Source organism: Rattus norvegicus, chromosome 5 (assembly GCF_021556685.1).
Source record: "Rattus norvegicus strain SHRSP/BbbUtx chromosome 5, alternate assembly SHRSP_T2T, whole genome shotgun sequence".
Lineage (NCBI taxonomy): Eukaryota > Metazoa > Chordata > Mammalia > Rodentia > Muridae > Rattus > Rattus norvegicus.
In genome coordinates, this window is record NC_141538.1 from 154123913 (window position 1) to 154242344 (window position 118432).

Sequence of the window (118432 nt, forward strand, 5' to 3'; positions counted from 1 at the left end):
TATAAATTTAAATTTCCTTAAATAAATTTCCCTTAAATTCCGAGCTTTGAAATTATTAGGTCATGAGGTAAACATATAGGTTAAGTGCTGGTAATTTTTTTTCCAACTTGACACAAGCTAAGGTCACCTGGGGAGAGGAATCACAACTGAAAAAAATGTTATCAGATTGGTCTGAGGACAAGTCTGTTGGGCATTTTTCTGATTAATGGTTAAATGGGAGGGCCCAATCCACTGTGAGCAGTGCCACCCCTGGGTCCATAGCCTCTGCTTCAGTTCCTTCCTCCAGGTACCTGCCTGGAGACTCAACCTGTTTTTATCTTAACAGAAAAGTAAACAGGAAGGTTTTTTTTTTTCTTTTCTTTTTTTCGGAGCTGGGGACCGAACCCAGGGCCTTGCGCTTCCTAGGTAAGCGCTCTACCAGCTAAATCCCCAGCCCCTAACAGGAAGGTTTTTAATACATGTTACCAAACATCATCTATAAACCTATGTCTCCAGAGACCAGAGAGCTGTTAAATCAAACAGTTAAAAACTTCAGACACAGGCCTGAGGACCTAAAATTCAGATCCCTAGAACTCATACAAAAAGCTAGGCTCTGCTATGCAGGGATGGAACCCCAGGGCTAGATTCAAGGAGAGAGAGACAGGTGGATTCCCATAGCTCATTGGCCCACCAGCCTAGCCAATTGGAAAACTGTGGGTTCTCAAAAACAATATGGAGAGTGACTGAAGAAGATACTCAGTGTCTTCCTGTAGCTCCAGCATTCATACAGACCTGAGTGTGTGCCCACATATGACAATGTACACACACACACACACACACACACACACACACACACACAGCGGGGGGGAGAGGGAGAGAGAAGAGAGAATAAAGAAGTATATATGTTGCCAGGCCATGGTGGTACACACCTTTAATCCCTGCACTTGGGAGGCAGAGATCTCTAAGTCTGAGGTTAGCCTGGTCTACAGAGGGAGTTCCAAAACAGCCAGGGCTAAATGGAGAAACCCTGTCTTGGAAAAAAAAAATTTTTTTTTTTTTAATTTAGAAGTTATGTGTCCATTTAAGTCCCTAGCACCAGTGTTCAAGTCACATCCCAGCTCTGGGAGCTTCCTTGTTAGTAATGTAATGGCTGCTCCTCTGACCTTGGTTCTGTAAGAAGAGCCGGTGAAATCATTGAAATCATTTTCATTTTTAAAGATTTTATTTTAAGGTCACATACCATATGTGGCCTCTTTGCAAGAAGCCCCACAGGACAGCTCTGTGTCCCACCAAATATGACAGTAATAAGGTCTCTGATTCGTTTCAATCAACATCATCCAGGGCCAATGTGTCAGTTGATGAGCGCCAAACATCTGGAATTTTCCACTCATGTAAGCAGGCTAACGTTTGTTGTCTGCCTCGTGGCACTGGTTCTGAGAGAGACTTCGAAAGTCGGGACAAAGAGTCTATATTTTGCCACCGTGGACAAAGACTCTATATTTTTGCTATCGAAAAACAAGGAATTAAACAAAGTTACACTGCTCCCGTAGATGATTACAACAGTTTGGGCTAATGGCAGCCAGTGCGGCTTGGGAACAGCAGACAAGAGAGTCGACAGCTCTGAGTCCCAGGCAGTGACTCTCTGCTCCCCTGGGGGCAGGTTTCCCAGTGTGGTCCAGGCTGCCCTGGACATCAGGACTCTTCTGCTTCAGAGTGGGGTCAGAAGCCACCAAGCCCAGCTGTGATTTGCTGATTCCAGTGGGAGGAGCTCGAACTTTCCAATCATCTTTTTCTTTGCCTTTAACTTGTTTTGTCTTACTTATCACTTACGAAATTCAGGAGCATGGTCTTTTGTGTACTTCAAATGTACTGTTCTGAGCTGGGGACGTATACGTCAGTGGTATACTGCTAGTCTAACATGCACATGGTTTTAGTTTCAAACCCAGCCCCACCCAAAGAACAAACACTCCGGACATTAACCGCGAGTGCTGGAACCCTGGCTGTCCTGGAACTTGCTCTGTAGACTAGGCTAGCCTGCAGCTTAGATCCACCTGCCTCTGCCTCCAGAGTGCTGGGATTAAAAGCTGTGGACCATCTGTAGGGAGATGGTAGGCTGACCATCTCCCTACATCCCAGCCCAGATCTAGGGCTTTGATTCGGCCCACCCCATCATCTACATCTATGAACTGCTGGAGTGCATGAAGGGGCGGGTCCTGCAGATCCAAAGCTGCAGGACCTTCACGGCAGAGGGTAAACAGCTGGGTATGTGAGAAGAGTCCTGGTGAGGATCCAGTACTGATGGAGTAGCAGAAGCCAGAGACTTCGAGCCACATCAATGATTCATTGCAGTGGACATCTTACAAATAAAGCTGTTTGCGGCTGGAGAGATGGCTCAGTGGTTAAGAACACCGGCTCAGTGGTTAAGAACACCGACGGCTCTTCCTAGAGGTCCTGAGTTCAAATCCCAACAACCACATGGTGGCTCACAACCATCTGTAATGAGATCTGAGGCTCTCTCCTGGTGTGTCTGAGGACAGCTAGAGTGTACTCATATATAATAAATAATTTTTTTTTTAAAAAGCTGTTTGGAGGACTGGGGATTTAGCTCAGTGGTAGAGCGCTTACCTAGGAAGCACAAGGCCCTGGGTTTGGTCCCCAGCTCCGAAAAAAAGAACCAAAAAAAAAAAAAAAAAAGCTGTTTGGACAAAAGGGTGTACTATATGACACACAGTGACAACACACTGTAGCTTCCATGATAAGATTTTTTATTCCATTTTTATTATTATGTTTTATTTTCTTTTGGGGGTGGGGGGGTACAGAGGGCAAATACAAAGGGTTGGGGAGATAAGTGGAATTGGGGTGTATGATGTGAAATTCACTAAGAATCCAAAAACCATTTGTTTGTTTTTTTAAAGTGTACACCACCACCGCCTGGTGGCTGGAAGGATGATAGCTCAGCTGCTAAAGGTAAGGCACACAACGTCATGATCACAGTGACGTAATGGTGATTGTGACGTCACAATCATCGTGACGTCACAATCACCATGACGTCACAATCACAGTGATGTCATGATCACAGTGATGTCACAATCACAGTGATGTCACGATCACAGTGATGTCACGATCACAGTGATGTCACGATCACCATGATGTCATATTACAGTGATGTCATGATCACAGTGATGTCATGATCACAGTGATGTCACGATCACAGTGATGTCACAATCACCATGATGTCACAATCACCATGATGTCATGATTATAGTGATGTCACGATTACAGTGATGTCACGATTACAGTGGTGTCATGATTACAGTGACGTCATGATTATCGTGAAAAGCAACCAGTTGGCCAAGGAAGACCAGGAAACCTGAGCAGGCGTGGGCTATAGGTAACAAATCAGAGCATGTTCAAGTCTGCATTCTCCAAGAGCAGATGCTTAGAACGAATGAACTTACATGATCTCAGGCCTTTGATCTTGGACCTGTCTTCCCTTTCAAGGTGAACTCCGTAGAAATCCTAGACTGGGTATGGTGTTACACACCTGTGATCCTAACACTCTCAAGTCAGAGGCAGGAGGATGGTGAGTTCAAGTCTAACCTGGGATACAGAGTGGAACCAGAGCAGTGACTCAAACCCAGTACTTGGTTGGGACACAGAGGCAGGAAGATGAGGCTTCCTCCGCCACTTGTGAGCTTTGAGGCCAGCCTGGGATATTCAAGTCCCTGTCTCCAAAATGGAAGGAAGAAAGGAGGAAGAGAAGGGACGGAGGAGTTGGTGGGGTGCTTGCTAAACACGCACAAAGTTTGGCTCCATCCTCGGCTTGAATCCCAGCTGACTAGTGAGTTGACTAAAACAGACGGTTCAGTGGGGAAAGGCATTTGCCGCCAAGCTCCACAGCCGAAGCTGATCCTGGGGACCCACGGTGGAGGGAGAGCCACCTCCCGTAAGTTGTCCCACGGCATCCCCATGCCTACTTTGGCGTGCACACACACAGAGACACAGCCTTCACCAGGTGGAGGAAGACCAAGCTGGGCTGCAGGAGATCCTGGCTCAACACAGGAAATAAAATAAAAATCCAATAAATAAATTAACTACACAGCAACATCGGCTCAAAAACCAAGAGCAAACCAAGAACAGTAGCACCTCGCATTCTCCGCACAGCAATGGCTGCTGTGGAACCTCAAGAATGGGAAACATTGTTCCTGGCTCTCATTTAGGACTTAGCTCTGTGATATGCAAAGCCTCAGCTGACTGTTCCGTAGGAGAATGAGCGCGCACACACACCCACTCCTGCAGGAAGTTAAGCACTAGGCCCACGGACTTGAGAAACACTATTTGGGTTCTAGAATTTTCTCCCCAACGTCGAAAATGAAGTTTTTTTTTTTTAATTAACTTGAGTATTTCTTATTTACATTTCGAGTGTTATTCCCTTTCCCGGTTTCCGGGCAAACATCCCCCTAATCCCTCCCAATGAAGATCTTTCTCATCGACAAGAACTCAGCAAAGAATCTCCCTTCATGTGAGTCATTTTGATGGGCTCACATAGGCGGCTGCCTTGGAACAAACTTCCCCAGAGTTTCTGGGTCAGGTCACACACAAAAGAATCTCTCTCCTGAGGGAGTTCAGCTTTCACGTGGCCGCACCTCCCCATCCTCCTCTGCAGAGTGTGACCCTGAAGAACAAGACTGGGGGTGTCTGACAGCATCCTGAGCAACCTCTGCTTCTCCTTTTCCTCCTCCTCCTGTGACCACCCTGGCAAACTCTCTGGAAAGAATATAGTGGGGTATTGGGGATTTAGCTCAGCGGTAGAGCGCTTGCCTAGGAAGCGCAAGGCCCTGGGTTCGGTCCCCAGCTCCGGAAAAAAGAAGAAAAAAAAAAAAAAAAAAAAGAATATAGTGGGTTAGGTTTAAAGTCCAAAATAGGGAACTTGCGTTAGACGCTCTCTGGAATGTTGGGAATTTTTAAATGTGTTTTAAGGATGTTCTTGATTTTATCTTGTTTTCATTAATGAGTGGGAAAAATCGACTTAGCGCTTCAGCCTAAGCGGGAGAGGTATCTAGGTCATCTCTGCTTTTCCTGAGTAATTCAGCCCTTGGCGTCGGATCAGATGCTGTATTGGTTACAGAGAAGAATGAAGGCCTGGACCTGAGCCTGCGAGATGGCTCAACAGATAAAATTGCTCATTGGCAAGACCAATGACCAGTTCCCTGGTACCCTCATGGTGAGAAACGACTTCCTCAGGTTGTTCTCTGATTCCCACATAAATACAATGTCACGCCTGTAATCCCAGCATTCCACTTAGGAGGCAAAGGAAGGCAGATCTCTGTGAGTTCGAGGTCAGCCTGGTCTACAGAGCGAGTTCCAGGACAGCCTCAAGCCATCCAGGATCGTGTCAGATCCTCTGGAGCTATGGTTATGATGGTTGTGGGCTGCCTGGTTTGGGTGCTGGGAACTGAACTTGGAGCCTCAACAGGGGCAGCAAACACTTAAAAAAAAAAAAGGATTTCTTCATTTTATTTATGTATTTTGTCTGCAAGTAGTCTATGTATGTGTGGTGCCCACCAAGGTCTGAAGGGAACATGCATACCTTGAAATTGGAGTTACAGTAATTGTGGGCCCCTATGTATATATATCCTGGGAACCAAACCTGGGTCCTTTGCAAGAACCAGTGCTGTTTGTTTTGTTTTGTTTTGTTATTCTCTGAGACAGGGTTTCTCTGTGTAGCTCTGGCTGCCCTGAAACTCACTCCATAGACCAGATTCAGGTCCCAGCACTCACACAGTATCTGGTGACTATAACTCCAGTTCCAGGGGATCTGGTGCCACCTTCTGACCGCCGTGGACACCAGGCATGTACATGGTGCACATACAAACACAAAGACAAAACACACTCATGTCATAAAGTAGAATAAACAAATATTAAAGAAACTAACAAAGAAAAAAAGCTGGGAGCTGAGCAGGCCTGTAATCTCAGCACTTAGAAGAAGGAGGATGCTGGGAAGAAATAGAAGAGGAGGAAGAGGTTGAGGAGGAGGAGGAAGAAGAGGGAGGAGGCCTGAGGGTCACGATGGTGCGGTGCGGTGACTTGCCCAAAGCCACACGGGTGAATAGAAAAACTCTGACTTGAACACCTGGATGACAATGAGGGCCTGACCCATCCTAGGTGTGGTTGGGAAGGTTTTTATTGTAGACACAAGAGAGAACAGCCAGGGGCATCTGCAAGGCCCCAGAATGACAAGGCCAGCAGAATAGATCTGGCTCTGAGAGGCGAGTGGGAAGGTGGGGGTGAGAGAGAAAATGCAAGACCCAAGATTGCACAGGCAAAGGGAGGCTCAGTCAGACCTAAGCCTTTCCTCCACCTCTGCTTCCTCATCCATCTGGGCCATCCACTCTGCAGTCTGCTGGTCACCGTGGAGACCAGGCTCTCGTGAACTCAGAGATTCAAGGCATAGACTACCACGTCCAGTCACTACTGATTGGTGTAAGTATATGAGTGTGTGTATGGGGGGTGTGTGTGGTGTGTATGGTATGTTTGATGTCTATGCGTGTGTGTATGTGTGTGTGCATGTGTGCATGTGTGTGTGATATGTGTAATGTCTGTGCATGTGTGTGTGGGGGTGTGTGTGGTATGTGTGATGTTTATGTGTGTGTATGTGTGTGTGCATGTGTGTGTGTGGTATGTGTGATGTTTATGCATGTGTGTATGTGTGTGTGCATGTGTGTGTGCCTGTGTGCATGTGTGTGTGTGCATGTGTGTGTGTGTGTGTGGTGTGTGTGTGATATGTGTGATGTCTGTGCATGTGTGTGTGTATCAGAAAAGGACATCAGGTGTCACTTTCTACCTAGTTCCCTTGAGAAAGAATTATCACTGAACAGAGAGCTTACTGACATCACTCACCTATTCCCACCCCACCCCCACATTCCCCTGGCTGGTTGACCAGCAATCCCCGGGGATCTTCCTGTCTGTTCCCAGTGCTGTGCAGACCCCAGCCAGTGTTGTGGGGTAGGAGGTGGGAAATGCAGGTGTTTACCACACACGCTCGCTCAGCTTTTACCAGCATCCAGGTTTGAAAACGCTCTTACCACTAAGTTAACTCCTCCCCTCCCCCAACCCCGGTTTGCCTTGTCCTGGGTCCTGAAATCTATCCTTGAAGATACGGTTATCTCAGCTGTGCCTGGCGGTGTGGGACTGTATCACAGCTACTTAAAAGACTGACGTCAAAGGATTCCGACTTCCAAACTTAGGCTGGACTGAGTTCAAGATCAGCCAAGGCAACTTACTGGGACCCCGTCTGGATGGCATTATATACACCTATGAATCCTAGCACTTGAGAGTTTTGAAACTGGGGGCGGGGGAGGGATTGGTAAGAATACAAGACCAATATGGGCTACTGTGTAGGACCCAATCTAAAAAAAAAAAAAAAAAGTTTGAGCCACTGAGATGGCTCAGTGGTTAAAGCCACTTAACCACTGAGTTCAATCCCCCAGAACCTACATAAAAGATGGAAGAAGAAAACTGAGTCTACGACGTTGCCCTCTGTCCGCCATACTCTATCTGACACGAGTGTGCTGCCCCCAACAACATCAACGATAATGGGAAAATAAAACCTTAAAAAATAAAAAACAGGGATTGGGGATTTAGCTCAGTGGTAGAGCGCTTGCCTAGGAAGCGCAAGGCCCTGGGTTCGGTCACCAGCCCCGAAAAAAAAAATAAATAAATAAAAAACAGGGCTGGAGAGATGGCTCAGTGGTTAGAGCACTGACTGCTCTTCCAGAGGTCATGAGTTCAATTCCCAGCAACCACATGGTGGCTCACAACCATCTGTAATGGGATCCGATGCCCTCTTCTGGTGTCTGAAGACAGCGACAGTGTACTCACATATAATAAATCTCTTTTTTAAAAAGTACAGAGACTGTATAGGCCAAAGAGCATCTCTAGCTCCAAGAAAGGGAGGGTGGGTTGGAGGGTGGGAGGGGAGGGCATCTGCACAGGGGGCCAACGATATCATCAAGATGTAACTTAGAAAGGAAAAGCAGTGGGCAGAAAACCACGAAAGAAACACCAGAGGGGAGAGGATTCTGGCTAGACTGACAGACAGGACAGGAGGACAGGGTACCAGAGCTCAGCAGAGGATGGAGGATGCGAGCTGAGCAGGATGCTAAGCGAGCAGGGACCAGTACAGATGTGAGCACGGAACCTTTTATGCAGGTGCACCACGGTGTGAGCGGGGGACGGTAAAGGGGAACGGAAAGCATGTGTCTCCTAAGCCTTCAATGGAGAAAGACTGACCTGAGGATCCCATCCCCTCCCGTTCCCAGGGAGACCAAGATAAGCCTCTCTAGAGCTTCTCCAGCCAGCTCACATACACAGGGTGGCTCACCCAGAACCTGCGCCCCAGCGAGTGGGAACAGGAGTCACCTCCCTCTCACCCAGTTCCCTTAACCATTGAGTGGGACCTGGAGTTCTGCCTGTATTTTAGGGTGGTTTTCTCCCCCTGCCTCCTCTTCCTGGAACTCACAATCGTGCTGGCCTAGAACACAAAGATCGGCCTATCTCCATCTCCTGAGTAGATTAAAGGTTGTGCACCCCCCCCAGTCCAGCCCTCAGGATGGTTCTCTCTGTCTCTGTCTCTGTTTCTATCTCTCTGTCTCTGTCTCTCTCTGTCTCTGTCTCTCTCTGTCTCTGTCTCTCTCTGTCTCTCTGTCTCTCTGTCTCTCTGTCTCTCTCTCTCTCTCTCTGTGTGTGTGTGTGTGTGTGTGTGTGTGTGTGTGTGTGTGTGTGTTGTGGAGGTCTTTGGAAGTGTTTCTAGGGATGGGTCTCAGATCACCAGGTTTGGTTGGGGATTTAGCTCAGTGGTAGAGCACTTGCCTAGCAAGCTCAAGGCCCTGGGTTCAGTCCTCAGCTCCAGAAAAAAAATCACCAGGTTTGTACACCAAGGGTCTTTACTCAGTGAACTATCTCTTTCGGGCCCAGGTCTTGACCCCCTCTTGCCTCAGCCTTCAGAGTTAGGCATATAGGCAGATGCCACTAGACCAGGCTATGATGACCTTTTTGAATACTATTGCAAGAGGAGAAAAATAGACTCAACCCTCAGATACAGTAAGGACCAAAGGAAGGCTTTAGACAAAGCCTAGAAGCTCTGCTAGGGGGTCTGTAGATGTAGTTAAGAAGAGAAGACATCACCCAAAAGATGCCCCAACATATAACAAAGACACGTGCTCCACTATGTTCATAGCAGCCTTATTTATAATAGCCAGAAGCTGGAAAGATCCCAGATGCCCTTCAACAGAGGAATGGATACAGAAAATGTGGTACATCTACACAATGGAATATTACTCAGCTATCAAAAACAATGACTTTATGAAATTCATAGGCAAATGGATGGAACTGGAAAGTATCATCCTGAGTGAGCTAACCCAATCACAGAAAAACACACATGGTATGCACTCATTGATAAGTGGCTATTAGCCCAAATGCCTGAATTACCCTAGATGCACAGAACACATGAAACTCAAGAGGGATGACCAAAATGCGAATGCTTCAATCCTTCTTTAAAAGGGGAACAAGAATACCCTTGGCAGGGAATAGAGAGGCAAAGATTAAAACAGAGACTGAAGGAACACCCATTCAGAGCCTGCCCCACATGTGGCCCATACATATACAGCCACCCAATTAGATAAGATGGATGAAGCAAAGAATTGCAGGCTGACAGGAGCCGGATGTAGATCGCTCCTGAGAGACACAGCCAGAATACAGCAAATACAGAGGCGAATGCCAGCAGCAAACCACTGAACTGAGAACAGGACCCCCATTGAAGGAATCAGAGAAAGGACTGGAAGAGCTTGAAGGGGCTTGAGACCTCATATGAACAACAATGCCAACCAACCAGAGCTTCCAGGGACTAAGCCACTACCCAAAGACTATACATGGACTGACCCTGGACTCCAACCTCATAGGTAACAATGAATAGCCTAGTAAGAGCACCAATGGAAGGGGAAGCCCTTGGTCCTACCAAGACTGAACCCCCAGTGAACGTGATTGTTGGGAGGAGGGCGGTAATGGGGGGAGGATGGGGAGGGGAACACCCATATAGAAGGGGAGGGGGAGGAGTTAGGGGGATGTTGGCCCGGAAACTGGGAAAGGGAATAACATTCGAAATGCAAATGAGAAATACTCAAGTTAATAAAGATAAAAGAATAAGAATAAGAAGAAGAAGAAGAAGAGGAGGAGGAGGAGGAAGAGGAGGAGGAGGAGGAGGAAGAAGAGGAGGAGGAGAAGACATCCAAGGTCAGGGCACTCCTGCTTAGTGGCAGGACAAGGGTTTTCACGTCAGAGGTGAAAGCTAAATGGTTTCAAATGTCAGATGGTCAAATATCCAGGAGACCGGGGCTTAGTAGGATGTCATCCTTGTCGTTGTTGTTGTTGCTGCTGCTGTCGTTGTTGTTTTTCAAGACAGGGCCTTGACAGGCTCCAAAGGGAGATCTCTGTGTAGCCTGGGCTGTCCTGGACTCGCTCTGTAAACCAGGCTGCCCTAAAACTCCCAGAGATCTGCCTGCCTCTGTCTCCCAAGTGCTGGGATGAAGGCCGGGCTCCCCCACACCGTGCTCCCCCACGCTGGGCTGATGATTTGCTTTTTGTTTAGTTGTTTGTTTGTTTGTTTCTTCTTTTTTTTTAAGATTTATTTATTTATTATATATAAGTACACTGTAGCTGTCTTCAGATACACCAGAAGAGGGCATCGGATCTCTTTACAGATGGTTGTGAGCCACCATGTGGTTGCTGGGAATTGAACTCATGACCTCTGGAAGAGCAGTCGGGTGCTCTTAACCGCTGAGCCATCTCTCCAGCCCTCTTTGTTTGTTCTTAAGTAGAGTTAAATGTTTGAGGAAATGTCAGAAAGAACCCTGGAGAGTGTGAGGAACTCCACAGGAGTAGCAACCAGGGTTCTTTGAGACAGGGGCCCACTCTTTTTTTTTGTTTTTTTTGGTTCTTTTTTTCGGAGCTGGGGACCGAACCCAGGGCCTTGCGCTTCCTAGGCAAGTGCTCTACCACTGAGCTAAATCCCCAGCCCCCAGGGGCCCACTCTTGTATCTTGTATTTACACTTCTCTTTGTGCTTACTTTTCTATTTCTTTCTTTGCTCTTGCATTAAAAGATTTGTGTGTGTGTGTGTGTGTGTGTGTGTGTGTGTGTGTGTGTGTGTGTGGAGAGAGAGATCAGAGAACTGAACAGACTCAACTCTCTTCTTCCACACCTCTCAGGCACAGCCAGTAGGTGGCAGCATCTCACAGTACGAGGGTTAGTGAGCTTGGTGCTGAGGAAGCCCTCAGGTTGTCATCTACTGTGACAGGAATGGAAGGACATGTGTCCTGAGTGGACCCAGCCAGGTGGACAGGATACAAAAGGAGATCCTGGGAGGCTCTTATTGACCACGTGACCTGAGGTGGGCTCACGGCCCGAAGCAGGGCCTCACATATGTGCTGGGTAGACCTGTAGATTCTTGACCCGATTCTCCCATCTCCAGCCAGAAAACTGAGTCAGAGTCTGTGGACAAGGCCAGCAATCTGTTTGACAGGTCCCTGGATGATTCAGATGTGTGTTGTAGAGGTACTTTTTCTCTCCAACTTCCCCATTCCAGGAATGGGGAAATTGAGATCAGACGAAGGAAGTGACTTGCCACACCAGAGAGAGCTCAGGAGGCGGGGGTGGGGTGGGAGGGAGCAGAGAGATGCCTCAGCAGTTAAGAGAGCTTGCTGCTCCTCCAGAGGACCTAAGTTGGGTTCCCAGCACCCGCATGGCAGCTCACATTCACCTGTCACTCCAGTTCCAGAGGTTTAGGGCCCCCTTCTGACCTCCTCGGGTACTGCATGCACACACGCTCGCACGCACACACAGCTGGAGAGATGGCTCAGGGTTTAAGAGCACTTCCAGAGGACCCAGGTTCAATTCCCAGCAACCACATGGCAGGCAGCTCACGACTGTCTAACGTCTGTTCCAGGGAACCTGACACCCTCACATACATATGCATACATACAGGCAAAACACCAATGTGTATAAAAATACAAATAAGTAAGTTATTAAAACCAACAAACACGCATCAATAACAAAATACATCTTTTTAAAAAGAGAGAGAGAACTCAATTCTGAGTATTCCTTTTCCTAGTTCTGGTAATATTTCCTTGCCTTCCTTCCTTCCTTCTTTCCTTCCTTCCTTCCTTCCTTCCTTCCTTCCCTGCATGTGTGCATGTATTTAGCCACCATCATTCACCCTGACCTGTGGCAGACATAGCCAGGTGTTGGGCGACATACCATTCCTCTTTACTATGGGGCCAGATGCCTAGAAGTCAGAATTCCCTAAGCGTTAGCTAGATCTTTCCCAGTTCATTCCTGGCATCTGTAGTTGCCTTTATGATTCTACATAAGTCAAGCACGGGCTGCAGGAGGGCCACACCTTGCCTTTCTGGCCTGTGTCCTCATTTTGGAAGACCTGAACTCTCTCCCCATTTCTTTCCTTCTTTTTTTTTTTTTTTTAAGATTTATTTTCTGAATTTAAGTACACCGTAGCAGTCTTCAGACACACCAGAAGAGGGCATCTGATTACAGATGATTGTGAGCCACCATGTGGTTGCTGGGATTTGAACTCAGGACCTCTGGAAGAGCAGCCAGTGCTCTTAACCACTGAGCCATCTCTCCAGCTCCTCTCCCCATTTCTTTCTTTCTTTCTTTTTTTTTTTTTCTCGGAGCTGGGGACCGAACCCAGGGCCTTGCGCTTCCTAGGTAAGCGCTCTACCACTGAGCTAAATCCCCAGCCCCCCTCTCCCCATTTCTTGATGTCAATCCCTTGTTCTTGGAAGAGAAGCAAGAGCTGACATCAGCACCCTGCTCTCCCGCAAAGGGTGGCCTTACCAAGGCATCCCCTCCCTACAGCGGTGGGTTTGCCCCCAACATGTTAGATCCAGGACAAGAGCAGGGTGCTCCTCCTTCACCAGTTGCACAATGCTTAGCGACATTAGCTGCATTCTTGGTGTCTGCCCACTAGATGTCAGGAGAATACCTCCTGCTGGACTGTCAACCCAAACCACACCTCCCCACCCCACCCCCATAGCGCAGTTTCACAAATTACCCAGTTAACACCCCCTTAGTTGTTCGATGTAAATGCCAAGTTTGTTCCAGGCCTGGAAACTAGGGCTGCTCACCTGCTGGGCAAGTACTCGCCCACGGAACTACATCCCTGATCCTGACTAACTCTTAGTACACGCAGCTCTCAGAGCACATCTGCTATATTCTCATATGCTGGATCTGGCGGCTTTACCCACCGCACAGAAATCTCCCTCCTGAAGAAGCCCTGACCCTGACCATCCCTCCTCTAGAGAAGACCTCTTGTGGTGGTAACAGGCCGGACAGAGGAGAATGCTATCACACTCGATTCCTTAGCCGTAGGACCCAGAAGATACCACTTATGAATTTTATCTGATGATGGCTGCAAAAAAATGCATCCGGGAGATACAATACCCGAGTTTCTTCCAGAACTGGACATTGGAAACACTCCTCCTGGGGCTGAGGTGAGACCAGTCTATGCAGGGCTTACTCTGCAAGCATGGGGTCCTGAAGTCAATCCCTGAAACCCTCTTCTGAACTTTGAGGGCACCAGGCATACATCTGGTGCTCACACATAGATGCAGGCAAAACACTCACTCATACACACACGCGTACACACCAGGCATAGTGAGGAATACTATAATTCCTAGAGACAGCCAGCCTAGCCTAGTGGGTGAATCCTGGGTTTCAGTGAGAGACCTTGCAGCAAAACTCAAGGTGGATCTAGGAAGATATAAGCTGGCTTGCCATGGAGCCAGCAGCCAGCACCCTCCACGGTTCTTGCTATGTCTCCTTAGCAAGTTCCTTGGTTAGAGGTAATGCTATGTGGAATGGTGTCTTGTTAGGGTTTTGTTGCTGTGAAGAGACCATGACTAAAGCAACTCTCACAGTCAAGCATATTCCAACCACCACCGATAGCCAATGAGCCTGGCTTCTGGTACCTGCTTGGGTTCCTGCCCTGATGTCTCTCTCAATGAGAAACTGTCACTTGTAAGCTGAAATAAACCTACACACACACACACACACACACACACACACACACACAGGCACACATACCACTTTCTTTTGTTGTTGTTGTTTTGTACTTTTTGAGGCGGGGTCTCTATATGTAGCCCTGGGTGTCCTAGAACTTGCCATGGAGACCAAGCTGTCCCTGAACTGCCTCTCTGCCTCCCAAGGGCTGGAACTAAGGGTGTGTATCACCACACCCAGCTTCTGAACTTGCTTTTGTCACAGCCACAGAATGGACTAGAACAAGCAGTCAGTGCTCATTCATGACATCTGCCTACACCTGCAGGCATTTGCATCTCAAAGCTCTGGGAGGGGGGGGCTCCAGAGTCACACATGTAGCCTGGCACACTGTCACAGACAAAGGATATAAACTTTACAGAGGGTTGAGTGAGTTTCTGGATAGCATACACCTAAGCTGGATTAGAACCCAAGTTTCTGGAATCTAAGGCCTATGCCTGTCCCCTCCCCTGACCTGAGTTCCTAGGAAGAGAGAACTCAACTGTAAGGCAAGAACACTGTGACACTGGGGACTCAGAGGGGAAGTGGTAACAGGGACAGACGGAAGGCCAGACCTCCTCTCACCCACTCATCTACAAAAGTGTAAAAGCAAGAAAAACCAGGCTGGGGCTGCAGCTCCCTGGACCTACGTGGTGGTCCTGTCCAGGTCTCCAGATCTAAATACAAAATAGCCAGGACAAGGCTTCACAAGACCCTGGAGGCCAGCGGCTGACAAATGACTGTGAGTATAACTCCTTTTGGTGTTTTACTTCATACTCCTCGTTGCAGAAAGCCTCTGTTGTGCTAAGTAAGGGGGAACTGTCTGAGGCAGGGGGATGGATGTCAGACTGAGAACATGCGTCACAGCAAGGCTCAAGACTTGTTCTCCTGAGACAGGATTTCCCTTGCCTTTCACCACCGTAATAAAACCCCAAAACTTGGGGTTGGGGATTTAGTTCAGTGGTAGAGCACTTGCCTAGCAAGCGCAAGGCCCTGGGTTCGATCCCCAGCTCCGAAAAATAGAAAAAAAAAAAAAAAAAACTTAGGTGGCTCTTTTGGGGGAGTCTATTTCTATTCACTCCTGAAACAGAAAGCCACTCAAGACTAAAGAAAGTTTCCTTTCAGTCCAGCTTAGTGATTGGGACAAATTTATTGCTGTTGTCTGCAGGAACATGAGTGGCTTGGGCAACTGCATTATCAAAAAGCCCACACCACCATAGTGACAACGGCCCAAAACTAGTGATATCCCCGGTGTCCCCATTAGTTGACGTTCTACCTCCCAAGACTACAAGCAGCGAACAGGAGGTGTGCAGGGGTGAAGAAGAAAGGAGGGAGTGGTTGGAATGCCTCTTGTAAATAACCAAAGCTGCAGTAAAGAAAGGGCCACACAAGCCCAGAGGACAGAGTTCCTGGACACACAGATCTCTGCGGTTGGGCTCTGCTCCAAGGCCCCTTCAAGGTTTCCTTTATTAGAGACTCACAACTCAATGTCTGTGGTAAATGCTACCCGTATCCCAAGCTCGCAAGAGGGAGGCTGCTGCGTGCCACTCCCCCGAAGTCCCAGGGGCATCGCTTGAGAACACCGGCTTGGGTACAAGCATTTTGGCTGCCTGGCCTACTCTACCAGGCCATTCATAGCAGCTGGGGGTTTGAAAAGGACCCCAGAAGTCTAAGGTCTTGGGACTCACCTGAGCAATATGAAGCCTTGTTTTACAGAAGGAAAAAATTTGAGGCACAGCAAAATGATGTCAGATACAATGAAAGGCACTGGACCTATGAGGCCACGGCTCTGCTTCCTTGGAGGTCACACTCACTAAGGAAAGACAGATGTTGAAGTGGGAGTCCTGGGGCGGAGGCTCCTGTTTAATCCTAATTCTTAACACTCTACGGCTTTGTGCAAATAACTCCACCTCTCTGGCCTTCTGCTTTTCCTCCTGGGTAGTGCAGGTCCGAGAATACCACCCTCAGGCTGATGGTAAGGGCTCAGTCCGGCGACACTGGTTAGGAAGAGACAAGGGCACTGGTCTCAGTGCATAGCTTTGGTGGAGAGTTTGGGCTGGCCCACTCTGCCCACGCTGTGGGTCAGAAATGAGAAAAGGAGGTCCCAGTTCCTTCCCTAGAATAGGAATCTCTCTCAAGAGAGATGTGATGCACCAAGGTCACGAAAGCCAGGACTGGGCAGAAGAAGGGATGATGGCAGATTCAGGACATCTGGCGATGCTCCAGTTCTGCAGCTGCTTGTGGCTCAAAGGAGCTTGCTCCCTAATCTGCGTGGCCCCGTGCAGATCTCCATCTGCGAAGCTACCCTTCCCCTTTCCTCAGTTAAACTGCCGAAATGGCCACCTCCTCATCTCTCTGTCCCTGTTTTATTTATTTGTGTGGTATGTGTGGTGTGTGTGGTGTGTGTGTGTGTGTGTGTGTGTGTGTGTGTGTGTGTGTACACACGCGCGCACGCACGCCTGGGAGTGTGAATGCTTGCCCACACCGGCACCTGTGTAAGTAAGCATGTGGAAGCGAGACAGGTTGATGTCAGTGTCTTTTTCAAGTTGACCTCCACGTTGTTTCTTGAGACAGTTTCTCACTGAACCTGAAACTCAGTCAGCTAGTGTGGCTGGCCAGTGAGTCCCGGGATCCTCCCGTCTCCCCTTCGCTGTGCTGGGATTACCAACACTCATCATTATGCCAGCTTTTTCCTATGGGATCTGGGGACTCCAAAGAAGGTCTTTGTGCTTGCACAGCAAGCTTTTTTTTTTTTTTTTTTTTTTTTTTTTTGGTTCTTTTTTTTTTTTGGTTCTTTTTTTTTTTTTGGTTCTTTTTTTTCGGAGCTGGGGACCGAACCCAGGGCCTTGCGCTTCCTAGGTAAGCGCTCTACCACTGAGCTAAATCCCCAGCCCCCCCCCTTTTTTTTAAAAAAAAAAAAGGCTGAGCCATGTCCTCAACCCTTCTGCTCCTGTTACTCTCACTGCGTGTTCTAAGGGTGACTGAACCTTGTATTGATTCTGCTGGAATCACATACAATAGAACTCTGAGCCTCATACTGCCAGGCCAGTAGGACTTGCCTCACGGGTCACAGACAGTGATACTCTGGCATCAACAAAAGATGCGTTTCATCCTCATGTCAGCGTTTCCCTGACAGGTCCGGCCTTACCAGTTTCCTGGAACAGCCGTAGTCCCAGATTCTTTGTCAGGACTTAAAACGCAATTGATTTTTAGCAATCTCCCCCGGGGAGCCTCTTTCCCCATCTCTCCAGAGATCAGAGCCCATCCAGACCCTAGATACTGGAGGGGCCCATGTCCTGGGATCCCTTTCTAGTCCAAGGCTCTCCCACTGTGACTTCAGCTACTGGAGGCTTTTGGCTCCGCCCACCTGGGCATTAGCTCCACCTCCCTGGGCTGGATACTCAGAAAGGACAAGAAGAGAATTTTCAAGCAGCTTCTGCTTATGATTGTGAAAAGTCTCTAAGGCAGGAGGGACAGAAGGCTGTCTGCAGACAGATGGGCAGCTTTATCGTACAGATAAGGGGAGCGAGACTCAGCCGCAGTACAGACTTGCACAATGTCACTTGGTCAAGGCAGTGGGGAGTGGCAGGCGGGAGTGGAAGACGATAGTCTTGTGACAGATCCAAGCTAGCCTCCCTCGCTAGCTAGATGACCTAGTATGATTAGCATCAGCTCCTGAACCTCTGTGTCCTCAGCTCCACCAGGGCAGCCTGTGGTTCCCAGCCTGCCTCACGCACGTGCCTGTTTGTGTCTTAAACCACCAGTGACACTTACAGCCAGTGACATCGCCAGAAGGCGATGTTCAGCGGCTCCCCTTGTGTGCTCTTCACAGTGGCTCACGGTCACGCACAATTAATAAGGTGGAAATCTGAAGCCTGAGCTGGTGGGCAAAGCTCAAACCAAGGCCACTTAGGTTCTAGCCCCAGAGACGCAGGAAACAGGCATGGTGGCACAGGCTGTAATCCCAGCCCTCCAGAGGGCAAGCCAGGAAGAGCAGAAGCCCAAGATCATCTTGACCTGCATAGAGAGCTCAGTGCCAGTCAGGGCTATTGTGAAAGAGACTATCTCAATTTTGTCTTTTTTTTTTTCCTGGAGCTGAGGACTGAACCCAGGGCCTTGCTACCACTGAGCTAAATCTCCAATCCAGAGACTATCTCAATTAAAACTAGCAGGCCAGTCTTAGCCAAGCCCTACTCTGTCAGTTGGACAATGGTAAAGAATCCCTCATAGGTGTGAAGACCCAGTCCATGTCACTGCTGTCATTGTCCCTTGTAGAGCAAGGTTTTAGATGCCACAGTATGTACAGCCGGGCCACAGGGAGAGGGAAGCATACTATGTGTTGGGGCCTGAGGTTCCAACCACAAACCCCAAAGTTTCCTCATCCCATGGCCTCCTCCACAGGACTCCCCTCCCTGGGCTGGTGGCTGTCACTGGCATTGTCTTGTGCCATAATACCTTGATCCCCACCCCCACACCCCGTCCCAGGACAGAAACGAGGGAGCTGAGGGCTAGAGTTTAATGGCTTTGCCAAGGCCAAAGCAAGAGCCCCAGAAAAAGCAGGGCACTTACTCAGTAGTGGCTTCCCTGGGAGCACCCCCTCCGGCCCCCTGCAGAGCCCCCAAGAGGAGGAAATTGTCCTTTCTTCCTTCCTAGGAGAAGAAAAGCCCACTATGCATGGGTGCCCCAAGTAGTGAAGACCCCCTAATGCTAGAGGTCAGACAAGCGAGGTGAGTGATGTGTGTGGGAAGAGGAGGGGCTGCAGCGGGGAGTTAGCCCCAACAGGGAGAGGCAAGCTATTGAGATCCAATAAGGAGAGGGTGTTGGTGGGACCTCACTCCAAAGTGACTTTATAGGTTGGGTGTCCTTGAAGGCTTGTGACATCTCTTCTCTCCTGCCCTGTAACTTTCTCCCTCTGCCAAGCCTGGCAGTCTTGATTCTATGGTGCTTAGATGCTCCCACTCAAACCCCCGCTGCCCTGCTGTGGTGATTGCCCCCGGCTCCCCAGGGGTTGTGTGCACTCAGTTCCTCTTTGAGAACCACAGGTGCGTTCACGGTGGTGCTTCTGTCCGGATTCAATGAGCCCTTCCTGTGTCTCCTCTGCATGGATGTGTTGAGGTACTAGGTGGTCCCCAACTGGGTGGTACAGGCAGGGGTTTGGGGACCTATGGAGAACTATACATGTTTTTGGAAAACAGGCCAACAGATCAGGAAAGTGCTTCGAGGGGTAGGATAGCAGTTTACTAATGACTTACGACAGAGGCATGACTTGGGGACAGAAACAAGCCAGGAATATCCCACACCCCAAAAGCAAGCAAGAAGAAGGGGTTCATAGACTAAGCTACACAAAGGTAGAGAGTGTCTGGCCTTCCTCAAAAACTCAGAACATGTCAAACTTAAGTCAAGGGACAATCTGAGTGCCAGTGAAGTGACCAGAGTGACCAGAACAAAATGTTTAGGCTATATTGCGTTTTAAGATACTATATAGTCCAGGCTAACCTAAAATTCAAGATCCTTTTCATCTTCCAAGTACTGGGATTACAGGCGTGTGCCACGTCTCTGAAGAAATAAGTTTCACAAATGCAGGAAACAAAGCTGTAAGAAATTCTTGGAATACGGGAGCAAGGTCTTGGTGGTCAGAGTGACCAGGCTTAATGGAAACCAGTCCAAACAAAAACAACTGTTCCTCCTACCCCTCCCTGAGGTAGATTTCAGGAGCAACCACAGGGTGTCATCCTGACCCTGCCCGACCACCCAGTTCCTCTCCCCCTCTAAGGGACGTGCCAACTTAGCCCTTTCCCAGTGATTCACCAAGGCCAGGGGAAGGGCTGGATGAGGAAAGTGACCAACTGAGCCAAGAACAGCCCCTAGAGCAGGCCAGTCAATACCTGACCAGATCCTTTGTCCTGTGTCCCACCAATGAGAATGGGCCAGCTAACCCTGTTGCTGAAGTCTGCCCTCTGTAATGAAAAAAAGTTGTGTGCTTTTTGGCTTCGGGGTTGCCACTCCCTGCGTGGATGAGCAACCCCACGTATGTGGATTAAAAACCTTATACCCTCATGCTATTGCAGGGGTCACTCTGTCAATCTGTGCTCTGTGGGTTGTGCTCCTGAGGTAAGGCTACTATGGGGTCTTACAACATCTAGTTTTGGAAAACTTTTTTTTTCTTAAGATTTATGATGAGGGTCGGAGAGTTGACTCAGTGGCTAAGGGCACTGGCTGTTCTTCCAGAAGACCTGGGTTCAATTCCCAGCAACCACATGGCATTTCAGAAAGTCTATAACTCCATCCCCGGAGAATCTGATGCCCTCTCTAGCCTCTGTGTGCATCAGGCATGAACACAGTACACAGAGATGTGTGCAGGCGAAAACCCCATACATATAAAACAAACAAGTACAACTTGAATAAAAATGAAACTTGAATAAAGTGAAATCTTTTCTTTTTAATTAAGTGGGGCTGTGTGTGCATCTGAGCTCAGACTTCCAGTCCTCTGATGCTAGAGTTACAGGCAGTTGTGAGTCACCCAGCATGGGTCCTGGGAACCCACAAGAGCACCAAGTGCTCTTAACCACTGAACCATCCATCCAGTCCTAATCTTTTTTGTTAAGGTATAAGTTAGGGTTAAGATATAATATAGCTGGCTCAGTAAGAAGAATGAGATGAGGACCGGAGTTTGGGTCCCCAGCACCCACAGAGATGTCAAGTGCGGTGTCTCGTGCCTGAACCCCAATGGGAGGCGTCTGAGGTAGGCAGCTCGATTGTTAGTCAGTCTATCTGAACTGTCACGCTCCAGGCTCCATGAGAGACCCGGCTCAGAAAATAAGACCAAGAGTGATGGAGGAATAAACCTCAGGCTTCCACACGGGTGCACACATATGCAGTCATAGGTGCACCCACAACACATGCGTGCACACACGACACAGACAGAATGAGAAATAAAATAAATGTATAAATTCATGTGTTTGGGGGCTTCTTTGGGAAGATAAGATCTCTCTCGGCAGTCTAGCCTGGCCTTCAACTCACTGTATAACCCAGGCTAGCCTTCAATTCAGGTGCGACTGCCTCAGCCTCCTGAGTGCTGGATTTCAGGCGGATATTACCACATCCGGCTATAGATTATCCCTTTAAGCACCAAACCACGAGAAACATGGAGCCTCACTTCCGTTACCTATAATCCTTTCTGTCCGCACTAATAATACCTCGTGTGGGTTCATCTGGACGTTTTACAAGTGTTCGATGGTTTGATTAATTAAAGACAGATGTATTTATTGTGTGTGTCTTGTCTGTGTGTAGTGTGTGCACCACGTATGTGTCAGGAGCCTGTAAAACTCAGAAGGTTCCAGATTCCCTAGAACTGGGGTTGTGGTCGGTTGTGTGTCACCACATTGGTGCTGGGAATCAAACCCTGGTCCTTTGGAGAGTCACCATTGCTCATAACCACTGAGCCAGGTCCTTTGTCATTGTTTTTAATATTTTTTTTTTTTTTGGTTCTTTTTTTCGGAGCTGGGGACCGAACCCAGGGCCTTGTGCTTGCTAGGCAAGCGCTCTACACTGAGCTAAATCCCCAACCCCTGTTTTTTTTTTTTTTTTTTTTTTTTTTTTTTTTTTTTGGTTCTTTTTTTCGGAGCTGGGGACCGAACCCCGGGCCTTGCGCTTCCTAGGTAAGCGCTCTACCACTGAGCTAAATCCCCAGCCCCAACCCCTGTTTTTAATTTTTTTTTTTTTTGGTTCTTTTTTTTTCGGAGCTGGGGACCGAACCCAGGGCCTTGCACTTCCTAGGTAAGCGCTCTACCACTGAGCTAAATCCCCAACCCCTGTTTTTAATATTTTTAATAATGATCTATGTATGGGTGTGTATGCATTCAAGTGCCCAAGGTACCCAAGGAAGCTAGAGATTCCTGGTCCCTCTAAAGTTGGACGGACCCTCAGGCAGTTACGGGCAGCCTGGTGTGCATACTAAAAACCAAACTCCGTCCTCTGCAAGAGTTGTGCACGCAACTCTGAGCCTTGTTCCAGCCTCCAGCCTGTTTCCACCAGAGCTTATTGGGTGCGTGACGTTGCTATGGGCAAGCTTGGCTGTTAGTATTTTTCTACTACAAATTTATGCCACACGCCTTTAATCCCAGCGCTTGGGAGGCAGAGGCAGGTGGCTCTGAGTTCGAGGCCAGCCTGGTCTACAGAGTGAGATCCAGGACAGCCAGGGCTACACAGAGAAACCCTGTGGGGTAGTGGGTGGGAGCCAGGGTATCTGTGTTGGTTGTGGTTAGTGTCTATTTGTGTGTTTTCTTCATTTAGCTACTTAGTGATCAAGTGTATCCAACCTTTGCACAGTGACATAAGAGAGAGCGGAGTTGGACTTGACCATCTCAGGTCTGGACTCAGTGGCTTGACTCCCATGGGTGTCAAAACGCACAAGCCCCAGTGGGGGTTGTTAAGCCTCCTCATCACTTCCTGTGGTTCATGAGAAAGGAAGTGACTTGATGTCGCAGTCTACTATTTTCTTTCTTTCTTTTTTATTTTTGAGACAAAGTTTCATGGTGTAGCCTGGGCTAAGCTAGAATTGGGTCTGCAGATCAGGCTGGCCCTATCAAGATCTGCTTATAGCTGTGTCCTGAGAGCTGTGGTTATAGGAGTACCCCAACACCTCAAACAAATGTGCTATTTTCAATAAGAGTACTGTTTAGGCTTTCTTCCTTCCCTGCCCTTAACGTTTGATTTAAACATTTAAATTTATGCGGTCGGGGAATATAGCACAGTGGTAGAACATTTCCCTACCACACGTAAAGCTTGGTTTGATTCACAGCACTGCCAAAAATAAAGTGTGTGTGTGTGTGTGTGTGCATACACACACACACACACACACACACACACACACACACACACGTACACGCACACATGTCAACCTAAACAACTGGACAGCAGAAGTAACATAAGGCTCAAATTAAATGCATTATTTACAAAATTATACTTTGGTTTCTTTCTGCTTTGTGAATAATATAAGGTTTAGTTTAAATTATTTTTATGGGGCTGGAGAGATACTCAGTGATTAAGAGTATGTCTTGCGGGGCTGGGGATTTAGCTCAGTGGTAGAGCGCTTACCTAGGAAGCACAAGGCCCTGGGTTCGGTCCCCAGCTCCGAAAAAAAGAACCAAAAAAAAAAAAGAGTATGTCTTGCGGGGTTGGGGATTTAGCTCAGTGGTAGAACGCTTGCCTAGCAAGTGCAAGGCCCTGGGTTCAGTCCCCAGCTCTGAAAAAAAGAAGAAGAAGAAGGAAAGAAAAAAAGAGTATGTCTTGCTCGTATCAAGCACCTGAGTTCAAATCCCAGCACCCACACCGGCTCGCCCAGAACTGCAGTAAGCCTGTCTCCGGGGAATCTGACACCCTTTTCTGGCTTCCTCCGGCAACAGCACTCACACACACATACATGAAATAAACAATAACGTAAATCTTAAAAGTAACAAGCCAGGTATGCTGGCACAGGCTTTTAATCCCAGCAGGTAGATCTCTGAGTTCAAGGCCAGCCCGGTCTACAGAATAAATTTCGAGAAAGTCTGTCTCTAAACAAACAAACAAACAAACAAACAAACAAACCAGCAGTTCCCACCCTTCAGGGGTAGGAGGAACATGCAGAAATATCTGTCTCCCAGACGTTTAGCCCAACCCTCCATGACAGGACTGTCCCTGCTAGGTTTAATTGATCCATCAGCTGCTGTCCTGTGGTTCCCAGGTCCCTGACAGTTACATTGTCACTACCAGATTCTAGCAGCCCAGAGTCCATGAGTGAGTTTTCCCAGCAAGATACGACATGGTTTAGCAGTGACACCACCACAAGATTGTGTTGCACGTGCCTTGCATGGCTCTAAATTGTCATTCAACACTAACAGTAATGTTGTGGTTATTGTCATAACCAACAGAGTGTTTGGAGACATTTTATATCCCTTTCCCATGCCTCCCCCCGCCTTCTGTTGGGGGGACCCGTCTGAACTGCGCCTCCCACCTTAATGCTGCAATCATTTAAACAAATCAAAATCAAGACTCGGTAGGGACCCCACTCTATGAAATCTGGATGAGTCAGGGAGAGGTCCATGGCCAACAGGGAAGACCACAGAGGATGACAAAAGTCCGACACAAGTCGACCCTGTCCTATCCCTGAGGTGCAGAGGAGTACGAAGACCTGTTATCGTTCCAGCTCCATGTCCCCCTGGCCTTACCACCTGACTTGGCATGAAAGTTCCTTTCCTACAGAGAGCACATTATGGACAGAGGGGCGACCACACAATGGCAGTCTCCCAGTCTCCCACCTAGGTCTGCTCGAACTTCCCTGAGGAAGGTAACGATCTCCCCAGGACACGGCTGATGCACACAGAGAGGGAGAGCCACACCAGCCAGCTCTTCCCACCTCTCCTCACCAAGTCTCTCTGGTGCCCGTTGGTTTTTTGGTTTGAGACAGGACCTCCTCTCCCCGGGCAGCTCTGACTGCTCTGTGACTATGTAGCCACAAATAGACAGTTACCATCTGACCATTTCAAATGCATAATTAGATTAAAACAACATGGGAGCTGGACCAGCTACTCAAAAAGCTGAAGTAGAAGGATTATGAGTTCAAGGCTATCCTAGCAAGAATTTGTCTTAAATTAAAATATATATTATATATAATATATATATATTTTTAAATATTTTATTTATTTAATGTATATGAGTACATTGTAACTGTCTTGAGATACACCAGGATCTGTTACAGATGGTTATGAGCCACCATGTGGTTGCTGGGAATTGAACTCAGGACCTCTGGAAGAGCAGTCAGTGCTCTTAACCACTGAGCCATCTCTCCAGCCCATATATATATATATATATATATATATATATATATATATATATATATATATATATATATATATATATTACAGCTGGATTGGTCAAGGTCAATGGCTCATGCCTTTAATCTGGTACTCAGGAGAGAGGCAGGGGGATCACTGTGAGCTACAGCCCTGCCCAGTCTATGCTGTCCTAGCCACTTAGTGAGTGCATCTCAAAAGAAAAAGGGGCTGGGGTGGGGCTGGGGATATGATTTCGGTGGTACAGTGCTTGCCTGGTACGAAGGAAGCTCCGGCTGCAACCACCAGGACCACAAGAAAAAGAAAATGAATTTGGATAACAACAGTGAAAAAGGGGGGTCAACACACACAAAGCACCCTGTGCCTGCTGCGAAGGAAACTCCCTGTCTTCACAGACTCGAGCTTCAGAAGCAGGCTGAAGCCCAAGCAGCCACTCACTAGTCAGGCAGTAAGGATGTTTTCTTTTCTTTTTTTTTTTTTTTAAGATTTATTCATTTATTATATATAAGTACACTGTAGCTGTCTTCAGACACACCAGAAGAGGGCATCGGATCTCTTTACAGATGGTTGTGAGCCACCATTTGGTTGCTGGGAATTGAACTCAGGACCTCTGGAAGAGCAGTCAGTGCTCTTAACCTCTGAGCCATCTCTTCAGCCCAATAAGGATGTTCTCATTGAAGAGTTATTCCTTCTGGCTGGAGAGATGGCTCTGCAGTCAACATTGAGTACTGCTGTTGCAGAGGTCCTGAGTTTGAATCCCAGAACTACCTCCTGCTGCTGCTGCTGCTGCTGCTGCTGCTGCTGCTGCTGCTGCTGCTGCTGCCTCGGCATTTGTCTGCAACTCCATCCAGCCCCAGGGTCCTCTCTCTGTCTTCCTTCCTCACCTTTCTCCCCTGCCTCCAGCCCCTTCCCTCATGAGCCAGGCATGGTGGCAGGCACAGCATCCTGTAGAGAGATCCTCACACAGAACCTCCCGGGTGATTCTTTCTGCTCCCCATTTTCCTTAACACGGTCTCAGCCCCCTGTGAGCTGGGATTACAGACCAGTGCCGTTACAGCTAACTAGAAATGGGGCGCGATTTTAACTGGCTATGTTTTTATTACCTGTAGGTGTGTGTCCCTGTTGGGCACGTGCATGTAACAGCAGGTGCCCGCAGGGGGCAGAGCTGTTGAGTCCCCAAAGTCCTTAGATGACAGTTCTAGGTTTAGGGACACACACATCTTAAGAAGCCGAGCCTGATCCAGAGGAAATGTTAAGCTGGCTTATAATAATATCAGAGTTCAGGAAGGGATAATCTGCCTCTCAAGGCCTGAGAACTGAGAAACAAACCTTAACAAAAGAGCAAAGCAACCATAACAACAAAAACAAAACCCAAAGCAGAGGCACCCACGTCTGTCATCCCAGCACTAGGAGAGCAGAGGCAGGTGATCAAGAGTTCAAGGCCAGCCTGGCCTACAGATCAAGTTCCAGGACAGCCAGGGCTACACAGAGAAACCCTCTCTTGGAAAACAAACAAACAAACAAAACAGATCCTAACCATTCTTTGCCTTTGCCCAGTGAGGCTTTTATTGGCCATGGAAACGTCATTCTGCCCCGGATGATGTGAGCCTTGGGTTCAAAGACTGCCTTTCTCCTTCTTGGAAGAAATTGTTGGGGTTCAGGAATCGCCCACAAACCACACAGACACTAATCTTAGTTAGACAGGGATGCTTTATTGAACACACACCCCAAGACTGATTAGAGTCATAGCTTCAGGGAGCCAAAAGCTACAACACTGAACATGTCTCAGAGCCAGCTATAAAGGCTCAAACGGCAAGACCCACACTGCTAGAAGTGCGCCCAGTGGTTGGCTCTGACTCAAGCTACTTTAGATGTAACAGTTCATATTGAGCTTAAATTTGGTGGATCCTTAGTGAAGCTTCTGGCGGTGAAACTTTTTAGGATTAACAAACCTCATAGCATACAGCACATAACGGAATTCGGTCATCGTGACCCTGCTCTCAGTCAAGTTACTTCTCTGTGTCAATGACTGGCAGGCATGGGGCAAAATGGCTACCGTTGTGGGGAGGGCTTGGCTCGGCCTAGCAGTGGGTTAATGACTGTTTATCCTCTGAGGCTGCAAAGTCAGGAGGCAGGTCTGAGATAAGAGACAGCAGGCACATTTTAGTGTTAGTTGCCTCAGGCTAGTAAGGTAGTAAGCCAGGCACATTTTAGTGCTAGTTGCCTCAGGCTAGTAAGGTAGTAAGCCAGTGCCAGTTGCATTTACAGACGTCCATTTACCCTTTAGCTTACTGATGGGGGGGGGGGGAGGGAGTGGGGGTGGGAGGGTGGGGGGCTGGAGGCTGGGGGGATGGGGGTTGGGGGGTGCCTCTCTGAACTGCTATTATGGTCCCCTCCCCCATTTTTCCTTTTAAAGACAAGGCCTTATATAATCTAGACTAACCAAAAACTCACTACACAGCCAAAGATTTCTTATCTGCCTACCTTTTTCAAGTATTGGGATCAAAGGTGTGTGTGTGTGTGTGTGTGTGTGTGTGCATGTGCCATGTGCCAGGTTTATATAGTGCCAGGGACTGACCCCAAGGCTTTGAGAATGCTATGCAAGCACTCTATAACTTGAACTATGTTCCCAGAGCTTCTGGTAACTTCTTTGAGATTTATTCTGTGTGCACATGGGTATCCTACATGCATGTCTGTGCACATTGTGTGCATAAGAGGACACCGGATTCTCTGGAAATGGAGGGAGTTACTGACAGTTGGGTAGCTGCCATGTGGGTGCTGGGAATCAAACCTAGATCTTCTGGTTGAGCAGCCAGGGCTCTGACCACTAAGGGATCCAGCCCCTGTCCTTTCAGTGAGCTCACCTCCACGGTGAGCAGTTTGAGGGTCGCTTGCTCTATCTTAAACACTAACGGTAACACTAGTGTTTGAAAGGGACTTTTATTCTGTGTTTATGAATGGTTTGCGTGCATTATATATGTTTGTGTCATGGATATGCCTGGTGCCGTCAGAGGACAGAAGAGGGAATCTGATCCTCTGGAGATCGAGTTACAGAGAGTTGTGAACTGTTTGTTATGTGAGTGGTTGGAATCGAACCTGGGTCCTCCGGAAGAGCAACAAATGCTCTGGAGTACTGGTCCAACCCTGGCGTGGTGCAGAGCTGAAATCTCAATACTTGAGAGATAGATAGAAGCAGGGGGAGCTGCAGTTCAAAGACGTTCTTAGTGACAGTAAATTTGAGTCAAGCCTGGGCTACATAAGGCTCTATTGTTACAATAATTAACATCAACAAAAAAAAAAGCCATCTTGAAATTGTCTCTTTCAGAATCGGCCCCCCTTCCCTCAACAGCCCAGCACTCTGCTCTGCTCTAACACCATAAGTGGAGAAAACACTGTTACACATCTTTGGTGCCCATGCTGACATTTAAACGAGACAATATGTAGCCAGGGATGGTGTTTAATCCTCATACTTGGGAGGCAGAGGCAGGTGGATCTCTGTGAGTTCAAGGCCAGCCTGGTCTACAGAGCGAGTTCCAGAACAGCCAGAGCTACGTAAGAGAGAGACCAACATGTAGATCATAGTTCAACACCAAACTGTTGTCATGGTGCTTTTTGGGTGGCCATTCTGGGTTCAGAGAATAAATGGCTTCTCGCAGAACTGGAGCCAAAGCCAAGGTAAGGCTCTGACCACGCTGGGACCCTTCGTTTTGCATCTCATCCGCAGTATCTCCTGGTCCCTCGGTCCCTCCGGCAGCTTCTACTTAGGCTGTCGCTGTCACTGTCGCTGTAATCGTTTCTCTGTATGTACGCGTGTAATTGTAGAGGTCAGAGGTCAGCCCTAGAAGTCTGGGTAGGGTGATAGATGGTAAATAAAAAGCAGGCTTGGAGAAATGAAAAAGAAAGCAGGCTTGACAGGAATTGAGCTCGACCACACAGAATCCTGGGACAACTGAGAGACGCTAGAAAAAGGCTTCCCATTGGAGACTTGGCTGGCAGCTCCATGCATTACAAACGCCCTCCTAACTTGTAGATGGGGGCTGGCTGGAGTGAAGGTCTGGGTAGGTAGCTCAATGGTAGAGCTCTTATCTAAAACACATGTAATATATTTGAATATATATTAGATTAATATATATTAGACCAATAGCTATACATAGATACTAATATTAGACTAATATATTACTAGTACTAATATATAATAATATGATATAATAAAATAGTAATAATAATAAAATAATATTTGATTTATAACTAATAATATATAAATAATACTATAGAGTTATATATATTAAGCTGTATAATAATTACTATAGAGTTATATATATTAAGCTGTATAATAATTATCTATAGTGCACACACACACACACACACACACACACACACACACACACACGTTCTGTACATTGAGATCCAGAGAGCTTACGAATCACTACCATCAACCTGCCTTCTTTAAAGATGAGAAAAGAAAAGCCCAGAAGAATGGGCTGGAGAGATGACTCAGTGGTTAAGAGCACTGACTGCTCTTCCAGAGGTCCTGAGTTCAAATCCCAGCAACCACATGGTGGCTCACAACCATCTGTAGTGGGATATGATGCCCTTCTGGCGTGCAACTGTACATGCAGGCAGAACTCTATACATAATAAATAAATAAATCTTTAAAAAAAAGAGAAAAACCCAGAAGAAGACTTAGTTGACAAGACACGAACTAAAACACAGCCCTCCTCCTGCCCCAATCCCAGGCCCAGGCAAAAGCAACCAAAAAATTAATTCGGCTTTTTCAGAGGCATCAAATCTTAGTTTCCCACAGAGGGTGCTAAAGTCCCGGGCTTCCTTCCGGTCCCCTCCATGGGTAGAACAGCAGAGGCCATCTCCTCTGTGACCCTGTTTCACTTCACACTTTCACTTCACGTGAAAACAAACACCTGCTACACCTTTTCCTGAGAGTTTCCAGACACCACACACACACACACACACACACACTCACACACACTCACACACACTCACACACACACATACACACACACCACATGCAAACACACACTCACACACACACCACATGCACACACACACACCACACATACACACACACACCACATGCACACACCACACATACACACACATACTCACACACACACATACACACACACCACACACACATACACACGCACACACACATACACACACACATACACACACATACACACATACCACATGCACACACACACACCACATACACACACATACACACACACACCACACACACATACACATGCACACACACATACACATGCACACACACATACACATGCACACACACATACACACACACATACCACATGCACACACACACCACACATACACATACACCACATGCACACACACACACAACACACACACACACACCCCAGTTCCTTCCCAGAAAGTGAGATTGAGTCAGGGTCCCAGCCACAGCCTCAGTGCGTCCACCACCAGGGACCTGGGCTAGGCATTTCCTGGAGGCGTGAAAGCCGGGGCTGGTTGGCTCTCTTTTGTCCTAACGTCTGTTGAACATCAGATTATTGTGTGTTCTATGCCTGATTCTCACACACACTTGTGGCTGTGAAGGCTTGGGAACATTCAGACCTGTTGGTAAGAAAGATGAATTACCAGGCCTGATGTGTCCCCAGAATCTCAATGTCAGGTTCCAAAAGTCCAAAACAACCCAAGCAGTCACAGGAGTGCAGAAGAGCAAGCTCTTTACCTGAATTAGGACGCGGGAGCTGACTGTCTGCAGACGTTCCTCTTAGTGAGGATTTAAACAGATGAAAGAATGTTTTGTGTCTAGGCTGCCACTGATTCATCGGGGCCAGAGAACAGACCCAGGAGCTGATCTGCCACCCCAAGACAGAATACCACAGAGTTTTTAAGCCTGAAATCCACAATCATCTGTGCCAGGTTCCCCCCACCAATCAGGATTTAGTGATAGTGGACTTCCTTAGGAACGTGTCTTTGTGGTTCTCTTATCCTGCTCCTTGGTTGGGGTGTTCAACTGGTTGCCTAGCATTCAACTTGCCAACTAGGATGTCATTTACCCAGGGAGGTCAAACTTTATTTGTCCCCTATTCAAAGTAGAATGGCTTCTACTTGGTTCCTTCTTGCATAAAAAAATACTATAATAATAATAGTAGTAGTAGTAGTAGTAGTAGTAATCAGAAGGATGAGAAGTTCAAGGATAGCTTTGAGCACATTTTGAGTTCCAGAATAGCCTGGATATAACCCTGTCTCAGAAAGGACACGGCTCTGTGGGCGAAGGGGTTTACCACACAAGCCTAATGACCTGACTTCAACCCCACAAACCCACAGGTGCGTCGTGGTTCCTGAACATCTCGGCTCACACATATGTAGCACATACACATAGTGATAATACGTAATAAGTAAGTAAAATTTAAAGCTAAAAGTACTAGCAATGATAATAATAAAATAAGACAAAGTGGAAATAAAGCATGAATCCTTTCTCCTGAGAAGATGTATGGGCATTCGGTTTATTTAGTTAGTGAGTTAGTTAGGGCAGGTGTGATTGCGTATAGCGTTAATCTCAGCACTAAAAAAAGACTAAAGGAGACAGAGGCAGGCAGATCTGTGAGTTCCAGGCCAGTCAAGGCCACAGAGTGAGTTCCAGGGCAGCCAGGGCTACACAGAGAAACCTTGTCTCAGGAAACCAGATAGATAGATAGATAGATAGATAGATAGATAGATAGATAGATAGATAGTTTTAAAACATTTATTTACATTTATTTTTACGTGTATAAGTGTTCAGCTTTTGTGTATGTCTATGTACCATGTGTGTGCCTGGTATTTGCAGAGGTCAGAAGGCACTGGATACCCAATGTGTGTGTGTGTGTGTGTGTGTGTGTGTGTGTGTGTGTGTCTGTGTGTCTCTGTGTGTCTCTGTGTCTGTGTGTCTGTGTGTCTCTGTGTCTGTGTGTCTGTGTCTGTGTCTGTGTGTGTTTGCACGCACACACGTTACTGCTTTTGAGAGAGGCTTTCACTATGTAGCTGGCCAGGAACTTGCCACATAGAACAGGCTGTCCTCAGACTCCTGGAGATCCACCTGCCTCTGCTTCCCAAGTGTTAGGATTAAAGGCGTGTGCCACCAGAGTGTGCTGGGTAGGTCTTCTGTTCATTTTGAAGGGGTCAGAAAGAACTCGCCAGTTCCCAGTTTCAGAAACTACAATGAATGTCCTCGGTCCAACTCGGCCTCCCTAAGAATCAGTGGGCATTGTTATTGTAACTTCACAAAGGGGAAGTCACCCCAAAGTCACCTGACGAGGGTGGCAGAGGCAGATCCAGAGCAGCCACTTGTTCATCGAACGCATCCTTGCCCTAGAAATAGGTCTTCTAGAAGGCACCCATGTGACTTCCAGAGGGCATCTCTATCTGTGTGTGGACGGGGAGCCGGGCTTCCTGTTGCTCTGTGCATCCTGTTGTTCTCTCGTTAGGATGTCCATCAAATGCTTGCATTTCCTTTCCTACTCACTCTGGACAGGAACAGCTGTCTGCAGCCACGCCGTGCCTGAGTGAGGAGAGGCGTAGGCACCAGCCGAGGCCACCCAGCAAACATCTATGCTGACTCTGAATGGGGTAAGGCATTCCCTAACAGTTACTTACTTACTTCGTTAGTTAGTTAGTTAGTTAGTTTATTTATTGATTTGAGACAGGGTTTTGCTATATTGCCTAAACTGGCCTTGAACTCGTTATGTTACCTACCATTAAATTTACCACAGCCCCATCCTCAGAACTCACTAGACCCTGGCCTCAGACACAGCAGTCTGGCCTCAGCCTCCTAGGTACTGGGATCACAGGTATGTGCCACCATGCCTGGCGATCCCTCCCAGAACTTTCGTTTATTTATTTATTTTACTTTTATTTATTTATAATTTTAAAAATTATTATTTGTGTGTGGTGGGGGAGATGTGTATGTGGGTGTGGGTGCATGTAACCAATGCTTTGTGCCATGCTCTGTGATGCCTAACTTACTCCTTTGTAACAAGGTCTCTGGCTGAGCCCAGAGCTAGGCTGGCGGTCAGCAAACTCCAGTGAGCCTTCTGTCTGCTCCAGACGGTGTAGAAGTTATGGGTGTGTGTGACCACTCCCATTGTGAGAGTGCTGGGAACTAAAGTGAGGTCTGTAAGGGTGTCTTATCCACTGAGCCATCTCTCTGGCCATACCCTTGCAACTTGAATTCTTTTTTTTTTTTTTCTTTTCTTTTTTTTCGGAGCTGGGGATCGAACCCAGGGCCTTGCGCTTGCTAGGCAAGCGCTGTACCTCTGAGCTAAATCCCCAACCCCGCAACTTGAATTCTTATATTATAGTTATTACAGTGTTGTACGGATGAAATCAAATTATGGTTGGGAATAATACTGTTTAATTTTATTAAAATTTTATTTATGTATTTTGTGGGCATGTATGTGTGTGTATGTGTGTGTGTGTATGTATGTATGTATGTATGTATGTATGTATGTATGTATGTAGCCATGTGTCCCACAGCCGGCTTCTGGAGGCCAGAGGACAACTTGCTTTGTTGATTCTGCCTTCTATCTTTGTGTGGGTCCCGGGATTCCAACTCAAGTTGTCTGGCAGGGACTTTTACCAAGTAACTGTCTCTCCAGCCCCAGGAGCAATGATCTGTAGAAATTAGATCCCACACTCCCGGTTACTAATGTAGTCAAGGGGCAGGTAGCATGTAGAACTGGCCCACGTGTGCAGAGCATGCTGGGAGGCTGATGCATGCTGGGAAGGCTTCGGAAGGCTCCATCGGGCAGATGAAGCGAAGGAAAGTCTTGGAGGGCTATGAAGCCTGAGGAGAGCCTGGAGGTCAGAAGGAAAGTTTCTTTAGAAGCAGCAGCCGGCCAGCTGGGTGGGGCTTGGGGGCCTTTGTAAAAAGCACAGTGGATGCTTTGAACCGTTTATGTTCAGGCAGCCCAGTGTGCTACAGTGGGCAATGGATTAAGCTGTCCCATAAACAAACAACGGAAGTCCTACGTGACTCCCCGGCACCACAAAAATAAATAAATACAAAATAGAGCCGGGCAGTGGTGGCACACGCCTTTAATCCTAGCCCTTGGGAGGAAGAGACATGTGGATCTCTGTGAGTTCGAGGCCAGCCTGGTTTACAGAATGACATCCAAGACAGCCAGGGAACTAAACAGAGAAACCCTGTCTCAAAAATAAAAATAGGGGGGGCTGGGGATTTAGCTCAGTGGTAGAGCGCTTACCTAGGAAGCGCAAGGCCCTGGGTTCGGTCCCCAGCTCCGAAAAAAAGAACAAAAAAAAATAAATAAATAAAATAAAATAAAAATAGGTAGGTGATAGATAGATAGATAGATAGATAGATAGATAGATAGATAGATAGATTAAAAAAAAAGAAAAGAAAAGAAAAAACCAAACAGACGAAAGGGCCAGGGAGATGGCCCAGACAGGAAAGTGCTTGCTATTTTGATTTGCGTTCATATCCCAGCACCCACATTAAAAAAAAAAAAATCTAAATATTGTGTGGGTCTGAAATGATAACATTTTAGAGGCAGAGACAGAAGGACTTGGAGACCTGCCAGTCTAGCTGAATTGGTAAGTTCCAGGAGAGACCCTGCCCTACAAAAAAAAGATGGAGATCAATTGTGGAAAGCATTGGATAGTGACCCCTGACCTACACACACACACACACACACACACACACACACACACACACACACACACACACACACGTTCATACACAAAAGCACATACAGACACAGGAGAGAAGAGTAAAAAGTAAATAGAGGCTGGGTGACAACGACCTAATCCCAGCACTTGAGAGGCAGAGGCAGGTGGATGTCTATGAGTTCAAAGTCAGTCTGGTCTACGTAAAGAGGTCCTCTCTCGAAGAAATAGAAAACTAACAGATAATAACCAGGGACAACATTGAGTAGAGTAAATGTATATTTCAGTTTATCAGCTCACAATGTCCGACTTCCTCTGTTCCTTCTTGGGTTGAATTTCCGTCTGCTAAAAAGATAAGTGATTTTTTTTTTTTTGTGAGGGTCTCTTAGAGGACAGTTTTATTTTGGGGGTTGATTGGTTTGTTGGGTACAGATAACATTAGCCCTGGCTGGCTTCAAACTCTATATGGACTGCAAGTTATTTATTTACTCATTGATTTTTTGAGATGTGGTCTCCCTAGGCCATCAGGGCTGGGCCTGAACTCAGTCTGTAATCCAGACAGAGCTCCTGAGTCTCTGAGTCACAGACCTAGTCACCAGGTCTCCTCCTCCTCCTCCCTCTATGTGAGTTAATTTTGAAATAATAGTTATTGCCTTTATTAATTCCAGTACTGGGAGGCAGAAGAAGCAGGTGGATCTCTGAGTTCGAGGCCAGTCTGGTTTACAGAGCAGGCTCCAATACAGCCAGGGCTACATAAAGGAAACCCTGTTTGAGGGGTTGGGGGAAAGCAGGGCAGTTGTGACTCATAGCCTTAATCCCAGCACCAGGGAGGCATGAGTTTGAGGCCAGCCTGGTCTACAGGGTGAGTCACAGCCAGAGCTAAACCCTGTCTCAATAAAACAAAATTGTATTTGTTTCTTTATTCATTCATTTATTCTTATGTGTGTGCATGTGTGTGTGCGTGTGCGTGTGTGTGTGTGTGTGTGCGTGTGCGTGTGTGTGTGTGTGTGTGGCAGTGTGTTGGGGGAGATGCCATGGTATATATATGGAAATAAGAGAACAACTTTCATTCTACCACATGAAGCCCAGGGATTGAACTCAGTGTTGGGCCGTATCTCAAGATTCATACTCTCCCTGTGGAGCAGTCTTTTTTGCCTCGTGTCTTTATTTACCTGTCTAGTTAGTCAGTTGGTTGGTTAGTTAGCTAGTTAGTTAGCTAGTTAGTTAGTTAGTTAGTTTTGGGGTTTGGGGGTAGCATTGGTTGTCCTGGAACTAGCTCAGTAGACCAGACTGGCCTTGAACTCACAGAGACCACCTGCCCTCTGCCTCCAGAGTGCTGGAATTCGAGGCAAGTGCCACCACTACCCGGCCCTTCTTTTAATTCTTTCTAAGGTATCCCCAAGAGTTATACAAATCTCTTGCAAATGGGAAATATAACCCTACCAGCTGACACACGGGCTAACTCTTGCGTGCTCATTGCTCATTGCTGGGCCTGTGAGTTCACATCTCATGGGGCCTCCAGACAGAATGGTCCCACATTATCTGTTTGGAAACTTGGTCTTTTTAGAGAGATGTGTAATTTGCTCTCTTAGGAAGTTTAATAATGCTTCATACAGTGTTCACTTGTCCTAAGTTTTTTCTTCCACATGCAGGACGTGCTTATATTTTTAAAATGTTTTATTGTGTGATGCTTAAATTAATGGGATTCCTACGTCTTATCTAGGACAGTTATTTTTTAAACAGAGTTTCACATAGCCAAAGATGGCTCTGAACCAATCCCCTTGCCTTCATCTCCCAAGCGCTGTGAGCTACATTCCCTACAGGACTATAAAAAGGTTTGTTTTTGAGACAAGGTTTCCCTATGTAACCCAGGCTGGCCCCCAACTCACAGAGATCTGCATACATCAGCCTGATGAGTGCTGGCATTAAAAGCATGCACCACCACACGCCATAAAATATTTATCTTTTAGATAATATTTATCTAAATATGATCTTTATCTTCGCACCACTTGAGGTGAAACCAAAGTATTTGCTCCCATCCCCAAATAATTACTAGGCCTTTAGTATCTTACCAAACCTGGAAGAACACAAAAAAAAGGAAAATGAGATATAAGCCAGGTTTGGTGGCTCAGACTTGTCTGGAATTCCAGCTTCTTTGAATCCTGAAATAGGAGGTTTGAGTTCAAGGCTACCCGTGAGATCATGTCTCCAAAAGTGAAAGGGAATTGGGGCAGCAAGATGGCTTAGTGAGTAGAAGTGAGCTGTGGGGAAGCCTGAAGGCCTGAGTTCTATTCCCAGAACCCATGGTAGACGGACAGAACCGACTCCTGACCTCCACACACACTCTTGTGGCACACTCATGTCTGCACATACATAATACAGACACAATAAATAATAATAATAATAATAATAATAATAATAATAATAATATCCCTACATCTTCAGTTTCACTTCTAGGTTTTGTTCTCTTGGGTGTTGGCCCCTAGGAATTCCCCTGGGTTTCAAAGGGAAGTTTCAGGATTTGTCTCTTTAGAAAACAAAAGGCCCGTTTGGAAACAAAAAGACCCGTCTTGAATTAAAAAGCTAAATAAATGCTTGACAGCAAACTATAAATGGAGATTTTCGGCCCCTGGGTAAATGTTTGATTAGTGGCAGCTCTCAAGGTTCGTAGTCACTGTTAAACTTCAAGTCACCTTCAAGGATTCTTTTCTCCTTGCCCACAGCCCAGTCCTCCGGAACAGCTCCGGTAGAAGCAGCCAAAGCCTGTCTGTCCATGGCGGGATGCCGGGAGCTGGAGTTGACCAACGGCTCCAATGGCGGCTTGGAGTTCAACCCTATGAAGGAGTACATGATCTTGAGTGATGCGCAGCAGATCGCTGTGGCGGTGCTGTGTACCCTGATGGGGCTGCTGAGTGCCCTGGAGAACGTGGCTGTGCTCTATCTCATCCTGTCCTCGCAGCGGCTCCGCAGGAAGCCCTCGTACCTGTTCATCGGCAGCTTGGCCGGAGCTGACTTCCTGGCCAGCGTGATCTTTGCCTGCAACTTCGTCATCTTCCATGTCTTTCACGGTGTGGACTCCAGGAATATCTTCCTGTTGAAGATCGGCAGCGTGACCATGACCTTCACGGCCTCTGTGGGCAGCCTGCTGCTGACTGCTGTTGACCGATACCTATGTCTGTGCTACCCACCTACCTACAAAGCTCTCGTCACCCGTGGGAGGGCACTGGTGGCCCTTGGTGTCATGTGGGTCCTCTCGGCGTTGATCTCCTACCTACCGCTCATGGGGTGGACTTGTTGTCCTAGTCCCTGTTCTGAACTTTTCCCCCTGATCCCCAACGACTACCTCCTGGGCTGGCTTCTTTTCATTGCCATCCTCTTTTCTGGCATCATCTATACCTATGGGTATGTCCTCTGGAAAGCACACCAACATGTAGCCAGCTTGACTGAGCACCAGGACAGGCAGGTGCCTGGGATAGCTCGGATGCGGCTAGACGTGAGGTTGGCCAAGACTCTGGGCCTGGTCATGGCTGTTCTGCTCATATGCTGGTTCCCTGCACTGGCTCTCATGGGCCATAGCCTGGTCACCACACTGAGTGACAAGGTCAAGGAGGCCTTCGCCTTCTGCTCCATGCTGTGCCTTGTTAACTCCATGGTCAATCCTATCATTTATGCCCTGCGGAGTGGAGAGATCCGCTCTGCTGCCCAGCACTGCCTGACAGGCTGGAAGAAATATCTCCAGGGCCTCGGATCTGAGGGGAAAGAAGAAGCCCCAAAGTCCTCAGTTACAGAGACAGAGGCTGAGGTGAAAACCACCACAGGGCCGGGATCCAGAACACCAGGCTGCTCCAATTGCTGATACGGCCTGTCTTTCTATGGAAGCAGTCCGAGTCAGAAGTCAGGTCACTCCCTCCAGAAGAGAGGGGTCCTGGACCCTGAATATTTCTGAAGCCAGCTCTAGGGTAATGGAAACAGAACTTCCCACCCCCTTTTTTTGCTAAGGAGTGCTGGGGTTCATGGCTGGAAGACGGCCTGGTCTTGCCTACCTTACGCAGTCTGTGGAGAGGGGCCTGTAAAAATGGCGGGCTCTGTTCACATCAAATCGGGAAACCCTCCTGACTCCAGAGACCTAGAGGCCAGAGGGGCCTCCAGGGACGATAATGAAGGACTCAGGGGATCTGTGAAGACAAGGGACCTGTTCTCCTGGAATCTAGGCTACCCCGGCTGTGAGGCCTCTGCCCACAACTTCACAGATGTCCATATCTTCCACAGTGTGGGTTCTAGGCCGCCCTGCTGAAGATGGATAGCAAGACCAGCTATTTCTGGTTCCTGCTTCACTGATTGGAACTCTGTGGCTGTAGAGCGATGTGACCTTCAGGCCACCCTTGCCTCTTGAGGATCAAGAATTATGATGTGCTGAGGACCAAGGAGGTTCACTCTCTCCCTTCAGACAGAGCCATGTGCTGTCAGCTCAGGGTATCTTGTTGTTGGAACAGGACCCTCCTGATAGCCCGATAAGCCTTGAAAATCATTATGACTTTAGGTCCTTGGGGACCCACGGGAAGCCAGGTTCACTTGAGGTACAGAGTCCTCAGAGAACTGTATGGACCTTGTGACCTTCTGCTGTGTCTCCCATAGCAGTATCCCAGTCCAGCCTAGCTTCAGTAAAAATCAAGGTATTCACAAAGAGTCTTTGGGTTCTAGATTGTTCCTAGTGATGCTCAACTCAGCTTCCCTTGCCTCTTCCAGACTCTGGTCCTGAAGGATAAGCAGGAGTTGGGAGGAGACTGCCTGCTGCGGACATCCTCGATCCACAGCCCCATGCTGTCTCTGGGTACCTGCATTTTACCTTCAGCAAAGGTTGCATTCCCAACAGACGGAGGTTCAAGGCGCTGCTGGTGGTAGGGGTAGGTAGCACTGGGGACCGCAGACACGGTGAAAGGAAAACCCTCAAACACTTTCTACTTTTGCTTTTAGCAGATTCAGCCAACAGACAAGACGTCCGTCCCCATTGCCCAGAGGAACTAACATGGTGGTGTTCAGTGAGAAGACCAATCAGCCTCCCTAATAAAGCAGGGCAGTCCACTCTGCTATAAACCCTCTCACATGCCTCTGCAGGAGGACATTTTGTTTTCTCTGTTAAGGTCAAGTGAAGGTCACAGTGTCTCATTTTATTCTTCCCAAGACAAGTTCTGTGCATCAAAAGCTGCTGCAAATTCTACTCTAATCGCTATGTGGGAGGACTCGGGGAAGAAGTTGATTCGTCTGGGCTTTGTGTTTTAGACCGTATTTCAACATACACTTGGGAAGGAAGAAACAGAAAATACATTGTGTTTCCTTGTTACTCCCCAAAGGAGGAAGTGCTTGGTTCTGTCAACTTCAACAGATTTCTCCAAGGTGCCAGACAGAGAAGGTGGAGATACGGTTTCCGCAGCTGTGAATTCCGGCACCACCTTTGGCCCTCACTTGCTTGTGTGATCTTGGGCAACCCCTGCCCTTTGCCTTGCTTTGGTTTCCTCCTTGGTACATCGGGAATGGTAGGAAAGAAGATGCCTTCAAGGGGCATTCATTAAAACCTCGTATTGCTCTAACATGCTGTGGTCATCTCTGCGACCATGGAGACGGTTGCATCATATGGACCATGTGACCCGCACACTTCCTGCAGCTCTGGGCACACACATATACCATTGGGTGTGTGCTAACTGTAGAGGAATTAGGTGACTGGCCAAATAAGTTTTATAGATTTTTTTTCCAAGGGGAGGAGTGTCTCTTGGCTCTCAATATTCTGGTCATACATGCCTCAGTGGTCCCCTGTATGTGGGTGGGCTAGGCAAGTGTGCTTAGTGGTACCAGATTAAACCTCAGCCTGTCTGGTATACTAAGCAAGGGCTCTACTCCCGAACTACCCCGCTCCTAAGTCAGGTTTTCTTCAGTTAGATGCTAAGCTCTCTGAGAGAACCTCAAGGTTTTGGGGGTGTAGCTCAATCAATAGACTGCTTCGTTTGCAGTCTGCAAATCTCTTGCTTCAAAGGTCAGTACTACATAAAACCAGAATGGCAATGCTACCCCCAACCATAATCCCAGCATCTTGAGATAGAAGCAGGAGGGTCAGGAATGCAAAATCACTGTAGCTGTAAGTTCCAAGCCAGCCTGAGACACTTGAAACCCCCCACCCCCGTATCTCAAAATAAATTTGAGTTACAATTTTAAGTTAAATTAAAATGTTTAAGTTCCTCGGAGTTCTCTAAGTTAAGTTCAACGGACAAAAGATAACCACGTCTGCCCTGAGTCTTTCAGCAGCCATTTCTCTCCCTCGGCATAAAGCTCCTTTTATTTTGTTTTTACATCATTATTTCTAAATCTCTACACCACACTCCAATCTGCTAAGCTCCACCTGCCGGCTGGATGTATAGTACAGAGAAACCAAGTCACTAAAACGACCTGGTTTCAGCCTTCCCCTGAGAATTGGTGCAACAACGTGGACTTCTCCCTGTTTTCCCCACACCCTGGTTTTTTCCCCACTTGCGGGAACCCGGCAATTAAATCCTTAAAGGAGTCTACGGAATTTAAATTCAATAGATCAGAGCCAGCCAACGCCTCCTTAGGTCTTTCTCCCTTTCAATGCCAGAGGGCGCTCCAGAGCCGGCGCCTCAGACGGCCTTCTGGACCGCCATACTGACCCCGCCCCTCTCCCCTTCCAAGCCAATCGTTACTCTGAGAGGCGGGGCTACTCTCCGGTGCCTGCGCATTAAGAGGGGGGCGGTTCGGTCCCGGAAGCAGGGATGTGGGAGCTGAAAAGTGAGTGGTGGGCGGTGGGCTTCGGGCTTCTGCTGCTACTGGCAGCTTCGGCCCAGGCAGGGGGCTTGGCTCCGCACCACTACACTCCGGACTGGCCGAGCTTGGACTCGCGACCACTGCCGAGATGGTTCGACGAGGCCAAGTTCGGGTTGTTCGTGCATTGGGGGGTGTACTCGGTGCCCGCCTGGGGCAGCGAGTGGTTCTGGTGGCACTGGCAGGGCGAGCAGTCGTCGGCGTACGTGCGCTTCATGAAAGAAAACTACCCGCCCGGCTTCAGCTACGCCGACTTTGCACCGCAGTTTACAGCGCGCTTCTTCCATCCGGAGGAGTGGGCAGACCTCTTCCAGGCTGCCGGGGCCAAGTGAGTGCGGGACGGGCGCGAGGCGGGACCAGGCAGGCCCACGGCCGGTGCTGCCTGACCTCGAAAGGCCCCGGACCTTCTGCATCCTGGAGAAAGGAGCACCGATGCTAAAGAAGAGGATCCAGCTTGGGATCAGTTAAAAAAAATAAATAAATAAGGCGGGAAAGCACTGGGCAGTACACCTGTGCGGAGAGAATAGAGCCAGGCTACACTCGGCGTCTCCTTTGAAAGGTCCAGAACACAGCCCAGATTCCCGTCAGTGGCCCTGAGTTGTTGATCTGAGCCCTCAGTCCCCTTAGGCTACGTACAGCGTCCGTGAAAGGTTATAAAAAGAAGCCGCCTGACTTCCTTGTGCCTCTACAATGAGAAGGATGGGAGTTTAGGGTTGTACTCTGTTGGGGTCCCCTCGCTTCTCACTTCCTTGTGGTAGAACTCAGAGGAGGAAGGGGTTGTTTGGCCAGAGCCCTCCAGAGGAAGTGCATTGTGAGATCCCTCTAAGCCAGAGAGAATTTTGGCTGACAGAGGATTTGGCCACTGGGAGGGCAGCCTCCCGCTCCTGGCTTAGTGGAGTCCTCTACTTTCTCAGTGATTCCGGCAAACTCCTGCTTTCTGATTCCTCTGACCTTGGGTTTTCTCACACTGAAGGGAAAGGCTGTGTATAGCTGGCACTTAGTATTTTGGCCATTACAGTGTGGGAGTAAAAGGCCCAAGGGAATAGGAATCTGTCTTCTAGCCCAGCCCCTCTCCAGACTTCCTGTTTTATGGACTAGGTGACCAACCCAGAGGGAGGAAGAAGCCTGGTGTCCTAGACTGCAGATCTATGATCTGGAAATGAAAGCTCTTGACCACTGCACCCAGGGTCTGCAAGCCATACCCAGAGGGAGTGGTTATTTGCTTGTTGAGTGGGAAGGGTTTTTATATTTCAAAAGGACTGTTTAAAAGAGGAAAGAGATGTACTGCAGGAAGGACCGTTTGTATGAGCCTAGGATACTGTATAATTCCGAAGTCCAGGGGCCCCTGCACCAGCTAGTGGTGAAATCTCATACACGTGTTATCTTTCTTTTTCTATAAAAGTAAATAATACATCGGATGAATTGACTATCTCAGCACTGGTCTTTTCAGTCCCAGGTATTTGAGTCTTTGTCGCCTTAAATGAAAGACAATTTCGAGACATTGTTTACAAAGACAAACAGTTGCTGTGACTACCCTTTGTTCTTGCCAATAGAACGGGGCAGAGGTTTGAAACAGATTCCTCAGTTGTTCCCAGAAGGCTTGAACCTAAGAGCTAAGTAGTACAGCTTTTCTCTCGCCAGCTTCCCCTCTCTCGGCCTCCAGTACCTCCATCCGTTCTTGAGTCATACCTGCTTGGGGATATTATCACTGTAAAAGCATCATGGTTGTCATAGTGACTCATCCCAGGACGTATCCTTTCATCAAGACCTGCCCAACATGTTAAATTCTCAGGGGGTTGGGGATTTAGCTCAGCAGTAGAGCGCTTGCCTAGCGAGCGCAAGGCCCTGGGTTCGGTCCCCAGCTCCGGAAAAAAAAGAGAAAAAAAATTCTCAGGCATGCCAGGCAAGGTCACAGCTGTGGACATTGCCCGATTCCTTTGTTCTCCTTTGGTTTTGATGCCTGCAGGTATGTCGTCCTGACCGCAAAGCATCACGAAGGCTTCACAAACTGGCCAAGCGCCGTGTCTTGGAACTGGAACTCGAAGGACGTGGGGCCCCACCGTGATTTGGTCGGTGAGTTGGGAGCAGCTGTGCGGAAGAGGTACGTGTCTGTGGACAGCCAGCTACTCCACCATCTTTCCCACCCAGCCCTCCAGAGATCCACCCTCTATCCTCCTGTTTGTCTGCCGAGGTCATTTAGCCAACAAGCAGATGGGCTCCCAGACTTAGATTTGGTGGTTTTTCACAGAACCAAAGGTGATACAGAGAAAGTTCACAGTGGGGTGGAGGACACCCATCATAGACTGTGATGGTCTAGTCGTAGCCTTCAAAGGATTTCCATGGGAAAACGTGTAATACAGAGCCTTCTCCAGTATGTGATGGAAGCCAGGGAGATTGGGACCCACCTTTTTCCTCCATAGCTGCCAGCATCCAACACTGAGCTGTTCATGCCTCAGGGCAAGCTCTGATAATGGCTGACCGGACACTAAAGAAGGCAACACACAACTGATTCTCCTCCACACACCTCAGTGTTCGTCACTTAATAGGGAGTAACTAGCCAGGCTGATGTTACTTACTTGGGAGGCAAAGTAACCCAAGCCAGATAAAGTAGCCAGGCAGGAGGGTCAGTAGTTCAAGGCTGGCCTTAGGTGTAGAGTGAGTTTGAGGCTAGCCTGGGCTAAATAAGACTGTATCTTAAAAAGCTAAACAATAATAATAGAAATCAGCTTCTCTATTGGTTTCTATTATTAATTGGGTGTGGCAGAGGCGGGGGGGTGGCTTTGGGTTTTGGGACTGAGGGTCACAGGACCCTACCTCGTGTATATTAAGCAGTTGCTCATCCACTGAGTGTATTAGGTGCTTCTGTGTCAGCGACCACCATACCTGTTAAAAGCGGCTTCAGGCAGGAAAGGTTGATTTTTCAGACCACCATAGTGGTGCAGCTGCATACATGTGGCCCACACACTGTGGTAGAGGTCGTTCATTCACGTGACAAATGACCAGGGAGCAGCAGGAACCAGAGGATGTCCTTGAGGTGTCCCACTTCTGCCAGCATCCTTCAGAACATATGTGAGCCTAGGTGCAGACAGTACACACCAAGCCCTGTCCCCACCCCCAGTGCGTATTCAGGTTTTGAACCCTACTGGCTATGTCTGCCTTTAAGAAAGTAGATTCCTTTCTGCTCTGCCTGTTTCTATAAATGGAGTTTGATTAGACACAGCTATGCCTAGCAGACAGACTGGCCAGGACTGTCTCCCGGAACAAGCTGGGAGCTGAGACAGAGACCGCAGAGCTGGCAAAGCCCAGGGGACTACCTGGACCTCTAAGAATGCTTTTGCTGACTCCTGCTACTTGCTCTGTTCTGTGCCCCATGCTGCACTTGGCCACTAACCCTGTGACAACTGCTCATGTGACTTAGGGGTGGATCACACCTGGACTTTGGAAGTAGCTCTTTTTGTTTGGTTTGGTCTTCTGAGACAGAACCTTGCACTGTATCCTCGAAGAGCTTGAAACGTGCTGCACCCTACCTTCTAACTTGATGCAATCCTCCTGCCTCTGCCTTCCAGGTGCTAGGCTTCCGGATCTGTGGCCACACACCAACCCTTAGCAGGACACATTGGTACCTTCTCTGTCAGTGGTTAGTCCCCGAGTCACATACTGAAATGACAGCCTCCCCCACCCCCGCCACCTCAGTTCTTTCTTGCTGTGTAATTTTTTCATTGTAATGTTTGCACAGCATCATCTTAACTGAGCCATAATAACCGCATATTTATGGAAGCACCGTGTGACCTGTGTTTGGTGTATAATGTGCAATTAGCATTTCTAGATCCTTAATCATTCGACATTTGTGTTAGGAACCTTCCATCTCCTTCCTTCTAGTTCTTTAAAGAAATATTTAATACAGATGGGGATGTAGCACGTGACTGAATGTTTGCCTAGCATAGGTGATTCCCAGCACCATAAAAAATAAGGAAGATGGGGGCTGGGGATTTAGCTCAGTGGTAGAGCGCTTACCTAGGAAGCGCAAGGCCCTGGGTTCGATCCCCAGCTCCGAAAAAAAGAACCAAAAAAAAAAAAAAATAAGGAAGATGGTGGTGGTGCTTGCCTTTAATCTCAGCTCTCGGAAGACAGAGGCATGTGGATGTTTGGGGCCAGCCTGATCTACATAGCCAGTCCCAGGCTGACCAGGGCTACATATTGAGACCCTGTCTCAAACAAATGTGTGTGTGTGTTAAATAAATTATTTAAATTAAGTAAAAAAAATCTCAGATAGCTTAGGCTGACATCATACCACTTAGTAGCCAAAGATGACCTTGAACTCCTGTCTCCCCCTCCAATGTGCTGACTCCACACCCAGCCTGATTTTTCGTGAAGCAAATTGTTTTCTCTCTGCCTAACGCCAGCTGCTGCTGTATTTTTTCTGTTCAAGGAACATACGATACGGCCTCTACCACTCGCTCTTTGAGTGGTTCCATCCACTCTACCTACTAGATAAGAAAAATGGCCTCAAGACTCAGCATTTCGTCAGTACAAAAACAATGCCAGAGCTGTACGACCTCGTGAATAGGTAAGAAGGAGGATCGCCCAGGCCTGACCACTGTAGAAGCTGCTCTACAAAAAACACGTAGAGGACATCAGAATGATAAAAGTGGAGTTTACGTCAGTGCAAAGCTTGCTTCTCTCCTTCCCTTCCCACGCCCAGAACTTCTGGGCTGTGCACGCTCACTGATGCAGCAGTCACAGGGACCTGGCTGGCTGTCCTGTGTCAAAGCCAGAGCTTCAGCACCCTCCCCACTTGCCAGTGGGTCTAGTCAGGACCTTGGAGAGGTCACCATTCGCAAATCAACCAATTGCAATGTGGAGTTTGTCGCTTACTGTAGCTCAGTCCCCACCCAGCTTGAATCCACGGATAAAAATCACAGGCAAAGGCGTTGCTCAACTTCAACTTGCCTTTTTGAAACAATTGCTGGGCGCTACTTATCTCCCCCCTGGAGAAGCCTGCCCTTATCAATACTCTTAGCTCCACACCTCTCCATCTGCCCTCAACTCTAGCTGCTCAGTTACATCTAGTTACATCTAGTTACATCTAGTTACATCTAGTTAGTTACATCTAGTTACATCTAGTTACATCTAGTCCCTGCTCAACACCCATAGCCACCTGCCTGTGAGAGTGGCCACAGGCTGCTGCCCCACCTGAGATCTCACCTTGGTCACCTTTTCTCCCTCTGAATGAAGCATGGTGTCTCTCTCTCTCTCTCTCTCTCTCTCTCTCTCTCTCTCTCTCTCCCTCTCTCTCTCCCTCTTTCTCCCCTAGTGTCTATGGGGACCTGGAAGTCCTGCCTATTCCGCCCAGCAATTGGTCCTTGGCTTCTTTTCTAACAGATCAAGAACCAATTGGGGAACAGGACCTTAGCATCAGAAAAGCTAACCTGCCTCATGTTTTCTTTTACATTGATTGATTGATTGATTGATGATTGATTGAGGATGAATGGCATTGCATGCCACAACACACGTATTCAGGTCAAAGGACAATCTTGGGAAGTTAGTTTTCTCAGTCTGCCATGTGGACCCCAAGGATCAGGCTTGAAGGCAAGCCCTTTTACCCACTGACCCTCTCGCTGTCCGCGTCCACACTTTCCCTAGCTGCATGTGGGGGGCCACCAGAGCCTAAGAGAGCTTCTTCACCCCAACTCTCATTTTATATATTTTGTTTTTGTTGTTATGTTTGGATTTTTCTTTTGGGTTTCCAAGATAAGGTTTCTCTGTGCATCCCTGGCTGTCCTGCAAATCACTATGTAGACCAGGCTGGCCTCAAACTCAGAGCTCCACCTGCCTCTGCCCCCCAAGTACTGGGTCAAAAACTTCTGCCACCACCATGCCTGGCAGTTTTTCTTTTTTTCTCACTTTGTAGCCCTTGTTGATGCTCCTGCTTCAGCCTCTGAAGTGTGCGGATTTCAGGCCTGAGCCACTGTTCCTGGCTGGTTGGTTGGTTCGTCGGTTGGTATATTTTTGAGACAGGTCTTCCTTTGTAACCTAGGCTGCCCGCTAATTTCAGACAGTACTCCTGCCTCCCCTGAACGATGGGATTACAGCCATGAACCACTGTCCCCAGCTTTTAGGCAGTCCACTTGCATTTGGTTCTAGCCAGATGACTATTGTAAAAGACCTGCAGGGGGATGGCCAAGTGCAGGTGTCTGGAGTTCTGAAGTCAAGTTTAGTTTTTGGGCTTTTTTCTCTTCTCTTCTCTCTCTCTCTCTCTCTCTCTCTCTCTCTCTCTCGTTTATCTTCTTTCCTTCTTTCCTCTCTCCATAGTCTTTTTTTTTTTAAGATTTATTTTTTTATTATATATAAGTACACTGTAGCTGTCTTCAGACACACCAGAAGAGGGCATCAGATCTCATTACAGGTGGCCGTGAGCCACCATGTGGTTGACTGGGATTCAAACTCAGGACCTCTGGAAGAGCAGTCAGTGCCCTTAACCACTGAGCCATCTCTCCAGTCCCCCTCCATAGTCTTATCTAACCTTGGCTGGCCTCACATTTATAGCAGACCTGCTGGGTCGGGATTTTTGGCACACTGGGATTATACACTGTGCCAGCACCCCTGGCTTTGTTACTTTGTAAGCTGTGTGGCTTAGAGCCAACTTGTTTAGCCTCTCCCTTGCTTTCTTATCTATCCCTGAACTGGGGTTCATAATTATGGGAATTGATGAGATAATGGGCATAGAGCCCCAGGGTAGCCTCTAATTTGCAAATCTCCCAACTCAGGTTCAAATCCCCAAGTGCTAGGATTACAGGCGTGAGCCACCACTGAGCCACCTGGCCCAGGCGGTGAGCACTGCTGTTGTTTTTCCTGTCACAGTTGATTATTTCATGCTCGTGCCTATGTATGTGTATGAGCACAGATGTGCCGCAGCACACACGGAGGTCGGAGAAGTCAGTTCTCTCCTTCCATGAGGACCCTGGGGATCGAACTCAGGCCATCAGGCTTGGCAGCAGGAGCTTTACCAGCTCAGTTGAGCCTTCTGGCCTGCCGCAGCCTCTTTTCCAAAGCTTCATTATTCTTTATGTGTGGGCAGCGTGTGCCCGAGGAAGCCAGAGAGCATCAGATTCCCTGAAATAAGTGGTTGGTTGTGAGTCACCATGTTGTTGGCAGGCAAACCCAGGTCCTCTGTAAGCAGTAAGCACGCTCGCTCGTTTACCCCCTGAGGTGACTGTCAAGCCCTGGGAGCAGCACCCCTAATTAGAGTTGGTTGCTTGAAGGGAGGCAATCTCTAGACATGGATCACAGCTCCTTTCTAAAAGGGGCAGCAAAGGCGGTTAGAGGGAACGCGCCTGAATACCGCGGTCATTATCATTCCTGTTGCTGCCGTTGTTGTTACTCTTACATTTTAGTTCTTTGGGATGTGTGCACGCAGTGTCCCAGAGATTGCACTCAGGCCGTGAGACTTGCCGCCTTTTCACCGGAGCCTTTCACCAGCCCCTGAAGCTCTTGTTTTAATTAAAACAGTTACTGCAGCTGTTTGGGTGTTTGGCCTGCATGTTTGTCTGTGCTCTCCATGCATGCCTGGTGTCAACAGAGGCCAGAACGTGGCATGAGATCCCGTGGGACTGGAGTATATGTGATTGTAAGCTTCCGGTGTGGGTGTGGAAAATCAGAACTCAACTTCTAGAGCAGCCTGTGTTCTTCCAGAGCCTGAGTCATCTGCTGCTGGCTCCACACTAGTGAGCCACCTCTCTACACCCTGTCTCTCAGGTTTGTGTGTGTGTGTGTGTGTGTGTGTGTGTGTGTGTGTGTGTGTGTCAGAAAAAAAATGATTTCTTATCACTTTAGTTTCTACATTGTAATTTTTATGGTCATTTCCAATCAAGAGACTTTTCTTTCTGACAGGCTAGGAATGGAGCCCAAGACCTCACTGGGATAGGCAAGTGTTCTCCCACAGAGCCAGACTCCCAGTTCTAATTTTTAAATATGTGGGGCAAACACCTGTCCATAGACTGGACTAGATCCAGACTCCGATGGCAAACTGTTCTGGTCACGTGTCTTCCAGGTACAAGCCTGACCTAATCTGGTCTGATGGGGAGTGGGAGTGTCCCGATTCGTACTGGAACTCCACGGAGTTCCTTGCTTGGCTCTACAATGAAAGCCCGGTCAAGGTAGGTAGTTATTTAACTCACCAATTATTGGCGTTGATAAGAGTGTATGAATGAGCGTGCAGATACTTACCTGTACTCTCGGCTGTCAGAAGGCAGCTGTGGCAGGAGAAATGCACAGCAATTGAGCCTTTGCTCTCCAAGAACTGGGGTTATTACAGGTGTGTGGCACTGATCCTAGCTCTGTACCCAAGGTTTAAAGGGTACTTAGCTAACTGAACCTTCCCCATAACTAGCTAGTACAACTAGCTGGTACATAGGCTGCCGTTTTACACCTTGTGTTGTGGAAACTTTATTGAATGACAGATGTCTTAATCTTTATGATAGGAAATGTCAAAGATTTTGCATGTTCTTGATTTATAGATTTTTTTTTTTTTGGTTCTTTTTTTCGGAGCTGGGGACCAAACCCAGGGCCTTGCGCTTCCTAGGCAAGCGCTCTACCACTGAGCTAAATCCCCAACCCCGATTTATAGATTTTAAAGAAAGATCTAAGTATGAAGCAGCTTGGCCCCGGTCGTGGTGGTGATGCCTTTAATCCCAGCATCTGGGAGGCAGAGGCAGGCAGGTCTCTATGAATTCCAGGCCAGCCTGGTCTACAGAGTAAGTTCCAGGACAGCCAGGGCCACAGAGAAATTCTGCTTCCAAAAAAACAAAGAAAGAAAGAGAGAGAGAGAAAAAGAGAAAGAAAGAAAGAAAGGAAGAAAGAGAGAAAGAGAGAAATGGAAAGGAAAGAATGGAAAAGAGAAGAGCTTGGTGGTTGGAGGAGTAGCCTGGTGGGAGGACAGGTGCTTAGCATGCACAGGCCGGGGTGTAGTAAGAAGTCCAACACTGAGCTTGGATGAAGATGCTCTGCTGGATTCCTCTCTGCTCAGTCGTATTGGGTAGTTATTACTAAACTCAGAAAATGGGAAGGAGAAGAGAGATCCCTGAATGCTGGTTAGAGGCAGTTCTCATGCTGGAGACTTCACTCGGGGAGAGCATGCTAACAGCAGTACAAGCCTTGCTTCTAGGGATTTACAGAGTCTCTGGGGACCCCCAGATATGCAGTTCATCCCCAGGTCAGCAACACTGACAAAACGCCATGGCCTAAATCGTCCACATCTATCTCTGTTTAGTGTTTGAGGAGAAACACTCTGTTATTTACCACGGCACCCCTGTCCCTACCTCAGTTATATACTATTATGAGTGAGCAGTTGACAGCCCATCCAGACTTGAGATGGGCCAAGTATGGTGGTGCACACCTTTAATCCTAGCACTCAGGAGACAGGCAGGTGGATTTCTGTGAGTTCGAGGTCAGCCTGGTCTACCCAGTGTGTTCCCTGGCTGGCCATGGATGCATAGCAGACTCTTATCTTCAAAAACAAATAAAGAAGCCAAGCATGATGGCGCACACCTTTCATCCCAGCACTCAGGAAGCAGAGGCTGGTGATCTCTGTGAGTTCAAGCCCAGCCTGGTCTACAGAGTGAGTTCCAGGACAGCCAGGGCTACACAGAGAAACCCTGTCTTGACAAACCAGACTTAGGAAGGTGATACTTCTATCCCTCTGAGGTAGGTGCCCTTCCCTGGGCTGTGCCTTCATGGAGCGGGTTGTACACTGCATCGGATGACAACCCCCCGTTAAGGAGAATCTCAAAACAGATGAGCAAGGGAGGCCATGTTGGGGAAGGAAGCGAATGTCAATCACAGCCGACGCTGGGGAGAGGGCTCAGTGGTTAAAGCAGGAGACTCACAGGAGCAGCAGGCTCTTGAGTTCCCTACCCAGCATGCTCACTCGTGGTGGATCACAACCACCCGAAACTACAGTACCAGGGCAGCTGACACCCTCTTCTGGCCGGGGGTACTGCACACATGTGCATCAACATACATGCAGGCAAAACACCCATACTCGCTTTTTTTTTTTCTTAAAGATTTATTGACTTTATATATATGTGAGTACACTGTCCCTGTCTTCAGACACATCAAAAGAGGGCATCAGATCCCATTACAGATGGTTGTGAGCCACCACGTGGTTGCTGGGATATGAACTCAGGACCTCTGGAAGAGCAGTCGGTGTTCTTAACCACTGAGCCATCTCTCCAACCCCCATACTCACTTTTAAATTGTTTATTATATGTGTGTGTACGTATGCCTGTATGTATGTATGTATGTATGTATGTATGTATGTATGTATACCTGTATGTATGAATGCTTTGTGTAAGTTTGTGTGTAATGTGTAAAGCCCATAGAAGCCAGAAAGTGGCACCAGATCTCCAGGAAAAGCATCAAGCACTCTTAACTGTTGAGCCATCTCTCCTGTCCCACGCCTGCCTTTTTGACAAATGAGTGCTAGAGCCCTCCTGCTTACACAGAAAGCGCCTTACCCACTCAGCCGCCATTCCTGGGCCCCACAGGCAGTCTGTGGGGCTCTCCCTATATGCACACTTACTCCATGCATCCCTCTGCTGGGTCCCTGGGCTCAGGCCCTGCTGACATTAGGGGCTGGATGCTGCTTTGACTTTTGGCGGTGATCGTGAGTTTTTTGGTTATTGTATGTTTCCTTTTTTATTTTATGTGCATTGGAATTTGCAGGCATTAATTATATCTGTGTGAGGGTGTGAATTACAGACAGGTGTTTTTGTTTTTGTTTTGAACTGTCATGTGAGTGCTGGGAATTGGACCTGGGTCCTCTAGTAAAGAGCAGCAGCTATGAGCTCTTAGCCACTGGATCTCTCTAGCCCTGTATACTGCTTTGTAAAAGGCACTGTCTTCAATACTGTAGGACATTTCTCAGCATCTCTGGTCTCTCCCACTAGATAGCAGCACCACCCTCATGGGGACAGCCAAAAATGTGTAGAGTCCCACATGTGCCCTTTAGAGCAAGACAGCAGCAAGATAAACACTAGTGGAGTCCTGGTATTCTTCCTTGCAAACAGAATGTTGCCAGGTGGATCTCCATTTCATGAAGGAGCCAGGCGGTGCTGTGCCAATGACCCCAGTCTCCTTTCTCCTTTAGGATCAGGTGGTAGTGAATGACCGGTGGGGTCAGAACTGCTCCTGTCGTCACGGAGGGTACTACAACTGTGAAGACAAATACAGACCACACAGCCTGCCAGACCACAAGTGGGAGATGTGCACCAGCGTGGACAAGGCGTCCTGGGGCTATCGGAGAGACATGAGCATGTCTACCATCGTCGACGAAAATGAAATCATTGAGGTAAGAGCACTCTGCCTTAGCCATTTGCTTGTCCCAAAGCTGTCCTCTAACCCGGAGTCCAGTTGCTAGAGCCTGCTCGGGCCCTAGTACGTGGAGACTGTCTTAGTTAGGGTTTTATTGGGGGCCAACAGAGATCATGACCAAGGCCACTCTTACAAGGACAACATGTAATTTGGGGCTGGCTTACAGTTTCAGAGGTTCAGTCCGTCTGGGCAGGCATGGGGCGGGAGGAGCATCTGTTCTGAAGGCAAACAGGAGAAGACTGGCTCTCACGTGGTTAGGAGGAGGGTCTCATTGCCCACCTCAACAGTGACACACTTCTGCCAACAAGGCCACACCTCCCAAAAGTACCACTCCCTGGGCCAAGCGCATTCAAATCACCTCAGAGAGGAACCTCTCCCTAGGACATTGTCACTATTACTGAGGAAGGGGTCGGAATTTTAAAACCTTAAACTACATCTGCTTATCTGCTTATTTGGGGTGGGGGCAAACGTGTGCCACATTGTACATGTAGAGTTCAAAGGACAGCTTGAGAGTCACTTCTCTCCTTCCAGCCTGGGCGTCCCAAGGATCAAACTTAGGTCAAGCTTGGTGTTGAGGGACTTCATCTTCTGAAGTCATTGCCTTCACCATCTTCTCAGCCTCAGGGAGAGTGTTATCTTATAGAGATGTTCTTCCAGAACTTTCCTTCTTCTTCTTTGTGGGAAAGGTGTGTGTGTGTGTGTGTGTGTGTGTGTGTGTGTGTGTGTGTGTGTGTACATGTAATATGCATGTGCTAGTGTTTGTTTTGATGTGTGTATGCAAGTGTGTTTGTGACATCCAGTGTAACCTCATTCCTCAGTTTCCATCTATTTAGGGGACAAGGTCTCTGACTAGCCTGGGACTGGCCACTCAGCTAGGCTCTGCTCCCAGTACACTGCAGTGAGCCTTCTGTTTCTGCTCCCCACGACAGACATTATAGGCATGCACCACGACACTGAGAGTTTTTGGCCATTGTTGATTTTGGTGTCTTTTTTTTTTGGTTCTTTTTTTCGGAGCTGGGGACCGAACCCATGGTGTCTTGTTTTGAACATGAATTCTGAGCTCAGGTTTTCTTGCTCACAAGGCACGCACTCTCTGGGCCATTGCTGTCCCCTCCCCTTCCCAGGAGTATTTCCGTTCATTGGCCTAGGAGTGCTTTCTTGCAACTATAGTGGGTAATTCAGTTGGCAGGACAGCTCCTGAGCGCTGTGGGGCTGAAGGGGGCTCAGCTGGCCGCTGCTCAGGCACCAGATGATGTGCCGTGCGTAGCTGCAGCTACGTAAGATCAAGAGTGGGAAGACGGCTGAGAAGAGACGTCAGAAATCAATGGAGAGGTTCCTTAGGTGTCCTTTAATGGGCTCTCACCTTTGAATTTCTCTAAATGTAAAATTAGTCCTGGGCTGCCTTGAGGGACAGTTGTTAGAGGTCACAGCAAATACCTCCCCTCCAGAATGGCTTCAGGATGTCTCTTTATGGTAGTTCTTTGTTGAGACTGGGTCTCCATGGAGTCCCTGCTGGCCTCAAACTTGGTAGCCAAGGCCAGCCTTGAACTCCTGGTCATCTTGCCTTTTCCCACCTCCGGTGCTGGAACTATGGGCCAGCTTTCCTTGCATCAGTTTTGCCGGGGGTGAATTTGATCTGCACTTACACGGCTTAGGGAGCCACTGCTGGGGCGCCCTGCTCTAACGTGTACTTCACCCCCCAGCGTCCCCTTGTGGTGCTAAGCATTGAAGCCAGGACTGTTCTCTCCTAATATTCCTGAGTCTGTGTGTTCTAGACACAATAGTTGTGCCTCAGCGTTGATCGTTTCTGCCTTCTTTAGGAATTGGTTCAGACAATAAGTCTGGGAGGCAACTATCTTCTCAACATCGGACCGAATAAAGACGGCGTGATCGTCCCCATCTTCCAGGAAAGGCTCCTTGCTGTTGGCAAGTGGCTGCAGATCAACGGGGAGGCCATCTATGCCTCCAAACCATGGAGGGTGCAGTCTGAAAAGAACAAGACAGTTGTGTGGTGAGCCCTGCCTTCCCGTGTGCTCGAGAATGATTGGTGATAGCCATATGTCAGTTCTGAGTGACAGTAAAGCCAGAGTAAAAGAATTATTAACTGTTGGATGGATGGATGGATGGATGGATGGATGGATGGATGGATGATGGATGGATGATGGATGGATGGATGGATGGATGGATGGATGGATGGATGGATAAGATAGACTGATTATAGATAGGTGGCAAAATATCAAACTGAGTACTTAAAACCCCCATCACTTGGAGAAGCTCCTAAGGCCGGTGATCCTGACAGAGGGTCCTGGGCAGAGCAGAGTGAGGCTTCTCCCTAAATGAGCAACACCGTGAATGATGTCATCACTCTGAGGCTCACAAACTCCAGCAGCTGGGGCAGCTGGGGCCGTCAGCCGGATTCCAAATGTGCTTTCTCTCCATGGCTGAGCTGCCCATGGCTGAACCTTGGCTTCCTGTTCCCCCTGCATGTGCTTTTATATAAGGGATAGACAATGAGAGACCTAGATGTTCTCAAAGCTCAGGGCTTTGCTTTTGGTCTGTTCTTCTTTTTTCCTTGCTGACACAGGCTTAGGGGGCAGCTTAGCCCCCTGACAAGAGGCCTCAGGACACTTTGAGACAAAAATGCTTGGGTCCAAAACAAGGTGGACGTACCCCACTTCCAGAGCCAGCTTTTTTTTTTTAAAGATTTATTTTATGTTATGCGTACCCTGTAGATCCCCTCAGACACACCAGAAGACGGCGTCAGATCCCATTGCAAATGGTTGTGAGCCATCATGTGGTTGCTGGGAACTGAACTCAGGACCTCTGGGAGAGTAGTCAGAACCACCCTGTGCAGAGCTCCATCCTAAATTTTCCCAAAAAGTTCTAAAAGATCCTGAAGTTTGTACACGGACTTCTAGATCAAATTATTTCACCAGGAAATGTGTCACCTCTGTACTAATAAGTAGGACGTGGTAAGTAAAAGCTCTGTGTTGTTGTCACTGTGAGTCATGGGTTTCTCCATGCTGCATAGGCTGTCCCCACCTCCTGGGGGACAAGCCATCCCCCTGCCTCAGCCTTCTTAGTAGCCAGGATTATATATGAACATCACCCATACCCAGCAGAAGTTTTGTTTTGTTTGTTTGTCTGTTTTTGAGACACCCTGTAACTGTGTAGACCAGCTGGACCTGAACTTACAGATGTGTGCCTGCATCTGCTTCCTGAGTGGTGCTGGGACCACCTTTAATGGCTACCATCACCACTGAGCTATCTTTCTTTTCTTTCTTTCTCTTTTTTTTTTTTTTTTTTTTTTTTTTTTGCGGGGTGGGGGGGTGCGAGAACAAAGGTTTTTGAGGCAGCAGGAAAAGCTCAAGGGTTAATTGTAATTTTTCAACAAACCTTAACAACCCAGTGAGGGGACGATAGAAGACTCCAAAGAATTTCCTAGTCCCTTTCCTTCCTGAACACCTTACTGGCACTCCCTAGTAGTCATGACAGATCTTTAATGAGAGAGCTTTCTAAAGCGGATGTGCGGGTCTACTAGGGAACCATGGGACTCAGCCTTGGGCATGATGTCTTTGCACGCAGGTACACCACTAAAGACTCGGCTGTTTATGCCACTTTTCTGCACTGGCCAGAAGATGGAGTGGTAAACCTCCAATCTCCCAAAATGACATCGGCCACAAAGGTAAGGACCCTCTGTCAGTCCCCGCTGCCACAGACCTGCCCAGGCCTTCACAGGTACTGCAGCAGGACACACCATTGCACAAAGGCCAAAGACTGATGAGCTCTGGTCCTGTAACTCTCTTATTCTTCTGGGGTCCAGAAGCTGATGGCTCTGAGAACTAAACTCTGTCTTGCTATTTTGTGGCTAAAAGCCACTGGCTTCCCATAATTAGCTCCTGCTGTTAGCAGCATGCAGAAAGGACACTCCCTCCCTCTGGGTGGAGCAAAAAAAGCTCAACCGCCTTTATTTCTGTCCTCAGCATAAATACTGTCTCTAAAGATTTATTTATTTATTATATATAAGTACACTGAAGCTGTTCAGACACACCAGAAGAGGGCATCAGATCTCATTACAGATGGTTGTGAGCCACCATGTGGTTGCTGGGATTTGAACTCAGGACCTTTGGAAGAGCAGTCAGTGCTCTTAACCGCTGAGCCATCTCTCCAGCCCCCATAAATACTGTCTCTAAAAACCACGTCATACAACCAGCGGGCAGAACTGTTACAGCGGGGTAGTGATTACGTGATTCTCTAAATACTTTTACATTCCAACACGCTCATAGCAAGGTTAAGGCAGTAATCCATGTCATCAATCGGTAAGACTTGAGGTATAACAGCAGAATTGTCCACACGTCTTCCCAGGAAGGCTAGTATCTCAGGAAACACTATCTGTTACGCTCATTATGAGTTTAAAGTTTGATGTCACAAGTTAGCAGTTTTGTCAAGAGCTAAATCATTGGCCTCGGCTCTTATTACTTTGAAGCTTTGTACAGATAAACTAGTCAATCTTTTCTGTCCTTGCACCTACAATAAGTTGTCTATGCCCAGTTTATGACCTTTACTTAGCAGATAATGGGTTCACAGTTATCCTAGAAGAAATGTTTGCCTTAAATTTGTTCCACGCCTGCTTTTTCCTTCTAGCACAATTAGCTCATGACATGAGGACTACAGAGCTCTAACTGCAGCTTTTATTCCACAGAGGACTTGAAATTACTTATATCAATTTAGAAATCCTATAAAATCATTATCAGGAATGATGGCATCATTAATTTATCTACACAGCATTGCTATATAGAAGCACATCTTCATGTTAACCTGCCCAATACGATAGGAATCATTAGACTATGCGATGGTGACAGGAAAGGCAGATCAGCAGTGAGAAGCAATCCTGGGAAGAAGTCTCTTAGGACCCTGCATCCCAGAGCCCACCCACTGCAGGCCATGCCAAATGATGAGCTCCCTCAGAAAACGTTCTTGCTTGCCTTTAACCTTTCCTGGATGGCTTCTGACATGACGCCCTCCTAAGCTTAGCATGTTCTGGTTTTGTTCTTCATTTTTCTAGTGCTGGGGATAGACCCCAGTGCTGGGGATAGACCCCAGGGTCTAGGCATGCTCAGGCAAACATTCCACCACCGAACTACATCCCAGCCATTGTTTGAAGTTCTCTTTCCGTAGCTCAGGCTAACCTCAGCCTGTGGCCTCTTGTGTGTTGCATTAAGTATCTAATCTCAATGTCAAAACACACACAACTTTCATATTTATGATAAGCCTTTAATGCACTCGAGCTGGGCAGATATTAACCCTCTATGCTGTTTTGTCTACTTCTCTATCAATAACCCAAAGAGATGCCTTGTCCATCTGGGCTGCTCTTAACTCCAATTGGCCAGCCCTCATGGCCATGTTTTTATGACTCCTCTCTCCACCTTGTGGTCCTGCCTTAGACCCCAAGCCCGGGAACCAAAATTCCACCTACCTCTCCTCCTCTGCCCAGTTATAAACTGTCGGCATCTTCGTTTAACCAATCATTTTAAATAAGGAGCAAGGTCTGGGGGCATTACTTTGTGTTTGTGCAGATGCTCTCGTCCCTGGGGGACCAGGCCTCGGGGGCCAGTGTTCACCACACAGCGACAGACCAGACCTCCAGGCTCTGTCTCCGCCCTCTGTGCTAAGATGGCAGGCTGTTCCCCGACGCCTGGCTAGATGCGTCTCTTATGAAAACGTGGTGGCAGGTGTTTGCTTCTTCCTTCCCAGCCTCCTTCACATGTAGTCCCACCAGCCAGTCCTCACTGCTCTGTCCCAGCGCAGTTGTCCCCCGTCATATGTGGGGCACGGTCTGCTCATCGGTGAATAATGGAGGGCTCCTGTCCGCTTTGCCTTCTGCAGATAACGATGCTAGGAATGGAAGGAGAACTGCACTGGACCCAGGACCCACTGGAAGGCGTCCTCATCACTCTGCCCCAGTTGCCACCAGGCACTTTCCCAGTGGAGTCTGCCTGGACTCTAAAGCTGACAAAAGTGAACTGATCGCAGGAGCTCAAGGATAGAGGGCCCAGTGTGCTGCTGTCTCTTAAGGATTATCGTGAATAAAGTAGCTTCCTTTCCACCCAGTGCCCCATCTTCCAGCCCATTCTGATGGATGGGAGCCCAGTACACTGTGCCGCGTAAGGAGTGATGGAGATGGGGGAGCCCTCGCTAGCTAGCGTTTCTGGTGGGCAGAAAGGCCTGGGCAGCACAGAGTCACCCATTCCTTCCCTGGGATGAAATGTCCCTCTGCTCTCTGATGACCCCTCTGTGGGAGCAGGTCAGACTCAAACACACACACACACACACACACACACACACACACACACACACACACACACACACACCGTGTCTTACTGGTTGTTACTAGTCCAGAAGAGGCTAAGCTGATCCCTCCAAGTGTGCCAGGCCGGCAGGCTCAACTTGTCGGAAGTTTGCAAAGCAAGCTGAAGGCTGTGACACAGCCTTTCCTCAGAGATCCCGATGGGAGAGTGCGGTTCCGCCCTGCCTTTAAAACAAGATGGAAGGAAATATGTATGTCAGACTATTTCTACCAAAAGCACATGATAGGTTTCTTTCCCTAACTTTGGTTACAGCTTTACACTCATTTTCTGGTTTTCTTTTTTTTTTTTTCCCCCCCGGAGCTGAGGACCGAACCCAGGGCCTTGTGCTTGCTAGGCAAGTGCTCTACCACTGAGCTAAATCCCCAACCCCATTTTCTGGTTTTCTTGTTTTGTTTTATTTTTTTTCCTTTTTTTTTTTTTTTTTTTTCCGGAGCTGGGGACAGAACCCAGGGCTAGGCAAGCGCTGGGTTCTGTCCCCGAGCTGTCCGGAGCTGGGGACAGAACCCAGAACGCTAGGCAAGCGCTCTACCGTTGAGCTAAATCCCCAACCCCTTGTTTTATTTTTTATTGGAAATTTTCTTTATTTACATTTCAAATGTTATTCCCTTTCCCGGTTTCCCTTCCGGAAGTCCCCTATCCCATCCCCCTCCCCTGCTTCTATGAGGGTGCTCCCCCATCCACCCACCCACCCACTCCCTCCTGGCTCCCCACCCTGGCATTCCCCTACAATGGGGAAGTGAGCCTTCACAGGACCAAGGCCTCTTCTCCCACTGACACCCGCTAAGCCTCATCCTCTGCTACGTATGCAGCTGGAGCCATGGGTCCCTCCATGTGTACTGTTTGGTTGATGATTTAGTCCCTGGGAGCTCTGGGGTGGGGTCTGGCTGGTTGATTTTGTTGTTCTTCCTATGGGGTTGCAAACCCCTTCAGCTACTTCAGTCCTTTCTCTAACTCCTCCACTGGGGACCCGTTTTGCTTGTTTTTTATTTAGGGGAAAAAAAAAACCCGGGGCTGGGGATTTAGCTCAGTGGTAGAGCGCTTACCTAGGAAGCGCAAGGCCCTGGGTTCGGTCCCCAGCTGTGAAAAAAAAAAAAAACAAAAACAAAAAAAACCCAAAAACTGCCTGGAGATGGAGCTCACTTGGTACCACGCCTGCCTGGCACACACAGCCCTCCATTCAATTCCTGATCCAACAGGGTCAGAAACTGTCAGGCCTGTCTAGAGAGTGAGCTCAAGCCTACCCCAGGCTATATATGACCCTGTGCAGAGAGGGGTCTGAGGAACGAACTTGTTGGGTCTCCTTAATGCAGAGTACAGCACGCGATCTCCAGGGTTTTTCCTCTCATTATAGGTGCCATTTTATGACAACTATCAGCTCATCCTGTGAGTCACTATATATTCAGGTTTTTATGTGCGGAGGGCATTAGATGCTCCGGAACTCGAGTTACAGATAGTCATGAGCTGTCGTGTGAGTACTAGGAACTAAAAGTACAACAAGTGCTCTTAACCACTGAACCATCTCTATGTAGCCCTGGTTGGCCTTGAACTCAGAGACCTTCACCACCACTGTCTGACTTCCCTTGTTTTTTTCTTTAAGATATATGCTGGGGCTGGAGAGATGGCTCAGCCGTTAAAGGCTAGGCTCACAACCAAAAAATATAAGATATATGCTGGTCGGGGTTGGGGATTTAGCTCAGTGGTAGAGCGCTTGCCTAGCAAGCGCAAGGCCCTGGGTTCGGTCCCCAGCTCCGAAAAAAAAGAAAAAGAAAAAGAGAGAGAGAGAGAGAGAGAGAGAGAGAGAGAGAGAGAGAGAGAGAGAGAGAGACGTGAAGTCTGTCTGGAGAGAGGGCTCAGCAGAGGGCCAAGGCTTGCCACCGGCACTCACAAGGCAGCTGCCGACGGTCCGCAGCAGTGTCTGTTGCCCTCTTCTGGCTTCCTTGGGTACTGCACACATGGAACACAAACGTAAATGCTGGTAAAACACCCATCGACAAAATAAAAATATATCACTGAAAAAAATAGTGCGGTGACACATGCCTTTGGTCCCAGCACTCAGAGGCAGAGGCAGGTGGATCTCTCTGAGTTCAAGGCTAGCGTGGTCTACAGAGTGAATTCCAGGACAGCCAGGGCTACACAGACAAACCCTGTCTCAGAAGACCAAAAGGAAAAATAAAAATCAAAACCCACTTACAGTTCCACGGTTTTTAGTATATTCACAGGTTATCCAACCACCACTACAATAGTTAGACCAATCTCACCATCCCCGTAAGAAACAATGGCCGTTGGAAGTTCTCTCTCTCCAGCACCCTCCTACCTCTAGGTTGGTTCCCAACCTTCCTAATGCTGCAGCCCTTTCATACAGTCCCTCATGGTGTGGTGACTCCCCCAACCATAAAATCACTTCATCTCATAACTAACTTTGCTACAGTTGTGAATCATAATGTGAAGATCTGTGTTTTCCAATGGTCTTAGGCGACCCCTGTGAAAAAGTCAATCAACCAGCAAAGGGGTCGCGACCCACAGGTTGAGAACCCATGTTCCAAACACACACTGTGAGAACCACTGCTCTAGGTAGTCATTGTCCTTCTGTGTCCATAATGTGTCCTGTTCTAGGTCTCATGTCACTGGGGTCAAACAGCATGAGCTCCTTGTGTTTGTCTAACACTCAGCAGGTTCATTTACCTTGCGACACATCCCAGTACCGTCCTCTTTATGGCTGAACAGTGTTCATGGACATAACATGTATCATTTGATGGACATTTGAATTGCTCTCAGACATGTCCACTCCATAGTCCAGGGGGACCACATATGTCCCGGGGTGGTTATGAAGGTGGCCTAACAGGAATCATAAGCCCAAGCATAAAGACATCATATTAGTTCCTTGTCGCCCTGATAAAAACCATGAAAAATGTAACTTGAAGGAGAAACATACAGCATGAGGTCATTGTTCAAAAGGAAAAGATCGTGGCCTCATTTGAGAACATGAGTCACAAAGCAACTGTTTAAAAGATTAGGGTGAGGGGACTGGAGAGATGGCTCAGTGGTTAAGAGCACTGACTGCTCCTCCAGAGGTCCTGAGTTCAAATCCCAGCAACCACATGGTGGCTCACAACCATCTGTAATGAGATCTGATGCCCTCTTCTGATGTGTCTGAAGATATGGACAGGGTATTCACATACATAAAGTATATAAATAAATCCTTAAAAAAAAAAGATTAGGGCGAGAGACGAGAGTATATCGACGACATGCTTGGTGTGCTGGCTGGCTCTATGTCAATTGACAATTTGGCAAGAGAGCCTCAATTGAGAAAGTGCCCCACTAGACTGGTCGTTAGGTAAGCCTGTGGAGCATTTTCTTAGTGGTCGCTGTGAGGGGCCAGCCATGATGAGTAGTGTCACCCCGGGTGGGTGACCCTAGGATGGGTAAGGAAGCGAGCTGAGCCAAGCAGTGATGGCACCCGTGAGCCAGAGACGGGTAGAACTCTGAGTTCAAGGCCAGCCAGGGCTACACAGAGAGACTGTCTTGAAAAAACAAACAATAAGGAAGAGGAGGAGAAAAGAAAGGAAGCTGAATATTGTTGTAAAAATATAAAAAAAGGGGGCTGGGGATTTAGCTCAGTGGTAGAGCGCTTACCTAGGAAGCACAAGGCCCTGGGTTCGGTCCCCAGCTCCGAAAAAAAGAATCAAAAAATAAATAAATAAATAAATAAATAAATAAATAAATAAATAAATAAATAAAAACCTGTCTTTCACCTGCTCTAGGTCCGGCACCGCCGTGCCCCAAGATATCTACTAGATATCTTTTTTTTTTTTCTTTTTCTTTTTTTTTTTTTCGGAGCTGGGGACCAAACCCAGGGCCTTGCGTTTGCTAGGCAAGCGCTCTACCACTGAGCTAAATCCCCAACCCCTCACAGAGCGGAATCTTTTTTTTTTTTTTTTTTGGTTCTTTTTTTTCGGAGCTGGGGACCAAACCCAGGGCCTTGTGCTTCCTAGGTAAGCGCTCTACCACTGAGCTAAATCCCCAACCCCTCACAGAGTGGAATCTTAACGTCCCCTGCCATGTTGTCTACCGGCTACTCTCCCCCAGTCTTCTCTCCTCTTTCCGTTCCAGTCTCGTCTGGGCCGCCACGGAATTGGAATGTGTGCTTCTGGCAAGATATCCAGCAGATATCTTGGGGCACTGCGGTGACAGACCTCATGGGGGGTAAAAGCTTTTTGTTTTTTATACTTTTACAACAATAGCTGAGTGACCCTCTGGGAATAAATAAGCAGTGATTCTCCATGGCCTCTGACTTGAGTTCCTACCCTGACATCCCTCCATGAGAACTACAACCGAGAGCTGGAATAAGCCCTTTCTCCCTGGGTTACCTTGTCACAGTGTTTTGTTTTCTTGTTGTTAGACTGGTCATTTGTTTTTTAACCTAAGAAAGGAAGGAGGACAGGGAGAGAGAGAGAGAGAGAGAGAGAGAGAGAGAGAGAGAGAGAGAGAGAGAATCATTACTTTTTTTTAGTTGCCTTTTTGAGGCAGGATCTCACTCCATAGCTTAGGTCTTTGTGTAGCCCAGGCTGGCCTCAAACTCTTGGATCTTCCTGCCTCAGCTTCACAAGTGATGTGGTTTGGAGGCGCAGGAACGAATTCATTTTCTCTGCTAGTTAAAGAATTAAAAGGCAGAAGAGAAGTGTTACCAGGGATCTTCGGAAGTCCCAGTGGAGCCTCATATGATACTGGGAAAGTCAAGGGCCCCTTCTTGGGGTTCTCAGTTGCATTAATAAAAAAAATTTGGGGGTTGGGGATTTAGCTCAGTGGTAGAGCACTTGCCTAGGAAGCGCAAGGCCCTGGGTTCGGTCCCCAGCTCCGAAAAAAAGAACCAAAAAAAAAAAAAAATTTGGGCTGGGGAGATGGCTCAGTGGTTAAGAGCACCGACTACTCTTCCAGAGGTCCTGAGTTCAATTCCCAGCAACCACATGGTGGCTCACAACCATCTGTAATGAGATCTGATGTCCTCCTCTGGTGTGTGTGAAGAGAGCAACAGTGTACTTACATACATTAAATAAATAATATTAAAAAAATTTTTTAAAAATTTAAGAACAAGCACAAACAGAATTCCAGGGACAAAGAACTGACTCAAACTGAAACTCAGAGCAATAGAGTAGTTTGAAAGGAGAAACCCAGGGCCGGTGAGCTGTACACCTCACAGCTCACAGGAAGGAAGGAGGAGGATGGAGATGAGCGGATAGCACCCTCCGAGAGATAAAGCAGGAGGTCACCTGCCTGGAGGCAGCCACAGGTTGGAGACCCGAGCCCAAGAAAAAAGAACAAGGAAACCTGAACTGTTAATTTGGGAGCCTTACTGCAGCTTAGGCTGTGAACCAGCATCTGAGAGCAAAGAAATGGTTTTGCCAAAAAAAGAGGAGGAGGAAGAGTCTGTGGGAGCCGACTACACCTCCCGACTGACTCAGGGGCTTAGACGAGATCCAGTGGAGCTTCATGGTGGCTTATAAGGCCAGTGGGGACTGCATTAGGAGGTGGGAACTCTGGGAAGGAAAACTACATCTTCTTAGGTAAACCTCCCAGGACTGTCCCCTAGCCAGAAGCTGTTGCTAAACCCTTAGGGGAGGAGGCAAGGGCCTGACTCCACCTAGAGGTGACTGCTTTCTTTCTTCTTCTTCTTCTTTTTTCTTCTTCTTTTTTTAGGAGCTGGGACCGAACCCATGGCCTCGAGCTTGCTAGGCAAGCGCTCTACCACTGAGCTAAATCCCCAACCCCCTTTCTTCTTCTTCTTCTTTTTTTTTTTTTTTTGGTTCTTTTTTTCGGAGCTGGGGACCGAACCCAGGGCCTTGCGCTTTCTTCTTCTTTTTTAAGATTTATTTTATGTGCCTTACACTGTAGCTATCTTCGGACACACCAGAAGAGGGCATCAGATCCCATTACAGATGGTTGTGAGCCACCATGTGCTTGCTGGGAATTGAACTCAGGACCTCTGGAAGAGCAGCCAGTGCTCTTAACCACTGAGCCATGTCTCAAGCTTTCTTACGTGGCTGCTTTCTTACAGTGGGATTGCAGGTGCAGGCCGCCATCCCAGGTCCCTTGGCTTCCTTTCCAATGTAGTTAGGTTTTGTTATGGTGGCTTTTCAATATCATCTCAGTCCTAAGAATGCCTTAAGTTCCAGTGTGTGCGAGTGTGTGCCTGCAGGCCCAGGCAGGCCAGGAATCACGTGGAAGTGAGGACAGGGCTCAGGTGTTAAACGGTGGCCTCAGACTTGTGCACCAAGTGCCTTACCCACTGAGCCATCTCACTGACCTCGTTCTATTTTTGAGCCTTTTTTTTTTTTTTTTTTTTTTGGTGACAGGGTCTTTCTTTGTAGCCCTGGATGCCCTGGAACTCACAGAGACCCACCAGGTCTGTGATTCTGCCTCCAGAGTGCTGGGATTAAAGATATGTGCCACCAAACCCAGCTCCAATTAAAACAAAACCAAAAGAGTCTCGTGTAGTTCAGGCTGTCCTCTAACTCACCAGGTAGCTGAGGCTCGCCTCGAACCCCTAATCTTCCTGCATTTACCTCCAAAGTGCTGATATTGCATGCTTACACTATGAGCAGGGGGCTTATAAAGGGGAAAAGCACCAGTTTGGTACATCTCACTAATGTAGCTGTGATGGCTGTTAGCAAGCATGACAGGATATGAACCTTCAGGAAGAATAGGGAGTGGGTGATGGCGGTGCACACTTTTACCCCAGCATTTGGAAGGCAGAGGCAGAGGCAGGTGAATCTCTGAGTTTGAGGCCAGCCTGGTCTACAGAGTGAGTTTCAGGACAGCCAGGTCTACACAGAGAAACTCTGTCTTGAAAAACCAACCCCACCCCACCCCCCCCAAAAAGAAAGAAAGAAAGAAAGCTATGATTACAAAAGCAAGTTAGCAAAAGTTCCGGTAAGTACCCTATGTGCCTGAGGGTCAGGCTGACCTCAGTGTTAGCCCACGGTCAGGTCAGGATTTAGCAAATAAGGTTTTTGTTTTTTTTTTTCCGGAGCTGGGGACCGAACCCAGGGCCTTGCACTTGCTAGGCAAGCGCTCTACCACTGAGCTAAATCCCCAACCCCGCAAATAAGTTTTTCTTGCTTCACTCTCATGGCCTCTGCCGGTACCAGGCACACAGGTGGGGTATAGACATGCATGTAGGCAAAACAGCCATACACCTGAAGTAAATACATTAGTAATAATTTAAAATTTGGTTGGGCATGGTGACCCACATCTTTAGCCCCAGCACTTAGGAGGCAAAAGAGAGAGGCAGGCAGATCTCTATGAGTTTGAGGACTACATGGAGAGTTCCAGGGCAGGCGGGACTACACAGTGAGACCTTGTCTAAGAAAGGAAAGTCCCTCTGCTTTCACATTGAACCTTTATATTTTACTTTGTGACCTTAACCTTTGGGGGCAGGATCGACGCCATTCTACATGATCCATGTTAGGCGTTTGAAGACTATTTCCCACCTCGAGGCTGAGGACGGAAGAAGAAAGTAAGACAAAATGCACAGGGACACCATGATTCCCTAATGGCCAGCACCAGGGAGAGCACCTACCCTATGGTTATAGCAGCCCTTCGCTAACCTAGGCCTTCTTGCCTTCCCTGTGCCCTCAAGACTAAAGGAGCCTTCAGCTTGGTCCATCAGCTTCTCAATCATCTTCAGCCCCAGCAACACCGCCTGGAAACATTATGCCTTTCAGAAGGCAGATAAATGAACCTAGACTGGGAACCGGGTATAGGGGAAGCAGGTAGATCAAGATCTCGTGATCTGCACATAGGCTGTCAAATAATCATGGCTCTTCGTGGGACACGTGCTCAGAAAACCATGGTGTGGGCATGATCTGAGGGTTGAACTGTGTTGAGTGGAGTAGGAAAGGAAAACAAACAGGCTGGGTGGGTGGAACCAAACTGGAAGCCTTACGTCAGGAGCGAAGCCCCGCCCCAGGCCCGGGCCCCGCCCACATAGGTGTCGGCGGTCACGTGGTACCCAGGGGCGGCCACCCGAGACTCCGGGCGAAGATGGCGACAGTGAGGAAGGCTTTCCCACAGAGGCTGGTGGGCTTGGCGTCCCTCCGGGCTGTAAGTGCCCCAGGCGGGTGACAGTCGCGGGGTCGGGCGGGCCTCGTCGGCTGCTGTGGCGGGCGAAGCGGGGTAGCTCCAGTGGCTGTTGCCGGGAGGGTTTGAGAGTTCCGGACCCAGCCAATCTGGCTCCTATCCCTTGCTAGAAACGGGGAAACTGAGGCAGGGGGATGTGAACCGACACGCCTGTGGAGATCTGGGACACCATCCTGGGCGTCCTAACTCCCCTTACGGTGACCATGACTTCTAATCGAGCTTCGGATCTCTTCAGCCCTTCATTAGTGAGAACTGTTCTGTGTGGGGGAAAAGCACAAACATCCCTGTCTGCCAATTTCCTCAGCTCTCGTTACTTTTATGGACGCCTAGGGAGAACTCGGATCGCGTGGGTCGGGCAGGGATTCCCTCAGAACTGTCCTTTGGGTCTGTTTGATCCTGGAGTTCTGTCCTGTCCCATGCGTAGTTATTTAAGGGAAGGGGCCAAAGAACTGTGCAGGCGCAAGCTGGTGTCCGGCTGATCGTGCCACTTTCTAGACTGAGGGACAGAGGTGTTTACTTAGCTTGCTTATATATAAAATGGATAGTCTTGGGGCTGAGGATTTAGCTCAGTGGTAGAGCGCTTACCTAGGAAGCGCAAGGCACTGGGTTCGGTCCCCAGCTCCGAAAAAAAGAACCAAAAAAAAAAAAAAAATGGATAGTCTTGTCTCAGGGTGATTTGGTGAGTTGGACATAGGTGCGATCAGCTCCAGGGTCACTGCTACACCCTCGGCTCAGTGATGGCGCTGTTATGATTTTCTGTTGGGGAGTTTAGGCATTGTATCGGTACTTAGAAAAACCACTTTCTCTACAGCTCGTGGATATCTCTCAGAAAGCCACTTCTGTATCTTTAGTCTACCCACTTCATCCAATTGCTTAGAGATCAAATGAAAAGGCAAGTTCTAACTTAAGAAATTAAGGAAAAGCTGGAGAGCGATTAAGAGCACTGATTGCCCTCCCAGAGGTCCTAAGCTCAAATCCCAGCAACCACATGGTGGCTCACAACCATCTGTAGTGGGATCTGATGCCCTCTTCTGGTGTCTGAAGACACTGACAGTGCAGTCATACAAATATATAAATAAATCTTTAAGAAAAGTAAGGAAATTGAACATTTCAAAAATCTTGGTGTGCACCGGCCAGTGGGCCAGCGCCCTCAATCCTAGCACTTAGGAGACAGAGGCAGGTGGATCTCTGAGTTCGAGGCCAGCCAGGGCTAGAGAGAGAGAGAGTTAGAATTAAGTAACATTGTGAATAATAATAACGTTTGTTTGTTTGTTTGTTTATTTAAGACAGAGTTTCTTTCTATGTAACTTTGGAACTCACTACATAGACCAGACAGACTGGCTTCAAACTCAGAGATCAGCTTGCCTCTGACTCTGGGATTCCCGGCATGGACCACCATGCCCAGCTAGCTGATTTTTTTTTTCTTTTACAAACTGAGTGTAATAAAATGATCCCCCATGAGTTTATGGCACTCGTCCAAGCTGTCGCTTTATTTGCTTTGTTTGGTTTTGGTTTGTTTTGATTTTTCAAGGCAGGGTTTCTCAGTGTAACAAGCCCTGTGGTAGACCAGGCTGGCCTTGAACTCACAGAGACCCACCTGCCTCTGCCTCCCAAGTTCGATTAAAGGTGTGCACCACCACATGAGCAGTCTAACTTGGGTCTGAGAACCCGACTCAGATCCTCTATAGGAGCAGGACACACTTTTAAAAAGAAATTTTTATTATATATAAATCTTTACAGATGGCTGTGAGCCATCCTGGGGTTTGAACTCAGGACCTCTGGAAGAGCAGTCAGTGCTCTTAACCCCTGAGCCATCTCCCCAGCCTCACAGTATGCACTTTTTTTTTTTTTTTTTTTTTGGTTCTTTTTTTTTTCGGAGCTGGGGACCGAACCCAGGGCCTTGCGCTTCCTAGGCAAGCGCTCTACCACTGAGCTAAATCCCCAACCCCCACAGTATGCACTCTTAATTGTGGAGCCATTGCTTCAATCCCTGGGATTTTTTTAAAATATTTTATTTATTTATTATATATGAGTACACTATAGCTGTCTTCAGACACACCAGAAGAGGGCATCGGATCTCATTACAGATGGTTGTGAGCCACCATGTGGGGCTGGGATTTGAACTCAGGTCCTTTGGAAGAGCAGCCAGTGTTCTTAACCACTGAGCCATCTCTCCGGCCCCCTGATGACTTCTTCTCATTCAGGGCCTTGTCCCCTCGGTTTGTCAGAAAAATGTCCCAGGTAAAACCAAAGCCACTTCATGTGTGTTGACAATCCCCGGCCGATTTCCTCAAGGCCTTCGCGGGCCTGGAGAACTAGGTATCCACTACACCTTTCTCTTTGTCCCGTTGCTACGTTTACTTGGGGGTGGGGGAAGGGCTGGAGAGATGGCTCCCTGGTTTAAAGTGATTACTGCTCTTCCAGAGGGCCCGGTCTTGATTCCTACAACCTACCTGGTGGCTCGCAACCATCGGTAACTCCAGTCTTAAGGGATATGCTGTTCTCTTCTGACTTCCGAGGGCACTGCACACATGTGGTGTGACCTGTAGGCAGAATACCCATATAGGAAATAAATAAGTGAGTAAGCAAGTTTCTTTAGGTAGTCGGGGAAGATCTGAGACAGGCTCAATAGTAGACTCTAAAGACTTGAAAAATTGGCGGAAGATTTCTTCAGCCTCTGGGGGTGTCATCTCAGACCCACTGTCCCACCTGCGAGCCGTTCTCCTCGAATCAGGCTTTAGACAAACCTTAACGTAGCAAAGTCTTTCTCCGCATCCCCTGTCACCGATGCTGGATCTGGGGCTCGCTTCCCCTGGGTCTCAGTGACTGCTGTCCTCTGCACAGCTGTGCCCTTTAGGCATTATTTGCTGTTCCTGTAATGGGACTGAGCACATTGCCAGGCACGGTGCCAGTCAGAATGAGATGGGGCGGAGAGTTTATAGTGAAGGAGAGAATTGTAGTCTTGCGAAATACAGAGTACCCATGAAGGTGGGTCTTAGCTCTTCCGAGGCTAGTCGGAGGAAGGCTCTCTGAATGGACGATGGAGGGGTCTGAGGAAAGTTGAGCATTCCAGGCAGCAGGCAGCCCTGCTGGACTGGACCATACATAATAAGCCTGGGCAGAGGGTGGAAGGGGGTGGAACAGTAGGGGTGAGTGCTGAGGTCAGCCAGAGCTAAACTCTGCAGAGCCTCTAAGGCAGGGTGACCAGGGGAAGGAAGGGGTGAGTCAGATTCCAGCCGAGCAGCGGTGTGGGCCGGATACCTTTTTCTGAGATAGGTAGGTTGGGATCAAGTGAATGAGTGGATGGGGTGGAGTTTGGGAACTGCTGAATGACAGACATACAAACGGAGCCAAATGGGCAAGGGAGGAGGGTCTGAACCAGGGGAGGACCCGTCTGGGAGCACGGCTTCCTTGCTTATTCCTGCCCAAAGCAGTTTGCTTTTTTATCCTAATCTTGAAAGAGCCTAGATGTGTTAACTCCCTAGAGTTAAGTAGGGAGAAATATGGCTGCTCATGGTAGCGAAGAAGACCCTACTCTCCATGTATCCAATGCTAAATGCTGACACTTGTGTTTCCTCATTTAAACCAAAGGCGAGCACCTCCTCCATGGGCACCTTGCCGAAGCGGGTGAAGATCGTGGAAGTCGGCCCCCGAGATGGTCTGCAGAATGAAAAGGTAAAGAGGGAAGTCGGCCCAGAAAGGATGATCCGTGCCTCTGTTTTGAGCATTCTAGGGAAGTTGGGTCACATACATCATGGACTTTGATAACCTGGAATATTATACAGATGTTAACATTATATAATCTTGTAACAATCTAATAATCATAAGTGTATGAAGTGGCTCAAGACCGTAAAACAGAACACATGTTCAATTTTACTCCTGTGTAGAAGAAGAACAAAAAGCCTATGTATATGTGTAAGCATTTACTTAGAAAGACATATAAGACTTTCATTCAAAAAAGAGAACCTGAGGGGTTGGGGATTTAGCTCAGTGGTAGAGCGCTTGCCTAGGAAGCGCAAGGCTCTGGGTTCGGTCCCCAGCTCCGAAAAAAAGATCCAAAAAAAAAAAAAAAAAAAAAAAGTGAACCTGTGGGCACAGGACGCACGTGGCCAAGGAGGACTTTGACGTGGTTCATACAGCACTAATACGGCAGTGATACAGGTGGCTTTGGAGCACTTGAATGCAGCTATCGATGAGGCTGGAGACATGACTCAGTGGTTAAGAGCGCTTCCTGCTCAGAGGACCAGAGTTTAATTCCCAATGTCTATATGGTGACTTACAACTGTCTATAACTCCAGTCCCAGGGAGAATGATGGGAAGGCCTCATGAAGAGGACCTGGGATCATTAAGACTCGTAGAAAATCCAACTGGCTGGCACCAAGGAATCATGAAAGGCATTATTATTAGTAGTAATATTAATATTATTAATTAGTGTTGTTGTTTTGAGACAGGGTTTCTCTCTGTAGAACTTGCTCTGTAGACCAGGCTAGCCTTGAATTCACAGACAGCCACTTTGCCCCTGCCCCTTCTGAGTGCTGGGATTAAAGGCATGTGCCACCACCACATGCCTTAAGGTTTTTTTTTTTTTCTTTTCTATTTTTCGGAGCTGGGGACCGAACCCAGGGCCTTGCGCTTGCTAGGCAAGCGCTGTAACACTGAACTAAATCCCCAACCCCAAGGTTTATTTTTATGTGTGTGTGTGTGTGTGTGTGTGTGTGTGTGTGTGTTTCCTGTATATATCCGCCACATGCATGCAGTGCCCACAGAGGCCAGTAGGGGGCATCGGGTCCCCTGGAGCTGTTGGAGTCAATGGGCATTTGTGAGTTGCCCAGCATGAGTACTGGGAACTGAGAATCCCTTTTGAGGATCTCTGGAAAAACAGCTCCAGCCCCTCATGGAAGGCTTTTAGGCAGGAAAGTCAGGCAGTGGAGCCTGCGGTTCAGGAAGGTTCCAATACAGGATGAGTTGACAGAAGGAAGCCATGCCCTGGTACATCTGGGAACTTTGGGGAGGTTAGAGAGGAACTCAGAGGCTCTGGTGAGTGACCAGATGTGGGGAAGGAATGAAAAGAAGCTGAGGAGAGAGAAAGGGGGAGGGAGCGACATTTGGGGCTCTATTCTTCAGCACCCAGAGAGCCGTGGTGATTCTTCTGCGCCCACTCCAGCCAAGGCACACTGCTCTCAGTCTATGATGGGGCCATAGACTAAGACACTGAACCACGGAAGAGTCTACATAGGAGGAAGGGGTGTTCCCACGTAAACAGGATCACCTCAGGTGAGCAGCCATCTGTGCCAGGAGACACGGGTGGCAGAACCTGGAGATCGTGTGTGAGCTCAGTGTCTGAGCCAAGGCTTGGGCTGAGGTGTTGGCTCGCGGCTGAGGCCAGCCTTCCTTACCGCTGTTGCTGACTTTCTTTCCTGGGTTTCTACCCACCTCAGAGTATCGTGCCGACGCCAGTGAAAATCAAACTGATAGACATGCTATCCGAAGCAGGGCTCCCGGTCATCGAGGCCACCAGCTTTGTCTCTCCCAAGTGGGTGCCGCAGGTGAGCCCAGCCTCCAGAGAAGCCTGTCCCAGGCAGGAGGGAGGGAAGTCCCCCCGTTTGCTCTTGTAGCCACTACTTCTGGACTTAGGTTTCCAGGTCCCTGGCTTGAGGGGTCTCAGGTGAATCTCAGCACTGTGCAGCATGAGAAGAACTCCACCTGGGAGCCAGGGGCTCTGATCCAGTCTGGGCTCTGCCCTGGCTTACTGGAGCCCTTGCTAAGTAAGGCCTTTGCCCTCTGCAGTCAGAGGTGGCCTCTGCAGTCTCCCCTAGCTCCAAGACTATAGGACCCCCATAATCTGCAGCCTCTGTGTTTGTAAAGGGAGAGTGAGAATTGCTGCTTCATAGTTAGGGGCAAGCATCCCAGGATAGCACCAGACAATGCAGAGGGAGTGTTGCCCAGGACCCCACACGAGAAGGTTCTTGGTAAGTGGCCACTGCCGCTTGTGACTCCAGGAATCTGAGAGTCGGCAGTACTCCCACAGGAGCTGCCAAGATCACGCTGTCCAGGCTGCCTCCCGACCTCTCCCTGGTCAGACAGATAAGGAAAGTATTGGTGACAACAGATTAAGTGGTGAGGAGGTTTTTTCTACCACTGAGCCCTTGACTTCTTTGGCTCCCAGATGGCTGACCACTCTGACGTCTTGAAGGGCATTCAGAAGTTTCCCGGCATCAACTACCCGGTCCTGACACCAAACATGAAAGGCTTTGAGGAAGCGGTAAGAGGTTGACTTGTGAGACCCCTTGAGGGAGACTGATGGTTATCAGTCCTTGCCTTGCCCTGCAATGTCCCTCTGAATAGCTCACCTCGGGTGCAGAGGAGTAGCATCAGACTGGGGCTGGGGGGTGGGGAAAGGGCGGGAAATCCAGCCCTGTCACTCATTGCTCTGTTGTCTGGATGAATTCCTTAACCTCACTCATTCTGCCTATGAACGAGGAATGACAATATCACTTACCACTGAGTCGATGCTCCCATAATCAGTGCTTAGTAAGAGCTAAGAGACACGGGCCTGCTAAAACCACTAAGGCCTGGGATCGCCCACTCCCCCCCCCTTTTTTTTTTAAGTTTTTACTATAAGTATACTATGTAGTGTTTTACGCCACGTGTGCATGCAGTATCTGCAGAGACCACAAGAGGGCGACAGCCTTGGAACTGGAATTGCAGACTGTAGTTAGCAGCCATGTGTATGCTGGAGAGCAAACCCAGATCCTGTGCCAGAACAGAGAGTGCCCCTAACTGCTGAGCTGTCTCTACCGCCCATGCTGCCCTCTTCTTTAGGGAGAGGTCACAGCCCTCCGCATGGGCGCTTCTGCAGAGGTGGCTAAACTCTTGTGATTTCCGAAATAGCGTCTGGCGAGGCCGATGGTGTGATTTGTCATGAATTTATTTCAAGTGTGACTCCTGCCCTGCCCCCCTCCGCCCCGCCAGGTTGACAGTGGCAGTGGTGGATTTCCCTCGAGGACATGAGATTGATGGGTTTTTATCTGCAGGAGCTAGGGATCAAATGGAGATCCTCATGCACGAGGGAAATGCTCCCTCCCTGAGCTGCTCTCCAGCCCTGTTTTTGTTTTGTTTTCTTTTTGGTGGTGTTTTCCAGACAGGGTTTCTCTGTGTAGCCCTGGCTGTCCTAGAACTCCCTCTGTAGACCAGGCTGGCCTGGAACTCACAGAGATCCGCCTGCCTGTGCCTCCTAGGTGTTGGGATTAGAGGCGTGTGTCACCACCAGCCCAGCAGTTTTGTTTTCTGATTGAGGCGTAAGCATTTCCTGGGCTGCTTGAGAAGGTACCGCAAACTAGCGCAGATTTGCTCTGCTGCCTCATGTTCTGGAGATGAGGAGTGTTGGCTGCGTCTGAGGCCTCCCCAGAGCCCATCTCACGTATCCTGTAGTAGCTCGGGATGAACGGTTGGTCTTAATATTGCTGGGTTTTTACGTGCCTCACCCCAGGGCCTGCCTACACCCGCACGCGGCCTTCCACAGCTCAGCTGTGGGTTAGGGTTACCCTGCTCCAGTGTGGTCTCACTTTATCCAGTTACATTTGCAGTGACCCTGCCCCACAAGTATGTAACATGTTCTGGGGAACTAGGGACTGAGACATCCGTGTATTTGCTCATTATTATTTAATTTATTTACTTGTGTGACTTGATTCTCTCCTACCACGTGGGTCCTAGGGAATTGAACTCATGTCATCAGGCTTGTCAGCATATAACTTTTACCTGCTGAGCCATCTTGCCTGCCCCAACATATTTCCTAAAGTATGTGTGTATGTGTGAGTGTGTGTGTATGTGTGTGTGTGTGTGTGTGAGCGTGCATGTGTGTATATGTTCACCCTATAACAGTCACATACCATAAAACTTGCTGCAAAGAAAGTTTTTTTGCGTTGGGGATTTAGCTCAGCGGTAGAGCGCTTGCCTAGCAGGCGCAAGGCCCTGGGTTTGATCCCCAGCTCCGGAAAAAAAAAAAAAAAAAAAAAAAACAAAACTAAATAAGAAAGTTTTTTTGCCACGATCCAGTATCTCCAGGAGCAAAGTGCTAAAGGTATTTGCTGGGTCTTGGCAGGTAGCTGCAGGTGCCAAGGAAGTGAGCATCTTTGGGGCTGCGTCCGAGCTCTTCACCCGGAAGAATGTGAACTGCTCTATAGAGGAGAGTTTCCAGCGCTTTGATGGGGTCATGCAGGCCTCGAGGGCTGCCAGCATCTCTGTGAGAGGGTGAGTCAGGCCTCGTGCGACTCCTTCCTCAGCGCCCTTGGAGAGTGGAGCCGATTCTCCCCCTCAGGATCCTGCCAGGTGCCCCCAGCTCTGCTCCTGGGAACCTTTCTCCAAGCGCACGTGGTCAGGTTAGCCAGGGTTTCTCTCAGACGTGAATTGTTGACTGACATCCAGCTGTTTTGCTGTAAAATTATAAAAAATATAATGCTATTTTTATCCCCACTAGGTCCAGCACTGCGATGCTAGATATCTTGCCTGAAACACACATCCCAACTCCGTGGCAACCCCTCTGCCACCACACACTCTCCCAAACTCAGTTCTCCACACGAAAGACCACACAACACAATAACCTCAGATCCAATTAATAAGATATAATTGCCCCAGAACATTCATAACAACCTGTAAAGGTTCAGAGAGAATTTTTTTTTTGGAGCTGGGGACCGAACCCAGGGCCTTGCGCTTGCTAGGCAAGCGCTCTACCGCTGAGCTAAATCCCCAACCCCTCAGAGAGAAATCTTTTTTTTTTTTTTAAAGATTTATTTATTTATTTATTATAAGTACACTGTAGCTGTCATCAAACACACCAGAAGAGGGCATCAGACCTCATTACAGATGGTTGTGAGCCACCATGTGGTTGCTGGGAATTGAACTCAGGACCTCTGGAAGAGTAGTCGGGTGCTCTTAACCTCTGAGCCATCTCTCCAGCCCAGGAACTCATTTTTTTTTTTTTTTTTTTTTTTTTGGTTCTTTTTTTCGGAGCTGGGGACCGAACCCAGGGCCTTGCGCTTCCTAGGCAAGCGCTCTACCACTGAGCTAAATCCCCAACCCCAAGGAACTCATTTTTTTAACTGAGGCTGGCAATCCTCCTGCCTCCACCTCCCGAGTGCTAGGATTACAAGCTTGAGCTGCCACCCTCAGTGTAACAAAAGATGTCCCCAGTGCCAGCAGGTGGTGAGAGCCCACTCTGCATCCCAGAGTCCTCAGCACAGCCCACAAAACTGTCACAGTCAGCCCTGGGTTCCCCTCCTGTCTCATGGCATACTTCCTTGCCCCCTACTGTCCCCATGCCTCAGATAGTCTGTCCTTTTGCTCTGGCCTTGACTGAAACACGCCTTCCTAAGATCTTCCCCTCTGAACTCCAACTCGAGTGCCCTCAGGGAGGTCTGCCTGGGCGCTAACCCTTGCCCCTCACTGCCTCTGCCTCTGCTTCCTCCACAGCTCATCTCTTTCTGGAATTTTCTCCCCTCTAATGTGGCTGTGGTGGTATTTACCATCTTCCTGACTTGAACGAGCCCCTGGAGGCTGGGGCCCGTTCACGGTCCTCGTTGCTCCGTGCCCAGTGCCTGGCTCATCCTCCTCATGTCAGCTGAGTAAATGAGTGGGCGAGGCACCAGGCCCTCGAGCCCATCCACTCCTGTACTACCCTGTGTGTTCACGCTGGCCCACCTCCCCCAGCACACGAGGCTACGGGTCCAGACACTCAGGTCTAATCTAGTTCCTTGTTCCTCTTGTGAATTCTCAGCCACCTTCAACCCTGCTCCGGAACTGTGGCCTCTTAACCCACCGTTCCCTGCAGGTTCTCTCTGCTTCTGCCCAGAAGTAGGGCAAAGAGCTTTTTCCCCACTCAGAGCTGACCTTTCACCCAGCACTGGGCCTCCTGCTAAGCCTCTTGTTTACTGCGGGCTCACCAGGGATGTGTGTCAGACGGTCACCAGCCGTGCTCTTGGCAGAGGAGCTGGGGCACTGACCTGTTCCTCCCCCTTTTCCACAGGTATGTCTCCTGTGCCCTCGGATGTCCCTACGAGGGGAAGGTCTCCCCGGCTAAAGTTGCTGAGGTGTGTGCGGTGGGGCCAGGGCTCGTGAGGGTTGACTTCCTTGCCAATCTGCACGCGCAGGTGCAGCTCACCCCTTTCCAGAACACACACACACTCATAGACTGAGCGCACAGCCCACCCGCCCCACAGGCCACCTCCTTGGCAGGTCTCTCTACCCCACCTGAAAGCCCCAGTCCAGCTTCCAGTCTCATCAGCTAAGGCATGATCTCCAGTGTGGTGTTCCTCAGGAACCCCCCAGCTTCCTTGGAGTAGGTAAGAGAGCACACACATCCTCTTGACGAGTAACCATGGGAACTGTGTGTGAGTTTCTGTTTCTCCCCAGTACCATGTGGCATTCAGTCAGAAGAATGGCCCCAGGCTGCTGTGTGCTCAGAGGCTGCTGTGCCCTGGTCTGTGCACCGCCCCCCTCATGGCCCATCACCACTTTTGAGAAGCAGAAATTGAAGCTCACAGAAGTTGTCCCCTCCCAACCCCCGCCAAAGCAGGTAGCCAGTGAGCAGCAAAGTGCAGACTTGAACGTGGTCCCAGGGGCCTGACATCGCTGTCACCTGATAGGGACATGGCAGGTTGAGGGTGGTACACCACTGTGTCATTTATCGGGATGGTCATCACTTCCATTCACAGGGAGCCGTCAGCAGTTTAGGCTTTGCAAGTGACTCAGCCAATTGCCAGTGAGCTTCCAAAAGGTTTCATGGTTCCTCTGCTTCCCTAAGTATCAACCTGGCATCTTAGACCCACAGGCCACAGGTCCTCCAGAGGAAGGGCTTCTCCTGGTTCCAGTCAGCACAGTGGAGCAAGGAAATGGGGTGTGGGTGGGGCTGCTGGAGCGGCTCTCTGGTTCTGGGGCGCAGTCTCCCAGCCGCTGGATAACGCTGGTCCTTTCCTCTGGAATTGTTGGGAGCTAGAGCCCAGCAGGAACGCCACACCTCTGGTGGGGAGGTGAACCGCCTGGGCCGAGTCCCTGCTTCTGAGCCCCAGTGCCCATGCTGGTGGCTCTGGGGTCCTCTAAGTATCTGTTCACTTTTCCAGGTCGCCAAGAAGTTGTACTCAATGGGCTGCTATGAGATCTCCCTTGGGGACACCATTGGCGTAGGCACGCCAGGACTCATGAAAGACATGCTGACTGCTGTCCTGCATGAAGTGCCTGTGGCCGCATTGGCTGTCCACTGCCATGACACCTATGGCCAAGCTCTGGCCAACACGTTGGTGGCCCTGCAGGTAATGAAAGCCATGTGCCCATTCTCCCAGAGGGCGCGAGGCGGTGCAGTTTCACTGTATTTGTTGATAAAGTCCTGAGGCGGATGTCTGTGAGGCCACAGATGGCTTCCCACAGAATGTAACTGAGACTTGGGCTTGGTTCTTTCCTTCTACCATGTGAGGCCTGGGGATTAAACTCAGGTTGTCGGGTTTGGGGGCAAGCACACCTTTACCCACCCTCAGATCCATCTTGCTGGCCCTTACAAATCCTTCTGAGAATTCTCCACCCTCCCAAAACAAAACACCTCAAATGAGCTGTGCCTAGTGTCTACCACTCTGGACCTGAGGAGCTAGACTAGTGGCCTGGAGGGGCCTCACTGAGGAGAGCCCCAAAGGGGGAAATGGAGCCAGGAACCAACCATGCAGGGATAGGGGGAAGGTCCTCTAGCAGAGGGAGCAGTGTGACAGAGGAGAGAAGCTCCATCATGGCCTCAGTGAATTCCTCCTGTCATCAGGCAAGAGGTTCGTGAGGAGCAGCTCCATGGGCTCTAGGCCCTGGCAAGAGCCACGGTTCACTGTCTTTATGTTTCCAGATGGGAGTGAGCGTTGTGGACTCCTCGGTGGCAGGACTCGGAGGCTGTCCCTATGCAAAGGGGGCGTCAGGAAACTTGGCTACCGAGGACCTGGTCTACATGCTGACTGGCTTAGGGATTCACACGGTAAGCCAGCCTGCCGCCTGGTGGTGACATCCCGTACTAACCAGGCTTGCCTGGAGCCTGAGGACAGATGGAGGAGGCTGCTTAGGGTTGGCGGAGTTAAGCAGGGATTGTGGAAGCTTTCTATTTCTGAGAGTTTATCTAGGAGAGTTGAAAGCGGGTGACCGGGACTATGAGCCCTCGTGGGGTTTGAGGTCCTGACAGAGCAGCCTGAAGTGTGTGTGTGTGTGTTAATAACCAGTAGACAAGGGGCTGAGAAAGCAACGTGGCAGAAGAGACATTGGTCTGGTTGAGTATGATCATGAGCGCAGGAAGCCAAGAACCCAGAGTGACAGCCACACTTCAGTTCTAGGAGGCCACCCAGAGAGTGTCTATGGAAGGGGCCCTAAGAGGGGCCAGCTTTGTGACCTGCAGTGAGTCACTTCACGGACAGTTTTCTCTAGGAAATGAGGACACACTGTGAAGTTAGCCATACAGGGCTCCACTGGACTCTGTAGGACCTTGGTGGTGGCACAGAGGTCACACTGAATCTCTGCTTTGAGATCTGATGCTTGAAAACCCAGATTTCTTCCTCACAGGCAGCTCGGCCTCCAAGTATTTCATCTCTCTAAACCTGGGCAAAAACAGTGAGTTTGCCCACCACTGTTACAGGATTAAGAAAATGCATGGCCAGAAGCGTAGGCCAATGGTGAGACCCTGGGCCAATCTATGGCATCAGAGGAAGCCATGTAGCGTGCTTGGTCCTTGTTACCAGCAGATGGGAGTCACTGTTACAGTGGAATTGGGGTGAGGGAGTGGTCTAGAAGGAGAGCCCTTGTCTAGTCCTAGCCATTGTCTGGGGACAGTCTCAGCACAGGGAAAAAGAGACCTAAAAGCAAACAAATGATCCTCACAGTTCCTACGGGGTAAGCCCTGTGCTGAACCCTGAACATGGAGACAGGACAACACCAATAAGGTCCCACGAATGGCCTGCTGGTGCCAGCTGGAGACAGCCTCAGACAGTGGTCACCACTGTTGCAGGAGGAGCCTGCTTACTTCCCTTTTCAATGTCACAGCTGTCTAGTCTGTTCGCCTGGGTGCTGAGGGCATGCCCTGACTTACTTTATCCTCTAACTTACTTCTTCAAGGGTGTGAACCTCCAGAAGCTCCTAGAAGCCGGGGACTTCATCTGTCAAGCCCTGAACAGAAAAACCAGTTCCAAAGTGGCACAGGCCACCTGCAAACTCTGAGCCCCTTGTTCACCTAAACCGGAACTGTGGGAGTTGGGTGTACACAATGATTCCTGGATGGGGAAATGGAATGAAGGCAAATGAGCCGGCCTCACAGAGGTCCCTCTCCTACATAGAAGGGCTAGAGCTGCCAGCACGCCCGGACCAGCTCCCCAGAGCTGCGTGCCTAAGCACTTGCTTGGGCTGGCCCTGGGTGAGTCCACTAGCCAGCAGAGCTGACATCCATGTGCCACGACCGCGGGTCCCATGTTCTACCTCTGAGGACAGCAGCGCCTTTGCTGAAATGGTGGGATCAATCTGCTGCGGTGGCCGACTGCCAACTCCAGCGTCTCTGGGAAATCTCTGTACGTGATTCTTGAAAACAGCTTATGTAATTAAAGGTTTAATTTTCTAATATCCAACCATGCAAACGTGTGTTTGTTTATAAGTGGAGGAATAAAATCAATCTGAGGGAAGAGTGAAGGCTTTGGCTGGTTCATCTCTGGATTTCTTCCATCTCCACACCTGAGCCCCCAGACCAGTGACTGGAGATCAGAGCTGTGCGTCTGTTCCTGAGACCAACATGGTGGCTGGCCAGGACACCCAAGGAGCTGCTTCTGAGACTGTGTCTGTCCCCAGAGCAGTAAGACGGCTCTTATTGGTCTGTTACTATCTAAGGAAGCTAGACTGGCCAGTGAGCCATCGTCTCTGCTTCCAGAGTGCTAAGATAACAAACTTAGACAATGTGCAGCTTGAAATCATTTTTATTTTTTGAGGGTTTCTCTGGGTAGCCCTGGCTGTCCTGGAACTCTGAAATCCAGGCTTCCCTCAAACTCAGAGATCTGCCTGCCTCTGGCTCCTGAGTGCTGGGATTAAAGGCGTGTGCCAAACCAGCTTTAAAAATTAAGACTTATTTTTAATTATGTATACGCATGGATATGTATACATGTCTGTGTGTGCATATGCAAATACAGGGGATGAGGAGTCCAGAAGAGGGTGTGGGACCACCTGGCACTGTCCACAGCTGAGAGTCATGCAGGCTCGGTGCTGAGAACAGTGCTCAGGTCCGTAGCAAAAGGAGCACCAGCACCGGCTCTTAACTGTTCAGCCTTCTCCCCCACTTAAAACAAATTATATGCTGGAGGTGGGGAGTGGGGAGGACATCACTCGCCTTTAATCCCAGCATTCAGGAAGCAGAAGGCAGGTGGATTCCTGAGTTCAAGGCCAGACTGGTCTATAGAGGAGTTCCAGAACAGCCAGGGCTATACAGACAGACAGACACACACACACACACACATACCACCCCCATCCCTACCCCCCACCCCGTCTCAAAAAACCAAAGCTAAACCAAACCAATCAACCAAACCAAAGTGTGTGGATGCGGGAGAAAATCCCCACAGTTACAGGGGGTTATGAAGAGCAATAGTAAGTGACCTTAACTGATGGGCTAGCTGTCTTCTAGCCTCATCTTTCATTATTTATCTGTGGCTGGTCTCAAACCCACTGTGTAGAGCAGACTGACCTTGCAACTCACTGAAATCCGTCTGCTTCTGCTTCCCAAGTGCTGGGATTGAAGGCCTGTGCTACCAGGAAAGATTACTTTTTATTTACGTATTTGTGAGAGAATGGCAGGTATGTAAGGTATGTACCTTGAAGGTCAGAAGCGGGCATAGCGTCCCATGGAATGATAGGCGGTATGTGGGTGCTGGAAACAAGACTCTGCAGGAGAAAGGGCTCTGGGCCATCTTTCAGCCTCGCTTTGTATTTTAAACCCAGACCAAACTGTCTTGACAGTGGCGGGTGCGCACACACACCTTTGGGGGAGGGAGGTGGCGGCTCAGCGATGGGCATAGCAATCGCTACCGTGAATTTAAAGGTTCCTTCCCCATCCTGGTTTGTTCCCAGGTGGACTTGGATCCAGGTCGCAGCCCGGGCCAGCTATGCCTTCCAATTAGAGCAGCCCGACAAAGGATTTGACACGTACGGGGGAAACAATGGCCCAAAGTGGAGAGACGCAGCTGTCAGGGCTGGGGACTAGGAAGACCCCAGTCTTGACCGGGTTTCTCCTTCGCAGCCCGCCGGTCACCGGATGGGGTCCGTACCCCTCATTTCCGCCCTCAATGGAAACGCACTGCGCAGTCGCTTAAAGCCTGTGCAAGCCATTTGTCCCTCCAGGGCCGCCGTAGAGTGGGCAACCGAGTACACACGTTTCCTGGAGGGCGTGGAGGAGGCGGGGTCAGGCTGGGCTGTCAGGTCTTAAAGGAGCCGCTGCGCTGGTCGCGGGAGGCGGTGCCTGGAGTCTGCGCTGGATCCTCTGCAGGTTCGACTGGTAGAATGAAGGGCTTAGTGAGCTCGGAAGGGCCAGTGGTTGGTGGGGAGCGAGGGAGTTCCAGGAGGGTCGGTTCGTGTTCGGAACAGGGCCAGGCTCACCCCTTCTGCTCGTGTTTTCCATAGCCATAGTGGGGGCCACCCAAGCCCATTCATTCGGGGCCCCGCTTCCCGAGTCCCAGCTCAGAACCGAAGTCCAGAGCTAAGCTCCGCCTCGCCCGTGGTGTTGAAAGTCAGCACCCGCTCTCCTCCCTTGTACAGACCACGAAAACTGTGGAGGGGACTGCTGACCAAGGTCACCCCCTAGTCGGGAGCGGAGCGACCTCAGAGCAGCCTTTCTGCCTCCAGGGCCCCCTCAGCGCCCGCTTCACCGCGTCCTCGAGCAATGCGGGAACTGTAGAGACCGGGGATCTCACTCAGGCGGTTCTTACTGCTGTGTGACCCCAGACCAGTGACTGCATTCAGGCTCTGATCCTAGTACCAAATGCTAGCTAGTACCTGCCTCATCCAGATGTTGGGAAAATAACGCACAAGTGCGGGGTAGTGATTCCTGGACGCACTTGGATGCAGTGCAGTGGGTTGCAGCAGAATAACCCCAATAACCTCAAGCAGAAACTTGAGGCAGCTTGGAGAAAGACGGCAGCGAGCCAGGACGTGAGAATGAAAGGCCTCAGTGTGTGGATTTCCTTCCTGTCCGCCCAGCAGTTTGCTTAGGGTGGGGATGCACACCTGGCAGTGGAGTGCGAGGCCAAATCCACGTCGACACCGGCTCACTCCGTGCTGCCCTAGTTGGGCGGGATCTGTTGCTTCAAGCCAGGAGTGACCCAGCTGAGCCAAAGCTGAGCTATTGGCTGCCCCAGGATGGGGTGAAGCCCTACCCACTCCAGGGCTGTTGGTACTGCAGCCTCAGAACTAGGCACAGCCTTCTTGGCTAAGGACCCCACCCTTGAAGCCGTTTGGTGTTTTTACTGCTTCCTCCCAACTGATCGTTCTCGGGACGGTTGTTGGAGACTAGGTATTAGTCATCAAACCCAGGGACCTTTTTCTCCTGGGAAAAGACCTTAGTTTACAGGGACAGGCCCCTTGGTTGAATCCTAGCCTCCCATCCTGAAGCCACGTTCTTCTGTCTGAGACTGCCCATTCTCCAGACATGGAGGCAGGAAGGGTGGGTCTTCAAAACTCCCTATGTCAACAGGAACTAGACAAGATGGTGTGTCTGACTCCTATGTATACAAGTGGCAGACCTTTAAATCGCTTCGTTGGGACTTCCTAATACATGGTGTGTGTGTAATAATTAGTTCTAGAGATGAAAACTGTGGCCTGGAGAGGGTTCGAAACATCGGCCCCTACGGCCAGAAACTGATAGTTATCTAGTTAGACCCAGGACTCATTCTGGAGCCGCTCCTTAAACTAGGGTCACCACTGAATCCTCCGAGATGAAGTGAAGGGTCCAGCATCTAGCTGGAGTGAGGCCCTGACCGACAGCCTCAGCCACCTCTGAAACTCTGTCTTCTACGCAGGCGCCATGGAGGAGAAGGTGCTCGTCACGGGCGGGGCTGGCTACATCGGTAGCCACACAGTGTTGGAGCTGCTGGAGGCGGGCTACTCGCCTGTGGTCATCGACAACTTCCACAATTCCATTCGTGGTGAGTGGAGCTGGATGGGGATGAGTGAGTGGTGGTTTCTGGAGGGGTTGGATACAGGACCCACTTTTCTAATGTTGAACGCTTCCGCGTGCCCCACCAGGAGAAGACTCCATGCCTGAGAGCCTGCGCCGGGTCCAGGAGCTGACAGGCCGCTCTGTGGAGTTTGAGGAGATGGACATCTTGGACCAGGCAGCCCTACAGCACCTCTTTAAGAAGGTAAGTGCTGGGCTGGAGCAGTGGTTAAGAGCACTGACCCCTTCCAGAGGTCCTGAGTTCAATTCCCAGCAGCCACGTGGTGGCTCACAACCATCTGTAATGGGATCTGATGCTCTCTTCTGGTGTCTGAAGACAGCGACAGGGTACTCATGAACATTAAATAAATAAATAAATCTTAAAAAAAAAAAAAAAGAAGAAGGGGTTGGGGATTTAGCTCAGTGGTAGAGCGCTTGCCTAGCAAACGCAAGGCCCTGGATTCCGTCCCCAGCTCCGAAAAAAAAAGAAAAGGAAAAAAAAAAAAAAAAGAAGGTAGGTACTAGCTAGGAATTTAGACCACACCTTTAAACCCAGCACTTGGGAGGCAGGGGTAGGCAGATCTTTGTGAGTTTGGGGCAGATGCTGCTTAGCCGGTAGGAGCAGCATCGCCAAGTCCCGCACAGCATCCCCCGACCCTGGCTTTACTCCTGCAGCACAATTTTAAGGCTGTCATCCACTTTGCTGGGCTCAAGGCTGTGGGCGAGTCAGTGCAGAAGCCTCTGGATTACTACAGAGTTAACCTAACAGGGACCATCCAGCTCCTGGAGGTAAGGGGAAGGGGACACAGACCCCAGCTGGGCCCCAGGCTGTCTGGCATGCTGGCCACAGTAAGGGCCTGTGTGCGAGAGTCAGAGAGGACCCAAGCTGGACTATCTCGGACACATGCCTTTCTTTACCCCCCAGCCTGTTTCTCTCTCTGTAACTGATGCCCTTCGCCTCAGCTCCACCCTCCTCGGGTGGGGTAACAAGTGGGACTTACCCGTGAGGCACAGGCCACTGACCCTCCCCTCCACGGCCAGATCATGAGGGCCCATGGGGTGAAGAGTCTGGTCTTCAGCAGCTCAGCCACCGTGTATGGGAACCCCCAGTACCTGCCTCTGGACGAGGCCCACCCCACCGGGGGCTGTACCAACCCCTACGGCAAGTCCAAGTTCTTCATTGAAGAGATGATCCAGGACCTGTGCCGGGCAGACACGGTGAGGACCCCTCGCCCCACTCTTCGCTCTGTTCACTGCCCCCCTTAAGGCCAGAATTGGCATCTCGGGCACTCTCGGGACAAGGACACAGAGGCTGCCCAAGGTCTCAGCAGCTGGTACGCAGGCACCATCCCTTGCTCATTGGTAGAGAACACAGGACAAACACAGGGAGGTAGACGGCCGTGGGTGGAGTTGGGACTCACTCCGTGCGCCCCGGCTCCACCATCGGACCTGTACCACGCAGGCCTGGAACGCTGTGCTGCTTCGGTACTTCAACCCCATAGGCGCCCATGCCTCTGGCCGCATCGGCGAAGATCCTCAGGGTATCCCCAACAACCTCATGCCCTATGTCTCCCAGGTAGCGGGGCAACCCGGGGTGGGGGTGGGGTGTCTCAGTTTACCATCGATGCCAGGCCTCGGAAGTTGACCTGACCTCTGCCCTAGGTGGCAATCGGGCGACGAGAGGCCCTGAATGTCTTTGGTGATGACTACGCTACGGAGGATGGGACAGGTGAGCCTAGGAGTCGGGGTAAGGAGGGAAATGGGAATGGAAAGGGGGGGGAGGAGGACAAACTTCCCATGTGAGCACTTCCTCTACAGGTGTGAGGGATTACATTCATGTGGTGGATCTGGCCAAGGGCCATATAGCAGCCTTGAAGAAGCTGAAGGAGCAGTGTGGTTGCCGGGTAGGGAATTCAGGGAGGAAACGGTTGGAATACAGGGTGAAGGGAGCGCACAGGGTGAAGGAGACTCCGTTCAACATCTGTTCTCTTGGGCAGATCTACAACCTGGGCACGGGCACAGGCTATTCGGTCCTGCAGATGGTCCAAGCCATGGAGAAGGCCTCAGGGAAGAAGGTAGGCCCCACCCACGCAATAGGTACCCCAGTACAGCCGTCTCCTCCTGCCACCTTGCACGTCAGTGCCTAGGACACAGCTCGTCTGTGGTTCCTGGGGCCCAGGGCCTGGTCAGCTGAGTATGCACTACCTCCCTTGCAGATCCCGTACAAGGTGGTGGCACGGCGGGAAGGCGATGTGGCGGCCTGTTATGCCAACCCCAGCCTGGCCCATGAGGAGCTGGGCTGGACAGCAGCCTTGGGGCTGGACAGGATGTGTGAGTGTCTGCCCAACCCAGCAGAGGGTGGGCGGGAATAGGTGTAAGGGCTACTGGTCAGGCTGTCCTCAGGCAAGCTCTGACTGTCCACGTCTGCGCAGGTGAAGATCTGTGGCGCTGGCAGAAGCAGAACCCTTCAGGCTTTGGGGCGCAGGCCTGAGGCTCTCCTTACCATGGACCAGAAAAGAGCAGCTACCTGCTTTGCAGCCGCCACAGGACCCTACACCCTCATGCGCTGAGGCCACCCTACCTCAAAGGCCAGCTGTCTCTCAGCCCTCCCGGCAGGAGACCTCTGGTTCTACTGACCAGAAAGGAGTCTGGGTCCTTCCAGCCTATTTTCCCCAGAGTCCAGCAGCTCATGTGATCCCCAGAGCCTTGTGGAGGCCAGGGGGTCTGGGACCAAAGCCTCCCTCAGGCACTAACTTATACAGCTAAGATTGAGCTTTCCAAAGTATTTAAAATAAAAATGTCTTCTTATCAAGAGGCGGATTCTCACAGATAGTTAACTCTGTACTACATAAGGCGGCCCTGAGAGTTGAAGCAATTTCTTTAATTTTATCGGAATCCAGGACAAAACAAGAAAAACACCCAAAACCACATGAAGACAGAAGACAAGACACAACTCCTCCCCCACCACCTCCCTGGCCCTAAGGGGGGACATAATGGGGGGTGAGACAGCAGGGAATTGGGGGCCCTTGAACCTCAATCCAGCCCTGCAGGCTCCAGGCCTGCAAGAAAGGGCCATGGGGAGGCAGGGCCCAGCCCCTCTGTGGGGAGGGGCTGAGGGGAGGCCCCTGAGGGACTCTACCTCCTCACTGACCAGCCTGCCCAGCAGCAGGCAGCCTACAGCAGCAAGGGCCCCGGGGCCATGGACACATTCGTGACAGAAGCAGCTGCAGTGAGGCAGGAGAGACGATTATCCAGGCAGAATCACGGGGGAAGGGGCCCCTGAGGGCCCCATGGGCCAAACCCTGAGGTCACAGGAGGGGGCCCAAAGCGGGGCTAGTGGGTGAGGTCCTGAGTGAGCGGGTCAGCAGCTGGGCCCCTTTCTCCCGCTGCCTTCAGCCCCTCCAATACTGCTGCTGGGGCCCGCCTCTGGGGAAGTGGGGTAAGAGAGCAGCCCACCCCTGCTGCTGACTTCCAGATGACCGAGGCCAGCAGGAAGGCCTGGCCAGCCTCGGCGACCTGCCCCAGAGGCCTGTGGGAAGAGAATAGGGTAGGAAGAGAAGGGACAGGGGCTCGACCGGCTCAGATCCTTGCTTGCTGGGTCCCCTGTGAGCTGGGGACCACGATGGGAGCCAGCAGCTAGTTAGACCGGAGGCAGAAGTTTCTCCAGAAATTCCTTTACAGCTGCCATCTCCTGGGATGGAGGGAGATTGTGAGGTCCCACGATGGGAGGAGGAGGGGGCGCACAGGAGTAGGTTATCTCCACTGACCTGAGGACAGGAGCTGTGCATGACACCTGGGTATGTCTTAAACTGGACCCTGGCAGGTGTGACAACTGTCCGGAGCTTCTCAGCTGTCAGGGCCCCAAACCGAACAGGTACCATGGGGTCCAGCTCGCCGTGGCATTGAAGGATGGCCAGGTCCTTGGCACTGCCATTGGCTGCCTGTGGGCCAGACAGAATTGCCAGGACAGGGTCAGTGCCACATGCAGCATGGTGCCCAAGCCACAGGGACCCTCGGAAGAGAGAGGAGGGCCCTGGGAGGATACTCACTTGGGGGAAGTTCCGGTGCAGAGGCAGCCAGCAGCTCAAAGCCACGATGCCGGCCAGAGGGTGGGGGCAGGTAAGTGCTGTATAGAGGGACAGGGCCCCACCCTGGGAGAAGAGAATGACAGGTCAGGAAAGACGGACACACACACACACACACACACACACACACACACACACACACCTCCCCTCCCCCTCACCTCACCTGCGAAAAGCCACCCAGGACGATTCGGTTGGCAGGAATCCCGTTCTTCATCTCGTGTTCAATCAAAGCCTTGACTGGGGGGGAGGGTATGACCGGGTGAAGGAGACTGCTGGAGGCTTGAAGGGAGCAGGTGGGCACTGCCCGGTGCTTTGGGAAGGGGGAAGGGGAGGGAACGCAGTGGGAGAGCTGGGGCCTTACTGTTCTCTGCGGCCTTCTTGATGCCGGCTTCATCCTCTGGGGCATCTGGACTCAGCCCCATCAGGTCAAACCTGGGCAAGCAGAGGCAGTAGCTGTTGGAAGCTCCCGGCAGCCCCTGCAGCTGCCCAAGTTTCCATCTCATCCCCAAACTCACCAGGAGGGCATTACCATCTTCATGTTGAGTGTCACAGGAATCCTGGGCCTGGGGAGGGAAGGTGGAAAGGTCTCAGGAGAGATAAGGCAGCATCAGTAGAGCCAGGGAATGGGCAGATCTGCCCTTGGGAGCCCCTCCCAGCAGGCAGGCCCTGTGTTTCAAGTGTTGCCAGGCAACCTGCCACGTGGGGCTGGAGGCTGGGGTTGGGGCATCAGCGGTAACGATGGAGAAGCAGAGACCAAGGCCCAGCTCCGGGGTCCAGCTCCGGGTGAGTACTTGGGGAAGCAAGGCTCCTTTTAAGCTGTCTTGGGTCTAGGAAGCCTTAGGGGTAGAAAGCGGAACTGGAGCCCATTCCTAGGGCTCCTAGAGCTAAGACTGACATGGCCCGACTGCTTTAAGCCTAAGCCCCAGGAGGCAGCTGATGAAGAGAACAGGCCTAGGACTAGAGGACACCCCCGACACTCCTCTCCAGCTGGGGTGACACTCACGCATGGGGACAGATGTACTTGACATGAGGAAGCCGGATGGTGGAGAGGGCGTCAGCCCAGCTGTGCCTGTGGGAAGGAAGAAGAGTCGATGGTGTAGGACAATGGCCCTCCAGCCCTACCCGATGGAGGGACACCCGCCCCTCATCTCACTCACCCTGTGTCTCCAAGTCCATGTAAAAAAATAACCTGGGGGAAAAAGTCAGAAGTGGGACGGGAAGGTCCCCCTTTAGACCTCCAACTCCAGCTCACCCACCCCCCATCCCCTCAGACTTGGGGGAAGCCAAGGAGTAGGGGGAGGGAGCGCCAAGAGATTATTAACCCCTCCTAGCTTCAGGCTATGCTGTTCTCAGACAGCCACCTCCATGTTTCCCACACTGCCCACAGCACCACTTGCGGGCCCCTTACCGCGGCCGTTTCCCGCTCAGCTCCGGACACGGTGGCTGCGTCGGTGAGCAGGGGCACAGACATGTTGTTACCACACATACACTGCAGGGCTTCCTGCAGGCTGGGCCTGCACAAGAGAAGGTGGGAGGTCAAAAGCAAAGTCAGACGAGTGACACCTCCTGGACTAAGAAGCCCGCCCAGGCCATCGGCCTCACACAGTACCAGGGGTTCAATTCTGAGCAGAGAGGAAACAAAGGCAGAAAGGAATCTCAGGCAGAGGGGTAGAAAGTTAGCCCCAGAGAACTGGAGATGGCTCAGCGGTTAAGAGCACTGGCTGCTCTTCCTGACGACCTAGGTTCAATTCCCAGCAACCACACGGCAGCTCACAACTGTCTGTAACTCCTGTTCCAGGGGATCTGACACCCTCATAAAGACATAAATGCAGACACAAAACCAATATGCATAAAACATAAATTTTAAGAAAGAAAGAAAGAGGGCTGGAGAGATGGCTCAGTGGTTAAGAGCATGAACTGCTCTTCCAGAGGTCCTGAGTTCAAATCCCAGCAACCACATGGTGGCTCACAACCATCTGTAATGGGATCTGATGTCCTCCTCCTCTGGTGTGTCTGAAGACAGCTACAGTGTACTTATATATAAAATAAATAAAATCTTTAAAAAAAGAAAGAAAGAAAGAAAGGAAGAAAGGAAGGAAGGAAGGAAGGAAGGAAGGAAGAAAGAAAGAAAGAAAGAAAGAAAGAAAGAAAGAAAGGAAGGAGAAAAGAAAGTAAGCTGACTCCATCCCAAGACTGAGAAGCAGGGCAGCCATCCTCTGGGTCTAGAACCGGCACGCCTGGTTTCTGACCCAACCTCAAAGCCAAAGGCTGGTACAGGGTTTAGGGGCTGGAAATGTAAAGGGTGAGGGTTAAGGGAAGGCAGGGCGTTTCCTGCAGCCTGCCCTCTGTAAGTCTCCGAGTGCTAACTGCATCCTTCCAAGGTCCCAGAAATCCCTTTCCTGGAACCCCTCTTTCCTAAGTCCTGCCCTAAAGAGAGATGGAGGAAAACCGCTAAAAACAGGCTTTCAGTCCCACTTACATTCCATCTTCTCCTTCCTTCTCTCCTCCCTCCTATCCAACCCCTATCCGGTCTTCACAGCAGCCTGGTTCAGTAAGAAATTCCCAGGGCCTCTGGAAGTCACCCATGTCCCACGAGAGCCTAACAACTCCTTTCTGCCATCCTCCACCACAGCCAGGTGCGCCAGGCTTTCCCACCTCCACAGGGCTACCTGCTGTTGCTGCTGTCACTGACTTCAAATGGGTCCCCAAATGAACAGGTGTTGGGACTCCCAACACAAAAGACTATCAAGCTGCCTGGCCCCTCCCCATCCTTAGCAGCCTCCAAACTCCGGAAGCTTCCGCTACCTGCCTCAGAAGTGTCTTAAGGGCGCCCCGCCCTCCCTCAGACTCCCACCCTCCAGCTCTGACCCCGACTGCCCCTCCTCACCGTAGGATGATCACACAGCCTCTTTCCACACCTCTGACTCTGGGGTTCCCCTCCCCACAGGGAATACTCTTGACACCCTAAGCTAGGATACCCTTCCTGCTAGGCTCTGGGGACTCCCACCTCCACCCGGATCCCACTCTCCAAAGGATGATGACCCGTCGTCTCCCATTCTCCACAGTGGGAACTTGGGTTCTGATCCAGGGTCATTACATCCCTACAGTGGCATTTGCTGCCCTGTCCCACGGCTCGCACCTGCCCACAAAGGGGCATTGACCCTGGTAAGCCTCCGCCCCACAATGGGGTCTCCCACAGCCCAGCGCGCGGCCGCTCTCCCGCCACGCGCGCAGCCCCTGGCCCGGCCGTCCCAGAACTGGACAGCGCCCTCCAGCCACTCCCCGCGGCCGCCCCGGGACCCTCACAGCCTCGCTGCGCGATCGCCTGGGTACCTCACTCCCAGGAGCTTCCGCGACCGTTCGGGCGATTCTCCCCTTTCTCCCGCACAGACACACACTCTTCCCCCTCGGCCGCCCCCGCCGGAACTTCCGTTCGAGTCCCGGGAACCCAGCCATCCTGCTGCCGGAAGTAGCCCGGCCAACAGTACGGAACCCGGAAGCGAGTCCAGCTTTCCAGGGTAGAAGCTGCCATGTTGCCCACAGTGGGACCACTCCCTGTGATGCGACGCTGCCACCTACAGCGTCTGGACATGGCACGGGATTTCCCATATGTCCTACCAGCCAAGTCCTCCTGGTGGACCTCCGTCCTGGAGGAGAGGCATTCCTCAGTATTCTTAAGCATAAAGTTGGCCGTCTTCCCACACCCATGGGGCAGGGCACACTTCCAGGTGTGGTCTTGGATGGTCACCACTGTCTTGTTTTATTACATTTTATTGCTTATGTCTCTAGTCCGCAGTATCTATCGTGTGCATATGTAGAAAAATGGTTACTTTAGTGGAACACTGTGTCTTCAGAGTTTGGCTTCCCTCACAAAACTGGTGAATGCTTTTAGCTTCACGCCTCCTGTTGTACTTTAGCTCTTTCTCCTTGTTCATCTTTCTCCTTCTTCGCCCTCCATACTGTTTTTCAATTTGATCTCAGTTTCACGGGATCTTGGATGGCATTATACACCCTGACCTGAAGACCTGAGATCACCCCGTCTTCCACTCTTATCTTTAAAGATGAGGAAACTAAGGCTTGGGGAAAGGAAGTAAATAAATAGCAACCTCAAGATTACACTGTAATCTGCCTTTCCTGACCGGCTTCCTCAGCTATAAAATGATAATAACCACCTGCTATTTCATAACTTTGCAGTTAGGCTCCAGTGAGGCCACGTAAACTTGCTTTGAACACTGTAAAATCACAGTGTGAGGCATTAACCACTTGAAGAAGGACCCTGGGAAAGTATGTAGGCCGTATCAGGATACTGGTACACTGGCAGGGTTGGCTTGACACTGTCCTTGACAAGTGATGCCTTGCAGGTTGCACAAAATGCCACCAGCTGGAACTAAGAACAAAAGGGCTTCATTTGGTCACCACTGAGTCACACTGGTAAAGTGGAAATTGGGCTTGGAGTCCAGGCTGAGAGACTAGCTGAACTGAAGGATTGAATTGGAGAGAACCTTTAGGGATCCGAAAACAGGAAATGAGTCACAGGGGTCCCTTAGCTGCGGAGGACTCATTTTTCCAGCTTAACCTACACTAATTTTTTGTTTTGCTTTTCCCCTGAGAACTCAAAGCAACACAAGCTTAGACCATCAACAGAAACACTTCCCTCCAGACAGAGAAGCAGCTTATTCTTGTATTCAGGTCATGGGGATGACGCTTAAAATATGGGGATCAAGGCAAGCCAAAGACCTAGAAGCGGGTGTCGCAAAAGAAGGGATAAAACGAGAAGAAAGCAACACAGCAAACCCGTTTCCCGCAGGATCCTGCTGGATTGGTCTGCGGATGAAACAACAGCTCCTCCTGTATTCTCTTCATGAGCCACAGTGGCACTTTGGCAAGAGATGTGTCAAGTCTCCAGGCTCAGTTCCAGGAGCTACCTGTGTGCATCTATTAGTGGAACAAACAGGCTAATTTCTTGATGTATTGGGTGCTTCCTATGAATGCTATGCGTCCCTGTGCTGATCACATGTCAGAGAGCAAACCCAAGACACCAGTCCTGAGACCTTGCTCTGTAGACCGGCCTGGCCTTCAGCTTACAGAGATGTTGTACCTGCCTCTGCCTCTCAAGGTCTGGGAACACAGACATGAACCACCATGCCCCGCACTTTGTTACTGAGGCAGTCTCTGGTTTGCTGTCGCATTGTGTACTCCAGCCAAGCTGGCCCAAGTGCTTCGAGGGGAATGCCCTGTCTCTGCCTAGCTCACTGGGATTATAGACATGGCCTGTGGCTTTTCAACTGGACTCTGGGATTCCCAACTCCGACTGTCAGGTTTGAGCAGCAAACACTTTTACCCACAGAGCCATCTCCACGGCTATTTTGAGGCTAACTTTACTTTTCCTCTTAATCCAAAAACCTTAAATGGCCTTTATCTTGATGCTAGGAACCCATCCCAGGCCATGAACATGCTAGACAGGTACTGTCCCAGGGAGCTACACCCTGACACTAGCCTTTCTAGAATTTTCCTGAAAACAGGTTGGAGAGAGTCTGAGTGCACGTTCTATTTACTTCAGAACTTTGATTCCCAACAAGGCTTAAAAGCCAAAGACCATTTTTCAAGATCGGGAGAAAGTGGGCAACATCCTCCTGACAAGGATGAGTGTTCTTCAGAGAATTCTCCAGATTCAGCATTTGCTCTTCCTACTTTCTGAAAAAAGTGGGGTCCTGGATGCTTTCAGCCACCGGAAGTCTTGCCAAGTGCACTGTGTTCACCATGAAGCAACTGCTCTCAGTATCTGTCTCTGCCCGCCCTTCTCGTGGTGCCTCCAGAACCTCTCCCATGTTTAAGATTATTGTTTGCGTATGGTTGTTTCACCTGCAAGTGAGGTCCGGGTACCATGTGATGAAATGTTGACGGAGGCCAGGAGAGAGCATCTGATCCCCTGGAGCTAGAATTAACAGTAGGTACTGAGCTGCCATGCAGGTTGAGGCCAACTCGGGTCCTCTGGAAGAGCAGTGAACGCTCTTAACTAACAAGCCATCTGTCCAGCCCACAGCCTCTTTGTTTCTACACGGTATTCCCTAAGTTACTCCCCCTCATGAGAAATGGAACTTCGATCTCTAACCCCAGCATCCTTTTCACACAATGCAGAGGTAGGGATGTTTCTACTGTATTGTCCAGAATTAGGCTGGACCCTTCCCGGAGGAACTGGTATATAGTGTTTATTAAATTGTAACGTTCCTGATCTACCTAAGAAAACAAGATTCAAGCCCAGTTCAGTTCCTGGTGAGACGGAAGTCTCACAATACTACCGAGAGCACTGAAGACAAGACAGACGTTAGTCTCTAAGGATTTATTAGGAAGCTCATTAGTCACACAGTGAATGAAAGCCATGAACAGAAGGAGCAGGGTCTTCAGACTCCAGCACTGGGTTTACAACACGAGTAGAAGCAAGTAAACACCAAGGAGGTCCCGAGGGGAATTTTTACCAGGTCTCAATCTTACCCCACACAGGTCACCCACACAGAAAGGACTCCATGTTCTCCCAACTATTTGGCTAGACAGTGTGAAAGGCCTTCCCCAAGTGTCACCTACAGGAGATTCCTTCCTTTCCAACCAGTCATGGGACACTTGTGTGTGATATGACACCAGCTGGGCACCCGGACACAAATGCTAAGCAGTGACAGGAGGAGCAGCAAGCAGGGACGTGTGTTTCTCGTTGGAGATCCTCCTGATGGCTAATTCAAACACAAAACTCAGGTTTCGGAAGGTTTCCTACAGCTGAGGAAGCTTCCTTTTTTAAAAAGGACAAACCACACAAGAAATCTGCCACAAGTGAGAAGATACTTGGGATCCATGGCCAGACTAGGAAAGTGAGCATTATTCATGACTGTCAGATGCCACCCAGCCTAAGACCCAGGTCTACAGTGCCTTAGAGAGGCTGTCCCTTGGCACCCGCACCGCTCCCGGTGGTGAGGCGGTTCCACAGGCCAGGTTCCTGTAGCAACCCCAAGACAAAGCCGGACCACGGCTGCGGCAGGCAAATCCAACTCTCGCTGGAGCAGCCTCTGTCCTCCCCAGCAGGTGGCCGCACATCTTCACTAATGCGCATCTGAGGGAGCCCTGGTGGCCCTTAAGAAATGAAATGTGTCTGTGGGGTGACCTGATGCACCCGGTGGTCTGCTGGGTTGGCTGACGCTTCATAGTTGCAGATGGTCACCTCATGCCGGCGAAGCTACAAGGAAAGGTAGAGCTGAGGTCAGTGACCACTGAAGAACACACACACCGCAGCAGTCCTTCGTCAGGTCCCCTGCCTCGTGTCCTGTCTGAAGTTCCCTCTGCCTTTAGTCCTGAGAAGCCAGCAAAGACCTCCATCCACTCTCAAGGATTCCCAGCAGCTGAGAAAATCCAGGTGAGAACAGGAACCTGTCTAAGAGCATCTGCTGGTGCCCAGAACCAGAGACTGTCAAGAACGTGTGACGGGTGCAACCCATGGCCTCCTGTGTGCTAAGCAAGAGAGCCCTGTAGCAAAATACACATACACACATATAACCGTCTACACACACATACACACATATAACCGTCTACACACACATACACACATATAACTGTCTACACACACATATACAGGAAATACAGTATAATAAAAAGAGAAGAGGACTTATAGCCCATCCACTAAAGAACGCTTTGATAACATCTAAAGAAGCCAGGCACTGAGGAAGCAGAGGCCGTGGACCGTGAGACCCGGGCAAGACTGGTCTACAGAATGAGAGCTAGGCCACCTGCGGCCATAAAATGACAGCCTGTCACAAAACAAACAAAACCAAAGGGACATGAACAGACAGAGCAGCCAGTCCCTCACTTGTTCCTGTCCTCGGCCTGTCTGCACCATGGTAGAGACACACGTTTACCAATCTCTTACCTCAGTCCACTCTCCCCTCAGGCCAATATAAAAGATCTTCGTGGTATCCGCTCCAAAGTTTTTTGAAATATGAATGGAAAGATGATAGACATTGGAAAACCGAGAAATTCTAGAGGATGGAAGAGAAGACACAGGTTACCACATGGGATGCATCTCGCCATCAGGGAGGACAACAGTTCAGTCCCAACTCCCAGGCAAGTATCAGGACACCTGACCTTCCTTGCCCGTTTCCCTCAGAGCAGCAACTAACCAGGTACTAAGCACCTGTTGGACCTGAGGCAAAAGGACAGAGAGACGAATAAGCCACATGCCTGGAATGTGGCATATGCCATCACTATACCCAGAAGGCAGAGGCAGGGGAATTACAAGTTTAATGTCAGTCTGGTCTACAAGTGAATTCTAGTCCAGCCAGGAATATAGAGCAAGACTGTCTGGAAAAAGAAAGAAAGAAAGAAGGCAGGCAGACAAGCAGGCTGGAGATGGCTCACTGACTGCTCTTCCAGAGGTCCGGAGTTCAATTCCCAGCAACCACATGGTGGCTCGCAACCATCTGTAATGTCCTCACATACACAAAATAAATCTTAAAAAAAGAAGGGACTGGGTGGACGCAGGTGACGGAGTCTGAATCCTGCAAACACCTTTCTCAATGGCTGGCTGCTCACCCAGGACAGCCCAATACTTCCAAGTCAACGAGTTCATGATGTGCATTGATCTCTGCCAAGGATCAAGCTTTCTCTGCTGTTTTAACTCGTTTCCAGTGCTCAGAGAGCAGGACACTGGCCAAAACACAGAGGCAAGCTCCCCGCTGCGTGCTCCCTGCAAGTGAAGAAAAGCCACGCGCAGGCAGCGTGCACTCTGGGGAGCCAGATGTGGGAGGACCAAGCTCAAGACTGGCTGGGCTATAGACCAAGGCCCTGTCTCCAGAATGAATGAAGGAAAGGCAGACGAGGACATGTCCATGCTTACTTTGTAGCATACTCTAATTCTCCTGTGATATCTCGGTTCAGACTAAAGGTCTGGTCTGGCTCCCTTTCTGTATCATCAAATGACATCTGTGGAATGTTCTTGTACCTGAGGGGAGAAAAAAGAAGAAGAAATGTCAAGGAATATGCATTATTAGATGTTTCAGGGTTTAAAACTCCCCGCTGATGGTTCAACTAGTCTCAGTTCCATCGAAAGATCAAAGCTAGGGCAGAATGGCGCTCTCCTGGCATTTACATATAATCATCCTTAGGCCAACTACAGAGCAGAATGCGGCCTCTCGAGGGACAAGGGAGACCCAAGCAGGAGGAACCCTTGGTCAGAGTTCATTCGGGGTACCGGGAAACAGAGCAAGATCCCAAATCCCACCTTGAAAAAAGAGAGAGAAGATTGGGAGGGAGAATCAACAAAAAAGCGAGGAACTGCAGCCCAATCCAGCAAATCTTCAAGTGGTTTGGGATCCTGGGTCACGAGCAGGGACTGGGCAGAGAAGAATGAACTCAGCGCATTCAGCCCACACCGAGACGTGCAGCACTAAAGCAGCTTTACTTGTGGAAAATGCGTACCTCGGCAAAATACCTCAGACGCAGTTAAGAGAAAGATCAGGCAGCTCACACTCAAGCGGGCTCTGTGTCCAAGTCATTGGAACAACATCCTATTTTATTTCTTTCCCTTTTTTCTTCTCTTCTCTTTTCTTTTTTTGGACACAGGGTCTCTCCATTATGTAGCCTTGGTTGTCCTAGAACTTGCTAGGTAGACCAGGCTGGCCCTGAACGCAGAGATCCATCTGCCTCTGCCTTCAAATGCTGGAAGAAAAGGCCTGTGCCACCATGCCCAGCAGTATTTCTTAAAATACTACAGTTGGGGGTTTCCATTTCAAAAAGGGTACACAGAAGACCACAAACTCATAAAAGGCTCTGGAAAGTTAACAAAAACTGCGAGTAAAGAAAATATTTTTTTAAAGATTTATTTATTTATTATGAGTACACTGTAGCTGTCTTCAGACACACCAGAAGAGGGCATCAGATCTCATTACAGATGGTTGTGAGCCACCATGTGGTTGCTGGGATTTTGAACTCAGGACCTCTGGAAGAGCAGTCAGTGCTCTTAACCGCTGAGCCATCTCTCCAGCCCCAAGAAAATATTTTTTAAAAACCCATCGACAGCACCAACAGCTAACACGGTCTGCAGCACCTGGTGCCACGTCACTCCGGGGTTTTAGTAACACACCCACAAAGGAAGGGAGATGTGTGTCATCTGAGGAGAGTGTTTGCTTCAAAGTGTGTCTGCAGACTATCCATCCGCAGCAGGTAATGATGGAGAGCACTCACGCGGCGTTATGAGTTATGAGGCAGGGCAGCGCTGTAGTTAAAGCCCATGCTCGATTTACAGACGAACAGGAAGTGCACGCAAGCCACACCCACACGGGTAAACAATGTCCAAAGCATGTAGGGACCTCAGCTGAAGCACAAAGGAGCACACAGTCTGATTAGAGGATCTGAAAACTTCTCAGAAGACAGGCAAGCTGACTGTGACGACACATTCCTGCAATCCTAGCACAGAGGCAGGGCCAGGAAGAGCCGAGGCCAAGGTCGGTGTGGGTTATGCCTGTCTCAGAACTCCGTAAGGAAACTACGAGAAGCCAACAGGAATATGAAAAACGTTCAGTCACTAACCAAGAAGATGCAGACCTAAACCATGGCAACCTTTCATCTTACCCTCTCAGAATAGTTACTGCCAAAAAGACAACAGGAAACAAACAAAAGCCAACCAAACAGGAAATAGAACTACCATACGAGCTAACAATTCCCTTACTGGGTAAATACCCCAAGGAAGGAAACCAATCTGGGAGAGACATCTGCACGCCTACTGCCATCTGCTGCTGATCATGGCGCTAGTCACCATGTCCAACAGACTCACCTCAGTCCTATCAACAGATGAATGGATAGAGAACGTGACCTGAGCACGCTATGGGACCTATTCAGTACAAAAGGATAAAACCCGTCCATGATGCAATGTAGACAAGCTTAGAGGACACGGCGTTAAGTGAAATACGCTAAACACAGCGCACTGCTGCACACTCACACACTAAACACAGCGCACTGCTGCACACTCACACACAGTAAACACAGAGCACTGCTGCACACTCACACACAGTAAACACAGCGCACTGCTGCACACTCACACACAGTAAACACAGAGCACTGCTGCACACTCACACACACTAAACACAGCGCACTGCTGCACACTCACACTAAACAGAGCGCACTGCTGCACACTCACACACACTAAACACAGCGCACTGCTGCACACTCTCACACAGTAAACACAGCGCACTGCTGCACACTCTCACACAGTAAACACAGCGCACTGCTGCACACTCTCACACAGTAAACACAGCGCACTGCTGCACACTCTCACACAGTAAACACAGCGCACTGCTGCACACTCTCACACAGTAAACAGCGCACTGCTGCACACTCTCACACAGTAAACACAGCGCACTGCTGCACACTCTCACACAGTAAACACAGCGCACTGCTGCACACTCACACACAGTAAACACAGCGCACTGCTGCACACTCTCACACAGTAAACACAGCACACTGCTGCACACTCACACTAAACAGAGCGCACTGCTGCACACTCACACACAGTAAACACAGCGCACTGCTGCACACTCTCACACAGTAAACACAGCGCACTGCTGCACACTCACACACAGTAAACACAGCGCACTGCTGCACACTCTCACACAGTAAACACAGCGCACTGCTGCACACTCACACTAAACAGAGCGCACTGCTGCACACTCACACACACTAAACACAGCGCACTGCTGCACACTCTCACACAGTAAACACAGCGCACTGCTGCACACTCACACACAGTAAACACAGCACACTGCTGCACACTCACACTAAACAGAGCGCACTGCTGCACACTCACACACAGTAAACAGCGCACTGCTGCACACTCTCACACAGTAAACACAGCGCACTGCTGCACACTCTCACACAGTAAACACAGCACACTGCTGCACACTCACACTAAACAGAGCGCACTGCTGCACACTCACACACAGTAAACACAGCGCACTGCTGCACACTCTCACACAGTAAACACAGCGCACTGCTGCACACTCACACACAGTAAACACAGCGCACTGCTGCACACTCTCACACAGTAAACACAGCGCACTGCTGCACACTCTCACACAGTAAACACAGCGCACTGCTGCACACTCACACACAGTAAACACAGCGCACTGCTGCACACTCACACACACTAAACACAGCGCACTGCTGCACACTCTCACACAGTAAACACAGCGCACTGCTGCACACTCTCACACTAAACACAGTGCACTGCTGCACGCTCTCACACACCCAGAAGCTAAACAAGCTGACGTCATGACACAAGAGCAGAGAAGCAACGACTGGAGCCAGAGAGGTGTGAGCACAGAGGAAGACGCCAACTAACTGGGCAAGATGCAGCTAGGGAGAAGGAACACCCTCTAGCAAGCACCCGCAGGACAGGAGGGCAACTGTGGTTAACAACTGATCACCAGGCACAGTGAGCAATGTCCGCCTGCAGAAGACTGGCACAGGAACACAGCCCTGTGTTTGAGGCCAGTGTGTGTGACAGAATAAGATCCCCTCTGGAAAAAAAAAAAAAAAAAAAAAAAAACCAAAGCCTTAGGAAAAGCTTCTCAGGCACAGTAGTACACCTGAGCAATGAAAACAGGAGGATCAGGAGTTCAAGGTCTGCTTCAGCTACACAGTGAGTTAGAGACTGTTATGTGAGGCCTGGTCTCAAAACAACAAAACAAAAACAAACCCAAAAAAAGAACAAAAACAAGGGGCTGGGGATTTAGTTCAGTGGTAGAGCGCTTGCCTAGGAAGCGCAAGGCCCTGGGTTCGGTCCCCAGCTCCGAAGAGGGGAAAAAAAAAAAAGAACCAAAAAAACAAAAACAAAAACAAAAACAAACAAAAAAAACCCCTATCAGGCATAGCATGGTGGCACATACTTTCGATTTCCAGCACTCAGGAGGCAGACGCAGGTGGATGGATCTCTGAGTTCTGAGTGAATTCCAGGACAGCCAGGGCTACACGGAGAAACCCGGGGGATGGGGGATGGGGGATGGGGGGCATACATCAAGGGACTATGTCTCAGAGGTTAAGAGCAATCAGTTTGGGTTCCCAGTCCCACATGGTGGTTCACAACCACCTGTAACTCAGGTTCCAGGGGGTCCAGAACCCTCTTCTGACCACTACAGGTCATTGCACATACACATTTACACGCATACACTCATATCCATAAGACAAATCAAAGCATAGAGATAAACACTGTCTGCAAGTCATGGAGCAGCTCCTAAGGATAGAGCATGAAAATGAACTCACTTTGAGCCACAGCTGGTACTCTTTTCTCTTCTTTTCTCTTCTTTTCTTTTCTTTTCTTTTCTTTTCTTTTTTTTTTTTCTTTTTCGGAGCTGGGGACCGAACCCAGGGCCTTGTAGGCAAGCGCTCTACCACTGAGCTAAATCCCCAACCCCACAGCTGGTACTCTTAACGGAGAGCTACAGGGAGACAGCAGCCACTCCAGCAGTAACTTAGTATCCAAAAAGTATCAAAATTATCAGGTAAACATCTACTTTCCTTCAAATGATTCAACACAGAGATATGCTTTTAAAGATTTATTTTTATTATTTTTATTTATGTGTGCTCCTATGTGGGTCAGCACCACACAGGTGTGTGTAACCAAGGAGGCCAGCAGAGGGTGTCTGATACCTTGGAGCTGGAGTTACAGATGATTGTGAGCCATCCAATGTGGGTATGGGGAATGAACTTTGGTCCTCTCCAAGAGTGACAGGGACGGGACCTGGGAACTCACACATGCATGCTAAGCTTCCTACCACTGAGCTACACAACCTTAGTCCCAGATTGAAAATCTTATTATTTTAAAACTTTTACAGATATTTTCTTATAACAGGGTGTCATTCCGTATCCCAGGCTGGCCTGGAGCTGACTGTAGAGAGCCCCAACTAGCCTTAAATTCTCAGCAGTCCTCCTATCTTTGCCTTCCTAATGCTGGGGTTCTAGGCATGAAATACTGCTTCTATATTCTAAAGATCTGTTACGTGTCTAAGTGTGTGCCTGTGTAGGTTTATGCCTATGTGTCCCATGCATGCAGGTGACCAAGGACACCAGAAAAGGATGTTGGGTCCCCTGGAACTGCAGCTATGGGCAACTGTGAGCCACTTGATGTGTGTGCTGGGAATCAACCCTCCGTCCTCTACGTCCACTAAGTGCTCTCAATCCCTGAACCACTTCTCTCTGGTCCCTTCATTCCTTTCAATTGTTTTATGTATATGATTGCTGCATGTATGTCTGCACCCCATCTTTGCATCCAGTGCCCTCAGAGGACAAGAGGGTGTCAGATCCCCTGGAACTGGAGTTAAGACATGGTTGTGAGCCATCAGGTGGGTGCTGGGAATGGAAAAGCAGCCAGTATACTTAACCACTGAGCTATCCCTCCACTAAGAGAGAGAGAGAGAGAGAGAGGAAGAGAGAGAGAGAGAGAGAGAGAGTGTGTGTGTGTGTATCTGTGTGTCTGTGTGCTTGTGTGGCAGCTAAAGGACAACCTTGGATTGAATGCCATCCACCTCTCTTGAACAGCATCTTATTGGCCTAGAGCTTACCAGTCAGTTGAGAGCCGTCTAACCAGTGAGCCCAAGGGGCTCCCGTCTCCTGTTTCCCAGGACTGGGATTATTACAAAGCACATTTCATCACCATTTTCACCCGGAGGCCAGAGGTATAACTCAGGTCCTTGTGACTGCCAGGCAAGGACTGAGCTATGAGGCTCCTGGCCCTGTCCTGACAATTTTCAATGTTTTCTCAGAACTCACAAAGCAGATTCCTCTTCTTTCAGAAAGGCAAACTGTCCAGAAGGGAGGACTACCAATGGTGACAACAACAGATCTGGAACTTAGCTGAGGCCACACGGAGGCGAATAGAGCAACCCCACGTTAGCAAAACAGGGCAAAGACGGTAACTGTATAGAGTAAGAGCAGCCATAAGGATCATTTGGGACCTGCAGCTAGGTTAAGGGAGCTACAAAGTCATCGACAGCAACTGCAAAGACGACTTCATACGGTCAGCATGTGGAAGAGCTGAGGAGCAGACTCCAAGGATGTTTACACTAAGACAGTAACTGGGCTGGGGACAAGGCTCATGGTAGAGCAGTTACCTAGCACTTACGAGGCCCAGTGTTCTATCCCCAGCACCATAAAACACAAAAGAAAACCAACTGGGCAGGGAAGCACTCAGAATACAGAGAAAGGTAGATCTCTGTGACTTCCAGGACAGCCTGGTCTATATAACAAGTTCCAGGCCAGCCAGAGCTACACAAGGGGAACCTGTCTCAAAAGAAATAGTCATCTGGGCATGGTGGCACATATCTATAACTTGGAGGTAGGAGTTCAGAAGACATAAGATCATGTCTCAAAAATAAAGATGTGTGTGTGTGTCACACTCGCACACACACACACACACACACTTATATAATCAATTCAGGAAGCAATACATGCATTTCAATGTAACTAAGAACAAGGCCAAGCCATTGAACTCACAACAATTCTCCTGCCTTAGCTTCCTGAGTGCTAGGATTAAAGTGTGTACCGACACAGCCAGCTTGACCAATCTATTTGTGTGTGTGTGTGTGTGTGGGGGGGGATGCACAAAGAGGTCAAAGGTAGCCGTCAAGTATCCTCCTTTATCCCTCTTCACCTCATTCCCCTGAGACAGGGTCTCTCTTTGAACCTAGAGCTATGCTGACCTCTATTGAGCCCAAGGAATTCTGCTCTCTCCAATGTCCACAGCATGGTGACCATACCAGTTTTTAACTTGTGTTGGGGATTTGAACCCTGATCCTCACCCTTGATGCAGCAAGCCCTCTAATCCACTGAGCCATCCCCCTAATCCCTGGAATAAAATATACCAAAAGAAAGCTGAGTAGGAGTTTCCCCAGGGCCTCAGCCCTTGCTACTACTCACAGTCTCATCTCCGAAGGGTGTGAGTCATCGTCTTCTCCCATTATGATGATGCCTTTGAGCTTGACATTGCCCGTAAATCTGCCAGAATTCAAAAAAGAAGGTTGTCTACCCGGGATGGAACCCTGAGCAGCCGTATGACCCCGACAAGACCCTTGCCTCTCTTAAGCTCAGTCGGCTCATCTGACACCTGTGGTCCTTTCCAAGACCCTGTCATTCCACAACTCCAAGAAATTTACCTCGGTTATCAATTCAACAAATGCATGTTTCCAGTCACACACACAAAAAGCTATGATACTTTTTTTCTCAAACCCACCAAAGGAATCCATCCCACTTCTAGAAACAGATGTGCACTCTTAACATAGCCAATAAATGAACCCATCTGATGAGAAAACTGGCTACAGCCTAGTTTGCCTGAGGCAAGAGCCGAGGAGATACTCACGGAATATTAAACAGAAGCTCTTCATCCGCATCACTTTCAACAAACTGGGGTACAGGGGGAGAAAGCAACAAATATCTGCTGAGAACCCACAATTTCGGGCATTTTGCCTCCTTTATCTACTAGCTGGGTCGCAATGCAAATGGACCACCAACCCGCGCCCAGGTCCTAATGGCTTGGAGCTGCTGAGTCTCCGTGTTCTAATCATCATGACCCCTCAAGAGGGATTCTAATAGGGGTTTTCCGGGCTGCGAACTCAAAGACCAGTGCTTATGTGTATCCTTCTGGGGAACCTTCAAATGGTTCTCAAAGGAGTCTGGGTTCCAGGTTAGAAATACAGATCCCGACCCCAGGCCAGGAGAGGCGATCGAACAGCCATTTGGACCAATGGTCAGAGGGAGAAGCAGTCAGTTTTCTCTGCTCTCCTCTCTCACATGCCCTCGCCGCCTAGGAATGGAGGCGACGCACCCAACTGCTCCTCTGGGCCTCAGTTCCTCTGTCTGGCTACCCTGCGAGGCCCCGCGGCTCCGGACCCGCCCGGGCCGCCCACCTTAGAGCGGTCGGTCCGCTCCTCCCACGGCTTGAAGACGCCGCGGCCGCTGCCCTCGCGGCTCTCATTGAGGCACTGCAGTCGCTCCAGGTCGATGCGCAGGTACAGCCCGTAGGCCAGGCCGCGCTGCTCCGGCGGCTCCTCGCGTTCGGCGGCGCAGCGACAGCCGCCCCCGCCGTGGCTGTGGCCGTGCGACATGGCGACGCGGCCCGCAGGGTCACCCCCGACTCTCTCGGCCCCGCCGCTCACCCGGAGCTCACTCGACTCCGCGCCGGCCGCCAAGCGCCGCGACCGAAGCGTCGTAAAAGGCGCCCCTGCGCGACGCATGCGCGCGCGGAGCAGAGGGCGGGGCCGGGAGGGATTGACGTGGGACCTGCGCCAGCAAAGCTTGACGCTGGCGGTGGGGATGAGTGATACAGTTCAAGCGTGGAAGCTGACGGGCTGGGGACGCGTAGCAGGGACGCGAATCCTCCCCTCCGGAACAAAGCGTGCGCTTTCTTCCCTAAGCGGCCACCTCTCTCCGGAGTGGTGAATAAGGCGGGGTCGACAGCACAGCAAAGCTTGCCTCCTCTCTCCCGCTGACTCCCTCTTACCTCTATCCAGCCCCTGCTTTCTCCTTCTCTCTCTCCTCCTTTCCGTCTATTTTTTTTTTAGAGATAAGTTCTCATGTACCCCAGGCTGACCTTAGATGATCTATGTACCTTCAACTCCTGATCCTCCTGCCTCCAAATTCCAAATTCAGGGAATAAAGGCATGCACCGAGTCTGGTGTTAGATTTACTTAGTTATTTCGTTATTTACATTTATCTATCTATCTATCTATCTATCTATCTATCTATCTATCCACCTATCCACCTATCTATCTACCTATCTACCTATCTATTGTGTGTTACTGGCTGAGGAAAAGGCCAGAGAGGACATTTGCATTTGCATTTGGTGTCTTCTATGGTCTCAGCCCCTCTCTCTCTCTCTCTCTCTCTCTCTCTCTTTCCCTCCCTCCCTCCTTTCCTCCCTCCCTCCCTTAATAAATAGTACCTCACTATCTAGTTTTGGCTGGAACTCACTGTGTAGTTCAGGCTGGCATAAAACTCAGCAGAAATTCAACTGCCTCTGCCTCCGGATTCTTGGGATAAAAGTGTGGGCCATCCAGCTCAGGGTCCTATTTTTTGATGCAGTCTCTCACTGGACCTGAGGCTCCCCATTTAGACTAGGCTAACTGGTCAGCAAACTCCTGGGTGCCACCTTCCAAAGGTGGGCTTGCTGCATACCTAGGACTGTGCTTGGCCTTGATGTGACTGCTAGGGATTTGAACTCTGTCCTGTGCCTGCACAAGCGCTCTTAGCTTCTAAGTCATCCCCACAGCCCACCACTACTTTCTTGATAGAAGGCTATAATCACCACCAGACCTGGGGTGCAAATGCTGGGTCTGCCCCAGAAAAGTTACTTTCTCCAATTCTGACACCTTTCCTTTTGCTCTGTGGGGAGGACAGTATCTGTTTATTAGTCACACTGAATAGTAGGTGAAAATGTGATTCAAGAACTCAGCAGGTGGGCTGGAGAGATGGCTCAGGGGTTAAGAGCACTGACTGCTCTTCCTAGAGGTTCTGAATTCAGTTTCCAGCAACCACATGGTGGCTCACAACCATTGGTAATGAGATCTGATTCCCTCTTCTGGTGTGCATGAAGACAGCAACAGTGTAACAGTGTACTCACATAAAATAAATAAAATCTTAAAAAAAAAAGAACTCAACAGGTGGGCTGGAGAGATGGGTCAGTGGTTAAGAGCACTGACTGCTCTTTCAAAGGTCCTGAGTTCAATTTCCAGCAACCGCATGGTGGCTCACAACCATCTGTAATGGGATCCAATGCCCTCCTCTGGTGTGTCTGAAGACAGCTACAGTGTACTCATATATAATATATATATATATATATATATATATATATATATATAAACTGAAGTCACACTCTATGGCTGGAATGATTTTGCCTTCAAAGTAGACCACTTCCTCCCTCCTTCCTTTATCCAGGGGAGAACCCCGAGGGTGCTGAGGGAGTTACTGACATTTCTGAAGATTCCTTTCCCTTCACAGTTGGCTTGGTGGTGCCCAAACTAGGTTGATGAAGAACAGGGTGCCCAAACATGTTCATTCAGGAATATCTTGAGGTGCTATTCCCATTAATGAGCAAACTCCATTCTGCTTCAGAACAGCTCAAGGTCATGAATTATTCTTGTTTTCCCATCACAGTCTCAGACATCGTACTAAAGGATATTATGCAGTTCTTCCTGCAGGCAGTGGTGTGTGTGTGTGTGTGTGTGTGTGTGTGTGTGTGTGTGTGCGTGTGTGAGCCATAGACACATGTCCTCAAGCCCAGCATTTACATGGGTGTTGGGACCTACACCCATGTAAAGGATCCTACTCGGGTGCAGCAAACACTTCACCCACAGAGCCAGTTCCCCTGAACTTTAAGGGAGAGACTCTAACTTAAGGTGATCTCCAATTTGAAGATGATGAAAACAGAGGCTGAAAGAGCTGAAAGCTATCAAGTCCAGACGAGGTTAGGAAGTGACCCAGTTTTGTGCTCATCCAATAGTAATCCTGAAACACATCCTCCCAGAACACCATAGGGGAGAGAAAGGTGAGACACACAGAAGTCATTGTGTTGAGTAAATTAGCTACAGGCATGAACACTCATCCAGAATCGTAGCTTTAAACATCACTGTCTTTCCCATCAGTCTGTGATTAGCTCGGTAGCTCTTTCCTGGGCCCCAGCTTCACTTGCTGAAAGTCTGGGATTGCCCGATAGTCTAGTCACTCTGGCTATCATCTGGGATGATTGGGACCTACGGCACTAGCAATGGGGGGAAGGGGATGTAAGTTTAGTTACAAGATGATGGTCACCAAATTTCCAGGATCACAGTTTTTTCTTTTTTTTTTTTTTTTTTTTCGGAGCTGGGGACTGAACCCAGGGCCTTGCGCTTGCTAGGCAAGCGCTCTACCACTGAGCTAAATCCCCAACCCCTCAGTTTTTACTTTTTAAAGAGTGTGTGTGTGTGTGTGTGTGTGTGTGTGTGTGTGTGTGCACAAGCGTGCTTGTACAACTCACAGGAGTCTGTTCTCTCTTTTCACCATGTAGGAATATAACGTAGTCATCAAACTTGGTGGCAAGCATCTGTGCTCTTGAACCACGTTTTTGGCCTGATTTGAAGTCTGTTTGGTATTTGTTTTGTGTTTTGTATCTAATGAGTTTCATTAGATAGCCCAGACTGGCCCTCTTTGACTCAATCCTCTTACCTCCACCTTCTGCGTACTAGGGTTCCAGGGATAGCCTGCTACACCTGGCTGAACACAGCCACTTTTTTAACCCTCTGCTTTTGTGGTTAAAAACTAGTCAAAACCAGTTTCAGAAATGAGTCCAGGGGGCTGGAGAGATGGCTCAGTGGTTAAGAGCACTGACTGCTCTTCCAGAGGTCCTGAGTTCAATTCCCAGCAACCACATGGTGGCTCACAACCATTTGTAATGGGATCCGATGCCCTCTTCTTGTGTGTCTGAAGACAGCAGCAGTGTACTTATATATAATAAATGAATAAATCTTTAAAAACAAAAAGAAGTGAATCCAAATTCAAAGATGGAGAGACAGACTTTATTTCTTAGGTTATAAAAATACCTGGGCTCGGGGTTGGGGATTTAGCTCAGCGGTAGAGTGCTTACCTAGGAAGCGCAAGGCCCTGGGTTCGGTCCCCAGCTCCAAAAAAAAGAACCAAGAAGAAAAGGAAAAAGAAAAAGAAGGAGAAAAAGAAAAAGAAGAAGAAGAAGGAAAAAGAAAAAGAAAAAAAATACCTGGGCTCGGCCCACCTCCCTTCTGTTAAAACTGGGTCTCTTTTGTTATATAATTCCCCAGTTTAATGGCTTCAGACAACAATTAAGACATACTCTCAGTTTCTGAGCGAAGAATTTGGGTGTGGCTTCCTTGGGTGGCTTCTGACTTGGGGTCTCTCAGGAGCCTGAAGTGACCCAGGGGTTGGGGATTTAGCTCAGTAGTAGAGCGCTTGCCTAGCAAGCAGAAGGCCCTGGGTTTGGTCCCCAGCTCCGGAAAAAAAAAAAAAAAAGTGGCAGACCATCAGAGGCAACTCAGAGTCTGGCTGCCACACAGGCACACATAGCTCATGGTACTGAAGATATGGAGCTGGTTGTGGATAAATTCACTCAGAATATTGAAGAAATATGTCATTCAGTTTCCTGGTTTTATTTTCTTTTTTTAAGAAGGAGTTATTATATATGAGTACACTGTCATTGTCTTCAGACATACCAGAAGAGGGCATCGGATCCCATTACAGATGGTTGTGAGAATTGAACTCAGGACCTCTGGAAGAGCAGTCAGTGCTCTTAACCACTGGGCCATCTCTCCTGCCCCAGTTTCCTGGTTTTCTGTGCAGAAATCTGGTTCATTTTTCTAATCCTGTGATAAAAACCACAAACAAAAACAAGTGAGGGAGGAGAGGTTTCATGTGGTGGTTTGCATGATTCCACTCCATAAGGCCCTATGGCCTCAAATAGTTTGGTCCCCAGTAGGTGGAAGCGTTTGGGAAGGATTAGGGGGTGTGTCCTTGTTTGAGGAGATGTGTCATTGGGGGTGGGTTTGGAGGTTTAAAACATTCATGCTCATTCCTAGTTAGCTCTCTCTGCCTTGTGTCTGTGGATCAAGATGTAAGCCCCAGCGACTGTTCCAGCACCATGCCTGCCTGATACCATGTTCCCTGCCACGGTGGTCCTGGACTGACCCCTCTGAAGCTGTGAGCTACAAATAAACTCTTCTGTAAGTTGTCTCGGTCATGGTGTCTTCTCACAGCAACAGAAAAGCAACAAAGACCCCTGTCTTCGGTCTTGTCTTATAGGAGTGTCTAGTACAAACATGTATTTATGGAGAAAATAGCACTGTGTGTATATATGTGGATTCAGAGGAAAACAGACAACTGGCTGAACTTGCTTCCTCCTACTACCTGGGTTTCAGGAATTAAACTCAAGTTATCAGCAAGTTATCAGATTGGCAGCAAACACTTCTTATCAGCTGAGCCATGTCACCAGACCAAATGGGAATCTTTAAGGACCTTAGGGACGCCCTGGAGTGGATAGGAAATGTCTGCAAGCAAGCTTCTTTCTCCCATTCCCAGGGTCCCCTGTGTAAGCATTTTCATCCTTAAGGAACAGCCAAGTGTGGGTCCATCTTTCTCTTTCTTGTTAGTGAAGCTAAAAAATAGGAACTGTTTTTAACTTTTTATCTTTATGTGTGTGTGTGTGTGTGTGTATTTTGCTTGAATGTGTATCTGTGCATATATCCTGGTGCTTATGGAGACCAGAAGAGGGCACTGGAACTGGAGTTACAAGCAGTTGTTAGCAACCATGTGCGTGCTGGGAATTGAACCTCGGTTTTCTAGAAAAGCACACAGTGCGCCTCTGCAGCTTGAAGACAAGAACTGTTAAGGCAGAGGCAGGTAGATTTCTGAGTTCAAGGCAAGCCTGGTCTCCAGAGAGGGTTCCAGAACAGCCAGGGCTGCACAGAGAAAACCTGTCTCAAAAAACAAAAGACAAAAAACAAAGAGTTGGAGAGATGGCTCAGCGGTTAAGAGCACCGACTGCTCTTCCAGAGGTCCTGAGTTCAATTCCCAGCAACCACGTAGGAATTGAACTCAGGATCACAACCATCTGTAATGGGATCCAATGCCCTCTTCTGGTCTGTCTGAAGACAGCTACAGTGTACTCATAAATAAATAAACAAATAAATCTTTAAAAAAAACAAAACAACGGGGCTGGGGATTTAGCTCAGTGGTAGAGCGCTTACCTAGGAAGCGCAAGGCCCTGGGTTCGGTCCCCAGCTCCGAAAAAAAGAACCAAAAAAAACAAAAAACAAAAAACAAAACAAAACAACAACAACAACAAAACCAAAAGCAAAAAAGGAGAGGAGGAGAAGGGCACTGTTAAGAGTGTGTTGTTTTGGGGTTGGGGATTTAGCTCAGTGGTAGAGCGCTTGCCTAGCAAGTGCAAGGCCCTGGTTTTGGTCCCCAGCTCCAAAAAAAAGAAAAAAAAAAAAGTGTGTTGTTTTTATATGCGTTTAGTGGCATCTAAGGATATAGAAATAATTAACAGTCAACAAGAAGCATGAAGCTCTTCTTAAAAAAAAAAAAAAAAAAAAAGAAGCATGAAGCTGCAGGTGTTCTGTGTTCTGCTAATTGGTTCCTTTTTTAGTTTTGTTTGTGTTCTTGAGGCAGGCAGGGCTTACTCTGTCACCCAGGCTGGCTTTGTCATCTTCCTGCAGTTCCCCACTCTCAAGAGCTGGATGCCAGGCGCGGCCTCCGCTCTGGTGCAGGGTGGTCGACTTTTGTTGTTTACAGTTTGAGTTGTGTCTGTGGAGGGCAGAGGAGGACCCCGTGTTCTACACCGCTGTTCTCTACCTTATTCCTCCCACGGTCTCTCTAGGTTTGGAAGCCAGGCTGTCTTGAACCCCCACAGTGCTGGGGTAAGAGGTACAACTGTCCAGTCCTGGCTTTCTACACGAGTTTTGGGGGGATCTAAACCCCAGTCCTCATGCTCATGTGTCAAGGACTTTCCTCACTTGAGCCATCTCCTCAGCCTGGAAAATTATAATTTACACAATTATTTATATAGCTATTTGATTATTCTCCACTACATACTTTATTCTCCATGACATAGCTTTACTTATTTTGTATTTTAGATTTGGTTTTATGTGTATGAGTTTGCCTCATGGGTGTGTAGTGCACAGTATTTGTGCCTGGTTGCCTTCAGAGGCCGGATCAGAGCCCCCTGGAACTGGAGTCACTAATGCTTGTGAACCACCACACCACATGGGTGCTGGGAACCAAACCCAGGCTCTCAACAAGAGCCATTCTCTTTAACCACTGGAGTTCTTTTTTTTTTTTTTTTTTGGTTCTTTTTTTTTCGGAGCTGGGGACCGAACCCAGGGCCTTGCGCTTCCTAGGTAAGCGCTCTACCACTGAGCTAAATCCCCAGCCCCACCACTGGAGTTCTTATGTCTCCAGCCAGTACTGCATGGCTTCTGGAGGACAAGAACTATATCTCCTTAACCAGTAATGGAGGGACAGTCGCTCCCTCAGGCATGGGATGAGCAACTTCCCAGCCCTGACCGTTGGCCCTGCAGGCAAGAGCTACAGCACAGCACACTGTTGCAAACTCCCTACAGTAGTTTTCTAATTTTTTTGATTTTTAAAAATCTTACGATGACAGTCACCCATGGCTGCCGCCCCGGAAGCCCTGCAAGCCAGAGAAAAAGCCCTGCAAACTCCTAGGTGCTTTAGATGCTGGGAACATTTATGCGCCCGAGACTCTATACCCTACGGCTCGTTAGGATCTCTGGTGACTGTGACTGGACTTGGATGGTTCTTGTTGACCATTAGCATGAGAAGAACATGTGATGTTGAGGAAGGAGGATTTCTCATGGTGACTTTAGGATGCCGGTTCCACTGTAGGTATCATTTTGCTAAGCAGAGGACCCAAGAAAGAATTGCCAGAGAAGGAACAAGACAAGGTTTTTATAGGAAAGCACCCACCTTGATCCTGAAAGAAAGACGAAAGGGCCTTAACAGCAGTCGAGCAATTCTAAACCCAAACAGAACTGCTCCTTGTGAATCAACCATACATTTTAAACCTGGGGGGGGAGAGATGGCTCAGTGACTAAGAGCACTGACTGCTCTTCCAGAGGTCCTGAGTTCAATTCCCAGCAACCACATGGTGGCTCACAACCATCTGTAATGGGATCCGATGCCCTCTTCTGGTGTGTCTGAAGACAGCTACAGTGTACTCACATACATCAAATAAATAAATAAATCTTAAAAAAAAACTCAGAGGGTTGGGGATTTAGCTCAGTGGTAGAGCGCTTGCCTAGCAAGCACAAGGCCCTGGGTTCAGTCCCCAACTCCAAAAGAAAAACAAAAAACAAAAAAAAACAAAAAAAAAAAAAACTCAGAAAAAGAAAATGATTATAACAACAACAATAATAATAATGTTAGATATGGTGTCATGTAGCCCAGGCTGGCCTGAATTTCTGAGGGCTGGGATCACAAGCTGGAACCACCGCACCAGGCTTACACTTCTCTTCTGAGACAGTGAGTAGCCTCTCCACAAAGCAAAGCTGTCATGACCCACTTACCTCCGAACGCCCTGCCCCCTAACGCGGTCAAGCTGGGTTTTAGGATTTCAGCTTTAGAACTAGTGGGGGAGGGGAAGAGGACACATTCAGGCCAAAACCCTTGTATTGCTTTTTTTTTTTTTTTTTTTTTGGTTCTTTTTTTTTTTTTCGGAGCTGGGGACCGAACCCAGGGCCTTGCGCTTCCTAGGTAAGCGCTCTACCACTGAGCTAAATCCCCAGCCCCCCTTGTATTGCTTTTGAAAAAAAAAAAATTCTCTCACGTATTACATCTGACTGGAGTTTCTCCTCCCCCCTCCTCTATCCCTCACCTCCTCTATCCCTCGACTCCTCCCTCCCCCATCCTCTTCTCTGTTTCCCTTCAGCAAAGAGCAGGCCTCCCAGGGATATCGCCAAACGTGGCTATCAAATTACAATAAGATGGGGTTGGGGATTTAGCTCAGTGGTAGAGCGCTTGCCTAGCAAGCGCAAGGCCCTGGGTTCGGTCCCCAGCTCCGGAAAAAAAAAAAAAGAAAGAAAGAAAGAAAGAAAAAAAATTACAATAAGATTAGGTACCTCCCCCATATTAAGGCAGGACAAGGCAACCCAGTAGGAAGACAAGGGTCCCAAAAGCTGAGTCAGAGACTATCCTGCCCCTGCTCTCTCTGTTAGGAGTCCCACAGAAACACACACACATACATATATGTATGTATGTATGTATGTATGTATGTATGTATGTATGTATGTATGTATGTGTGTGTGTGAATGAGAGAGGCCCAGTGTAGTTATCACAGAAAAGGAGCCTCAGTTGTGGAAATGCCTCTATGAGACCCAGCTATTTCTCAATTAGTGATCAAGCGGGGAGGACCCAGCCCCTTGTGGGTGATGCCGTCCCTGGGCTGGTGGTCCTGGGCTCTATAAGAAAGCAAGCTGAGCAAGCCAGGGGGAGCAAGCCAGGAAGAAACATCCCTCCATGGCCTCTGCATCAGCTCCTGCTTCTGACCTGCTTGAGTTCCAGTCCTGACTCCCTTTGGAGATGAACAGCGATGTGGAAGTGTGAGCTGAAAAAACCCTTTCCTCCCCAACCTGCTTCTTGGTCATGATGTTTGTGCAGAAATAGAAACCCTGACTAAGACACCCAGGTTAGACCCAAACAGGCTCCCTGAGTATTACTTCTGTCTCAGGCGTTGCTCACTGTTTAAAATGTGTACTCTGGATGCAGGGCATGTGAGAGAAGTGTGGGATACCTGAGGTCATTAGTTTTTTTTTTTTTTTTTTTTTTTTTGAGCTGGGGACCGGAACCCAGGGCTTTGCGCTTCCTAGGTAAGCGCTCTACCACTGAGCTAAATCCCCAGCCCCGAGGTCATTAGTTTTTGAAGAACACTTAGACAGTAGTTGTGACAGAAAGGAGAGTCCAGTGGATTGTGAAGATGAACTGTGATATTTCTCTACTTAGTTAGGGAGACTCAGGAAAGGAGATGGCTGGAACCTAGAAGGTACCAAGAGGATTCTGTCAGGCATCATACAACAGAAAGAAATTCTCAGATCTATGCAGTACTGGTCTAGACTTAGGCATAGGAAAACATCTCACACTCTCCCCCAAACTTTAATGTTATATAATGGCTACTGGAGTTTCTGTACTTGCCCTCAAGGGATGGCAGGAACGATCTCTGGTGGATTGACGTCCCAAAAAAATCATGGTGCAATCCAAGATTTATAGATGAAGATTTCAAAGAAGTTAAAGTTATGGCCTATGTAAAAAGAGAGATGCAATTTAATGTGGGTGATAAGATTATTCACTTGTGTGCTGGAGAGATGGCTCAGGGGTTAAGAGCACTGAGTGCTCTTCCAGGGGTCCTGAGTTCAATTCCCAGCAACCACATGGTGGCTCACAACCATCTGTAATGAGGTCGATGCCCTCTTCTGTTGTGTCTGAAGACAGATACAGTGTACTTATCTAGAATAAATAAATCTTTAAAAAACAAAAAGATTATTCAGCTGCAACTGTTTCCCTCTATCAAAGGCAAAGTTGCTCCAGTAGTAAGAGCAGGAGGGTTTGGAAGGACTGGAAAATGTGAGTTATAGCAAACAGTAGTTAATGATCAGAGGCCAAAATAAAAATTTCAAGTAGATGGTATTGCAACGGGAAGTTTGGTGGAATCAGGAATTGATGTAGCTATCATTTAACAACAATGCTGGAATTCAAAATGGCCACTTCAAAAGGTATATATAGTTTCTAAGAATTGGAAAGTTGTCTCAGACAAATGGTGGGTTAAATGTGTAGGACCAAAAGGCTGACTAGGAAAGGTAATACTTTATGTGGCTGGCATACTCATGAATTTATGTGGACGGGGTCTTTTACGATAGTGGGGTGCTCGTATTAGTACGTCTGAAATCCCACAGACAGCCAATGATGAGATAGGGAGTGAAATCATAGATGCTCCTGGGGAAAGCACTGATAAATGTCATTAAAAACAATCCCAGGCTGTGCCAACTGTCCAAATACAGGACATCACTGGGATTGAGTTTTCAAATGTATGAGGAGCCGCTGCTGTAATATCAACAGCGCTACCCTTAAAACGACTGATTGAGAAATCTGTGTGGGTGTAGCAACGGCCCTTGACTAAAGAAAAACTACAGGCATTTGAGCATCTGGTGCAAGAGCAGCTGGAGGCTCAACATACAGAAGAGATTACCAGTTTATAGAATTCCCCTATATCTGTTACCAAAATGCAGTCAGGAAGATGGAGGATGCTGGATGCTGACAGATTTAAGAGTGTTGTGGAGGTTTGACTAGGTTTGGCCCCCATAGATTCATGTGTTTGAATGCTTGGCCGTAGGGCGTGGCACTTTTAGGAGGAAGTGTGTCACTATGTAGGTGGGCTTTGAGGTCTCCTGTGGTCAGGCTTCACTGTGGAAGACAGTTTCTTCCTGGCTGCCTTTAAATCAAGATGGAGAACTCTTGGCTCCTACAGCACCAAGTCTGTCTGTGTGCTGCCATGTTTCTCACTATGATGAGAATGGATGGGACTGTGCAAACTATAAGCCGGCCCCAGTTAAATGGTGCTAAGTGTTGCCTCAACCATGGTGTGCCCTAACACAATGGTGAATAGAGTAATTCAACCAATGGGTCCTTCACAACCTAAAATGCCTTTACCTAAGTCATGTCCTAGGATAGCAATTGATTTAAGAAACTGCCTTTTTTTACTATCTCCTTGCAAGATCAAGTTGGGGAAAGGTTTGCTTTCATAGTACCTACTTATAAGAATGCTCGACCTGTTAAAAGATATCAGTGGAAAGTTCTTCCATAGGGAAGGTTAAATAGTCCACCTTTATGTCAACATTTTGTGCAACAACTGCTAGGAATGATTGACCCGACCCATTATAACTACATGGGTAACGCTTTGTTGGCTTATTCTGATGCAGACACTTTAGATAAAATATTTAGAATTCTGCCATGATGGGGTTTACAAATGGCTTCTGAAAAACTACGAGAGGAGAGTCTATTCACTATTTAGGTTATAAAAAGTCAACAACAGGGGTTGGGGATTTGGCTCAGTGGTAGAGCGCTTGCCTAGCAAGCGCAAGGCCCTGGGTTCGGTCCCCAGCTCCGAAAAAAATAGAAAAAAAAAAGTCAACAAAAAAAAATTCAGCCACAAAAGGTAGAGATCAGAGAACAGTTGCAAACTCTTTTTAAGATTTATTTTATGTGTATGAGTGCTCTATCTGCATGGACACCTACCTACGTGCATGCTAGAAGAGGGCACCAGATCCCATTACGGATGGTCGTGAGCCACCATGTGGTTGCTGGGAATTGAACTCAGGACCTCTGGAAGAGCAGTCAGTGCTCTAACCACTGAGCCATCTCTCCAGCCCCCCAGAAAAATGTTTTTAATCCCAGAGTGGGGTGGGGTTGCTTCAGATTGCTCACAGTAGCTATGATTTGACTCATACTCTGGGGAGGTGGGGGGTAGGGGTGAATTTTCCAACTGCAGATAGTTTTTGCAATTGTGGGACATTTAGAATTCTGGGAACTTTTCAGAGGATATGGGTTGTTGGCTGCTGTTGGACATAGTTTTTAAGTAGTTTTGTGCCAAGGAACAATAACAAGAATTTAGGCATCTTGATGGTGAAGATCTAACTTGCCCCAGGATCTCATCGCCCCAGTCAGCAGGAAGTAGTCTAAAAATGACATCACCCATCTGACCCCTGCCATTATTCAGTTAGGGGGTTGGAAGGGTGGAAGGAAGACAGTGAAGGGTGAAAGAACCAACATAGTATCAAAAGACAAGCTACAGAGGTACATGGTTGTAATCACAGCCTTCATGAGGCTGAGGCAGGAGGATCACTCAAAGCTTAAGGCCAATCTGAACTATATAATTGTCGTTTCATCCTCCACCAAATATGGCTGACTACCTAGGATGCATGTGAGAACCGAGTACTTCAAGACCAAGGTTGTTTTATGCGAAGTCTGCCCCGGCAGATATAAGCAGGGTTGCAGTTGAGCAAATGCTAAAAATTTGTGCAGCTCAGCCAGGGCCAACATGGCTGGTTCTGACCAAATTGTCATCTCAGGATGCCAAGGGAAAAGTGAGGCTATCACACCTGTGAGGAGAGACTAAGAGCCAGAGGGGCTCAAATCTTTGTAGTTCAAGAGCCTGAGTCTCAAATCTTTCCATTCTGCCCCTTGAAGCTATTCAACACGGCTATGCTACCTACGACTGAGTCACAGTTGCTAACAGACGCGGTTACTAACCCAGGCCTTCCAAGAACCA

The 118432-nt window shown here is 49.0% G+C and overlaps 6 protein-coding genes and 2 long non-coding RNA genes across 20 annotated transcripts; 6 read left to right on the plus strand and 2 right to left on the minus strand.

The window, feature by feature from the left end:
- The first annotated feature begins 14609 nt into the window (after nt 1-14609).
- On the plus strand, nt 14610-40179 carry Cnr2 (cannabinoid receptor 2). Of its 4 annotated transcripts, none has more exon segments than NM_001429701.1 (3): nt 14610-14829; nt 32442-32536; nt 37315-40179. In NM_001429701.1, a coding segment is annotated over 1 exon segment (1083 nt). In that variant the 5' UTR covers nt 14610-14829; nt 32442-32536; nt 37315-37364; the 3' UTR covers nt 38448-40179.
- A 1170-nt stretch (nt 40180-41349) lies between these two features.
- Nucleotides 41350-58895, plus strand: Fuca1 (alpha-L-fucosidase 1). Its single transcript, NM_012562.2, has 8 exons — nt 41350-41747; nt 43386-43520; nt 45849-45986; nt 49470-49575; nt 52566-52766; nt 54610-54800; nt 56375-56474; nt 58676-58895. The coding sequence occupies exons 1-8, from the start codon at nt 41371-41373 to the stop codon at nt 58814-58816; spliced, it is 1389 nt and encodes a 462-aa protein (NP_036694.2). The 5' UTR covers nt 41350-41370; the 3' UTR covers nt 58817-58895.
- An 8286-nt stretch (nt 58896-67181) lies between these two features.
- Hmgcl (3-hydroxy-3-methylglutaryl-CoA lyase) lies at nt 67182-80921 on the plus strand. 3 transcript variants are annotated; one of them, XM_087551308.1, is made up of 9 exons: nt 67182-67257; nt 70885-71266; nt 71917-72839; nt 73460-73555; nt 75395-75543; nt 77315-77378; nt 78408-78596; nt 79169-79294; nt 80419-80921. In XM_087551308.1, the coding sequence occupies exons 3-9, from the start codon at nt 72771-72773 to the stop codon at nt 80518-80520; spliced, it is 795 nt and encodes a 264-aa protein (XP_087407434.1). In that variant the 5' UTR covers nt 67182-67257; nt 70885-71266; nt 71917-72770; the 3' UTR covers nt 80521-80921.
- Nucleotides 80922-82782: 1861 nt separating this feature from the next.
- Nucleotides 82783-87298, plus strand: Gale (UDP-galactose-4-epimerase). Of its 6 annotated transcripts, none has more exons than XM_087660063.1 (11): nt 82783-83842; nt 84348-84473; nt 84574-84689; nt 85160-85273; nt 85526-85702; nt 85947-86060; nt 86147-86213; nt 86303-86388; nt 86482-86559; nt 86701-86815; nt 86917-87298. In XM_087660063.1, exons 2-11 carry the CDS (start codon nt 84353-84355, stop codon nt 86973-86975), a joined length of 1047 nt encoding a protein of 348 aa, XP_087516189.1. In that variant the 5' UTR covers nt 82783-83842; nt 84348-84352; the 3' UTR covers nt 86976-87298.
- Nucleotides 87299-87371: 73 nt separating this feature from the next.
- On the minus strand, nt 87372-91962 carry Lypla2 (lysophospholipase 2). 2 transcript variants are annotated; one of them, NM_031342.2, is given in 10 exon segments: nt 87372-88175; nt 88252-88425; nt 88534-88635; nt 88733-88806; nt 88931-89001; nt 89085-89132; nt 89573-89638; nt 89727-89758; nt 89978-90083; nt 91903-91962. In NM_031342.2, coding segments are annotated over 9 exon segments (696 nt in total). In that variant the 5' UTR covers nt 90056-90083; nt 91903-91962; the 3' UTR covers nt 87372-88124.
- Nucleotides 89271-95346, plus strand: LOC148006105 (uncharacterized). Its single transcript, XR_015621236.1, has 2 exons — nt 89271-89352; nt 92931-95346. It is a non-coding gene; the product is annotated as an uncharacterized LOC148006105 (long non-coding RNA).
- On the minus strand, nt 94895-105798 carry Pithd1 (PITH domain containing 1). Of its 2 annotated transcripts, NM_001399521.1 has the most exons (6): nt 105501-105790; nt 104954-104997; nt 104515-104592; nt 97445-97549; nt 96479-96587; nt 94895-95791 (listed from the first exon to the last, which is right to left on the minus strand). In NM_001399521.1, exons 1-6 carry the CDS (start codon nt 105696-105698, stop codon nt 95690-95692), a joined length of 636 nt encoding a protein of 211 aa, NP_001386450.1. In that variant the 5' UTR covers nt 105699-105790; the 3' UTR covers nt 94895-95689. The 2 variants fall into 2 exon arrangements, 1 of the variants encoding a protein (NP_001386450.1); XR_015619563.1 differs by lacking the exons at nt 94895-95791; nt 96479-96587; nt 97445-97549 and adding exons at nt 98407-99629; nt 99865-101324 and having other exon boundaries at nt 102017-104592; nt 105501-105798.
- Nucleotides 98162-101821, plus strand: LOC148006106 (uncharacterized). The gene is made up of 3 exons (XR_015621237.1): nt 98162-99615; nt 99817-100051; nt 100117-101821. It is a non-coding gene; the product is annotated as an uncharacterized LOC148006106 (long non-coding RNA).
- Nucleotides 105799-118432: the final 12634 nt, after the last annotated feature.

Coding starts and splice junctions, on each gene's coding strand:
- Gale (XM_087660062.1), top strand. CDS start 84,013: ATGTCAACAGGAACTAGACAAGATGGTGTGTCTGACTCCTATGTATAC. Junction 84,474..84,573: donor CTTCCACAATTCCATTCGTG/GTGAGTGGAGCT, acceptor GTGCCCCACCAG/GAGAAGACTCCATGCCTGAG. Junction 85,703..85,946: donor ACCTGTGCCGGGCAGACACG/GTGAGGACCCCT, acceptor TGTACCACGCAG/GCCTGGAACGCTGTGCTGCT.
- Fuca1 (NM_012562.2), top strand. CDS start 41,371: ATGTGGGAGCTGAAAAGTGAGTGGTGGGCGGTGGGCTTCGGGCTTCTG. Junction 41,748..43,385: donor TTCCAGGCTGCCGGGGCCAA/GTGAGTGCGGGA, acceptor TGATGCCTGCAG/GTATGTCGTCCTGACCGCAA. Junction 49,576..52,565: donor ACAATGAAAGCCCGGTCAAG/GTAGGTAGTTAT, acceptor TTTCTCCTTTAG/GATCAGGTGGTAGTGAATGA.
- Pithd1 (NM_001399521.1), bottom strand. CDS start 105,698: ATGTCGCACGGCCACAGCCACGGCGGGGGCGGCTGTCGCTGCGCCGCC. Junction 104,998..105,500: donor AGCGGACCGACCGCTCTAAG/GTGGGCGGCCCG, acceptor CCTGTACCCCAG/TTTGTTGAAAGTGATGCGGA. Junction 97,550..104,514: donor CACCCTTCGGAGATGAGACT/GTGAGTAGTAGC, acceptor TTCTCCCCTCAG/GTACAAGAACATTCCACAGA.
- Hmgcl (XM_087551308.1), top strand. CDS start 72,771: ATGCTATCCGAAGCAGGGCTCCCGGTCATCGAGGCCACCAGCTTTGTC. Junction 72,840..73,459: donor CTCCCAAGTGGGTGCCGCAG/GTGAGCCCAGCC, acceptor TTTGGCTCCCAG/ATGGCTGACCACTCTGACGT. Junction 77,379..78,407: donor CCCCGGCTAAAGTTGCTGAG/GTGTGTGCGGTG, acceptor TCACTTTTCCAG/GTCGCCAAGAAGTTGTACTC.